A 142,382-nucleotide genomic window follows, 5' to 3' on the forward strand; every position below is an offset into this window, starting at 1 on the left:
CAGCTCCATCCCTCATCAACTGCTCAGCCTGACCCGCTGATACCAACACCTCATCCTCCAACTAAGGAAACATCAACTCTCTCCGAGCACAATCTATAAGGATGTGATGGGCAGATAACCAATCCATCCCTAAGATTATGTCGATATCCACCATGGGCAACACAATCAGGTTCACTCGGAACCTCCTACCAGACACCTCTATCGGGCATCTCACACACATCTCCGACGTCACCACAGAAACTGAAGCCGGAGTAGACACAAACAAATCAACATGCAAGGAAGATACTGACAAACCCAATCTCTTCACACAATCAACAGAAATAAAAGAATGCGTGGCTCCAGAATCGAATAAAAATAAAACATCCTCACCTGCTGCCTTCCCCTTTCCCTTCACTAAGTCTGATGAAGTAGAAGCCTCTGCACCTGACAATGCAAACACTCTCCCCGCAGCTGTAGGTCTGGGTGGCCTCGGGGCACTCCCAGATGAAGTCGCCGGTGTCTGACAATCTCTAGAGATGTGGCCTGGCCTACCACATCTGAAGCAAACATTCCCCGGAAGGGAACAATCTCTCACCATATGTGCTCCTCCACATCGATAACACCGCATCGACTGTGCTCCGCCCTGAGGAGTAACAGGTCGAGGTCCCCTACTAACAGCTCCTCTCTGAGACTGTACAGGTCTGTCATAAGGTCCCCTCTGCTGGCCTCCCCTCCTGGACCCAGATGATCCCTCCTGAACTCTAGCAGCCTTACCGCTGCTACCACCACTCTCCAAACTCTCAACAGTCTTTGCCTTCTCAACCAAGGCAGGAAACTCTACTATGGACATGGGGACTATAACCCTCTTCAGCTCGTGCCTCAATCCCTCCGCAAACTTTCTACATCTCCAAGCCTCAGATATGGCCTGAGAGTAGAAACGAGCTAGATGCTCAAACCTCATAGCATACTCAGAAACAGACAAGCTTCCCTGATGTAATCTCATGAACTCTGCCTCCTTAGCGTATCTAACGCTATCCGGGAAATATTTCTCTAAAAAGACCCTCCTGAAGCAATCCCAGTCAACAGGCACACCCCTGCTCTCTAACATCTGCCTGGTGCCTCTCCACCAGTACTCAGCCTCGCCCCCCAGCATGTAAACTGCATAAGCCAACTTTCTCTCATCAGAAGATCCTAAAACACTAAAAATCTTCTCCATATCCCTCAACCACTGATCCGCCACATCAGGATCTGAATCCCCTCTGAACTGAGGAGGCTGACATCCCCTGAACTCTGCTAAATCTCTCCCCTCCTGAGAGACCACCGGTCTAGCTGCATCAGCCGCAGCTCTAGCTGCCTCAGTCGCAGCTCTACCTGCCTCCATATGAGCAAAGTGAGCACTCTGCTGCTGCATCGCCATGGCTATCATCTCCATGGCCCTAGCAATCTGGTCATACTGGGGTCTCACCATACTACAAGAATTCAAACATCCTATTAGTAACATAATACCCCCACAATTCACCAAAGGCTAACACATATCAGAGATATGACACAACAGAAACCTAGAAGGATCACTCCCCACATAGTATCCTAAAAGACTCGACCGGCTCTGATACCATAAAAGTGTAACGACCCGCCACGGTCTCTACACTTAGTGGAATCGCACTACAACTAGTTAACTAAGAGAATATTAAACTGGATAACACATACATACAGGCATAAATATAAAGATCGAAATAATTAAGTTTCTGTATATAAAATATAGCACCATATATGTACAGTTATCCCAAAATATTCCTTAGTGCCGGTCAAGCACTGACAAAAAAAATGTTACCCAGAATGGTAACTCAAAACACGAGACTCAGCTCCTCGTCTCACAACGATCATCTCTACTCCCAAGCTATCCCTGACCTGCTCCCATACCAAGTATGATCATCGCAGTTCCACCACATGGAAAACAGAAGGGTAAGCTAGAATTCAAAGATCAATAATACAAGTACAGAATAAAAATTCTATACTACACATGCATCCCAAATCCTGTCCCTAAGGAACCTTTCATCTCAATCAATCATTCATTCACTAAACATGAAGTCAAACACCACACTTCATCATATTAATAATCATGCAATGAATGCAACTCATGACAGATAGGCATACATATCAATCATCTAATGCGTCGTCACGCATACACCTAGGAGATCTCCATAACAATAGAGCTGTATAAGTGACATTCCATCCTACCGAAACCACCCCAACCGTTTTCACGCCCAATGCGCCCGCTCGGTCACAGCTAAACAGGATATATAATCCTCACTCGGGTTTACTCGGATGATGTCACTTACACACTTGGAAGTCCAGATCCACCGTCAGGTATAGCACAGCTGGGTACGGGCTTACCACGACCTTGGCATGCATTAACCAAGTCAATTGTGGAGTTCGCCCACCGACTATCCGCAAGGATCCACGCACCTTCCCGAGTACTTGGTTAAGGGAATAACCCTCGACCTCATACCCCGCTCCAACACTAGCTAAGGACTTAGAGGAGACTCACCCAACCCAGTGGCCTATCTGAGCACCACTCTCCCAAATCCAGTGGCCTCCCAGAGCACCACTCTCATATATTAGTGGCCTATCCAAGCACCACTCTCAAGAGACTCTATGTGAGCTCTTCCAGTTCGAAATATTTTTCCTCTCCTCAAGTCCTAGGCTAGACTCATGCCATAGGCATCACATGCAATCATGCATCATACATCATAATGGTCTGCCCACCATCATGATCAACAACCATACACATGTCATAAGACATCACATGCAATAATGCATCATACATCATAAATGGTCTACCTACCATTATGATCAATACATACCATATGAACGTATCATATTCAAACATTCATATATATCATCACAAAGCATACATATGAATCACACCTCACCATACATCATATATCATACATACATGATCTAAAACTTCAACTTTAAACATGCATAAGCATCAATTCATTCATAAATATATTCAAGCACAGTGCCGTCAACTCGCGCCTGGCCTAACACCAACCCAAGAGCTCTAAGCTCTTCCACGCCTGATACGCTCAACCTGCGCCCGGCCTAAAACTATTCAGAGAGTTCAAAATTCTCATCCAAACTAACAAATTCAGCCACATGCAAACAATCTAGCTTCCCTTACCTGAAGATTGGCTCAGATAGCCAAAGACAGAATCAAAAGTATAATTTCCCCTCGAGGCTCAACTCGAAACTTCAGTCCTCCCAAAACAAGCTTTCTAATCTGAAATTCAAGAAAAGACAGAAGGAGTTATTGATCTAGAGGAGAAAAGGAGTTAAACAGAGAAATTTGGGAGAGAAAGGAGCTCACTGACCCAGAGACCTTCTCTCTAAAACTTCTCTCTAGAACCATAACTCCTCACGGCCCCCCCTTCACCCCTATTTATAGGCAATCCGGAGTGGCCAGAACGGCCCGTACCGATACCGGAACGGCCCGTTCTGAACTCCCAGATCACGCACAAAATCCACGCCCAGAACGGCCCGTTCTGAAAACAGAACGGCCCGTTCCGGGACTCATCCAGAACAGCCCGTTCTCCCTCAGGAACAGCCCGTTCTCCCTCCGGAACGGCCCATTCTCCCTCCGGAACGGCCCGTTCTCCTTCCTAGAACGGCCCGTTCTCCTTGCCGGAACGGCCCGTTCTCAACTACAATATGTAGTTCAATTCAGTAGTGTGGAACGGCCCGTTCCAGTTTGGGAACGGCCCGTTCTGGGCTACTGAATCAGCCTTTTTTTTTTTTTTTTTTTTTTTTTTTTTTTTTTTTACAATGTTACATTACTTAGTCTTCCACTACTTAGTAATTGTCCAATAGTAAGTGTAACTATTAGGTCTTTATAATATTTTATCTACGGATAAATATAATTTAAACTTATTTTCCTTCATATAAATTGAACAAAATTTTGAAATGATAAAAAAATGTATATTGTTATATTAAAAAATTAAGTTATTAACAAAGATTTAATTCTTAATATATAATATTACACATAAGACAATAATTTTCTTAGGAATAATGAAGAATTTTAATGAAGTAATTTAATTTTTTTTGATGAATTTTAAATATTTTTGGGTGAAATATTTTATTTGGATGAAGAATTTACAAAAAAAAATTAGAATTCAAGTATTTTTTTTTATTTCTTAAAATTGTAGAATTTAAAATTCTAAAAAAAAGTAACAATTTAAAATTTTTCTTTATTTTTTTTTTCTCCTACTTCTTTCTTCTCTCTTTCAAAATTGACATAAACAAATCAATACTTTTTAATATATACAACAAAAATTTGAAAATTATCAAATATTATCTAATATTATTTTTAAAAAATTATTAAATGTTTAAAATTGGTAGTATTTAATTTTATAAAATTAAATCTTAAAATTTTAATATATATATATATATATACATTCGTTTCAAATTAATTTTATCCATGGTAAAAATTATAACTGCCTTTAGCTAATGTTAAATAAATTAAATATTCATATATATTATTCAATAATTTAATTAGTAAATTTATATTGGGTTATTATACTACTCAACAAAGTTTTGCTGTCATTAACTTTAATTTTATGTGTAAAAGTAATTCTATAAAAAATGTGTAAAAGTAGTAAATATTTTTTTGTAAAAGTCATTTATTGTTAAATATTTATTTATTAGAAGATGTGAATTTAAATAATTACGAAAAAAGAAGAAAACCCAAATTTTTCCTTTGATAGATTGCTGGATCCATCTCTACTAAAAGAATTAATAGGTAATAATTGTTACACGAAACAAAATCACAACTACTGATAAATAATAATGTTCACCTTAAGTATATCAAAATCCGAGAAATGTCAGAGAAGATGACGCGTACAAAGCTTGTTGTTAGAAAGGATTCTCAAATGTATATATTATTATTATTAGTCTCAAATGTATATATTATTATTATTATTATTGTTATTATATTATATTAATAGAGAATAGAGATGGAGATTTCAATTGAAATAATAATAAATAATAATTTTAATTATTTTTTTTAAATTCTCTGAATAAAGTAAATATCATCTCAATAATTCCTGAAAATAAAATTAAAAGTTATTTTCTTACATAAAGATAATTAAACCGTCAGCGCCGTGCACTATAAAACGCTAACGCTTATGCGTTTCGGAATTTAGGGATTTGCGTTCAGTCGTGCACCTCACTGTGCTGTGCTGCGTAGTGATTTTGGGGTAAGGGTTTCTCTTCTCTTCTCATCGTACAGCTTGCAGGTACTGTTATACCTTCTCCATTTCGTGTTCTTGTTTTCGTTTCTCAATGCGAATTGAATGAGACTTCACCGTGATTTCTTTCGTTTGCAGTTACAGCACCGAAAAAGGGTTTGCCTAACACTGCTCGTGAAATTGACGGTTAGTTTCTATTTAATCCTCGTAGTTTGCAATTGTATGCTAATGTTGCCGCCTACGTCAGTCTATTCATCTTGTGTCGTGACAGAAAGAAAGGATATCAATATATTCGATTATTGTTAATGTTGTTGCTAATAGTTTATGACCGGAATATTATGTTGCCACCTACGTACGACTTTGATTGAATTTCATTAGTGAGAATATTAACAGCTTTTCACAGACTAACATGAACTGATATTATTTTTGGCAGGGTTGTTCAGTTCGTGAATAGATTGTTTTGTTGCTTGTTCTAAAAATTAGTGGATTTTAAAAAATACCGAACTGCTTTAAGTGAAAAAAAATGCAGAATAAAGAAGCAGTCTTGGAAGATGGGAAAATAAAGTCTGTGACTGTCGCAGACTGTGAGATTGCTAGAGAGTCTGAATTGGGTGAGTGGGCCAATTTTGGGGATGATGACATAATGCAGCAGCAGTATGAAATTCAGGCTGAGGAAGGCAAGAAAGTTCCATTTGTGGGTGACAAGGCAAGGCTAAGCGCACATCTTTTTGAAACTTCTTTCATTTTTTGTCTAGATATTTAGGTTTAATTGGTTTACTGTGTATAAGTGCTATAAGTTCCCTTCTCTTGAAGCTCTGATTTTAATCTATTTGAGCTTGAGGAGGGTGCCATGCATTATTTGTCCCTTATCATTTTTATTTTTTATTTTTTTTGACTTATTTTCTGGATGGAGGCAGCTGAATACGATTTTAATTATGAATATAAGAACAATGGTTTCTTGTGGCAAATTGGCAGGAACCACTGAGTAGCTTAGCTGCTGAATATAAATCAGGCAGTCCTATTTTGCTGGAAAAAATAAGGGTTTGCTGACTTTTATCTCTGTTTAATTTTGTGGTTTATTTTCTAATTTCATCTTATCATGTTTATTGAGTTCTTTTCTAATTACCCTTAATACAGGTGCTTGATGAGCAATATGATGCCATACGTCGTACTCGGGGAGATGGAAACTGCTTCTTTCGATGCTTTATGTTTTCGTATCTTGTATGTTTCGGTGTATCTAGCTTAAGTGCATAAAGGATGGCTATTTTGGGGTTTATGGACTGTGTAATCAAATATTGGTTTAATGCATTCGTAGGTCCTTGAATTTTTTTATAGAAATTTTAATTAGATTCCTAAACTAAAAAAAAAATTGTAATTAGGTCATTGATCTTCTTCAATTTTTGTAATTAGGTACATGGAGTTAGTAAAGTTGTCACAAATTATTTTTCTGGTAGTTTCGAGTCACTTTTATCTGTCTTCAGGGACCCATTTACAAGAACTGTAGCAGATTAAGGAAATAATTACATTTTCTTTTTAAGTTTAGGGATCTAACTAAAAGTTCCCATGTTTTTTCTTTTGAGACCTACTACTGTATTAAACTTTAAATATTCCAATAACTTTGATCAATGATTAAACTGTCTTCAACTTTTTTTTTTTTGTCCCAGGAGCATATTATGGAATGTCAAGACCAAGCAGAAATTGATCGCATCAAAGCCAATGTTGAAAAAAGTAGAAAAGCACTGCAGACCTTGGGTTATGCAGACTTGACTTTTGAAGATTTTTTTTCGGTAACTTGTCTACTGCATACTTCATTCCTTAACTTTATGGGATATATATATCTGCTTATTTATTTTATAATATAATATATCCTAATGTAACATTTATATTGACATTTTAACAATCTCTTGGCATAATTGCCTACAGCCCTACAGCCAACTAATATTTGAAAAATGTTCCAAACTTTTGGTTGCTATTTTTTGAAATAGGCATATTGCACTGGGTGTACTGAATAAGCTCTGGTAGTTGAATGTAGCAACCGATACATTTGATATCTACAAATTAAGCCCTTAAAATTATGGGAGATGTTAGAGTAGATCTTCCTTTTATCCAGTTTTAATTCCTTAACTGTCTTGTTAGAGCCTAATTGAGTAAACTTCTTAAAAAGTACTTCTAGGAGAGAAAAATAGGAAAGAAAAATGAAATAAGCTTCTCCATAAGCTAAAATTAACTTATGCATAAGTAGATTTGTAGAAGCTCTCTCCTATTAGTTTCTCCAAAATTTGATCTTTAACTTATGCATAAGCTAGTTTTAGCTTGTGCAAAAGTTTATTTTAATTTTTCTTCTCCTAGAAGTGTTTTTGGATAAGTTTATCAAATAGGCCCTTAGTCATGTGATAATCAAGGGATTTCTTTTATTAAAGTATTCTCCAAAATTAACCACATCATATAATACTTATGTAACTAAATTTGTTCATGTAGGAATAAATTTGAACTCATTTTTTCTTTTATTTTCCCCCCAAAATTTAAATAAAATGAAGTAGATTACCTTAATTACCTTATGATGGCTAGTTACTATCTTCAGTATCATAAGTCTTTTCTTTAATCTTCTCTCCTTCCCTTGCAAATTACTTTGAGGTTGATATCTTCTAAGATCAGACATTGAAAGCCAACTTCAATAGAAGCCCATCTAGATCCCAAGCAGCTACCCTTATGATCCTTACAAAGTGCTTTACACATATTGGAGTTATGATTATTTATTTATTTATTTTTTTGCGCTGGAAGCTATTCACAATTTCTTGCTTATCTTCTTAAGTTTAAATTTTTCCAATGAAAATTTACCAACGAGGGAAATAAAATCTTCTAGTAAATGAGATACCATACAATAGAAAAAATGTCATGTTGAATCTATAGAAATTTTTTATATTGAGGGTAATAATTTGAAATTATTTTGCAATTTGTTGTTCTATTTGTCTTGGTGGAAGTATAGGCAATGACCAATATTGATTATGACTCAAAATCTAATGTATCATTTGTATGCTCTATAAAGTCTTTTGTCTATACAATCTTATAAGTTTAGTCTGTCTTCGTTTGTTTGATGGGTTCAGACTATACACTCAATCTATCTCCATCCATTAGCCTAATGGGTTTAATTTGTCTAATGGATTTAGGCTATCTTCTGATAGGTTCGGTTTGTCTTTTTATAAGACTTAGTCTTAATGTCTTGGATCCCTATATATATGTGTATGTGTGTGTGTGTTTGGGGATCATTTCTTAGTGCGATATAGAGAAAGTGTGATACCCTCTATAATACATAAGTAATAGAAACTAAATATGTAATTCTTTATAAATAAAACAAACATGTTCGGATAGAAAACATCACATTCTTAACTTAACAAAATAACATAATTAAAATTATAAGGAAATTAAACGAATGTTTTCCAAAATAATTCAACAGAACAACATCCTAATCTAGTCTTAGCTATGTCCCGATGTCACGTGTTCTATCAATGCAAAATCCAATACCGAAGCTTAAACTTCATTACCAACATCTTCAGTCTCATGTTGATATGATCACTTGCATAACAACCAAGGAAAACAACTCTAAGCAAAGGGAGTGAGAAACATTTCTTTGACTCGCGGTGCAAAAATGCAAATTGGATGGTCAAATACAAAGACACAAGGTATAACATACACAGACAAGCATTATAACCACGATCATATAGTCATAACATAATAAACAATAATAGATACATTATAATGCATTATGTAATGGACACAGACTACATGTTATCATGTATGTGGCACCAGTAAAAACATTATACTTGTGTATTGTCAATAACACATGTAGGAAAGTTTAGGAGTACATGTCGGGTCACATCATCTACATACTCTCACTAGAAGGACATACTATTAGGCTCTAATCAGGTTAGCTAAGCCATGCAAGATACGTTCTATGCTCACGAGGACAGGACTAGGACCTCTAAATCGAGCTATTCCCAAAGACTGATTCCCAATCTTTTATGCGAATGATGCGTGTCAAACAGACTCAATGCAACAACATACACATGATCTCACTTTACATATCACATATTCCTCTTATCAATCATATATCTCATGTACATTCTCAAAAACGTCAACTAATCATTAGTAAAAAGGTAGTATCAAGATCACAAGGATAAAACAATCATCTAATAGTCGCAGAGCGAGCTAAGCTTTTTGGAGCCTCTTGTTGAGCAAATAACATATAGTTGAGTGAGTTGAGCCCCCTAGGGCTTCTCGTTGAGCGACCAACATCTAGCTGAACAAGTTGAGCCCCTTGAGGCTTCTTGGTGAGCGACTGACATCTAAGTGAGTGAGTTGAGCCCCTTGGGGCTTATCACTGAGCAACCTAGCATATCTCATTGAGTGAGAATGCGATCTCCCCCCTAGAAATCACGTCTCCCTAGCGACTACGAGTTACCCACATCCAATTCCACGCATAAACTCATATTTTGGTAAAAGCGCTCTATAAAATGTAATTAACATTCTAAATCACTCAATTCACACATATTAATCAATATCTTCACAAAATATCACAAAATATCTAAACACCTAACCTTAGTTACTAATTCCCTTTCCACTTAATAAAATGTTATAAAAATTTAAATTAATCCTTTAATAAAACACCTTATATTATAATGCAAAATATATCAAATAATTAAGTAAATATTAAATAGCTCTTGTTAATAGAAATAAAAATACCAAACTTATCAATAAAATGTTTATATTATATTTTATGAAAAATGGGATGTTGTAGAAAGTGAGTGCAAAGTGCTAAATGTGAGCACAAAGAGCTGAGAAGAAGATATGTAGAGAGGAATGGAGAACCGGTTAAAGAGATCAAGGGGTTTCCGAGAAGAGCAAGAGTTGCTCTATTGTAAAGACTTAATCTTGTTTTCAAATAGTTATCTCCTCTCTCCCATGGATGTAGGCCAAATTGGCTAAATTACGTAAATTTATTGTATTCTCTTTTCTTAATCTTTTTCATTTTGCTATTGCGTTTTTTCTGTGTTTACGTTTTTATGTTCTTGTTGGGTTTTCTCGTTTCTACATTTTTTATTTGTTCTTGCATAGAGTTTGTACTTATTTGTTTTCTTTCTTGTTTTAGAACCAATAATCAGAAATACATATTTAATATTTTTAAGAAAATGGATTGAACTGGATGGAGGTGGTCTGGACCTTCCTATTTATTAATTTTTAAATCTGTAGATGTACTTCCAAAGGTTATAATTCTCAGTAATACAACTACTTTCCCCATCTAAGGATATATAAGTTAATTTTGATCAACTCTATTGTTGTAAAAAAAATTTCAGTTATTCCTTGAGCAGCTGGAATGTGTTATTCAAGGGAAAGAGACTTCTATAAGGTGTTAACTTTTTCCTTCACCGTGAATTTGCCTTGACAATGATGAACCAGAATCATCATATGCTCTAAAATATTTAATTATTGCTATTTTCTGTTTATCTAATTTTCTTATTCTTTTCTCTCTCAATTTTTTTTTCTTATTCTTTTCTATATGCCCCGAGGTTTTGTTTGAATGAACTTTATGTTATAATATGATCACAGTCATGAAGAGCTTGTTCTCAGAAGCCGAGATCAGCCAACGTCTGATTATGGTGAGTGACTTAAAACCCACCCCAAATGCATTGATCTTGTTTCTTTCACATATCTTGACAAATTTGGTTTGTCAGTGGTTATGTTCTTCAGATTTGTGACCTCTGCTGAAATACAAAAGCGCAAAGAATTTTTTGAACCTTTTATACTGGGCTTAACTAATACAACAGTCGAGCAGGTTTGTTCAATGTTGAGAATTTTTATAATCCTTCCAAAAGTTGCTTGTGAAGAAGTTAATATCTGGCAAAAAAATGAAACTATACAATCATTATATCTATTGGTGAAAAAGCTATCCATGATCTGTCTTCTGATTTTAATGTTTAATTTTCCATCTCGTGTTATTTATTGTGGTTTAGTTTTGCCAATCTTCTGTTGAACCAATGGGTGAAGAGAGCGATCATGTGCACATTACGGCCCTTTCAGATGCATTGGGCATTCCAATCCGTGTTGTGTACCTTGACCGCAGTTCATGTGATACTGGTGGTGTCAGTGTTAATCATCATGATTTCATGCCAGTGGCTGGTGATCTCCCAAATGCTAGTTGTAGCTCCGAAAAGAACATTCCTTTCATCACACTGCTGTATCGCCCTGGTCACTATGACATCCTCTATCCAAAATGATGACCTTTTGGGAAGACCCTTTGTTTACTACTTTTTTGATGGTGTGGAGCCGCAACAGCTTTGCACTCAACTTGTGTTGGTTGCTAAAGGACATGTGTCGTCTGTACCTTGTTAATGTTGAACGATCAATTTTCTTGAATGTTGTTATATTGATCAGCAAAGTACTTCAACATTAACGCACTAACAATCAAAACTCAGCTTGATGCTTTTCTTGTTGGCCATGATTTCATTCTCAATATCTTTGCATTTGATTGGTCAATTTTCTTGAATTTTACCTATTGATCAACAAAGTTCGTCAACATTAAAGCACTAACAATCAAAACTAAGCTTGATGCTTGGTGGTTTACATGTTGGCCATGATTACATCTCGATATGTCTGCATTGGCGGTAGTGATTAGTGTGTTGGCATGGCTACTTGTAGCTCCTGTGGAATGAAGCACGTGTATTATCTCATTGTGGCAGTTTCTGTTTTGCATGTGTGCGCATTTGTTACAGTAATATATAGCACAAACAATCATTTTATCATTATCGTGTAAAACTTAGGGATAATACGAGACTGTGAGAGACTGTAGGTGAAGAATCCCGTGAGGTGAAAAGAATTAATGTGGATTATAAAATTATATATAAATAATTAAGATTGTTGTATATGAATCTAATTTTGACTATCCGTTATGATTATAAATTTATGATTAGCTCTTTCCATGTTCTCATCTCATCTGTGGAGAATGTTTTGGTAAGAATGTGATGACGGGCAATAGGCAATGGGCTTGGCAGTTGAATTTCTTAATATTCTTTTTGGGTCCAACGTAGGTTTGTTTTTACCTTTCCATGACAAGTAAAGCTCCTCGAAGGGACAGTCAAATTGGCTGTGGCCCAACCCGGTCCAAAATCTTCTCTGTAACTATTTTACTGGCCTTCGCTTATTTCTTTATGATAGCTCTATTCTTTAGATAAGGAAAAGAGTTTCGACCAAGAGTTGATTTCAAACTAAGGAAAATAAGTTGTATCAATGTATTCCAATCATGTGGTGAGGTGAACTTTCAGTTATTTGAAACACTGTCACTATTCAGATCAAAGGCTCATACTTGGTGCTTCCCAGCCAATACATGATTATGGTCATTTGATAACTTTGTAAGGTTCCGTGTTCATCTAAACTTTTCAACCTATACTCGATTATGGAGTGAAGCGTATTTAAGATGCTTCTCCGTTCAACTGTTATTTATGGCAATGACGAAGCGAATTATCTTTAAGCTGATTTGCCAAGTCTTTTTTTTTTTTTTTTTTTTTTTTTTTTTTTTTTTTGTCTTTTCATGGGGTCTTCGTTAAATGTTTTTGTTCGTGTATCAATTAATATTTTACATTTATAAATAATATCGCGGAAAGAAAACAATGTTATGACGACATTTACGTCATTTGTTAAAGTATACATTAATGAAATTATATAAGTATAAATTATGCTTGATATCCCTATTTTCTTTATTGCATTATTTTAACCTTATTCAATTTATATAATTGTATACTAAATTAAAAGTTTTTGTTAACTAAATGGGTAACCGATGATATTATATATATATAAATATATAAATTAATCGAAGTTTATATAGGATAAAAAAGATAGAGGATATTGAGTGAAATTTTGTTAAATCTCATAAGATGCGGATGAGTGAAGTTTCTTACATGTAATTCTTTATTGTAGTATATGAATTTTTGCGTGCTGTCTAGGCCAAGGGGATCAATTACTCCACCGCCATTTGGATTTATAAATTTTGTGGGCTCAATAATCCCTAAGACAGTGTAAAGTAGTCATGGTCACGCTAAACACTTGATCTGGCAAATTCCAAGTGAAAAGCTAATTCAATTGACGTGCTCTGTTTCTTTGCAACGCGCCTGGATTACTTATTCTAAATTTTATACAGTTGAAAATTCAATATGTCTATATCTTAATTGATTGGAAGTAACCTTTGAGACTTTGGAAGGCTGTAAAATTCAATTAGGAAATTTGGATTGTTTTTGGTTCCGGTCTGCACTTGCCCACTAATAACTATAAGAGGGTCAATATCCACATTACTGTTTGAATGCTTAAAGTTTAATATTGTTTTAAATAATGGTGATGGATGCCTATTGGCATAGGTTAGCGTATGGTAAGAGAGGGAAAAATAAAGAGCAATAATAAGTTAATAAGTGGTGGCAATGGCATTGTTGAATAAGAGTTGAAGTTGAAGCAAGTAGAAGTAACCGCAGTTACAGAGTAGGGCATTGAAAATAAAAAAAAAGAAAAAGAGCTAAGAAGAGTAGACTAATAAGCAATGAAAATGGCCTCCTCCAAAAGCTCCTTTGAATTGTTCATCAAAGCAGGACTCAGCCTGAACATGAGGGTGCAGAACTCCATCTCATCCAGTGCTCCATCGCCATCAAGATCACCTTCTCTTAGCATGCACCTTATCTCATCATCGCTCATCCCTTCCAACCCAAGCAACGCCGAGTTCTTCTTCAAGCTCTCAAACGTTATCACCTTCTTCTCTCTGTCCATCAACAACTGAAATCCGTTTGTCAGCTCCTTCATAAACCCCTCTGTCCCTAGCTTCTCCATCATTGCAGGGAAGTAGTCCTCAAACACAACCGTGTTCTTCTTCGATGCCATTCCTCTTTATTTCCCAGTGCAACACCACACTTGTAACTATAAATGAAAGAAACCAAATGGGGTTTGTGTTGGTGAGGAAGTTGCTGATCTGGGTGCGCGCATTTATATAGTGAGATGAAAAGCACAAAGGAAAGTGTTGGAGGAAGGAGTGGTGCAAGTGTTGATTACAACTTGACAATTCAGGTACGGATAAGAGGGTTTGGTTAAGGAAAATGTTAAATATACACACTATTTTTGGATGTGTGGGGGTGGAAAGGAAAAAACATGATATAATTAGAATTTAGAAACGAGGAAAGCGATAGAAATAATAATAAAGGGAGCAAGCAAGAGATAGAGGGAGTTGTCGCTAGGCCTTATTTTTGGTTGCACAAATTCGAGGCCGTTTTCTTGTCTAAAGGGGTTACTCTTTCGTGGAAGGTGCGTGGGAACCTCTGTAGTGTGTGACTAAGGAAGGTACAATTATAGTGACTCATGAGCTTAGCATTTTCCTCTCTTTCGAGAGACACAAAATTTTGGTACTTTCTTGGGTTTTGGGCCGACCCTGCCATATCCAAACACGAAAAGGTAACAAACAAGGAAAGCAAGAAGATGCCGTGATCTAGCTATGTAGTCCAAAAGCCTTCAGTTGACCCACACATAATTAGAATGAGAGGGCGAGTTGGATTAGGTGCTTAGCAATCATCATTGTACTATAATTTGGATCTTATAAATTATGAGATATTTTCAATTGGGATGCTAGCTAGAGTACGTATTTCCAAGGGATCATAATAATCGACACAATTATTACATATACTTTTGTCTTCCAGAAGAGTGAAGACCCTAGGTTTGTTATGTTACATGTTTATAATGGTAACTGACTTAATATTTTTTGATGGAATAATGATAATGCATTCACTTTGTTCTGACAGAAAAGTGCATGGGGAAGGTGCCGAATTGCTATAAAGAGAAGAAACAAAGTAGTCAAATCATAGAAATTTCATGTAGTTTTCGATAGTTTGGATTTAACTTTGTGTTTGCGGAGATTCTGTCTTAATGGGTTTGGATTTGTACAGTTACGTGGCTTCTATGAAAGATGGTTTGCGCACTGTGTATGTGACACCAGTAGGCCCACAACTGCAATGCCTTCGTGCCAATTGCAAAGTGACACCTTATCCTTTTATTAAAATAATTCATGTCCCCAAATTACTCTCCGAAATATTCGGAAAACCTCTCTGTCCATGAAAAATAACAATAACAATAAATTATATTTTTGCACTCTTCTGTGTACTTTTAATTAAATTGAATTTTATGACTCTCATAACCAAATTCAAGTTACTAGACTATTTATTTTGTTTGATTAATAATGTCAATATTATATTATATACATGAATTAATTTTTTTTATATTCTTATCTAATGTTAAATTCAGTTTACAATTAATATATATATATATGTATATATAATTAATAAAATTAAGATTAAATATGTTTTTAATCAGAATAAATTTTGATTTTGATTCTTATAATTTTTTTTATTTTTCATTTTTATAAAATTTGAACTATTTTTTAGTCTCTATTTTTATGTGATTATTTCTAATTATTTGTTTATAGATCCTTAAAGTAAATTTTATTATTTATTTTAAAATTATCGTTAAGAGTTAAAAATAGTGAGTTTAGATTTTAAAAAATAAAATTTAAAGAAAAATATTTTATAGAGATCAAACTCAAAATTTATTAATTTTACAAGAATAAAAATAATATATAAATTTTAGAAGGGTGAAAAATAAAAAAAATATTTATAAGGGTCAAAATAAAAAAATCACTCATTTTACATAAAAAAATAAAATAAAAATTTAAAGTTTACAAGAATAGGTTAAAACCATCGTTCAACGATTCAGTTTAGAATTCAAAATTACGTATTTGATAATTTTGGCTTAAGGATCGAATTTATGTCAAAACCCAAACCAATTCAAATCTATATTATTTATAAAAAAAATTATATTATACAATTCAATAATTCTATATTTTATATTATATAATTTTGGGATTTGACTATTTTAAAGTGATAGAATTTTATGATTTTTAAACTTTAGAAAATAAAGAGTTATAATAATTATTAATTAAAAATTAAGGATTGAGATTATAATTAATTTTAGATTTTATTATAAGAATTTGATTGATCAAAATTTTTAATTATTAATTTTTTAATTAATAATTATAAGTGCATTTAAGTTTGTAATTTTATTATTGTATAATTTTAACTTTTGAGATTATTTATCTACTTTACTTAATTTTATAGCAATTTTCTATTCTAATTGGATAGGTTTAATTTGGATTGATTTTTTTTTTAAAATTCAATCCAATCCAACAAGATTGTTTGGATATAGATATTAAACCCAAATTAATCCAACGTGTTTTCGTTCCTACTAAATAAATATAATTAAAATTTTCATTTTAAATTGAAATATATTTGTAGTGTTTTAAACATATCTTCAGAAACTTTAAATTCGATTTTCTTTTTTTATCATCAAACTTAAAAGGATGTCCCGAGTTTGATTTCAATATAAAAGTTTGTTGTCTTGTAATATAATGAAAAGGCCTTTTTTTGACAGCGTAAGTTCTGGTGATGACTTCTGGAAGGCCATGAGAGTTGAACTCATGGATCAGATTTTGAAGACTTTGAGCTAATCTATAGGATCATCTTCTTTTCAATGTCCTGCCACCCATATAATCTTTTATTTTTATTATTTCAACATACAACATGCATCTTCTATTTGGATAAACTTCTCTCAACTATTTTTATAAGAGTAAAATTAAATAAATATAAATAATAATTTTTTTTATAACTTTATGTATAAGTTACTTTTATAAAAGTTCTCGTATTAATTTTTTAAAATTTTTTTTTTTCGTCCCTGGAGGCACCTCAAAGGGTGGGATAGCTGGCCCCAAGATTTAACGCGGCTGCATACACAAGGCAGGATTCGAACCCCTGACCTTGCTTAAGCGTGGATCAACCCCTATCGCTGAACCACACGCTTGAGATTCTAAATTTTTATTTTAAATAACTTGTAAGTTAATTTTAATTTATTAAAAAATTATTATAATTTATTTACGTATAAAAATGCTTTTGAAGTGGCTTATTCTATTGGCATCAATTTATCTATATCTATTTTTCACTTTTTTTCAACCCATTTAAGTATACCCATTAGATTATAGATATAATCTCAAATGTATAATAAAATTTTAAAACTTTTAATTATTTTAATAACTTTATCTTTTATATAAATAAAAGTGTTAGTCGATTTAGTAGAGGTTTATGGTATATACACCTCCTGTTTTTATAAGTACACCTCCTTTATATTTTTCTTAAAAATTATAAAATATTGTAATTTTTTTTTTATAAATCTTATAATTTTATACCTTTAACTTTTAATTTGCTACTTTTTTCTTTTATTCACACACTTTTTTTTTCTTTTAATTTTCACATGCTACTAAAATAGGTGGGGTAGAAGAAATGTAAGAGGGTGCCTGTAAAAATTGAAAAAAGAAAAAAAGATGTATGAAATTTTTTTTACTAAATTAAATATTGTGGATGTAAAATTAAAAAAATAATAAAAATATTTAAAAATATTTTAAAATTTTAATTATTTTTTTAGAAAAGAGACGTACTTATAGAAAAAAAGAAGTGTATATATCATAAACTTTTAGTAGGGGACAACTTTTTTCCGGGACGGATCCACATTCATAATTGCGGCCCACAAATTTGTAAACATTTTTTTAATATAATGTTCATAATTATAAATTATTTCTAATTTTTAAATATAGTGAGAAATCAATTTATAATATAAATAGTATCTTCAACAAATTACTTTTAGTTTCACTCTTTTATTTTCTAACATTAAATATTTTTAATATTATTTTTTTGACAAGTATTTCACACATTATATATCTTTGTAATTAACTAAAAAAATTATCAATCATTTTAAATTCCTTTTCTTAATTTTGTCTTCACTAGAGTAAAAAAAAAAAACTTCATATCTCCATATAATTTTTTTTAAAAAAAAAGGTGCAGTTTCTGGATAATAATAATTGTAAGAATAATTTTTTAAAGTAAAATATACAGAAAAACTCAAAATAAATTAAATTAAAAATAGTAAAGAGCTAGTTATAAAGATAAAGTTGCCAAAAAAAATGTGTACAAGAAATAAGATTATTTATTTATTATTAGTATAGATGTAAATATATACTAGAGAAAGAAAGATACTACTTCCATGTGTTAAAATTATTAAACTAAATGTGACTACTCTCTCTCACCCTCCCTTTCACTCTCTCTATATATATATATATTGATTCATGAAATGATAATGAGAGAATGACATTATATAACTATTACAAAGAGTTAATGAAATGTTAGAATTATAAGACTAAACACCATCACTTATTTTATGGTTAATTGAAATCCAGTAGTGTTTAATTTTTTTCTCTCTATATATATTAACTAATTATCACTTTTAATATGTGGTCTTTTATCTTCATTTTCACAAGAAATTTCATTTTTTTTTCTAAATAAATTATCAATACCTAAAATTAATCTTATTTTTAATTTAAATTATTCACTATAAAATGATAGGAGATTTGTTTAACTCTTGTTAATTAGGATTAGGTTTTCAATGCATTTATGTTTTTTGGATTAGGAAATGAAGTTGAAGAGAAGTTTTTTCAAGTAAAGGACCTGTTTTTCAAGGCAGCACTCAACGTATGGTTCTAAAAATGAAGAGTAGCTGTGAGTTATTTTGTGCTAAATAAGAACCACCTTGGCTGTGCAAATCACAAGTCACAAAGAGTAACAATTAAGTCGTGTACGTGAGTTTTGTGATATTGATGAAATGGCATTTAAGTTGGACAAATAAAACAAAGACGAGACTTTTGTGCTATTGGCCCATAATTCACATATAAGGTGCTGCAAAGACTATATTTCTTTTTCTCTGTTGTGCCCAGAAAACAAACTAGAAAATAATTTAACTCTCTCTAAGCATAGAATATTCAAAATTATTATCTGTCTCTCATTAAGGTCAAAGGTCTCTATTTATACCATAATTATATTATCATTTAAGAGTATCATAATTTTCCTAATTTCTTGATCAGTGTTATATTATGAAATTAATATGTACATTAGTGGTATTAATTTTTTTATTAGGTAAATATTTGATAATACTTGGATTCATTTCAAACCACTACTCTTTAGTATTATATAATGGGTATGTCTCTTAGAATATTTCTTAGATGATATATTTACCCTTTAATCTTAAGTACAATTTGTGTAAAAGATCTAGATGATTCTCTCTGCTTTTTGTTGATTAGTTAAAATCTTTCAAAATATTCTCAAGATGATTGACTCTTAAATCTTAATTTCTTTATGGTCTTTTGGCCTAAATATGTTTATATATGAGTAGTTAAACTTCTTATTATTAGAATTATATGTAACTAAACTAACTCCATGCATATATTTTGATTTTATGTTGTTATATTTCTAATGTTAATGTTCATTATGATTTGATCATTCATAACCTGATATTTTGTTTAATTTATGATTGAAAAATATTCTTTGGACATTGAACTAAAATAAACACCTAATAAACTTTGTGGCTAAGAATGAGACTTAATTTATTAGTTAATCGTGATCTTTAATTTAAAAGTTTTTTTATTAAACAATCTAAGTGATTAGAATTTAACTAATAAAATTACGCTTTTATCTTCTAAAGAGTTAAAGTTTTAGTAGCTTTGTAGATGATGATAACATTTGTTGATAAGTGGTCTTAGTAATACATGAGACTAATGTTTAGTGAGGTTAATAACATATTATCATCTCTTCATATTTGTTAAAAACCTCTTATTATCTACCAAGTGTTTGTTAAAAATTCAAAGAGTTCTAACTTTTGTTTTCTTCAATTTTTTTCATTAATTTATATTTGTAGTCTTTAAGGTTCGCTTTGTTTCAAATTATTTCATATTTCAATCGTTTAGATAGGAGTTGATGTGTTATATGCTAGGTATTGTACAAGTCCTCATCACTTGAAATAATATATTTTCATTATTTAACAACTTATACAACTTGATATTATCATGAATGATAAAATTTCTTTTTTTAAAGTATGTAATGTAATTGCATATTAATAACTTAAATTTCAAACTTCTAATTAAGTTATAAAAATCTCATATCAATTGATTCATTTACTAAAATATAAAACAAATTTTTTTTAACTTGTTTTAAAATGTTTTTGTTGAAAAATAAGTGTTGTCATGTTAATATTTAGAAACACAACTTGCATACTCTAGTTAAAAATATTTTTTATTTTATTTTATTTTATTTTTGTTTTAAAGTAATTTGCAAGAGGAATCATTAAAAAGGTTTTTTATGTGTCGTTTTTTGAGTTCATAATCATTATAGTTTTTAAAAATTTAGAAACGGTCATTTTTTTATGCATCCAAATCAAATTTTGCGTTAAAAAATTTGCGACAACTCATGTATATTGTTGAATGAATTAAGCTAAATGGCATTTGATTATTTGAAGGACTGAAATTGCTCTTCAATTTCTTGAATGATTAATTTATGAATTGTTTTATCCTTTTGTATGGTCGATTAACACTAGCAAACGCATACGTCATGATCTCACACGGAAATTGGCTAACTCAGCTTCCACCTTCTGCCTATACTTTATTTGATTCCCATCTTTCGTTTCTACATCTCTCTTTAGATATTAACCTTTACACAAATCATGTAAAGTAATTTTATACCTGTTCCGGTCACGGGATGCGCTAGGGTTTTTCCTAGATCAAGCCGCAAAGCCAGAGCATTCGAAAAGTGTCATCTGCCCTCTCATCTCTAGGGTTTTGGGTTTTATGGTACGTCGTTCATGGGCTACTTGGGCCCCGAGGATCAAGGGATTTCCTTAACCGTTAATATTTGGAGAATATCTTGTCATTAAAGATGGGATTTTATCCCTGATATCGGAACAGTATCTATGTGGGAGAGTTAGATCGGATTTTGGCCGAGTTACTCCTGTAGAGCAGACAGGTCGGATTCTAACCGAGTGCACCCATGTAGATGGGTTGGATCGGATTCTGACCGGGACGGTACACTTGCCTTCCAGCCTTGAGCCTATAAGGCGAAAAGGCTTGTAGCTTGGTAACCTAGTCAGGTATTAGCCGAGCAGAAGGTCAAGTCGGATTTTTACCTAAACGGTACACTAGTCGGATTTTTACCTAGACGGTACACTTGCCTTCCAGCCCTGAGTCTATAAGGCGAGAGGGCTTCTGGCTTGGCTCTTACGAACCATATTAGAAATAAGTAGCGTCAAAGCGGATTCCGGCCGAGTTGAGAACAAGTCGCCCAAAATCCGATCTAACTCTCCCGACTAATAACACCAAAAATTTTAACCAAGTTTGGAGCACTTTTTGAAAACATTTAGTCGTCCAAGTACCAAATACGAAACCTTCTAGTCGTTCGAATACCGATTAGGTAACACCAAAGATTTATTTATCTAACAAGAATATGAAAATATCTAGTCGTCCAAATACCGACTAGTAGCGCCAAAAATTTAATTAAATATAAAGTGCATATGAAAATATATAGTCGTCCAAATACCGACTAAAGAAGGAAAAGTTTTCCAAGTGAAACTTAATTTGAAGAAAACCACTCGGCCAAATACCGATTCAAAAGAAAGGAAAATTTTTCCAAGTTAAAATTAATTTGAGGAGAACCACTCGGCCAATTACCGATTAAAGAAGGGACCTCAAAGTCGGCCAAAAACCGGTTTACATAGCGAACAAGGGAAATTTCCCAATGATGAATTTCCTGTCGATATTTCAAGAATTAGCTTGTTTTTCATTGCTCATATGTCTTGTTGCATTAACTACTTTCCTGTACTTCCCATTTGATCATGCGAATGTGGCAATGCACTTAATCGTCCCAATACCGACTAGTAACGCCAAAAATTTACTTAAATTTAAAGCACAGGTGAAAATCACTAGTCGTCCAAATACCGACCATATCTAGTCCGTCTAGTCGTCCCAATACCGTCTAGTAACTCCAAAAATTTACTTAAATTTAAAATACAGGTGAAAATCACTAGTCGTTCAAATACCGACCATATCTAGTCGTTCAAATACCAACTAGTGACTCCAAATTTTTCACCAAGTTTTACAACAGTTGAAAAATAACTAATCGCCCGAATACCGACCATATCTAGTCGTTAAAATACCGACTGGTAACATCAGAAACTGAACTAAGTAAGGAACTTGTGGTACCTCTGAAGTAGGAAAGATATGAGAATCATCTTGTGAGAATCACTCTGAATGTATTGATTGAACTACCAGTTCCGATATACCACCCTAATCATGTGAAGGGGCCAAGATTGATGTTTAGCTTGATCTTGTGGAAACTGAAGCGAATTGCGAGTCTCCGCCTGTGGATTGAGATGATTTGCAATCGGTGGTCGATCAGTATTTTCAAATTAGGAGTACTTCTAAAGCAGTTCGTGTTATAGAAACTTTGAGCCGTAGTCGTGGTAATTTGAACCTACAATTAAGCCCTAATTCGTTGTTGTCACTGATTCATTTGAACTACCCGTTCTGGGTTATTTATACTCGCCAAGTCGGAATCTAACCGATCAAGGTCGAGTTTTTTCACAAAACGAGTTATTTATACTCGCCCAGCCGGACTGTTGCCGACAATCACGAGTACTCGCCAAGTCGGAATCTAACCGATCAAGGTCGAGTTTTTTCACAAAACGAGTTATTTATACTCGCCCAGCCGGACTGTTGCCGACAATCACGAGTACTCGCCACGTCGGAATCTAACCGATCAAGGTCGAGTTTTTTCACAAAACGAGTTATTTATACTCGCCCAGCCGGACTGTTGCCGACAATCACGAGTACTCGCCAAGTCGGAATCTAACCGATCAAGGTCGAGTTTTTTCACAAAACGAGTTATTTATACTCGCCCAGCCGGACCGTTGCCGACAATCACGAGTACTCGCCAAGTCGAAATCTAACCGATCAAGGTCGAGTTTTTTCACAAAACGAGTTATTTATACTCGCCCAGCCGGACTGTTGCCGACAATCACGAGTACTCGTCACGTCGGAATCTAACCGATCAAGGTCGAGTTTTTTCACAAAACGAGTTATTTATACTCGCCCAGCCGGACTTTTGCCGACAATCACGAGTACTCGCCACGTCGGAATCTAACCGATCAAGGTCGAGTTTTTTCACAAAACGAGTTATTTCTACTCGCCCAGCCGGACTGTTGCCGACAATCACGAGTACTCGCCAAGTCGGAATCTAACCGATCAAGGTCGAGTTTTTTCACAAAACGAGTTATTTATACTCGCCCAGCCGGACTGTTGCCGACAATCACGAGTACTCGCCAAGTCGGAATCTAACCGATCAAGGTCGAGTTTTTTCACAAAACGAGTTATTTATACTCGCCCAGCCGGACTGTTGCCGACAATCACGAGTTCTTCGAGTTATTTATACTCACCCAGCCGGACTTTTGCCGACAATCACGAGTTTGCCTACAAGTCAGAATCAATTTGAAAATAATTTGAAAATAATGATTTTTATTATTTGATGTTACCTCGTTAAAAAACCTTTGTAGCATAAAACCCTCGCAGCAGACTCCCATGCTTCCTCCACGAATTAACATCTGGGCACGAAAGTCCATTAGATGTTGACTAGGATCCTGTTTCCCGTCAAACGGTTCCAACTGCTGATACGAAGCTGTTCTTTGACAAACCGGACCTTAGATTGACGATCCGAACGGTCAGAATGAAGAACCTCACTTCCCGAACCTATAGTCCAAAAATCAGCCCGATCCAACGGTGAACGACTTCACACCGATTAAAACACAGTACCAGTCCTGTTTTGCGCTAGAACACTTTCACCTACTGATACGAAGTTTTTTTCTCCCAAACCAGGCCTCCGATTAATAATCCGAACGGTCAGAATGAAGAACCACACTTCTGGAACCTACAGTCCAAAAATCAGCGCGATCCAACGGTGAACGACTTCACACCGATTAAAACATAGTACCAGTCCTGTTTTGCGCTAGAACACTTTCACCTACCGATACGAAGCTGTTTTCTCCCAAACCAGGCCTCCGGTTAATAATCCGAACGGTCAGAATGAAGAACCACACTTCTGGAACCTACAGTCCAAAAATCAGCGCGATCCAACGGTGAACGACTTCACACCGATTAAAACACAGTACCCACTCTGTTTTTGTGCGGGAAACTTCCTCTCCTTCTCTCTCTCAGGGTCGCTCTCCTCTCTCAAGCCATTGATCAACGTCATCATCTCCTCCATGGTAGGGTGTTGTGGGTCGTGGTTGGATGTGCCGCCTCTCGCCATAGTAGAGTGTAGGTTTTTTCCTGTGACTTGGGGCGTAGGAAGAGTTTTACCGTAGCCCCACGGTGGGCGCCAAAATGTTCCGGTCACGGGATGCGCTAGGGTTTTTCCTAGATCAAGCCGCAAAGCCAGAGCATTCGAAAAGTGTCATCTGCCCTCTCATCTCTAGGGTTTTGGGTTTTATGGTACGTCGTTCATGGGCTACTTGGGCCCTGAAGATCAAGGGATTTCCTTAACCGTTAATATTTGGAGAATATCTTGTCATTAAAGATGGGATTTTATCCCTGATATCGGAACAGTATCTATGTGGGAGAGTTAGATCGGATTTTGGCCGAGTTACTCCTGTAGAGCAGACAGGTCGGATTCTAACCGAGTGCACCCATGTAGATGGGTTGGATCGGATTCTGACCGGGACGGTACAATACCGTTATTTATTTATAAATTATGTATAAAAATTATTATTTTTTATGAATAAATAATCAAATCATTATTATTATTAGTTGATGGTGAGCGCATAATCATTATTTGTTGCATAAATTATTAATAATATAAAACTTTAAATAAAATTAGTGCACAATGCAGTCTAACCTAAGTCAACAACTGCGGCTTCTTAAACATTATATTATGGAGGCGATTAGTTGGCAAATAAAAACTCAGATTAGTGCTTCTTAATAAGTATTTTATGCCGCAAAAGCAGTAGGGCAAAAAATAAATTTGGTTGACTTGTCCTTTTGTTTAGGGTGAAGTTGACTTCCACGGTTTCGATTTGGACAACTTGGCCGTCAACAAAATTAAATAAACCAGACAACTTCCCTCTCATTAGCTCAATGGAAGCACTCTCACTCAACTAATGACAAAACTTTTTAGATTTTTCAATTCAAATTAAAATTTTAGCTCCTTCAATTTTAATTATAAAAATATTTAACTTAACTAAATTTTGTTATAAGAAGAGAAATCCTTTTTTTTCTTTTCAAAAATAAGATTATTTCACTCAGAAATTCATATTTTACATCGTTAAATTAAATTTAATATATAAATTAAGTTTGTAAATTATTTTAAAAAATCTTTTTCATTAATTCAAATTAATGTATAATAATTATTTATCAATTTGAATTAATGATAAAAAATATTAAATAATTTTTATTTTTTTTTAAATTTTATAAACTTAATTTATATGTTAATTTTTTTTAATTTAATAATTAAATTATTAAAATTTTATATAAAATATAAATTATTAAGTAAAAGTAAAATAAAGTTAACTCTCTAGAGTAAGTGGCTTTGTCTTTGTGGGAGATGAAAATTCCAAGTAATGATGGTAACAGTATTGTTGGAATATGATTTAGCTCTCTATTCAACAACAACGCGAAGTCTAACAGGGATATTGATTGAATAACGAGATAGACATAAACCTCGTTAACTGCCATAGCATGTCTCAAGAAGACACCACACTGAACAAATACTAAATTCGGAGCTATGCACACAAAGTGTTGAAAACAACATTATGGGATTCCGAAGTCACACATGTTTGCTAAATGCTTTGCTCGTCATTTTCCTGGGTTTGACCTCAGCCAGGGACACCCTCACATCTTCTCAATCCATCACAGACTCACAGACACTAACCTCAAACGACACCATCTTCAAACTCGGTTTCTTCAGCCCCCAGAATTCAACGCACCGCTACTTAGGAATCTGGTACCTCTCTGACTCCAACGTTGTATGGATAGCCAACAGAGATCAACCACTTGTAGATTCTTCCGGGGTTTTCAAAATCTCCAAAGACGGTAACCTCGTACTAGTTGATGCAAAAAACAAGGTTTTTTGGTCCTCAAACGTGTCCAACACTGCAACAACAACCACTTCAACTGTTCAACTCCAACGTTCAGGGAATCTAGTGCTGAAAGATGACTCCACGGGACAAAACTTATGGGAGAGTTTCAAGCATCCTTGTGATGCAGCAGTGCCAACCATGAGGATCAGTGCTAACAGAATCACGGGTGAGAAAATACGTTTTGTGTCTAGGAAAACCGCTTCGGATCCTTCTAGTGGATACTTCTCTGCTTCACTTGAACGTTTGGATGCCCCAGAGGTGTTTTTTTGGGTTAATGGGACTCATCCTTATTGGAGAACTGGTCCTTGGAATGGTAGGATCTTCATTGGCACACCCCTGATGTCAACAGGGTATTTGTATGGATGGAATGTGGGGTATGAAGGGAAAGAAACTGTTTATCTAACTTATAGTTTTGCTGATCCTTCTGCGTTTGGAATCCTCACCTTGACTCCACAAGGAAAGCTTAAATTGGTGAGGTATTATAACAATAAGCAAGTGTTGACTATGGATTTGGGAATTTCTGATTGTGATGTTTATGGCACGTGTGGGGCGTTTGGAACCTGTAATACTGAGAGCTCACCTATATGTAGTTGTTTGAATGGATATGAGCCCAGGAATGAAGAGGAGTGGAGTAGGCGAAATTGGACTAGTGGGTGTGTGAGGAAGGTGGCACTCAAGTGTGAGAGGTTGCGAAATGGGAGTGAAAGTGAAGGTGGACAGGAAGATAAATTTTTGAAACTTGGAACTATGAAAGTTCCAGATTTTGCACATAGGTTGGATGTTGAGGAAGGGCAATGTGGAACACAGTGCTTGCAGAATTGCTCTTGTTTGGCGTATGCATATGATGCTGGCATTGGCTGCTTGTATTGGAGTGAAGACTTAATTGACTTGCAAAAGTTTTCAACTGCAGGAGTTGATCTCTACATCCGTCTTGCCCATTCAGAATTTCAAGCCAGTATGGTGTTTTTTTTGTCCTTGTTATCTCTAACTTTTAGAAGTTAGAATCTATTCTTACACTTTTGTTTAAAAATTTTGTAGGTACTGCACAAGGGCATACTAATAAAAGAGGCAAAAGGTTAATCATTGGAATTGCTGTGGCAACTGCTGGAACAATTATCTTGGTCATCTGTGCTTATCTAGCCATTCGCACTTTTCACTTGGGGAAGGGCACTGCTAAACATTCGGGTAATCAAGCCTTAATGGAATTTTGAAAACTTATTAAGAAGAATAAGTAGCGCTTATTTTCGTCATATGTGATTCTAACTTTGATGCCAACCGCTTAATACAAACAATTTAGAACAACGTTGAATGCAGAAGCTTCAAGACTGTAGATTATTGGTATATAATTGTTGATATCCCACAGTGTAAGACAAAATGGAAATTATCCGTTTGATTATTCAAAGACAACATGATACAAATGGTCTTTATTGTATTAACAATTTAGCATGACATCTTTTCTGGCATAAAAGGCATTTTGGAAAGAATTCATTATCTAATTTAATTGGAATGAGTATGATGAATATTAAACTATACTCATTAAATGAAGGCTGTGTAAGCACTAATATATTATAAAAGGTTGCTCCATTTGTGGTATTTGATATGATTTCATATAAATTAGAGATGGGAAGAACGAAGAACAGTTGGTATCTTATTCTTTCCAAATATACTAATTCGTTTGGAACATATCCAGATAATCAAAGAGTGAGTGACGTCCAGAAACCAGTTAAACTGGATGAGCTACCACTATTTGATTTTGAAGTCGTTGCTAATGCTACAAACGACTTTCACTTGGGTAATACGCTTGGAAAGGGAGGTTTTGGTCCGGTGTACAAGGTATTAGCCTAGTCACATTCGTATCACATATTTCTAAAACTTCCAATTTATTTTTGTTCTACTTCTGTTAGGGACTATTGCCAGATGGTCAAGAAATTGCGGTGAAAAGACTCTCCAGAGCATCTGGGCAAGGTGTAGAAGAATTTATGAATGAAGTTGTAGTGATTTCTAAACTTCAACATCGCAATCTTGTAAAACTTCTTGGCTGCTGTATTGAAGGAGATGAGAAAATGCTCATCTATGAGTTCATGCCAAATAAAAGTTTGGATGCATTCATCTTTGGTCAGTTTGTATTTCACCTTCTAAACATTGGTGTCACTCAACATTAGTAAAATGAAATATGAACAATTTATTTTGGCTAATGCTTTTTTCCTTTTCAGATCCACTCCGGCGGAATCTTCTAGACTGGACAAAGCGTTTTAATATAATTGAAGGAGTTGCAAGGGGCTTACTCTATCTTCATAGAGATTCTAGATTAAAAATTATACATAGAGATTTGAAGGCAAGTAATATCTTGTTAGATGTAGAGATGAATCCAAAAATATCAGACTTTGGTTTAGCTAGAATATATAAAGGAGAAGATGAAGTTAATACCAAAAGGGTTGTTGGCACATAGTAAGTATGTGTTATTTATTTTACATTATATTTTTAACACATTGTTTGTTTTGAGAATTAACTTTTATGTTGTTTTCTAAATTTAAATAAATAAATATAGTGGGTACATGTCCCCTGAATATGCGATGGAAGGATTGTTTTCAGAGAAATCAGATGTATATAGTTTTGGAGTTTTGCTGTTGGAGATTATTAGTGGAAAAAGAAACACTAGCTTCCGTAATGATGACCAGTCTCTCAGCCTCATAGGATATGTAAGTCTCTTCTTATAACATGTCATATTTCATTATTTCCGTTCATTTTCACACATGTTCTATGCTGATTTTACTTAGGCATGGAATCTATGGAACGAAGACAATATTAAGTCCTTGGTTGATCCAGAGATATCAGGTTCAGGCTCTGAGGATCATATTTTGAGGTGCATCCATATAGCATTTCTATGCGTGCAAGAAGTTGCAAAAACAAGACCAACTATGACTGCTGTACTGTCGATGCTTAATAGTGAGATTTCTCATCTCCCTCCTCCTAGGCAAGTTGGATTTGTTCAGAAGCACAATTCATCAAGTCTAGAGTCTTCTTCTCAGGAAAATCAGTGTAACTCCAACAACCATGTAACTCTTACTGAGATCCAAGGCAGATAACAACATGGAATCATTTTCACAGTAAAAGTTGTTGCCATTTCATATGCTGAAGATATTATTAAATGGATGATTATTCAATTATATTTATCGACTGGCACTTATAGATTAAAAGAAACCCTTCAATATGTTAGAAATGATAACTTTGGGGATTTGATTTTTCTGGACTTCTAATATGACTCTAATTCTTTAATGATGGCATTTGATAAACTGAGTGGCAGTAGTTCTAAGTAAGATACATTAAGAGTATGCATAATTAAATAAATGAAAGGGGGTTGACGAAATCTAGAATAAAAATCACTTTACAATAGAAGCTTTTGGAAAGAATAAATGACAATATATCAAATATGAAATAGTTAAAAAAAGGTAGTCAATATTAAAAAAACCATCCGAGTGTGAAAATTATGGTACTATGAATAGACACAATATTTGGTATTCAAATATATGTCAAATGATAGGCAAGGTGGCTTGTCTTTTAGCCATATTTTTTCTCACTCTTTGGTGTTATTTTTTTCCATTTTCTCTGCTGCCCATTATAAGACTTCTTGTCTATATGATGCTTTTAATATTAGAGCTACTAATTGTACTTCAAATTTGTCTTGAAAGCCTTCACAAGTGTATTTAGAGAAGGCATACAGATACAGGAGATAAAACATGAATTGAATTTGAAAATAGATACTTGCACCTTTTATTTTAATACTAGCATGCTACCTTGCTCTTAAAACTTTTTATTTATTTATTACAATTAGCTTTATCCTTAAAAGATATACGTGTAACGTGCATACATTTTTTAGGTGTCATTAAAATGGACACGTTAAAGACAATAGAATTTGATTGGACATATGCATTATACATGAATGATTATTATACATTTTGGAGCTTAGCCTAGGTAAGCAAAGGAAAGCAGGGTAAACAAGGAAAGCATCAGTTATACCGTGGTGCCTAAGCTCTATCATATTCCATTGGAAAAAAAATCATACAAACTTGGGTGCTAATTTACACCTTGAGTGAGGAAAAGAGAAGCAAAATATGATAATGTGATATAATAAGAACAAAAACATTGAGCAATGATAATAAATAACGAATTGAAATCTTGTTCCATTTCTGATTTCTCTATCTCCTCCATCTCCCTCCCCTTAAAAAATGCACCTCATTTTCTCGAGTTTATCGGATACGTTTCCTATATATCGTTACTCTATTCCATTTTTGTTTCAGGTTTATAAATTAAAAATATGTTTAAAACTATTTATGATTATTATATAAGTTTTTAAAAAGTTTATTTTGACATTTTTTTTAATGTTTTCAGAATTTAAAAAATCTATAAAAAAAAAATACATTTTAATTTCAAACAAATGAAATCTAAAATTCGAATATGTAAAGACATATTACTATTTGCATATCATACTTAATTACATGTTATACATAATGATGTGCTTTAGAATCATTTAATAATTTCTCTTGGGCTAAGTAAAATTAATATATTCGAATTGTCTTGTTTGCTGGACCAATTATTCTAACCTGGTTGTTCGTACAAGGCCTTGCTAATTGCAAATTTGTCAGGAAGATTAAGAACCAAGTCTAAGACATAGATAAGGCCCATATCATTTATTGTGAAGGTAAATGCCACCAACAAAATTATTGGGCTGGTTTATGTATGCTAAGAGACCGAGACCGAGAAAACTTGTTATTGCCGACATAAAAAAGGGAACATGTTTTTTTTTTTTTTTTTTTTTTTTGTTTCAAATAATGATATAAAAAAGATGCAAAACAGTCAAAGTATTGTAATTATATGTATTTTCCAAGCATACACGCACCATTAAAATTATTATGAGTTGGATACTTTTTATTTTAACACACATCATTCAGCCTCACTTTTGTTGTAAATTTTCCTTGTGAAATGATATTATATTAGATATTTATATAGGCGACACTTTATACCGACAGCTACATTACTTGCGATAGTATGTTACTATATGTAACGTGACACTTGAATCTCAAGAAAGGAACAAAATCGTTGGCCGAAGAATCCCATAGATGTCTTGAGTTTCATGCACGAAATTCTGAAAGCGATAAAAGTAGTAATTAAAAAAAAGGTGCCCTAGTTGAAAACAATATATAAACATGATTTGAGTTTCTAGTTCAATGAAAGACCAACACTAGTTAGTAGTTAGCCTCATAGAATTAGAGATGGCTCAGCCTAACCCACAAGCAACCAAGACAAAGCGGTGGAACCTGCTCCGTTTGATTGCGATGCTAATACTAGCATTGATCATTCTTGTAGGCATAGCTGTGCTCATAATTTGGTTGGTTTTGAAGCCAAAAAGGTTGGAGTACAGTGTGGAGAATGGTGCAATCCACAACTTCAACTTAACAGATGCGAATCACCTCTATGCCAACTTTGACTTCACCTTAAGAGCTTACAATCCAAATTCTAGAGTCTCCATATACTACGACACTGTGGAGGTGTCAGTGCGTTATGAGGACCAAACACTAGCCACCAATGCGGTTCACCCATTCTTCCAGTCGCATAAAAATGTGACAAGGCTTCACGTGGGCCTCACGGCCCAAACTGTGGCCCTGTATGAGTCCGTGCCTAAGGACCTTAGGCTTGAGAGGTCCTCGGGGGATATTGAGTTAGACGTGTTGGTTAGGGCAAGGATAAGGTTCAAGGTAGGGCTGTGGAAGTCAAAGCATCGTGTGTTGAGGATTTATTGTTCTCCTGTGTTGCTCTACTTTTCTAAGCCCAAGACTTTCCAAAGGGCACCTTGTGAAGTAGAACTCTAAACTTGTTATCTTCTCTCTAGTGCCCTTATCAATATCTTTATTTATTATTTCTTACTTTTTTGGTTTTCTAGTTTCCATGTTCTTTCTCAGTTTGTCACCGTTAATTCATGTTATGATTCTTTTGTCAGTGTTGTTGTAATTTTTCATCTTGCTTGTTGGTTTTGGTTTTCCTATGTTCAAAAATTGTTGTGCGGGTACACAAAAGAAGAAAAATTGGCTGTATCACTTCACTATCCTTCCAAATGATGCAAGATTGTAATTGTAAGCATTGCAGTATAAATATCTTTCGATACATAAATTATATGTCACATTTACAATAAACAATTGAAATTGCGATATAAAAGTATTTTAAATTATTGATAAAAATATATATAAAAAATTATTTAGAGAATTTGTACTGTATCTTCACATATTCAGAAGTTTTGGTATGGTCATGTCATCATTTTGTAATTGAATCCTAAAATTGTTGTATATTTCAATTTAATCCCTAGCTAATTAAATTATTTTTTATTTTTAAGTTTAGGGGACTTCAAAGTGCAAATTTCGAGCCTATTGAAGGGCCATAGAACTCGATCGTTTAAGATAAGTAGAAACTGCAACAAAAACTCGAGTGTTTGAGATAAACAAAAACTCAATTTTAAAAAATAAAAGTCGTGTTGATTGAGGAAGAAAAAGATAATGAAAATAGATAATCTATATCTCTCTCAACTCCACTCTCTTGGTTTGTATTTCCAAATCATGCATATAGGGAGTTTATGAACATTCACAATTTGCTCCAAAATCCAAATTGAAAGCACATGAATTAAAATAAAGATGTTAATTAAGCGAGTTCCGATTGCGTGAGAGATAATTTGGACTATCAATTTCTAATCGTTGTTGTCAATGTTGTTGATGATTTGGGTAACCGAAAGGACAACGAAGAGATGAATTATTATTCCTCATTCAATTAGGGTTAAAGAATAGCTGATAATTAATTTTTAATTTTAAAAGGTGTAATCGATAACAATATTTTAGAAAATTATATCTAAAATTTGTTAAGAAAACTGAAATGACATCATTAATTGACATGTGTTTAATTTATTTGTCATATAAGAGAAGATACCAAGATATCAGAATAATTCCTTAGATAAAAAAATTGACGCTTAAAAGAATAAGTATAAATGTAAGATAAAAAAAGATGATAATTTGAAACAGTTGAAAGAATATTTTTTAACTAGTTATCAAAATATTAAATGCAATACATATTTATTATTCACTAAATTATACAACTGATGTCAAAAAAAAAAAAAAAAAAACTATACAACCACACCAAATTAAAATCGATCAAGTTCACAGTTTCTGACAAAAAATAACAATGTAGGATCTGTCTGGTTCGTCAACAGTCTTTATAAATTGAAGATGTTCAGGGGTATATTCAGCCATAGTTATTCTCATAATTTGCTATCTACCATGTATGTTTGTGACAGTAACATTGTTGACGGAGTATGTGATGTAGTTTTGCTGAGATGAATCTGAACATGATACAATTTGCCTTTCGAGGAATGCAGGATTTGATGGGGGAGGAAGATTGACAAATTCACTATTAAGCATTGAAATTACTGTAGCCATAATTGGTCTTTCTTTTGCAAGTTCTTGCGAACAAAGAAGCCCGATGTGTATGCATCTCACAATGTCATTCACATTATTTAGATTAGATATTTCAAGGTCTATCAGGGATTGGATGTCCTTTTCATTCCATAATTTCCAAGCCTGAAACCAAGTCAACAATCAATTTATAGCAGTTAAAACAAGTAGACACTCTCAAAATTATCAAAAGGTATGTGTCTTTTCAAAACAAAGCAAATCATTCAAAAAGGCTTACAAGTCCTAAGAGACTCAATGGTTGGTCATGATCGTAATACCCGGTGATTTTTCTCCCACTAATAATCTCTAACAATAACACTCCAAAGCTAAAGACATCCAATTTCTCAGAAACCAATCCTTGAAATGCATATTCTGGAGGCATATAACCACTGCATTTAAGTCATATTTAAGAAAGTTAAGTCACTTTTTATCTTGAAATGGTGGTATAAACTTGATATAGAAAAATTGCTTACAATGTTCCAACAACCCTTTCGGTATTTGCTTGTATATCATTGCCTCCAAAGATTCTGGCCATGCCAAAATCTGATATTTTTGGATTGAACTCTTCATCTAACAAGATGTTACTAACCTTTAAATCTCTGTGTATAATTTTTAATCTTGAATCTCTGTGAAGATAAAGCAAACCTCTAGAAATTCCTTCAATTATTTTAAAACGTTTTGGCCAATCTAGATTCTTCTTTTTTACTGGATCTGTAGAAGAAGCTAAAAGTGAAGTAAACAATATTGAAGAAATAAACCTTATTCAGTTGAATAATCAAATTTCTAGAATTGAAGTATTCAGTTGTTTAAGATACTCTTTAGGCATAGAAAAGAAAGAATTTCAAACTAACCAAACAATATTGCGTCCAAACTCTTGTTAGGCATGTACTCGTATACCAACATATTTTCCTCCTGTTCAATACAACAACCGAGAAGTCTGACAAGATTTCGATGTTGAAGCTTTGAAATCACTAATACCTCATTCATACATTCTTCTAACCCCTGGCCAGATTTTTTTGAAAGTCTTTTCACTGCTATTTCCTGTCCACCTTTCAATTGTCCCTGGTACACAATTAAAGAGATTTTTTTTTTTGAAGCCTTTTTACTTACATGAAATTATTTGAAAATTGAGGTGTACACAAATCAAAACTTACCTTATATACTGTACCAAAACCTCCTTTGCCAAGCGCGTTGGCTGAGTCAAAATTGTTTGTAGCATTTACAAGTTCTTCGAAATTAAAAAGTGGCAACGGATCATTCAATTTAACTTGTTCTTGATCTTCATTCGTTCTCTGTCTTTGTAAATATATTTTTCCTGAGTAGAGTAATAATTTCTATCATCATGCCAAATGAACTGTACTTGAGTATCACTTATTATTCGCAGGCTAAAACATGACAAGAGTTACATTTTGGTGATTTGAAAAAAATATTCGTTTAAAAGTTGTACAAATCTAGAGCAACATATTTCTGTAAAATATATAGCAGATTACTAGCAAAAGTAATAAGGGAAAGAAGGAATGATAGATAAGAATGTCAAATTGACCGAAAGCATTTTCCATCTTTTCCAATTTCAATATGAAACCGTGAATATTTTTGAATCAAAATAACTTCTATAATTCAACACAGATACCTGCTGGTTTAGCAATCCATTTCCATGAGAGATAAACACAGACAGCCAAGGCAATCATTCCTACAGTTACTACAGCTGGAATCATTACTATCCTGTGTCTTCTTTTACCGGAATGTTTTTCTGCAAAAATTAAACACAAGTCAAACAAGTTAGATTTGCACTCAGAGTACTTGAAATACTAGTGACAAGGAAATCAAAAAGTGATATACCAAGTTCCGAAGGTGGCACACGAATGTAAAGATCAACCCCTCCGCTTGAGAATTTTTGTATGTCGATCAAGTCCCCACTCCAAACCATGCATCCAATGCCACCACTGTCATATGCGTAGGCCACGCAAGAACAATTCCTCAAACATTCTTCTCTGCACTCATCTCCCAAAGAAGTTGATCTATGTACGAAATCTGGCACTTTCACATTCTCAAGTTTCAAAAACCCGTCGTCATTGCTAATTTCACTCCCATTTGTGTGTCCCCCACAGTGCAGTGGCTCACTCCTTACACACCCACTAGTCCAATTTTTTGTATTCCACTCCTCTACATTTTTGGGCTTATAACCACTCAAGCAGGTGCATGTTGGAGAACTCTGCTTATTGCAGCTTCCAAATGCCCCACAGTAGCCATAAAGATCGCACGAGGTTCGTTCCAACAGCACCCTCCCCACTAACTTTTCATGGATCCACAATGCGATAGCAAGATCGCCCTGTGGATTCAAGCTCGCGATTACAAAGTAAGGTTCACTTCGGAAATCAAAAGAAAGATAAACGGTTTCGTCAGCTTCAGTCATTATACTCCATCTATATGCATAACCAGGAAACAACCTAGGCGAGCCAATGAAACTCTGACCATCCCATGGACCGGTCCGATGATACGGTCGCGTTTTATTAAACCAGTAAAACAGTTCAGGCATGTTGGGGTGTTCAAGAGTAGCAGAATAGTATCCAATAGAAGGATCAGAGGGAGTTTTCCACGATGTTATGCGTACTTTCTCACCTGTTTTTGGGTTAGTAGTACTAAGTTTCATCTTTGGCACGAAGGCATGACAAGGATGTTGGAAACTCTCCCAACTACTTCGTCCCGAGGCACCATCTAACAGGATCAGATTTCCTGTGTCAAAAAGTTTGGCACTTGAATTGGTTGCAACATGTGTCAAATTTGATGACCAAATAACCCTTTTCTTGCTATGATCTAATACCAAAAGATTGCCATCTGTAGAAATTTGAACAACCCCGGAAGAGTTGTTCGTTAGTGGGTGGTTTCTGTTAGCTACCCATATGATATTAGACTCCGAGAGATACCAGATTCCCACGTAGCGATTTGACGAATTTTGAGGGCTGAAGAATCCTAACTTGAAGAAACTGTTAGCTGAGGTCAGAGTGTGAGGGTCTCTGATGAATTGGTCTGCTGTGATGGTATCGTTGGATGAACTGCAGTACTGAGCAAAGCAGCAAAGTATGATGAGAGCAAGAATCAGACTTGTGAAATCCACTATCATGGTGTGTTCTTCACTTCTTTGTGTTTGGTAGTGGAAGTAGAACTATGTTCAGGGTGTGCATTGGGAGGGGATGATAATGATGGGAAAGAGAGGAAATGGGGTGAAAAGTGTATTTGATAAAAAGAAAATAGGCAAAAAGTAAAATAAAATTTGTAATTGATTTATGTATACTTTTATAAAAAAAACCTCTAATCCATCGATCCTCTCCTCAAATACCCTCTAAATCAACCCTGGCTGAATGTTGATTCAATAAGCCATCATAATTTTGTGACACTTCAGCGTCACCACAAAATGGGTGGTTAGTGCACATGGAAGAGAGCAAGAAAAAATAATGTTTTTGGGACCCAAGAGCCACTAAGCTAATATATACCACGAGCAAAAATACACCTCCACTACATCCTGACATAATAAAAGCATACAACCTGAAGAGGGGAATGAAATCCGTGAAAAGTGAAAACCTTAATCCTACGAATGTGCGAGGTTCACCGACCAGTCTGCCTTCAATGAACATATAACATGAGTTTATAAGATCGTATTATTTTATAAACTCCATCTATAGTTTGTTGTTAATGTTGCCACTAAATTTCTCTCGCATTCTAATTTGTTGGCACAACTGTCTTATTGATTTCTGTTATAAAATAGGCTTAGGTTTAATTTAATATCGTAAAATTAATTTATAAAATAAGAGTTGTCTCACACATTAATATAAAATTTATTTTTTCTCACCACATCCTTAATTCAATATTATTAAATTAGATTTGTGCATAAATATTGAAAGATTCTTTTAATGATGTAAATAAATAAGATTTAAGTTTTTTTAATCCATCAATCACACTAATACTTAGTAATAATGGGATTAGTGTGTATATAAACAATGAATAACTCTTTTATCGAATTTAAGATAAGTCTAATATTATTTCAAAATATGAGTTTGAGATTAATATAAATTTATAAAATCAACTTATAAAATAAAAATCATCTTATAAATTGGTTTTTAATATTTTCAAGTATGGAAGTTGTGGAATAAATTAAGGAAACAGAATATGTATAATTGATACTAAAATTTACGATCCTTGCTTTGAGAAGCATATTTGAAATGCATCGATATATTGGATTATTGTGCGTGCAAGAGGTTGCACAAGATAGGTATAGTGTGGCCACTGCAATCTTGATACTGAATAGTGACATTGTCACTCTCCCTCCTCCAAAGGAAACAACCTACATTATTCGTCCATTGCCAGAAAGCATCAAGTGCAGGTTGCTTTCAAGATAGAGATGGATACTCCATTTACAATATTATTATTATGAGTTCAAACTAACGAACAAGCTAGTTAAAACAGCTTACAAAGCTAGACTTACCAAACACATTAATTCTTTTATGAGCAAAATATATTCTAATACAAACATGTGATTTTAATGCCTTATGATGAGGGACTTTTGTCAAAAACAAAAAAACCTTATGAGGGATTAAAATTAGATTATATGGTAAATATATATAGACTAAAAACCTGTTAAAAATTTATAAAAGATAAAATTTGTTGAGAACTAAGAACATTTTATTTTTTATTTTACATTAAAAATAATGTTTTTATGTTATTATTTCTATTTTATTGTATTTTATCCAGATTAATCGAGGTCCAATATGTTTTTTTGGTTACAATATGATTTCAGACATTGTGGAGGTGGACAAAAAATAATGCTGTTATCTTTTTCCGACCTCTTATAAACAGATGAAATAAAATACAAATTAATGAATCGATATATATATAAAATATAAAAATTAATTTCAAAATCAAAAGTGATAGTCACTAGTCAGCGGCAAAATCCAAAAAACATAGCGCTACCATCCTACTAAAATGAAGGATAGATAAAGAGGAGAGATAAGAATAAAAGAAAATAAATAATAAATGTAATGAAGGATACAGATATACAATAGTAATATAACGATTTAAGGTTTTGAAAGAAGTCAAATTTTCATTCGTAGAGATTTCACATTTAGTATCCAACGTGAATGATGTTTATAATTTTTCTTACACAAAAAATATGGGATTTGAGTATGTAAATTGTGAAAGCTCTTCACTTTGTTAATTGGCCACTTCCCATTTGCAGAATATTTGGACCGTGCTGCAACTTGTCTCAGTTTACTTGCTAAAGTCAACATGTCAGATGCCTAAATATGCGAAGTAGATTCTAACTTTCCAGGTAAAACAGGACCGCTTCGAAGAGTTATCAAAACCAAATGCTACTTTGCTTCCATGCATGTTCACCTTTAAAAACTTACTAGTAATTCTATTATATATAGTTTGTTTATACTTGAAGTTATTTTTCTTTAATAATGTAATTATTATAATACCGTTGATTTTATAATTATTTTGTTAATTATAATTTTTTGCAGTTTAAATGTTAGTTGTTGTTGAGAACTTTAAATTAAGAGACTCTAAGAATAAGTTGATTTTTAGATAGCTAAAATAAGGAAGGTATAAATTTTATTTTTTTTAAGTTTCGAACCTCATAATTTATGTTTTCAAAAAACTTTTAGAGAAAAGTTGGTGAAAAGCTCTCTAAAAATCTAAAATTTTTCTTTCTCTTATTTTTTAAAAATCTTCATTTTCTATTTCTTGTAGTTGATCTCATGTAACTAGGTTGAAATATAAGCTTGAGGAACTCAAGATTTCATAGTCGAAATCGTACAAAGTGATTTTCTCTTCCTTTTCTTGATTTGGTTCTTCAAGAGATAAAGAAAATTTTGTGATTTGAATCATTTGACGTTAAATGTTTGTTGTTATGGTATGAATTCATCAATTGCATGTTTGAATTGGTGACATATATGAATTTAATTTGTTGTAAAAGAGTAACCTTTAATGGTGATCTTGGGTTGATTGGTTGAATTTAGATGTTAGGATGGTTACGTGTGTTTTTGGTGTTGCCTGTGAGAACCGTGACTCTCTTCTCTCCCATTCAACTCTCACTTTCATTCCCACTCTCTCATTCACTCTTTCTTCTTCAAACTCTTCCTACTCACTTGCTGATTTTTCCTTCTTGGGTGAGCATAGGTGTTGTTTAGTGGTCTTTGGAGCTAGCTGTGGGCGTGGAGCTTCTCTTCTCCTCCATTTCTCGTTTTTCCCATTCAAGCTCGTTTTTCATCTCCTTCTCCGTTCCTTCTTCCCGGAGCTCGGAATCCTTGCATCGAGGTAAGGGAAGTTAGTAATTTGTTGCGTTTTTGGCTGAAGATGGGGTTTCGGGGTTTTCCGGGGTTTGGTGAAAATTTGGTGATCTATCCTTGTTTGAGGTTGCATGTATGAAAAACTGGTATTTTTGAGCTCTTTGATGAAAATAGGAATGCTTGACTGGATTGCATGTGTATTTTCTGTTAAGTTTCGCAGGTTTTGGTGAAATTTTCGTAGCAGGTAAGGGTTCTCGTTTGAATTCGCGCCAGGCGCAGTTCTTAGCGCTGGGCGCGACTTGAAATGGGTAATTCTGGGTGAATCGCGCTGGGCGCGATGAGGACAGCGCTGGGCGAAATAGAAATTACAGGTCTCTGGTTGAGAATTGCGCCGGGCGCGCACTTAACGCGCCGGGCTCGCATTTGTGTTTCAGAATTTGACTTTATAGTCTTCATAAAAGTTGTAGCCTTGGATGTTATCTTTCCAATGGCACTGGAATCACTCAAAAAGGAGTTTTAGAACTCCAGATATGACCGTTTTAGTGAAGAGGGGTCAGGCTGCCAGCTTTACCAATAGCTGTTGCGGTTTTTAGAATATTTAACAAGGTAGATGAATGAATTAAGACTTGGTGTCTTCATGAGACTTGTAGGAAATTTGATTATCTTTCATATGAGATAAGGATGAGCATGGTAGGAGTAGTATAACTCATGATGTGCTATTTTCTGTGAAGGTTGCCATTTCCCATTTAGTGATTTGGTTAAGTTCAAAGTTGTTTTAGGTGCTTAGGTTGATTGGTGTTGTTTGCGTGGGTAATTTGACATGATAGACGAGTTGTAAACAAGATGGATAAGCCGTATTATATGTTGAATATGTTGTGTGTTGTATTGTATATGCTGATATTGATGTGCTGCGCTGAGCGTGACCCTTGTCGCGCTGGGCGTGAGACTCCTTGGGAGTCTCTGCCTTGTGGGCGCTGGGCGCAATTTGAATTGCGCTGGGCGCGAGACCAAGGGGAGGTCTCTGCCTTCCCCGCGCTGGGCGCGGGTATGGGTACGCCGGGCGCGCGAGACTCCTTGGAGTCTCTGCCTGGCATGCGCTGGGCGCATGTGAGCCTTGGGCTCTCTGGCTGAGCCCTGCCAGGCGCAGGCATACCTGCGCTGGGCGCGCTAGCCCCTGGTGCTCTCTGGTTGTACCGCGCTGGGCGCGACCATGAGTGCACCGGGCGCGGAGATGAGAAATTTCTATATGTTGGTTAATGTTGTTTTATGCTTAGTTGAGTTGTAGACGAATATAATGTGATGACTAATGGATGATGTTGGTTGATTGATGTTGAGTTGTATATTTGCGTTGTGCTGCAAGTTGACATGTTGAGTTGTAAAGTTGAGTTGTGTTACAAGTTGATGTTGAGTTGTACAATTGAGTTGTGTTGAAAGTTGATGTTGAGTTGTACAGTTGTGTTGTGTTGCAAGTTGATATGTTGAGTTGCAAACGTTGTGTTGTGTTGAATGTTGATATGAATTGTTGTAGGCCATAAGGGCTGAGTTGCTGTAGGCCATAATGGCTGAGTTGCTGTAGGCCATAATGGCTGAGTTGCTGTAGGCCATAATGGCTGAGTTGCTGTAGGCCATAATGGCTGAGTTGTTGTAGGCCATAATGGCTGAGTTGTTGTAGGCCATAATGGTTGAGTTGCTGTAGGAGATCTCCGAGTTGATATGCGTGACGACGCATTGTGTGCTTATTGCTGATTATGCTATAAGATCGATGAGTTGTATGCTGAAGATGGGAGATGTGTGCTGTTATGGCTAAATGATGTGGTACTTTAAAATGAATTTTGTTAAGTTGATTGATGTGTTGATTTGCTATGCTGATAGGGGTAGTTGTTTACTATTCATATATTTATATATATGTATGTTATTTCTTTTCACTAGCTTACCCTTTGTTGTTTCCATGTGGTTTGGACTGCGATGATCATACTATGTATGGGAGCAGAGCAGGGTTAGGCAGGTGGCTAGTGATGAGTCTGCATCTGGCAGGCGGAGCTGGATCCTTGTTGATGCTTTGTTGTTTTCAGCTACTTGGTGTAGCCGTTGATAATGTATTTTGTTTTTGTACACTCTAACTCTAGTCGGATAGGGACTTTGTATATATTTATATTCTAGACCCTATATTTATATACTTGTCCTTTCTATCTGGCGTTTCCGGTGTACAGTGGTGTGTGTAGTGACCAGTCAGGTCGTTACATTGCCTATTTGGTATGTATTATATATATTGGATTGCATGTTGGGTTCTTGCTACATTTTAGGTAGATTGGATGAAATTAGTTTCTACATAAGTACAAAAACTAAAATCGCACCGGGCGTGACTCCAAAGAGGGGTTTCTGTCTTACTCACGTCGGGCATATAATTGGTGACATTGAGCATGCAGAGTGAGAATCATTTCGGATTAGAATCACATCAGAGGTGGGTTGAATAGTGTCGAACATGAAAAAAAAGACTTGCCTTTGCCTGGATTTGCGTCAAGTGCTAATGGAGTGAGTCAAGCAAAGACCTTTTTAATTATATATTTTGAGATATTTTAAAAGGTTAATTAATTTGTAAAATTATTTTAAACTTAAATTGAATTACTGATATTAAAACCTAATTAATATTAATTTTAATGATATATAATAATTTGACGGTTGTAGTTTTAATTAATTTTAATGATCAAATGTTTCAAAATTAATTAATTTTAATGATCAAATATTTCAAAATTAATTAATTTTAATTATCAAATATTTCAAAATTAATTAATTTTAATTATCATGATTAATTATAGTCACAACAGTCAATATCTTCTCCTATAAATATTGAGATTCAGTAGGAGTCAGGTGGATTAAACATTGCTTTTCCCCTGTTCTCTCTTTTATGGGTTATAAACTTACTAGTTCTGCATCCCTAGTTTAGTACTGGGTTGGACTTGCATGAGAGTATGTGAATAAATCCTTTAGGATAGTGCATTGCATGTCTTAGGAGTTCAGATCAATTTGTGTTCTTAGCATTCGTGGACAACAATCTAAAGGACTTATAGTTGTCTTTGGAAATTCTTGATGAATGCGAGAGTTGAGCACGAAGATGCAAAGGAGAACACGACATGTGCACATTGTTGTGGCAATCACATGTGGAGGAGAACAAGGTGTCAATTGGTCAATTCGATGTGATTCTGCCATCAGTTATTCTCTTGGAAAGTGATGAGTTTCATAGGAAGAAGGAGTTCATATCAATAAAAATAAATATATTTAATTTGTCAACCAATTTAGTAAGAATCTATCAAAATTTTCTTGATTAACATGTGTTAAATATTTTTTGTGTGGATATATGCGTAACATATATATTGTTATATTGAATTAATATATTCAATTATGATATGTTAATTGACAATTGAATTACTTTAGGTTGTAACTGCTAATTAAATGTCTGGTGCATGTTACGTAATCATGATTAACACATTATGTTGAGAGGCTTTATATATATTTAATTGTTTTATATTAAAAGTGTTTTGAAGAGAATTAAATATTCATTTATTTGTGTGAAAATCTGGTGAAGAGAATAATTGTGAGGCATCATTTAGAGAAGAATGTTGATACCTTTATGGTACGATGATATTGTTGATGTGAGTTTTTGAATTTAACTCTTAAAAGGTATAGTCATTTATGACACGAGTTAGTGAAGAATTATGAGTAATATGATGTTATGTATATTACAATATTTTACATGAGATGTTATAGAGATGCTGTTAATTATGATATTTAAGATTGTGGATTTTTCATTGTATTAGAAAATACAATGATGATTAATTGAATTTTGGATTCATATGAGATAAAATCGACTAATGTTGTATCATTACACTTTGTTGTAGTGAGTTTAAATTGATATTAACCAATAATAATTATTGAATTAGAGTTTGTTACTTTAGAGATGGTTGATTATCAGGCTTAGTTGTTAAAAATCTCTTAACAAATATTTTGTTGAGAATATAAAATTAAGAAATGATGTGATATAACAATTGCTTAAAGGATTGAAAATGATTGGGTGTAGTCAATAATTGTTTTTGGCCGATCCTTTGACTTTAAACCCCTAAGGTTGATATATATTTTTTTGCAAAACATTGTAAGTTATTTATAAACATAAAGGGAAATGAGATTTTATTAAAATCAATTGAAACAAATGGTGATGATAACTCAACCTTTGTGATTAGAGATCTATGAAGAAAGTTCAATGAAAAAAATAAGTCACTTGTTAGTTTTATTAGTACTAAAATTATTTTTTAATTTCTTCCTATGATGTGAGAAAGTGCTAAAGCTGCATTAATGAAAGATAATCTTTATAGTTGAGCTTTATAAGATTATGAGAAAGCTTAACTTCTTATAAAGATTTTAATGATTCTCATATCCCTTATAGGTAGTGTATGAATTTGCAATATACACTAGATGAAATTACCTATATGAGTATCAAGTGAGACCGCTTGCATGAGATCTTACAAGATTTATAGAACATTCATGAATGGACGTGTGCATGACCTAAAAGCGTAATATAACGATAATGACAAGAATTATGGAGGTGTATTGTGATTGGTTTACCTCTGATATACATCAAATATTTTAAGTTTAATAACTTACTACACTTACTATACTATGTATGAAGTTTTATTAATCTATGTCAAGTTCAATTGCGTACTACATCAAGTTTGATGCATTATATCCTATATGAAAATGTAGAATATTTTTTAAAACCTTTTGAAATATGTGGGAGATTTTCGTATATTTTTATTTATTAAAATATATTAATAATGATGATATACATAAAATAAAAATCATGTAAATCTTATATATTATATAAAATTATTATAATTGTAATATTTTTTTCCCCAAAAAAAAAGGCCGGCTAAATAGAAGATAATTTAAGAAATTTTTGCTGTCCGAAATAGGGATTAAAATAAGATGCACGAACTTGTATCCATATATTAAGTAACAAGTGGAATTCCACGTGCAAATAAATTGTGATGAAATTAACTAGGATACAAGTAGTCAATTAAATCAGATATTTTTTTCGATAAAGTCTTTTTTTTTGTAAAGTAATTAAATCAGATTTTTTTAACACCATTAAAGATGATGAATTGGTTACCAAAAAAAAAACAGATGTTTAATTTATTAAGTTTCCTTCCATTTGAACAATTAAATTTTCTTCCATCCAATATTTAAATTTAGTCGATTAAATTCCTAGATTAATCAATTAAAAAAATATTTAATCAATTAAATACAATGCTTTGGCCATTAAATACAATGCTTGAAATGATATTTTACTTTTAATGTAATTTTTCTCCTCTCTTTCTATCCAAACGAAACCCTCTTATATTAAAAATACCTTTTGTTAGGATTAATAAAAATTACATTCTTTTTGTCAAACAAATAGTAAAACTTTAATCTTGTACTTGCTTTCGTTTATGTTTTCTTGTACTTCACTTGAACTCAAACACGAGGGTAAAGTGTGTAAGGAATGCTACTGCTTGCGATCACATGAATCACATTTTCTATGAACATGAAGCATTAAACCCTTGTCAGTCACTCGATCTTGCTAACATTAATTATTTCTCAAGCAAATTTTTCCCAACCATCAAGCAACACCGGCCATAAATATAATTGTTAGGTCAAACAGTGCCTTCCATTTTAATTTGTTTTTCTAATTTACTAGTTGAACTGATCTATTTGAAAATTGTGTATTTATTAATTTCTATTTTATTTAAAGTAATCTTTTATTACTTATTAACTAATAAAATAATTATATTTAATTATAGATTATTTTTATAATTATTTAGTCAGGTCCTTAAACGGGGTTTTTCAGAAAAACAAAAAGGGTGGTATTTGGGTAAATAAATATAAGGGGTGATATTTTGGTAAATCTTATTTTTGTTAGTATTATTAAAATAAAAAATAAAGTTCTAATTCTATTTATTGTAATATATTGTTCTTAATATAAACTATTTATTATGTTATAAAAAATTATTCAACAACCTTTAAATAACTTAAAAATGGAAAGAAAAAGCTTCTCCTCAGTCCTCATCAATTTTACTCTGCTTGAAGGGAGAATAATTGTTTTCGTGCTTCTTACCTAAAAGATTCTTTCTTAATTCATTGTTTTCCTCCATTTTCATACGTTCATACATACGCTGAATGTTTGGCCATCAAACTGGTAAAACTCGAGAATAAAATGTCAGAGACGGCAACCGTTTTATCAATGAAGAGGATAGTTGAGTTCATTTATTTGTAAATTATATATTACAATTTGATTTATTAAATGTTATATAAGTTAACTTAATTATGTTTAAAGTTTGACTATTTTTTAATTTAAAGGAGTCGAGCTTAATTTTTATTATTTTTTTGGTAGATATATACTAGATACTGACGGGACCTAGAAAAATGATTAAAGAAGATGTGAGATAATGTTTGAATTAATTAGCCAGAACAACCCTCACGTTTATGTTATGTTGAATTAAAAGTCAAATAGAGAAAAAATTGTAAAAGAAAGAAATAGAAAAGGACAAAATTAAAAAATTAAATTGTATCATGAATATTTTTATATTTATCACATATATTTTTATGTAAAATTATTTTATTTTTTCTTGATGTAAAACTATTTATATATTTTATTTTTACATATTATAAAATGATTATAAAAATTATATATTTTTAATAAATTAAAACAAAAATTGGAAAATTTTCTCTTTTATTTTATGTCAATTTAAGAAACAAGTTTCTTATAAGTCTTACAAAACAAAATCTTTAACTTTTTAATTTTTCATTTCAAATAAATAATAACGATTTTTACTTATTTCTTTGTTTACTTTTCTTTCCTCCGTAATAACATTATCACTAGCTAAAATTCTAACTTCATTAAATTTTCACCATAATATAATTCTATTATTATAAAATAAAAATTTAAAAAGATAAATAGTAAAATTACAACATCCGTGAAGGAAAAAAATGATAAATTTTTAAGAGAAATATAATGTAAAAGATATATTATTTAGATAAATAAAAATATAAAATAGTGTAAAATATTTTTTAAATTCTTATAATTTCACTTACTTTATTTTTTCTATTTAGTTTTTATAGTTTAAAGTAGATATTTTCAGTCCATATATTTATATTTTTCAATCATTTTTAGTTTTTATAGTTCAAAGATATATTTTTTAGCAATTATACTTGTAGTTTTTTAATCCTTTTAATTACTATCGTTAATTTTTTTATTTTATAATGTTGTCTCTTTCTTATTGATGTGACAATGATAGTAATACAATTTTATATATCTGATATCAAATTTATTTTGTTGAAATTATTTTAAATTAAGTTTCTCGATATTTCATGTCTCTTTTATACGCTCACCTAAGACACCCATTTGTTTATACTCGCAAAATTGAAAGAATTTTATCACGTTAGCATAAAACATACAATGTTACAAAAAAAAATAAAATAGTAAGAACTAAAAAAAATAAAAAAAATTACAAGTATAGGGATTAAAAGAATCTACCCTAAATTATAGGGACTAAGTATATAAATTAAAAATATTTATTTTAAATTATAAGGACTAAAAGATAAAGTAAATGAAACTGTAAGAAATAAAAAAGTATTTTAACCTAGAAAATAAAATAAAAAAATCTTTTTACTTATTTGTATGACCGCAAAAAAAGTACAAATGAATTAAATGAAAATATTGACTAAATTATACTTTTAATCTTTCTATAATAATAATATTAAATTCACCATTTTGGTCTTTCTATTTTTAAATCAATAATTTTAGTCTTTAAATTTTATTAAGTTTCCAATTTTGTTCTTTTTATTTTAAAATCTATGATTTTAGTCATTAATTTTATTAAATTCATAATTTTAGTTTTCTTATTAAACCTCTATATGTTGATCGTTACATTGTAATGTTTGATATGACCTAACATTTGACATAATAATTAATATTTAATAATATTTAAGTTAAATTACACTCCTAATTTTATTATTTTTTTATCTCATTTTATCATTTTTATAAAATAAAAATAAAAATTAAAAGCAAAATTTAGACCAAAATTATTAAATAATATCTCTTACTATTAATGATGTGTCTTCTATTGCTTATAATTAAAATTAAAGATAGTATTAATTGTTATGTGATCTCTTTTATGTCAAATTATGACTTACATTATAATTTTAATAATTAATGAATGAATATTTACCAATAAAATCAAAATTAAAAATTTTATAAAATTGAGAAACAAAAAATGTAATTTAGTGAAGAATATTTTTATAATAATTAAAAAAATATTTAGTTATTTGAAAAAACAAAAAAAAAAAAGAAAAATTAGCTACTTATAAATGAATCTGAAAAAATTTATGAAGATAAAATAAAACTACTAAAATAAAGTGATGGATAGTAGTAAAAATGAAATAAAGTTGTAAATTGGAATAAGCGTGGAAAAAGAAGGAAAGTGCGGTAATGTGTATGAGCTGGAAAGCGGAAGCAAAGTTCTTGTCTCTCTCGCCGCATTAAGTGAATGATTAGTGATAAATAATAATAGCATTGGCTTTTCTTTCTTTAATCTTCATTTGCTACGACTATGACTGAGTATGTATGACGTCGTATTCCATCTTCAACTCTTTCATCTCTCGCCGTGTTTCCAACAACCACAATAGTAATAAGTAATAACGTGTTATTTCAGTCAAATAAATACGTTCCATGTTCAACCTTTTTCATCACTGCCCTTGGCCACTCTCACACTATGACTATGACATTGACAATCTCTTCCTACCTCTTTCTCTTCTCTCTTCTCCTTCTCTCCCTCCACAACCTCTTCTCTTCCGCAGCCACTTCCAGGCTCACCGCCGGCCAAATCATAAGGGACAAGGACCGCCAGACATTGGTCTCCGACGGTCTCAACTTCGCCATGGGTTTTTTCAGTCTCGACAACTCCTCTTCCCGCTACGTCGGAATCTGGTACTACAACATCCCCGGGCCAGCCCTCATATGGGTCGCTAACCGCAACAACCCCATCAACGGCACCGGAGGATCCATCACCATCGCAAACGACGGCAACCTCCTACTCCTCGACGGAGCCATGAAACCTGTCTGGTCCACCAACGTCTCCACCCACAGAAACTCCTCAGCACTGCTTCGTGACGACGGCAACCTCGTTCTCTCCAGTGAGAAAAAAGAGGTGTGGCAAAGCTTCGAGAATCCGACGGACACCTACGTGCCTGGTATGAAAGTTCCCGTGGGGGTTTCAAGTGTTAACCATGTCTTCACGTCGTGGAAATCAGCCACGGATCCTTCTGAGGGTAACTACACCATGGGGGTGGATCCTGAAGGGTTGGCTCAGATAGTGGTTTGGGAGGGGGAGAAAAGAAGGTGGAGAAGTGGGTATTGGGATGGTAGACTATTCCAAGGAGTGTCTATGACGGGAACGTATCTCTATGGTTTTACTCTTAACGGGGATGGGAAAGGTGGTAGGTACTTTATATATAACCCCTTAAACGGCACTGACAAGGTGCGTTTTCAGGTGGGGTGGGACGGTTTTGAAAGAGAGTTCAGGTGGAACGAGGATGAGAAACGTTGGACTGAGATTCAAAAAGGGCCTTTTCATGAGTGTGAGGTTTACAACAAGTGTGGGGCTTTTGCGGCGTGTGACGTGCCAACTTCTGGTGACCCTGTTTGTACTTGCATACGAGGTTTTCAGCCCAAGCATTGGGATGAGTGGGTGAAGGGGAATTGGTCGGGTGGGTGTACGAGGATGACTCCACTCAAGGCTCAGAGGAATGTCGCTTCTCGGGTTAGTGTTGGAGAGGATGGGTTCTTGCATCGTAGATCTATGAAGTTGCCTGATTTCGCACGTGTGCTTGGCACGGATGATTGTGAGAGAGAGTGTTTCAACAATGCTTCTTGTACTGCGTATGCAGATGTTCTTGGAATAGGGTGCATGGTATGGTATGGGGAGTTGGTTGATATTCAACATTTTGAAAGTGGAGGGAATACATTGCACATTCGCCTCGCTCATTCTGATTTAGGTAAGTCTAAGACTCCCTTTATTTAGTCGCCTTATTCATATCTTGTTTCTAACATGTGCCATGAAAAGAAAAAAATGAATAGAATGACAAATCTTGTAAAATGCATACAAGTGTACCTTTTGCATGTTATGGTTGGACTTATATTTCAGCTAATTAGCCATCTCAAGTTTGAATCATTAAGATACGTTGATTTTTATTATCTATGAAGATGGTGAGAGGGAAATAATCTTTTGGGATGGTCAAGTTCTAATAACATGTAACTCTTGTGTTTTCAAATACAGATGATGGAGGAAAAAAGAACAGGGTTGCGATAATATCAGGTGTTGTGGCGGGGTTAATCTGCCTTGGAATCTTTGTATGGCTGGTGTGGAGATTCAAGGGAAAACTTAAAGGTGAAATATTCATCTCCCTAGACCCTAAAATTTTTTCTCTCTTAAAGGATTGACAACAAAAGTGGCAATTTGATATTGACTTGTGTATCTTATTTTCTTTTTAGTTCTGCCTACAGTTTCCTCAGCCTCGTGTTGCAAGAGTAGTGATGTACTACCAGTTTTTGATGCAAGCAAGAGCAGAGACATGTCAGCAGAATTTTCAGTATCGGCTGACCTTAGTTTGGAGGGGAGCCAAGTAAGCGGGCCAGATTTTCCACTTTTCAATTTCAGTTGCATTTCAATAGCCACAAACAATTTCTCAGAAGAAAATAAGCTTGGACAAGGGGGCTTTGGTCCTGTCTACAAGGTAAATATACTTCTATTTTTGCCCATGTTTGAGGAATAAAAGGCTTGCTGAAATGAAATGAAAATTATTTGCTGCATTTACCAGGGAAAGCTTCCAGGTGGAGAACAAATAGCTGTTAAGAGGCTTTCAAGACGGTCTGGCCAAGGTTTAGAGGAGTTCAAGAATGAAATGATGCTGATAGCCAAACTACAACACCGAAATCTTGTTAGACTCATGGGTTGTTCTATTCAAGGGGAAGAGAAGTTGCTGGTATATGAGTACATGCCAAACAAAAGCTTGGATTGCTTTTTATTTGGTATGTATCTTCACATTAACCTGCTCCATTTCTTTCTGCATTTTAATCAGCATGAAAAGAAATTATTGGTTTATTTTCCTAACAAGTTTGCCCTTTCTGGCAAACATCATGACAGACCCAGTCAAACAAAAACAACTAGATTGGACAAGACGCTTTGAGATCATTGAAGGCATCGCAAGAGGATTACTTTATTTGCACCGGGATTCAAGACTTAGAATAATTCATCGAGATTTAAAAACAAGTAATATTTTGTTAGATGAAAATATGAATCCAAAAATTTCAGACTTTGGCTTGGCGAAAATATTTGGTGGGAATCAAAATGAAGGGAATACAAACAGAGTAGTTGGTACATAGTAAGTATGCTTTGGTTTTGCTTGTCTTGATTCACTCACATGTAAATTCTTACTTGATTCAAGCTAATCTTAATATATAACTCTGTTCCAGTGGTTATATGGCGCCTGAATATGCAATGGAAGGTCTGTTCTCAGTCAAATCTGATGTATATAGTTTTGGTGTATTACTACTAGAAATTTTGAGTGGCCGCAGAAACACTAGCTTTCGTCATTCAGATGACTCAAGTCTCATAGGATATGTGAGTATCTCCTATATTGCACATTTTTTTTTCATCAAATGCAACTTGTATAAATGTGTTTTTACAGAAACGATTTACCAACATAAGATCACATTAGTAATGTTAACAGACTAGTGGTATTTCCTAGAAATGAGTTGCAACATTTTTAATATCTTATTGAAATGCTAGAGGCTAATGTTTTATGATGGAATGGGTGTAGGCGTGGCATCTTTGGAATGAACACAGAGAAATAGAGCTTGTTGATCCTTGCATTCGTGATTCGAGTCCTAAAAACAAAGCTATGAGATGCATACAAATAGGGATGTTATGTGTGCAAGATTCAGCAGCTCATAGACCAAACATGTCTGCTGTGGTGTTGATGCTGGAAAGTGAAGCTACGACTCTTCCCATGCCTACGCAACCTCTGATTACTTCCATGAGGAGATCTGATGACAGAGAATTTTACATGGATGGCCTTGATGTTTCAAATGATTTGACAGTCACAATGGTGGTAGGGAGATAGAAATGGAGTCATTCCATTTCTGTGTCTCTTTTTGTTTGCACTTCTCTATCACACCCTTTAAACGTACATAGGGCTCATTGTTTTTGCGTTTTTCCCTTTTGGCCCAACTGAAATTAAACTATACTATACACTTAAAATTGAATACGTTGTATATATCAATTTGTATTTTTGAGGATCCAGAAATGTGACTTATTATTACCTGGCAAATAGAAAGGAAATTAGAAAAATGACTTAGAGTTCACTTTATATGTGTATGGGGTAAGCAAGTATGCAACATAGTAAAACTAGTTTCACATCATAAGAAAGGAATTTTCAATTTGGAAATTTGGACTTTAGGGGCTATCACGTGTGCAGAAGTAGGTAATTCTGTCTTGAGAAATAATTGGGAGGGAACCAAATAATCCAAATACCATTCATGATTCTTGCTGTGTGTTTCACATGCATAGAAGAAATCCGGAGGTTCTGGTACATCTAGTCAACCAACTAGCTTTTCAACACATGATTTGTCCATTATTTTCAATTATAGGAAATGCTTCTATAGATAATTAACTTCTATATAGTATTCTTTTTAGGGTTTGTTTCGATAGGTAAATGTAAAGTAGAAAGAATAAAAATAGAATTAAAAATACATAAATTTATTTAACGAGCACACTGAAAAGATACTAGAGTAACCCGCCAACTATTATAAATTTTAGTCTTAAAAACTGCCATTTTGTTAACAAATAACATTTTTTAAGCATAATATGGTTACGGATTTAATCTCTAAGTTTTGTGTATAAAAAGTCTAATTCTTTGTTTTGACCAAAGGATACCTGTTCAACAAAATCTTTAGTCCTTAATTAAAATATGATACCAGGACGGTGTTTTTTAATTAGTGTTTCTTATATGATTTCTTTTATTAATTTTTAGGGTAGATTGACTCTTGGACCTTATGAAATTTAACAAAATTTCATTTGATACTCCTTTATTTTATTACTCCACGCAAATCTTCTTTAATTTCTTTAACAATATATTCTTTTCGTTAATCCTCGCTTAAACTCTAGCAAAATCATATAAATTAAGGAGAGTCAAAGTAATATTAAAAAGAATATTGGATATAATTTCGTTAAACTTCTAGAAGTGTAAGTGGAATTTATCCTAATTTTTATATTAAAATTGACCTAGAAATTATCCAATCGGGCATAGATATTATCAATTAAATATCATTACAAATTATCATTTTTGTTTTCATTAAAATTAAAACGCTTGAAAAAAGACTGGAAAATATATTTCACGCTTTAATTATTATCCTCTTTTTTCTCCAATGCCTTATTAGGACAAGCCTACCAAGTTTAGACATTTGAAGGACATGAATTTATGATTTTAAATCTTCATCAAACATTGTTGAACTTCCTGTCACTTTCACTGAATAATACAACTTAATTTCTTGCGAATTCCATGGTTTTAAAATTTAATTTTCTACCCCGACCCCGACATGGGTAGGTTTCAACCACTTTTCGTCATGAGGATCTAGAAACAAACACTATTAATTAATTTGAATTACGTAAACATCAAAATACAAAATATTTTGTCAACAAACAAGAACTATTTAATGAATTTGAATGACGTTAACATAACGACTGGTCATTAGTAAATCTTAACTTTGTTAAAAGACTTCAGTCAAGTTAACATTAAGTATACCGGATGGTGGCCGGCAATGCGGAACACCCGACCCAACTGAGCCAATCGCATTGCTGAGAACACTGACCACCTCTTACCCAAGTCAAATAGGTCAGGGTGCGCGACCAGGTTACGGAGTTATGCCAAGATAATTAAGGAGAGATTAATTTAGGTAATACACTGGTTTAACTCCTAATTTTCCAGGGCCCATTCTCTAATCACGACCCATTAACAACCACTATAAATAGACTCCCAACGAGGTACGTAACTAATTTTTAACTACCGCATTTAATACGTCGAGCACTTACTTGAGCGTTGAAGTGTCTTTGCAGGCATCCCCTCACTTCGGACTACTCGGTGAGGAACGAGAAGACCTAGACTCAGGATCAGACCCGCAACAACAAGGACAAGTAAAATATATATCCTAATACAGGAACATTAAGTATAACTTTCCAGCCGTAATTAATGACTAAATAAGTTAATGATCTCATTAATAAGTACCTTAAAGGCATTGAATAATGACAAAGCTTTTACATTAACGACCAACATGGTAAGAGTCTAATTCTTCTAATTAAATTATGAACAATAAATAAAATACCTAAGGGCAGCCAAAACTTGTGAATTAAGGTAATCATGTGTAGACATGTAGAGCACTTCATTAAATTATTTTTCATATAAGTTATAAAATTGTATAAGAGTATAAGTTTGAGAATAGACATTTTGAAAGTACTTTTAAAAAGAAAAACTAAAAATAAAAATAAAAATAAATTTCTTCTTAAATTAAAACTAACTAATTTAAACACAAAACTTTGGAAAAGAGAGAAAACTCCTACAAATTAAATTATAGATAAGTTAATTTATATTATATGAAGAAATTTATTTCATTTTTCTTTCTTAGAAATGTTCTTGAAAAATTTTATTTAGACAAACACTTATAAGTTATCTTGAAACACTTATTTAAAAAACTGAAAATAATTTATGAATTTATATTTTATGCATTGGTGTAAAAAAATTTAATTTTTAATTGATAAAGTTTATGATAAATGATACTTTTAAAATAATTGTTATGAAAGTTAATAAATTCATCATACATAAGCATAGATAATAAATCTTATCTTTACACTATTTATGAATACATTATTTACTCATAACTATAATCGACATGTAATAAATTATTTTCATTCCAAAGATTTTTTTTCCAAAACTTAAATGTTCATATCATTGTAGTTAATGATTTTTGAGACATAAATGAGTATGTTTTACTCTTTGAAAGTTATATTTTACTTACACTCATGTCAATTAATTATATTACAAACTAATGAACATGTATATAAAAAGAAAAAAAAATACTTAAATAAATGTGAAGGGAAAATAAAAATAAAATATAAAAAGTCAAGAATTCATATTCACGTTCAGATCTATCATTATATATTAAATTAAAATATAGTATCATTTAAATACTAAATTTTGTTCATTACTTCATATTTTTTTTGCAACATACTTATGATTGTATCAAAATTTATAGTTGCACTTAAATAACGATACATATCATTTTAATTTTTTAAAAATGATTTTGAATTAGTTACATATATCCTTTTTTTTTATATATATAATATGATTTGTTTTAAAATTTTACACATGTTAAGTTTTATATAGGAATTACTTATTTTTATGACTTATAATATTTTTTTAAAATAATTTTATAGGAATTTTGATTTTCTTATAATAGCACATGATCTTGCACTAAATGGTTATCTATAAATTAATTTTGGAAGACCAATCAATTAACAACGATAAAGAAAAGGAAACTATAATAAAAGTTTAATATATATACATATATAAATAAATATTTGATAATATTTAACTAATTTATCGTGTCATCTATTTAGTAATATAATATATTGATAAGATAGAATTTTATTAAATATTATTTTACAGAAAAATGTATTAAAAAAAAACTAAACTTAATTAGAAACGGAGTCAAAGAAGAAATATCCGGTGGGATACGATTTGCCAATAATAAGAGTCCACTGTGAGTTTTTGGAGATTCGGTCACCTAGCTAATTGGGCCGTCACTGGAAATTACCAAACCACGACTAAAGCATATCATGTAAATTTCATGCTTACTCTTAACTTGAGATGAATATGATAAAGATTTTACTTTGACTAAAGATATTACTATAGTAGTATATATATAATTTTGTAAGATTGAACTAATGAGTTAATAAATTTTTCCAAAATTGAAATGAATGAGCAACAAGTGAAAAAAGAAAAATCAATGGTTTTATAAACATTTTGAAGTTGAGTTGGATTACTGAGAATTAAAAAAAAAAAGTGAAAAAGGAATAACGTATGGAAGAAGCAGTTGTGAGTCATTTGGATGGCAAACCATATTCACACTGTGGACAGAACAAAAAGAAGAGAGTGAATGACATATAAGAGTCTTTGGCGTACGTCCTTAAGAATTAAGATAGATTAATAGAGATGGTTTCACTTTTGAAATTTGGAAAAGGCTTGTTCAAAGGAGAAACAAGTTAGACCAAATAACAATGCAATTCGCCCTTCTTAAATTACACACAACTCTCTCTCTCTCTCTTTCAGGGCAAACATGCCAGGTTTTTGCTTCTTCCTCTTTCTGTTGCTGGCATCACACATCACAACCTCACACTCCGCAGACACGTTAACCTCATCGCAAATCCTCGGAACCAACGAAACCCTCGTATCACCAAACCAAGTCTTCGCTCTATGCTTCTTCCCAGGCACCAACTCCACCTGGTACTTGGGCATACGCTACAACAACATCAAGGACTCAACCGTCGTGTGGGTGGCCAACAGAGACAACCCTCTCCAGAACTCCACAGGGTTCCTCAAAATCGGAGACAGCGGAAACATGCTTCTCACGGATTCATCAAAGAAGGCCGTTTGGTCCTCCAACGAAACCAAAGCCAAAAACCCTATGCTTCAGCTCTTGAACACAGGAAACCTAGTTCTGAGAGAAGAAAACATAACCGACCCCACAAAATATGTCTGGCAAAGCTTCGATTACCCAACGGACACGCTCCTACCCGGCATGAAGATGGGGTGGAACCTGGACACGGGCGTGGAGAAACACTTAACATCGTGGACAACCACAGGGAGAGACCCTTCAAGCGGAGATGTTTCTTTCAAGATAGAGACACGTGGAGTACCAGAAATCTTCTTGAGAAAAGACAACAACATAACATACAGAAGCGGACCCTGGAATGGTGAGAGATTCAGCGGGGTGCCAGAGATGGAACCCGACACAGATTCCATAACATTTAATTTTTCGTACGATAAACACGGTGTCTACTATTCTTTCTCCATTGGGAACCCTTCGATTTTGTCGAGGTTGGTAGTGACTTGGGATGGGCAACTTGAGCGTCTGACGTGGGTGCCGAGTAGTGGGACGTGGACCACGTTTTGGTTCGCGCCCAAGGATCAGTGTGATGATTACAGAGCGTGCGGTCCTAACGGCGTGTGCGACTCGAACGCTTCGCCGGTTTGCACGTGCGTGAGGGGGTTCAAGCCGAGGAATGTGGCGGCGTGGAGCTTGAGAGATGGGTCTGATGGGTGTGTGAGGGAGACGGAGTTGGATTGCGGGAGTGATGGGTTTGTGAAGGTTGAGAACGTGAAGTTGCCGGAGACGAGTAATGTGTTTGCGAATAGGAGCATGAGCTTAAGGGAGTGTCAGAGTTTGTGCCGCAGGAATTGTTCTTGCATGGGTTATGCTAACATCGAGGTTAGTGAGGGAGGACGAGGGTGCGTCATGTGGCCCGGTCAACTCTTCGACATTCGAAAGTATCCTGCTGGTGGACAAGATTTGTATGTCAGATTAGCAGCTTCTGATCTAGGTACGTACAACAATTCTTTCTCTTCTCTCTTCCCCATTCCAATTTCCAATAGTTTACTTTATGAAAATAACAGTATTAATTAATAACGTGAGATTAGGTGTTCTAATAATTGAAAAATAAATTGAATTTCTTCGCTGATCTTTTCTCCTTCCTTAATTCCTTTGGTTGGGTGAGCTAATGGAATATGGTGCATTACTTTTTTCTATGTCCTGAAAATGCTTGAAATTATTTTGCACACAACGTCACTAAAGAACCTTTGTTTCTAGAATTTTCCGGACCCACTCACTTTTTTATGTGGGCCCCACCGTAATGCTATGTTGTGGGCCGACCATTTTGACTCGTTAGGTTTTCTTTTCGGGCAAGTCCAAAAGTCTAATGCTACATTCTTTTCCAATCATAATGGTTACGTTCACGTTTACATTATTTTCGAAGAACAGAGAGCAATGATACTGTTGATACAAGTATAGAGCCATTCTAATTGCATTTAATTTGCCGCATTCATACATTTTAATTTTAATTCTAAGTATAAATATATTTTTAGTCAATTAAAATAAATAAAAACTAAAAATATCGATAACGAGAAATTTTTTATACTACTAAGGGATCTAATTGAGTAGCGTGAGTGAATTATTGTACATCCAATATGAGTTTAATTCCTATTTTGATAAGAAAAATGTCATGCACCGAATTGTTGAATTTATTTCGCTGCTAGACAGCTAAGTCTGCGTATTTGTTCATATTTGAATTTGAATGTTGGACCATGCTATGTTCTAAGGGGTTGGTAGGATTTTGGTGCGTGTGAAAAAAGATAAGGATTTGGTTAATGAATGTGAGGCCATCAAGGTAGCTACGCTGTGGTGGGACTCCAAAAGTCTTATTTCGATCCTTTGTCATTCCAAAGTAGCATGTCTACGACAAACAAGATTATCATTTTTCTTCGCTTTTTATGTGAATGTGATTTTCTTTAATAAGAGTTTAAAACATAATAATTTAGTTTGTAATTACTAGTATTAACAATAGTTAACCTAAGTTCTAACAGTTGGAACAAATAAGTGGATATGTGTACTAAAAAACCTGTGTTTCACAGATGACGTAGGATCTGCAGGTGGCTCTCAGTCTCACAAGACAAGCCATGTAGGTGAGGCTGTAGGAATTACAATTTCTGCAGCAGTAATAATTTTGGGATTGGTTCTCATTTTCTGGAAAAGGAGGAAACTGTTAAGTACATCAAATGTGAAGACAGCCCCCAGAGGTAATGTCCCTCCATGTAATGTTAAATATATGGTATGGATTCTGTTGTGGTAGTAGATGATAACATGTGTTGTCTTGGTTCTTGCCATAAAACCAGGTTCTTTCCATAGAAGTCGGGATTTGCTAACGAGTGAAGGGATGTTTTCAACTAATAGAGAAAACTCGGGAGAAAGGAGCATGAATGACATAGAGTTGCCGATGTTTGATTTTAATACCATAACAATGGCCACAAACAACTTCTCCGAAGAAAATAAACTTGGACAAGGAGGCTTTGGTATTGTTTACAGGGTAAGTTTCTTTTTGTTGCTCAAAATCACAAAGCACGCACACAACAACATGCTAATAGGAGTGTTTGTGTGTAAACCAGGGTAGGTTGATGGAAGGCCAAGATATTGCTGTGAAGAGACTATCTAAAAACTCGGGGCAAGGAGTTGATGAATTTAAGAATGAGGTCAAGTTAATTGTCAGGCTTCAACATAGAAATCTTGTTCGGCTCTTTGGTTGCTGCGTTGAGATGGATGAGAAGTTGCTAGTTTATGAGTACATGGAAAATAGAAGTCTTGATTCCATTTTGTTTGGTAAGTTTCTTTGGCATGAAAGAATTTTTGTTTTTCAAATGCAGACATGTTTGGCTTAACCTGGTCTTATTTTTATAATAAATAATGTTCCAGACAAAGCCAGAAAACCCACACTGGACTGGAAAAGACGCTTCAACATTATATGTGGCATAGCTAGAGGGCTACTTTATCTGCACCATGATTCCAGATTCAGGATTATACATAGGGATCTCAAGGCAAGCAACATTCTACTTGACAGTGAAATGAACCCAAAGATATCAGACTTTGGGATGGCTAGACTTTTTGCCTCAAACCAGACAGAAGCAAACACATTGAGAGTTGTTGGAACATAGTGAGTCACACAATATCCCAAACTAGTTCTAAAACGCCAAATATGTATTTATCACAAAAAACAAAAGACAAAATATATTAACATAATTATTTGTATATTTTTCTAATGTGCAGTGGCTATATGTCTCCTGAATATGCCATGGATGGGAACTTCTCAGTGAAATCTGATGTTTTTAGTTTTGGAGTTCTAGTGCTGGAAATTATAACGGGAAAGAAAAACAGAGGATTCTATTACGCAAACGATGATATGAATCTTCTAGGGAATGTGAGTGAGAGTGCTTCTTTAATTAGAGTGCTATTAAGTTGATAATATGATCTTCTGTTAATAATAATATGATGCTATCTTCTTGTAGGCATGGAGGAAGTGGAGAGATGGCAGTGCATTGGAACTCATTGATTCATCAATTGGCGATTCATATTCACCATCTGAAGTTCTTAGATGCATACACGTTGGGCTCTTGTGTGTCCAAGAACGTGCAGAAGATAGGCCAACAATGCCTTCAGTGATGTTGATGCTGAGTAGTGAATCTGCATTAATGCCACAACCAAGAAACCCTGGGTTTTCCATAGGGAAGAATCCTGCGGAAACTGATTCTTCTTCAAGTAAGCAAGATGAATGGAGTGTGAACCAAGTCACAGTCACATTGCTAGATGCTAGGTAGTCAAAGAAGCATGACATCACCTAACATGTTTGTATATTCCTTGAAACATAAACAATGTTCTGTAAATCTTCCTTCCTCTGATAGTTGCGGCCCCTTTGAGATCTACTTTGATCTTGTTTTGTTGTAATATGTAAGAGATACCTTCAGTGAAGAACATGCTTCTTAGTTTAAAGCTTGAAGCTACTTTCTGCCGTCAATATCTAGTTTCATTATTCACTCACGCGGACATTGTCTTAAACTGAGTCAGGTTTATAAAAAATAATCTAATTGAATTTAATGTTGAGTTCAATTTTGATATGGCTTACACTCGTATATACACTCGCCCAATATTTGTTGATACCATATTTAATGTTTGACTGCTGCATAAACAACTAATATTAAACACCTTCAATGATGCAGCAACACATCATTGCAAACTGCCTAACAGCATTTGCCATAGAATCTATAAGTCAGCAACAAATTTCGAGCCTCTAATAGAGTAATAGTCATAGAATTATTATTAAAATTCTCCTGGTTGCTGAGCCCCTGAAAATCTTGTTGAAAAAATATTATGTGGCTTGTGATGACATTGTTATTCAAAACAAATTATTCTACAATTTTGCAATTTATATGTGTCATATGATATTTACTATCTGGATTAGTAATATATTAAAATACTATTTGATTAATGTATATAATTTTAGATCTAAACAGACTATGTTGAATTACAATGAGTTTTAAATTTGATTGTGTTGATTGATTGATATTATATAATTGATCGATTTATAATTGTGTTGACAGGCTATTGTTGTGATAATATGATTGAACATGAATTTCAATCAATGATGATTTATTTCAATTACCCATAAAATAATAAATGTTAAATTATATAGTTGTTGATTTATGGGTGCATTGAAATTCATTAGGATTATCCAAAGGTATCATGTATTTTAGATGGTGCATATTTTGTTATCAAATAATATGTTTTGAAATCTTGATGATTGTGAGAAATATCAACTTTTTTCATTCTCACCCGCCTCGTCGTCAAATTTGACATCCAAATTCAATTACACAAAGCTGCACTTGCATTTTACATCCTAACATCTTATAAAAGAAGGGCTTTGACTTCTGAATAAACAAAAGGCAGAAGTCATAAACAATTTCCATTAATGGAGTATCTTATTGTAAAATCCACTACGTAGGACGAATAGAAATGACACGGTTCAAAACCCGAGTTGTTTTGTTGTTGTTAGGACTCAGGAGAATTTAATATTGAGAGCCTTTGAATGGTGATTTGCCAGTCATATAAGGGTGTGACAGGTGAAGACCTTTGAAAATTATAAAAATGAAAACATTCTTCTCTGAAATTTCTTGAGGAATAAGTTAACGTTTGCTAGTTGAAACTTAGAAGACTATAAATCTATAACATATACCACTCCATCAAAATCAGAGTGATTTCATCCTCCATAGATTGGCATTTTTACACGCAGAGTGAACTGAAACCAATGTAATTGGTATAGGATAAATCGAGAAGGCCAGAATGGAGTAGTCGAATATGCTAGGAAATCTACGATGGAAAATTTGGCTTTTTAAAATAAAATAAAATTGGGAAAGTCTAGTATGAGAATTTAAGGATCATTTTACTTTTGTTATCATCTTCTAATTTCACTCTTTATTTACAAAAGTGTTACCTGTTCCTGTTTTCACTCTTCATTTGACCTTCTCCTAGCAATGATTGTTATAAGGAAGTTAACAAAAAAAGGTCTCTTTGCGCATGATTTGAATTCTTGATATTGTGTTTAATGTTTTCTCTTGATTAATAATCAATTGAATGATCTTTGCTTGAATTCAACAACAAAGTTTTTATTTTAGGATCGGATTTGGACCCATTTGTGTGCAACTCATCTTGCGCACTCGAAGAAGAATCAGTTTCTTGGGGGCCCCTTGAAAGGACGAAACCAGGGTGTTTGGGCTGTGCCAATGATGCAATTTCGCTATTCAACATTAAGACCACACATGACATAGTGGGCCTGTCTTCTGCTCGTTCTTGGACACATATTCAGCAAATGATGAATCTATTAGTTCCAATGCACTCTCCTCTCTCCAAAGCACCTATGCCTATCACAACACACAACAAAAATTCCTTAATAAGTTGTCACCATTTAAATAAACACAGCCTTTAATTTTCACTTATGCCCAACAAGATTTGTTTCATCTGAAGAATAAAACCCTCTGTTCTTCGTGCTGCTTACAGTCTCAAACACAAGGACCCCGAAACTGAATATCAGATTTCATTGAGAAGTATCCACCCATTGTGTATTCAGGAGATATATAGTCACTGCACATACAATTTTTTTTTTAATAATGAGGTCATTGCACATTTTATTTTAACTAAAATTAAGGTGTTACATTAGTACTACTCAGTACTCATTATGTTCCAACAACTCTCCTTGTATATGCTTGTGTTTGATCATTGACAAAAATTTTAGCAATTCCAAAATCTGATATATCTAGGTTCATTTCTTTATCAAGTAGAACACTGCTTGTCTTGAGATATCCAAGAAGAATTCTAAATCTGGAATCATGATGGAGATAAAGAAGCCCTTTGGCTATTCAATATACAATGTTGAAGCACATTAGCCAGTCTAGTGCGGAACTCTTATCTTTGTCTGAAAAGAGTATTTTGTTAATTATCATAGCTGTATCATTTCAAAACAATTTTTTTGTCCATAATCAACTAGAGGGAAGGAACACTGATAAGTTTGAAGGTGCATAAGCATAAATGCTGCATAATGTTAAAATAACTCAAATAAAATAGAGTACTTACATCACCGACCAAAAATCGCCTCTGCTGTGTCAGATTGTCCCTCGTAGTTCGCTCAAATATTTGTGATTATCAAACAACTTTCACTTAGATATCTTCATCCTTTTACTTAAATCCAATCAGGTCTCTTACTTCGTCGACTAATATGTTAAGTAACTACCCCAACTTAATCTCTTGTTGGTCCCCAACAAGATACCAATCAAAAACCAAAAAGGGTACTTCCTACCATAAGATTTCTTCTATATCAACAATAGGTAAACACTCAATCAATTCACCATCAAAAACCAATTTCTACTCACTGAGGTGCCCACAACAACAACCATGCCCAAACACAAAAATTGCAAGGCAAATCATAGCATGAACATTACAAACCAATATCTGAACATACTCTCTCAACAATGGCTCTCCAGGGTGAGTGTTTCTCTCAAGTCCATTCATCATTTCTATGAACATAAGCATTGATATCATCTCTTCAGTACTACTCTTTGAGAGAAATTAAGGATCACAAGGACTTTTTTGGAAAGTTGAGGGTTGACTGAGGCTTGGTTAACAAAGGAATGTGGTTTTTCAGATTAACAGGGTTTAAACTCAAGAGAGTAAAATGAACATGAACCAAACACTCCACTTTGCTCACTCTAAATATTCAACTCCAACCAGATCTCTCAGCCCAAAATCTTCCTCTAATTACACACCCTCTTTCCTTAAGGTTCTTTGCCTAGATTTCAAGAGGTCTCTCTCTCTTTTAAGACTTTTTGTACAGGTGCTTGTTTATTTTGCTCTTGATTTGATTTGATTTTTTTTTTTTGTTTTTTTTTTGTTTTTGTTTTTGTTTTTTGTTTTTTTGTTTTTTTTTTTTGAGATCATGAATACAGGATAATGGTAAGATGAAACTAACAAGCACACTTGACTATAAGCAGAAAAACATGAAAGAGAGGTGACTCTTCCCTTCAAATTGCATTGGCTTACTTTCTCCATTTTCTCTCAACTTGACAACTCTAATCAACTACCCCAACTTAATTCCCAATTCATTTTCATTTCACTCTCAAAAGTTTTGGTTAGGGTGATGAGTTGGCATTTGGGAAAGGTTTAAGGTGATTTGAAGGTTAAAGCTCAAACAGGTTTTGAAGAATAGATTCAATTCTGGCTGGCTGTTTGGTTCTAGGCTTAAAAAGATTTCAGTTATTTACAATGGAATGCCTTGATCCTGTCCAAAACTTTCTCACAAGAACAATCATTCAAGATTCAACCAATGCAAACACATATGCTATGATGATGGCTCTCAAAAGTGGAAATATATATGACATATGCATTGTTTAGTCACTCTCACTCACCAGCTTGGCTAAATGTTCATTTATTGATCTTTCATGCCATGCTAATCAAATAACTCACAATTTCATGATCAAACAAAGTTGGATGAGTGCAACCTCAAAACAAGTCTCAAAACAAACCATTTTAAGGTGAATCAAAAGATGTGTTTTCACTATTTGTTGATCTAAAAGCCACCTCATTTTCTACCTTTCAAGAATGATTTTCAATTTTTCCCAAAACATTTTTTTTTTCACAAAAAGTATATAAACTACCACATAGTTCAAACAATTAACAAAACAGAACCTAAAACAACTAGAATTTAAAATGACTGGAATTTAAAATGGCATAAAATTAAAGTGGAACTTCTCTTCCTCAAAACGATGGTGACAATGACCCTCCATTCTCTCCTTTTCATCATTGCTTGCTCATGCTCTTGCTCCCCACCATAAAGTTGTTCACCTTGATCTCCTTGATCTCCACCCCCTCCAGAAAATATAGGACTGTCCCCAGGCCACTTCAGATGGTGGTGGTGAGGTTGGTGCATCTGGGATTTTATGAGTGGCGTTAGAGCTTCCGCTTGAACCGCCACCTCTTGAACAACTATCTGAAAATTTTACAACCAATTCTTGCAACCAAGTTAGTCTACAAGTTGATCAAACACAACACAATTCTTCATGGGGCATAAGGAATGATCAATAAACATTCTAACATGTGAAACACTAAAGTTATTTCAAAGCCACCAATGAACAAGCAAATATTTCCTACTAGCTCCCATGATCAACCAACCACAATGATTTTACACTTTAAATAAAGAACACAAATTCACTCAAGCATTTAACCAAACACGTGGTGTACATGAGAAAGAAAAGCAAAATGCACGTGAATTCTTGCCATGCAAGGTTTACATTTCTTCACAAAAATGAAACATTTCAGTGATCACCTTTTTCAAAGCTTTCATTGTGTTCAAATCAAAAACTTTTCTCATTCAGGAAATTCTTCAAACACAAAATAGGCAGAAAATGAGAAGGATCATGCATGTGCAATATTGAAGAATCAAACACCCAAATTCAAGCATTGCATTCCACAAGTGAACTACATCACAACTGATGCCATCATCATGCTTTAAAGAACTCAAAAAGATAACAAAATCATGCTTAAGGTTCCAAAAAGTTGAAGTGAGCAAGCAAAGGTTTCATGCATTACACACGGAAGTTAGAAAGATGAAGATTGTACCTTGTAATGCTAATAAAAATGTATCCTTTCGTGTTTATGTGCAAAATGGATGATGAAGAACAAAGGATTTATGGAGATTATGAAGAGAAGAGATGAAACGTGAGGAGGTTAATGAGTTTCGTGAGTGGGAGAGGAAGAGAAACAAAGGAGTGGATAGAGGGGTTCAGTTTTAAAACTGAACCAAATGGTGGAGTTCCCTGGTCTTAAATTGGCGCCAGAAAATTGGCGCTAAGGCTGTGGTTTTGGCGCTACAGCGCTGGAACTGGTTATACAATTTGATCAACCCGAGAATTGGCGCCTTAGCTGTAGAATTTGGCGCTGCAGCTGTGGAATTTTGAGATCAAGGGTGATCTCCAGAGACTTGGCGCTATGGCTGTGAAGCCAGCGCTAGAGCTGTGGCATTAGAATATATCAAAAACTGGACCAGAGAGTTGGCGCTATGGCCGTGGTCCTGGGGCTTCAGCTGTGGACATTCACAATGCAATTTGGCTTGAACAGAGAGTGGGCGCCATGGCTGTGGAGCCTGGCGCTTGAGCTGTGGTATTTTTGAGCTCAAGAGAGAGCTCCATGGGCTTGGCGCTATGGCCGTGAAACCAGCGCTGGAGCTGTGGGAAATTAGCATGCAAACTGACCCAACAGAAACTTGGCGCCATAGCGGTGAGGCTGGCGCTTCAGCGTGAAAAGTTGAAATACACCAAAGAGTCCTACAGAGAGTTGGCGCCATGGCTGTGAACACTGGCGCTTGAGCGTTGGGACAAAATTGAATTCTAAGCTTTTCTCTTCCAAATAGAACAATACCAATTGATGGCTCATTTTTCGTGAACATTTTACCATTTCCTTTTCACATCACAACCAACTATACCAACACTGCAAACACATAAGGCCAGATTCATTCTTAGTCTCCTTGAGCTTTTAAACTATACCATCATCCCACATTAGTACCCAAGTTTAAAACTGATTTGTTCATTAAATCTCAAAACATCACAGAATCACAAAACATCATGTACTTAACCATCAAGCAGCAGTAGTGTAACTCAGCCAAAACTCATTATAACACCACAAACAATATGGAACCAAACCTCCCTATGAATCAAAATATTCCACTCCACACTCCAAATCATTAAACTACTCACAAACCAAACACCCAAAACAATGCAACACCATTATCAAACAACAAAATGACATCCAAAATCCTAACTCACAACACATAAACAAAACTTAAACTAAACCAGAAATGTTAAACATCTTCCACAACATGCGAATCATCAAGCACAATCATTCTAAACTTAAGCAATTCTATGAACAAGAACTGTTAACTACTCACTATGCAAGCTAACTTAGAATTTAAAACAGAAATTAAAACAGAAACATGCTAATTTAATGTCTTTAGCTTGACAATCCTGTTTGTTCATGGCTCCTTCCAATGAGTGATGGTAGTGAGTCTTTCAACTTCACCACCCAGATAATGCTTGAGCCTCTGACCATTAACCAACCAAGTCCTTCCAGAAGCAGGATCTTCAAGTTCAATGGCTCCATAGGATTTGACAGACTTAATTGAGAAAGGACCTGACCACTTAGATTTGAGCTTCCCAGGGAAGAGTTTCAACCTGGAATTGAACAATAATACCTGCTGGCCAGGTTGGAAGTTCCTATTCAGAATCTTCTTGTCATGGTATATTGTTGAGATTTCCGTTGAAGTACTTTTGCTATAATTGAAATTTAGTTTAATTCTATCAACGGTCTCAAACACGGCAAGTATACCGGCCGTTCAAGTAGTAAAAATATCGTATCCACAGGGATTAGAAGGTAATATAAGCATTTATTGACTATTCGTGACTAAAGAATAATTCCAATTTCATAGTTTGTGCAGTGAATGCAAAGTTGTGACTATTAGAATGAAAGCTGTAAATAAATATTGTTTTGTGAGTGGAAAAGGTAAGGAATGGTATTGTGGTATTGTGAGGTTGTGGGGGTCAGATTTCACCAAACGTAACACTAATGTATCCTTAATCTCTTGTTGAATTCATTGCTTAGTCAACCCATAAGTTTACTCAAACCTAATCCCTTAGAGAAAGAGCCTAGATGCAGATATTGAATATCAATCCCTTGAGTACCCAATATCTACACCCGCATTACGGGCTAGGGTTTAAGACTACTAATGGGTCAAGCTCTATCCCTAGATACAATCACCACTAGGCATATGTTTCAGAACTAGTTTCAAAGGTTATTTTCCAATACCCATGGAACCTTAAATCATGCAAAGGGTGATCAATCCAAAGCAAGCATTAAGAATAGAAACAAACACAATAACGAATAAAACAACATGTATATATATCATTAAAACCATAAAGATTACAATAGAGTACGTTGGTTACATCTAACCCCACAAAATGGGTGAAACCACTCAACAAAGAGGGCAAATACAAAATAGAGATGGAAGAGGAAGTGAAGAACCGAAGGAAAGATCCGCACACGGACGATCCCAAGCCCTGGGAATCCCTTCCGCAGCTCCTGGAGGCGCCCAATGTGTGAATGGGGGTTTCTCCCCCGAAAATGGCTTCAAATACGAGCTTGGGGAGTCAGATTAGGGTTTCGCGCCCGGCGCATAAGTCTTCGCGCCCGGCGCGGGGCCTTCCAGATACTCTCTGCCTTAGGACAAGCCCGGCGCAATTCACATTACGCCCGGCGCAATGGCTCCCAGAGGTGAGATACTCTGTTTTGCTCGCCTGGCGCGGATCACCTTGCGCCCGGCGCAGAACCTCTTCTCTGCTCCTTAGCTTCTTAGATTTCCAATCCTAAGAGTCTTCAACTTTCCACTCTTCCTCAATACCTGCACAAAAAATGAGGTGGATTAAGGTATTGTTAGATGAATTTGGGTTAGTTATATCTGCACACAAAATGAACCAAAAAGAGAACAATTATATTGCAATGGTTCAAAGGATGAGTGGAATTTGTTCAATAAGTCTCATCCAAAAAGAGGTAAAATTGAGACTTAACATATATCTTGGCTTTGTGCTTGTAGGACTTAGAAGACTCATAAGCTTTCAATCTCCTTTCTTCCCATTCATGCAATTGAAGTTGTCTTTTCTCCCCTGCTGCCTTCAAATCATAATTTAAGGCCTTCAAAGCCCAAAATGCTTTGTGTTCCAATTCCACTGGCAGATGATAGGCTTTACCCATGACCTTTTCCAATTCTTTGTTAGAGATAGGCAAAGTCTTCTCTAGTGGCGATGAGCTCTTGAAATCATTTTGAGTTTCCAAGTACGCATCAGCTAATGCATCAATTCTAAAACATTCTTTGTTACCTTTTGGAAACTTCGTTGTTTCAAATACATTGAAACTCACTTCCTCATCTTGGACCCTCACCTTCAGCTTTCCTTCATCCATGTCAATGATAACTCGAGCTGTCTTCATAAAGGGTCTGCCCAAAATCAATGGAACTTCCAAATCTTCCTCCATGTCCATCACTACAAAATCAACTGGGAACATGAACTTGTCAACCTTCACGATCATATCACTACAAGAAAAATGATAAATTGCGACGGACAAATTGCGACGGTTATCTAGAAACCGTCGTCGCTTTGATATTGCGACCCTTCATACGACGGTTTTTCAAAACCGTCGCAAAATTGTTCAACATTGCGACGGTTTATCGTAAACCGTCGCAAAATTTGTTTAACAAAATTTGTTTAACATTGCGACGGTTTATGATAAACCGTCGCAAGTTTAACATTGCGACAGTTAATCATAACCGTCGCAAATTTAACATTGCGACAGTTAGTCATAAACCGTCGCAAAATGTTCAGCATTTTTTTTATTAGAATTTAAAAGTTTTTTTTTTAAGTATTATGTATATTATCTTAACGAACTTATATTTTATTAACAATTTTATATATACTTTCTTTAAAAATATAAAAATAAATATGTTAAAATTTATAAAAATCTAGTTTAATTTATTTATGATATAAATATGTTTTTAATATCTAATATATATTTTTAGATGATAATTTATTTTAAAATATATCTTATAATAACAATTCTAAATGGAACATAAATCTTCTGATTTTTCTTAGTTTGATTTTTTTAATCAATATATATAATTTTACTATTTTGATTTTTTCAATCAACGTATACAATAAAGAAAAAACACAAAAGATAAACATGCATAGTAAAAATTTTATTTTATCAAAAAACTTTTTATTTTAATATATTACATTATATATGTGAATATTAAGACATATATATATACATATATATATATATTATAATTAAACTTTTTTAAAAAATTAATTCATTATTAAGAAAAAAAATTTATTACATGAGAATTAATTTCTTTCAAAAATTTGATAGATATAAAATAAATAAACATTTTTTCTGAATCTATATTTTTATTTTATTAGAATATAATTTTTATTTTTTAAAATATATTATTTTTTTAGATAAAAAATTATGTATATGTCAAATAGTAGTGGGGCAAGTGCCCACTATTCCAAATGTACATTTGTCCCTATATATATATATATATATATATATATATATATATATAATATAGGGGGTTATAATTATACCAATGTAACTTTTATTAAGTATTATGTTATTCAATAATTTTATATTAAATGTGTATTTTGTAAATCCAACCGTTAAATTTAAAGTTCATATCACTTTATAAGTGTATATCAAATTTTGTTAAAATTGAACAACAACTGGAAGGTAATCAAATTGTTTATATTTTAGTGTATTTTAAAATGAATATATGACATCAATTTTGTTTTATAAAAATGAAGTATCAAACCATCTTGGATTAATATAAAGTTTTGTATATATAATCTTTGAGAGATATGAACTTTCAATCTAACAGTTGGATTTACCAAATTCACATTTAATATAAAGTTACTGAGCGGTGTAATACTTAGTAAAAGTTACATTTAATATATATATATATATATATATATATATATATATATATATATATGAGGGGGTTTATAATTACATCAGTGTAAATTTTACTAAGTGTTACACAACTCAATAACTTTATATTAAATGTGAATTTTGTAAATTTAACCGTTAAATTGAAAATCTTTTACTGTTAAATCATATATACAAAATGTTAAATTAATCGAAGATGATTTCTTATAAAAAAAAATTAAATCTGTTAGAAAATTTATATTTTTGATGAGAAAATTTTTGTAGGAAAAACTATATTATTGATGAAATATTTTAGAAAAATTTATATTTGTCGAAAATGTAAGAACTGGTTTTAAATTTGATATGAAAATATTATGATATAATTAGATAAGATTTTAAGTTAGTATTTTATTAATGGTTGATAATTAAAAAATAAAACAAGGATAAATATATTTTTTGAATTTTATATGTTTGATTTAAGATAACTTACAAAATAACTCTTGGTAAAGTTATTCCGCTCAATAACTCATCGTGTGTGTTGAATTTCATTGATCCAATTAATTGTTAATTTAAAAATTATTAAATTTTACTAATAATTAATATAAAAAAATTAATTAGTTTTGGAATAAATTATTTTCTAATTAACAATATAATTAAAACATTAATTATTTTAAATTATTTAACTAAAATCTTATTGACAATTTACTATATGATCTTAATATTTTTGTATAACTAATACTTGGTTTTAAATTTGATATGAGAATATTATATATAATTAGATAAGATTTTAAGTTAGTATTTTATTAATAGTTGATAATTAGAAAATAAAACAAGGATAAATACATTTTTTTTTTGAATTTTATATGTTTGATTTAAGGTAAATAAATATATTAAATTAATTAATAATTTATTTAAAATATTAAAATAATTTATAAGTATGTAATAAATAAATATTTATAATTTTATAAATTATATTATCATTATAAATTAAAAAATTTAAATAATTTAAATTATAATTTTAAATCGAAATAAGTAGATGTTAATTATAAAAGTAAGTACATATAAATAAAGAATAACTAAATATATTATTATTATTATTATTATTATTTGTAATATAAAATTTTTATATATTATTATTATAATACAGATATGAGATTGTATATTTGAGGATGACTTAAATGAATTAATCTGTACAAGTTATACTGACAACATACATATACATTTCGGTAGCTTACTCATCAGAACTTCACAGTTAAGCGTGCTTGACCTGGAGTAGTACAAGGATGGGTGACCTTCTGGGAAGTTTCCCAGAAATTGCACAAGTAAGGATAAAACATGCTAAACAGTGAAATATCGTGAAATAAAATCCTTGAAAGGCCAAATATGAGGATTGTTACATTAATAAATTTATTAAAATAAAAAAAAATTATAATTTTTGACTGGTAAAAAAAGGATTGTAATATTAATTTAGAGGCAGTTGGTGCGATAGTTGATGAAAGGGTCGCAATGTTAATATAGAGGCATTTGGTGCGACAGTTGATGAAACGGTCGCAATTCCAATTTTGCGACGGTTTGTGCAACGGTTCTGATAACCGTCGCAAAATTGCCTGGTGACGGACGACTCTGCGACGGTTCCCAAACCGTCGCAATGTTGTCTTTGCGGCAGTTATAACTGTCGCAATGTAGGTCATATAACCGTCGCAAAATCGTCATTTTCTTGTAGTGTATCTTCCACTATGCCATGTGGAAGCTTAATTGATCTGTCTGCCAACTGTAAAGTCATTCTTGTAGGTCTCACTTCCACTTCTCCTATCTTTTTCAACATGGATAAGGGCATCAAATTAATACTGGCTCCAAGATCTAAGAGTGCCTTACCCACTGACAGATTACCAATTGATACAGGGAGAGTGAAACTGCCTGGATCTCTGGACTTCTGAGGTAGAGACTTCTGTATAATGGCACTGCATCCTGCTTCAAGCTCCACAGTTTTTTCTTCAAGAATTCTTCTCTTCTTAGTCAAGAGATCCTTCATGAACCGAGCATAAGTAGGCATTTGTTCCATGGCTTCAGTGAAGGGAATATTTATCTGGAGCTTCTTGATGATGTCCAGAAACCTTGCAAATTGTCTTTCCTTCTCTTTCTTAGATGGGGCATGAGGGTAAGGTAAGTCTTTAATAGGAACAGTGGAAATGACTTCCTTGCCCTTCTTTTTATTTTTCTCCTTCTCAACTTCATTCTTCTATTTTATTTTCTCACTATCTACACCCTCATTTTTATTGCTTCCTTCCTCATTCTTCTCAATCTCTTCCTCAACCCCCCTCAATTCAACATTTTCTTTCTTTTCATTTTTCTCACTTACCCCAACATCACTACCTACCACCTTTCCACTTCTTGTTGTTATGGCTTGGCAATACTCCTTGGGGTTGGTCTTGGTGTTGGCTGAAAATGGGCCTTTAGACATGTCAGCTAATTGCTTAGCTAGCTGACCCACCTGCACCTCCAAGTTCTTGATAGATGCCTCTGTGTTCTTCTGATTGTTCATAGACACCTGCATGAACTGGTTCAGAGTATCCTCCAACTTGCTAGTTCTTTCATGCATAGAAGGATAAGCAGGCTGGTGTTGTTGTTGTTGTTGTGGTGGTGGCCTATTGGATGGTCCAGCTTCATTCCTCCATCCATATCCTTGGTTGTTGTTGTTGTTTCTCCAACCTTGATTCCCCTGCATATAATTGTTAGTATTATAATTATGGGAATTAAAATTACCTCCTTTCTGTTGGTTCCCCACATAGTTGACCTCTTCTTCATTTGGAATTTCTGAACAGTGACCATTGGGATGATCTCCTCCACAAAAATCACATTTTAGGGAAGGGTTTGGTTGATTTGAAGAAGAAGCAATAGCATGAAGCTGTTGTGGAATCTTGGCCATCTGCTTAGTCAATACTTCAATCTGTTGGGACAACAATTTATTCTGAGCAAGGATTGCATCATTAGTGCTAAGATCAAGAACTCCTCTTTTATGAGATTGGTGTCTCCCATGCTCTGCTTGGTGATCAGAAGATGCCAGAGATTCTATGATTTGAGTGGCTTCCTCTGGACTCACAGTCATCATAGTGCCACCAGCTGCAGCATCCAATAACATCTTCACCTCAGGCTTGATTCCATTCACAAAGAAATTGAGTTGAGCTATATCTTCAAACCCGTGGTTAGGACATTTCCTAAGCAATGACTTAAATCTTTCCCAGGCTTCACAAAATGGTTCATCCGCACCTTGCCTGAAAGTAGTAATTTCTGACTTGGCCTTAATATACTTGGATGATGGATAGAATCTGTTCACAAACTTGTTTTCCACATCACCCCAGCTTGTCAAACTCTGATTTGGGTGAGATTGTAACCAAACTTTAGCTTTTCCTGTTAAAGAGAAGGGAAACAACCTCAAATATACAGCTTCCTCATCGCCTTCAGGAATTCCCATAGTTCCACATAACTCATAGAAATTTGAAAGGTGTGAGTATGGGTCTTCATGATCAAGGCCAGCAAATTGTTGTGAGCTAACCAAGGTAAGGAAGGCAGGCTTCATCTCCATTGCCCTAGAAGTATTTGGAGCTGCAATACTAGAAAAATGCCTAGGACCATGTTGTTGTGCATAATCACCTAGGGTTCTTCTTGGCTACCTACCTGGTCCACCTGTTCCCTCTTCAGCCATTTCTGTTTCGAAGTGTGGTTGATTTGATGAAGTAGAAGAACTCAGAAGATCTTGCTGTTGTTTTTGGATTCTCTCTAACTGTCTCAGCCTTCTTGTTCTACTGTTGTTCCTCCTTGCCGTTCTTTCAATTTCGGGATCAAAATGCAATTCTTCGGCTGGAGTTTTTCCTCGCATACACTTTTAAAGAAGTCTGCACAGCAAGGTAAGTGCACAAAACACAACAAGACAAATATCTATATATTATAAATATTCACAAAATGAATTATCTACACAATTACAAAATCACAAGATTAAGAATTACTAAATAGCACCAAATCCCCGGCAACGGCGCCAGAAACTTGATGAAGATTTTCGCAAACCTATCACTTGGCAAGTGAACCAAGTTTCGAAGTAGTATTTAAAGATCGTCCTCAGGGATTTGTGTGTTTAGTAACTCTCGCTCAAATGATTTAAAAGAGAATGAGTTTAAAAATTCAATTGAGTGAAAACAGATTCAAACAACACAATAAGGCAAATGTAGTAAAGACAATGATTAAGAAACAAGGATTGACTCAGATGCACTTGCTAACTCATAGATCTTCTTAGCATAAATGCAATTCTAATTTCATTATTTCCACGTTCATTAAATAATCCAACAAGATTCCTCAAGGTTGAATCCTAAAGTCATTAAGCTCAAAACATGATTCCTCAATGTTTTGAGTCTAACACTTCGCATTAAGAACAATAACTTGAACAATGTGACTAACCAAATCAAGTCTATTCCTAGAACAAGAGGTGATTAGGTGCAAGATTCAGTTCGGGTTTTCGAAAGCGTTTTCCAACTGGATTCAAAAGCCAAAATTCATACAACGGTTGATCAAGCCGATATAAGCGTTAAGCGAAGAATCATTACACAAATAATGAGATCAAAATGCATATATTTAAGAAGAAGAGGAGTTAGTAGTTACATCTAACCAATCCTTAAGAAGTTTAGCCACCCATGGCCATTACAGAATCAAAGAGTGAAAAGAAGAAATTACAAAGCAAAGGATGAAGAAATGGAGTTGATCTTCGTTCCCAAAGGATCCAGCTTCCAAGTCTCTGTTCTTCCTTCGTTCTTCCTTCTTCCCAAGCTTTTCCCCTGTTTTTCTCTGTTAAATTCCTGATCCGTATTCTCCCATGTTCCCTTTTATATCAGCTTTAAAACAAGGCCAAAAAGTAACTTTTATTTCCACGGCTACAGCTGCAGATCCACGGCTATAGCTGTGGAGAGTCCTTCAGGGTGAAGAAACCTCCAAGGCTGCAGCTGTGGGTTCACAGCTATAGCTGTGACAACTCCTTCAATCTTAAGGAACTTCCAACGCTCAAGCGGTGAAGCCACAGCTATGGCTGTGAGTCTCTGGAGCTTTTATTGGGTCCTGGGTGCTTCCACGGCTTTAGCTGTGAGTCCACAGCTTTAGCTTCAACTCTCTGGAGCTTCAAAGTACATTTCAGATTTCCACAGCTATAGCTGCAGATCCACAGCTATAGCTCCAACTTTCTGGACCTCTATATTCTTCCCAGACTTCCACAGCTCGAGCTCCAGATCCACAGCTATAGCTTCAAGTCTCTGGAACCAAAAATGAGCATTCCAGATTTCCACAGCTATAGCTGCAGAACCACAGCTATAGCTGCAAGTTTCTGACCTTCACAATTTCTCCCCAGATTTCCACAGCTCGAGCTCCAGATCCACAGCCATAGCTGTGGATCTCTGCCTTCCTAAAAAAACTGCAAAAAATGAGAAAATTCCTTAAGATTTTGCTACTACTCCTCTACTCTTTTAGTATAACTTGATTCTTTAAATAAAGGGGGGTAAAATAACATATATAATATCTACAATTACCAAAAAGAGTACCAAAAGTTGAGTGTAAATCATACATAAAAGACACTCAACAGTAACCTTATGTTATCTCTATGAAGTATTGTTTAATAAACATACATGATTACACAAGTTGAGTTTGAAGAATGAGACATTAGACTAGAGATGTAATACAAAACAAACAAGTGATTGTCGAATCTAACAATTTTAAACATCTACACCGGAGAAGAAAGTAATATACTATTAACAAGGTGACATCACATCATACATACTACGTACATGGGAAGTTAAAATATTTGACGCATACCAAGACGCTCGCATTCAATATTCCCAAATGTTTGACATTTTTGGCATCGCTTGCAAAACTCGATGAAAAATGTAGATTCTAGATGCAGAAAAAGGGGGATCAAAGAAAAAAAGAAAAAGAAAAGAAACAAACAAACAAGTTTTGGACGTGGGGTAAGGACATGGAGACTTGCAACATTCTATTATGTAGAAACAATGGATGGTTATATATTTCTTTATTGTTAAGAGTTTGGTAAAAAAGTCTTTGGTGCTGTCAACATCTTCCAGCACTCATTGACGAAGAGTCACTGCATCTGCAGTTCCTTTCACTTGACATGTGATCTTCAAATATTTTAATATTTAGTTATCGAGCATGATTAAAGATATGCAAAGCGTCGAATTAGATGGGTTCGTGGTAAGAAATTTCAAACTTTGCCTCATCTTTCTTTCTTGTTCTTGGTGTAGCTCCACTGTTGTCTCTCAACAATAAAGGTTGGTGTTGTTGAGTCTGATGGCCTAAAGTTGATGCTACATGAGATATTCAAATAAAATTAACTGTTCAACATATCACGGTAATTTTATTTAGTTGTATAGTATATCAATGAAGTGAATTGGAGCCTAGATTAGATTTACAAAACAGATTTATAAGATAGAAATGATTTCTATTTATATATTTCATGTAGACGTAGAATTTCCGATATAATTTATAAAGACTTTCCAATATCAAACAAAGTGACACTTAAACTTTTGAAATACACATTATGCAAAAGGATCACACAACATGAATTTCCAACACGGTTGCACGTTGAGTTAAAAAAAACAAAACATTTCATATGACCTATGAAAAAGAAAACACTAACAGGCCCCTAAAGGTATACCTGCTCCCATTTGAAGATTTCTTTTGCTTTATTTAACTGGCCAATTAAATTCAGACTGATCAACATAAGATTCTGGGAACAGCTAGAAAGATTAAACAACCAAAGTTTTCTAAGTAGTGTAACGTGAAAGGATCAAATTACTCATGGAGAAAGCAGAGTTCACCCTTCTATTTCTTGTTACTTGTTGCTATTTCATATCATTGTTTCCCACAGGTTTGGAAGCAGATGATGCAATAACTCCACCACAAACCATCAGTGGCAACAAGACACTAGTCTCACCTTCCCAAAATTTTGAACTTGGTTTCTTCAGTCCTGTGAATTCCACTTACATCTATCTTGGAATATGGTACAAGCATATCCCAAAACAGACAGTTATTTGGGTTGCAAATAGAGACAAACCACTTGTTAACTCTGGTGGCTCCTTAACATTCAGCAATGATGGTAAGCTCATACTTCTCGGCCACACAGGGAGTGTTATATGGTCCTCAAACTCATCTGCTCCTGCAAGAAACCCTGTGGCACAGCTTCTAGACTCTGGAAACTTTGTGTTGAAGGACTATGGAAATGAAGGATCTTTGTGGGAGAGTTTTGATTATCCTTCTGACACATTGATACCAGGAATGAAGCTTGGTTGGAACTTCAGAACTGGCTTGAGCAGACATTTGACTTCGTGGAAAAGCACTTCTGATCCTTCTTCAGGAGAATACACCTACAGTGTGGATCCACGTGGCCTTCCTCAGCTTTTTCTTCACAAGGGAAACAAGAAGGTCTTCAGAAGTGGACCGTGGTATGGACAACAATTCAAAGGTGACCCGGTTCTCAGCGCAAACCCGGTTTTCAAACCCATATTTGTTTTTGATTCCGATGAAGTTTCTTACTCTTATGAGACCAAAGACACCATTGTTTCAAGATTTGTGCTGAGTCAGTCTGGTTTGATTCAGCATTTTTCATGGAATGATCATTATTCCAGTTGGTTCTCTGAATTCTCGGTTCAAGGGGACCATTGTGATGATTACGGCCTTTGTGGTGCTTATGGCTTTTGTAGCATCAAAAGCTCACCGATTTGCAAGTGTTTGGAGGGTTTTGAGCCTAAGCTTCCACAAGAATGGGAAAGTTTTCAGTGGTCAGGTGGATGTGTTAGGAAGAACGCACATGTTTGCAGCAATGGAGATGCATTCAAGCAGTTTACAGGTATGAAACTACCAGATGCCGATGAGTTTCATACAAACTACAGCATCAGCATCAATCACTGTGAGGCAGAATGTTCCAAGAACTGCTCTTGTGTTGCTTATGCCAAGCTAGACATCAATGCAAGTGGCAAAGGCTGTATTGCATGGTTTGGGAATTTATTTGATGTAAGAGAGGTTTCTGTGAATGGACAAGATTTCTATGTGAGAGTTCCAGCTTCTAAATTAGGTATGAACATTGAAGGTATATGCTACCAATCCATGTCATCTTTTAGTCCAATTTTAAGTGTCTTCAGAAATCTGGCTCACTTGTTTTTGAGTGAGCCAACTAATACTATTTTAGTACAATAGTGCATTTATCATATTAAAGATTCTTTGTTTCTGAATAATCAATGCAGTTTCGATATTCCTTAAACGCTTATATATATTGAATGTTGTCTCTTTATTTGTGGTGTTAGGTTCAAATGTTGATGGAAACAAAAGGAAGAAACTCATACTGTTTCCTGTGGCTGCATCTGTAACTTCAACAATCATTGTATCAGCATTGTGGTTGATAATTAAGAAATGCAGAAGGAAAATAGGTAAATATTACTGATTAATCATATTGTCCATTTGTTAGTATTACTGATTACCGATTAATCCTTAGCTCTTTGCCTCTGTAACAGCCAAAGAGACAGGTGGTGAGTTTGGTGTTGGCAGAGCAAGGAGTGAAAGGAATGAATTTAAACTCCCATTGTTTGACATTGCCGTAATTGAAGCCGCCACCGGGAATTTCTCAATTTACAATAAGATTGGAGAGGGTGGATTTGGTCCGGTATACAAAGTAAATTACTCTATCTTTGTGGTTCATTATAAAGAAAATGATATTTGAAACAATGCTACATACTAGTCTCTTATAACTGTCCTGCAGATTGCACCGTAGGAAAATGCTCATTTTAAAACATTTAAACAATGAACTCTATCATTTCTGTAGTCTATATGACTTCAACATTTGAGATCTCAATATACTCTTCAAAATATTATTATGTTCTTTAAATAACATTTAACTTTTCTGATATAATTGGTTGCCATATTCTAAGAGTTGATCAGTCCACATATTCAATATGACTGTCAAACTTTCTATTTACCAAGCAAACAAGTTTGTCAATTCCGTTTTCCTGCAAGAAAGACTAATTGCCCTCTCAGTTTTACGACAACAATGATAATATCTTGGCTCTGTTGGATTTTGTAGGGTCAACTTCCATCAGGACAGGAAATAGCAGTGAAGAGGCTGTCAGAGACTTCTGGACAAGGCCTGCAGGAGTTCAAGAATGAGGTTATTTTGATCTCCCAACTTCAGCATAGAAATCTTGTCAAGCTTCTGGGTTGTTGCATTCATGGAGAAGATAAAATGTTGGTCTATGAATACATGCCAAACAGAAGCTTGGACTCCTTATTATTTGGTTGGTCTCTCAACTATTCCACAATCACATGCACGCATAGAAACACATAGTTTGATTAAACAAGTTTCACTTAATCATAATATACTGTATAACTTCTGAATCAGATGAAAACAAGCGTTCTGTGCTGAGTTGGCAAAAGAGGCTAGACATAATTATTGGCATTGCTCGGGGACTTCTCTACCTTCACAGAGATTCAAGACTGAGAATAATCCATAGAGACCTAAAAGCAAGCAATGTTCTTTTAGATGATGAAATGAACCCAAAAATTTCTGACTTTGGGATGGCAAGAATGTTTGGTGGAGATCAAACTGAAGCAAAGACCAAGAGAGTAGTGGGAACCTAGTAAGTACAAAGATACATGACTTAACTTTCCACTACTTTTCTAATCATTTTACCCTTTGCAATTGTTTCAGTGGATATATGCCTCCAGAGTATGCAATAGATGGACACTTCTCTTTCAAATCAGATGTTTACAGCTTTGGGGTTTTACTCTTGGAGCTGTTGAGCAGCAAGAAAAACAAAGGATTTCTTCACCCGGATCACAAACTGAATCTCCTTGGCCATGTAAGTATAATGGACAATGGTCAACAAGTATCTCTTAGTATCTTACTATACTTATTCAATTTGCAATAAATGAATAACTAGGATTTTAATATTTTATACAATGATAATATGCCACCATGGAAATGTGCTAGGCTTGGAAGCTATGGAATGAAGATAGGGCCTTAGAGCTGATGGATCCATTGCTTGAGAATGAGTTTCCTACACGTGAAGCTCTAAGATGCATTCAAGTGGGTCTGTCATGCGTGCAACAGCACCCAGAAGATAGGCCAACAATGTCGTCGGTGCTTTTGATGTTGAACAGTGAGAGTGTGTTGGTCCCACAACCTGGAAGGCCAGGATTATATTCCGAGAGATTTTTTTCTGATACTAATTCATCATCTCGTGGTGCTGGACTCAATTCTGGTTCCAATCACATAACTGTTACTTTACAAGAGGGTCGTTGACTCCTTGGAAACATAACTGGTGCATGTTTCTGATTCAAAATTAAATCATCACGCTTAGACTTGTTTTAGTCGTAGGATCAATTATGAGAATGTTATTTTTTTTTTGGATAAGTGTACGATCAGTCACATCACATGTATCAGTTACGCTACCTAATTCTGGAAAGAAAGTACTTGATTGGTTCACCATTCTCTCCCAAAAAGTAAACAAGGTCTAGAATCTAGAAATAGTTTAGAAATATATTAAACACTACCAATCTATCATGATAGGCTTAGCAAACCCTTTTCTTCTTTGGTACCAACAAATTTAGATTCAATACTAACCAAGCGCCATTTCAGTTAGATTTATATTTATTTATAATATAAAAGTTGAGATTTTTTTTTATTACGATGACACTTCGTTTTAAAATAAATGTATTCTCATGTCAGTGAAAATACTAATATATTATTTTATAATTTCTTCCTTTTTTTCTAATATATATCTCTATTTATGTAAACCTAGTCACAAATCTAATATATCGATCGTAAATATCAATACATAATGAGGGAGATTTTTTTATGAATAAATATTAATCATTAGTTTTCATTATATGTCATTAAGATTAAAATTGGTAAGTCAAGAAAAAAAAAATAGTTATGAGATTTTATGAAACTTGTAAAAATGTACAAGTGTGGTTATCTTGTCCGGAGGAGGATGAGTCGATTCCGGAAAGTTTGTGAACTTAAGGGCTTTCCCATGTAAGAGGGCCTGCTACTCAACTGAAGACACCAGGCCCATAGTACTACAGACCCTGCAAACATGTGCTCCAAATGGGCTTGCATGGAACCTTATTATTTTCTAAGTTCTAACCCTTCATCAATACGTCCCCCAAAAAACAACACTTTTGCTTTATTTGAATAAAGAGTAAAATGCATATAAATGAAATAGAAAATAAAGAATCAAAGAAATTAAAAAATAGAAATAGAATTTAAAAAATTGTATTAATTACATGAATAGAAATTGGAAAAAAGAAGTAGGATTTTTTTTCCCATTTGTTTAGATGAGTGTAAAAAAGAATTATAAAAAATTAATTTTAACTTAAAAAATATGAAATTTTAGTATATTAGATTTGTTAACATAGTCTTTTTTACTTATTTCTGTTATAAAAAATTATTTAGTTTTTTTAATACCTAAAACTTAAAAAAGAGAGGGATAGAGAGAGACAACACTTCTTCTTATTATTAATAAACTCATCCCTTCTTCTTTTTATTTTTTATTTTTATTTTTTTTTATCGTTGTTCGATAGGAAGGCTTGATTATCGAAATTAAACTTTTATACTATATGAGATAAACTATTAGTATCGAAACTAGATATAGATCCGCTCATAAGTCTAGGTAAATAAATTAACTATTTTAATTGATAATAATTTAATTTTTTTAAATATTATTTTATGAGTTAGTTTTAGGTGTGATTTTTTTAAAATTATTAAATATAAGTTTATCACAACAATTTTTTTTTTTAATTTTTACATTGATAATATTCACGACAATAATACTAAGATCTCGCTTTAAATTGATATAAATACTGAGTTTTTCTTAAATATATAATTATTATATAATAAATTAAATTATACTATCAAAATTATTATAATTAATTTATAGTTTAATTTTAATTATTTTTGGTCCTTTAAATTTTTGTTTTAAGTTTTGCTACTAAATATAATATAATAAATATTATATTTTATCTTTAACTTCTTTGATACTTTTTTTAATCAATTTATTAAATTAAAATTACATAATAATAATAATATATAAATTAAACTTATACACGGTGACTCAAAAAATAATTACATTTTGAGCAAATAAATTTTTTTGTATATTTTTTATATATAAAGAAATAAATCACACAAACATTGACAAATTAATCAATTACCGACAAAGTTTATATAGATAGAAAAACTATTATTTTAACCTACAATATAAGGAGCTTAATTATAGTCATATTTATGATATTATTAATGCAATTTTCAATTGTAAACGAAAATAATTTCTATTGGGTTGTGAAAGTTAGATAAAAAAAAATATAATTTTTTTATTAAAAATATGTAAAATCATATTAATGTAAATTCAATCCAAATTTAATGTTATTGTTTTAAATGTAGAGTTTATATAACGGTCAATTTAATACAAATTTAAATAATTTGTAACTTTACATACTATATTATCTATTTTATAACTCTCCTATAATAAAATGATTGAGCAAAATTAATGCAAAACAATAAATAGAAATAAGATTACTTAAATTATAAATTAGAATGGTGCAAAAAAATTATAAATTAGATTTTATAAAATTTTATATAAAACTAATGATTTTTTTTAACATACTCCTTTATATGAGAGGAATTAAAATAAAATTCATTGATTACAGTATATTATTTTTTTTATATTGATGTATTCCGTTGAACTTTATACTGAATTTTTAAAAATATTAGTTTGTATTGATTAATATCATTTTGAATTTAAAATGATTTGCATCATTATCATGTAGATATTTAAGGTCTACTTTAATGCAAATTTGCATGATTATTCATAAAGCATAATAAATCAACTGAATTGAAACAAAATAATAAGTAGAACAAATTATGTGTAAAATTAACAAATAATTAATTTAAGGTTACAAATTTGTTAAGGTTTTATTAATTTGATCGTTATATATAAATCCTACATTTAAAATATAATAATAATATTAAATTTGGGTTGAAATTAGATTGATATGATTAAATTTGAGTTAAATTCGTCATAATTTCTAAAGTTACAAATTAAGCTATGCACAAAAATGTAATAATAATAATTGACAAATGTAATTAATTTTTTCATAATTTATTGATAAAAATCTTTTGATTGGATTTTTCTTACACTTTTAACATTTTTCTTATTCTCTACGATATATAAATGTAATGAGAATTATGCCTTAGAACATTCATAAAATTTGAATATGAATCATTCATAACATGGTTTTTTTATTATTCATAAGACCTAACAAATAAAGTACTCATAGCATCCACTAAAACAAAAGGAAGGGGAGTTGATGGACATATAGCTGTAAGATTAAATTGAGAAGTAGATTTAACTCCCTCTTTTGCCAACCAATCTGCCACGAAGTTGTTTTGCCTTAGAGCATTTGAGATTGAATAGCAACAATGGTGCTGGCCCGTGGATGATAAACATCAACCCCATTGAAGATGAAGGCGAGTGAAAGTGTTGAGTTCGTCTCATATATAATAAAGATGAATTGAAAATATCAAAAGATTGTTACAAAACTTGTAAAGATTCAATGAAAATTATGAAACACATTCAACAAAATTTAAAATAGTATTATGTTTTTAAAAAACAATGTTTTACAATTGTTAGCATTTTAGACATTCAAGAGAGTGTGAAGAAGAAATACAAAATACAATGTAATAAAAATACGCAAATTAGACATTTTTAAAATAGACAAGATCATAGAAGAAATTTCAATAATCTTCACATGTCCTAAATAAGCAATCTTCAAGAGAATTGTGGCTAAGAAATGTATTTTAAAATATTTAGGAGAATGAATGAATACTAACAAAAATGTTAGAATATCATCATAAAACTTACAAGTGAATAAAACTTTGTCTTTTTAAGAGAGCAAAAATAAGAAATATCAACAATATCTATTTATGTCAAAAGTAATATCCACAAGAATTGTTATGGAAAAAGAATATGAATTGAATATCAATGGATAGTGGGAAGGTAGAAGTGAGAAGGAATATGCTTTAGAATATTTAGGAGAGTGAATAAATAACAACAAAAATGTGAGAGTATAAGAGAAATATCATCAAAAAATTTACAAGCGAATAAGATTTTATCTTTTTAAGAGAGCAAATATCAACAATATCCATTTGTCTCAAATAAGCAATACCCACAAAAGTTGTCGCAAAAAAAGAATATGAATTGAATATCAATAGATAATGGGAAGGAATGCGCTTTAGATTATTTAGGAGAGTGAATGAATACCAACAGAAATGAGAGTATAAAAGAAATATTATCAATTGATTTATTTATTCAATTGAGAGAATATAATAGAAAGTAAAATTCCTAAAACATTGACTAGTAAATAAATTAATTGAGATGATAAATAAGAATATATTAATGTGATAATGGATGATTTAAAAATATATTGATGTGATAATATATGACTTAAGAATACATTCATGTGGTAATGTATAACTTCGTAACTCAACTTTTATATTATACAATATAAATAAGTTTTCTTGTTGATGAATTCATACCAAATTATTCATTTACATAAATTTTTTCTTAAAACAAATACTTTTGATAACCATCATTTTTGCGACAATTTATTATACTGAGTTAATATATATATGCGTTGTAAGGAATGAGATATAAAATATATTTCATTTTAATCACTTTACTCTTTCAGAGTTCGTCAATTTATAAATCCATGTTCTCATTAGAAATGTTTAGATTCTTGAACTGTATAATTATAAATTGATTTAGCGTTACTTTTTCTTATCATATCACTTCGAAAACAAAAAAGATATATAAAAAAAAGTTGGGAGAAAGAGTTTGACTTTTAAGTTTGGGGAGAAGAAGGGGGGTTTCACAAGGTCTTTGAACCCATTTAATTTTTTGACTAGCTAGTAGAGTTTCTTAGCTCCATCATTTCAGTTTCTAATAAACTTTCATATTGATCAGTATCATAAGACCAATAATAGTATATCATATCCGTGCTCCTGAAGTTATAGTTAATGTCTACTGTATTTCATTATCTACCGTATACGTAACTCTGATTGGAATTTGCATTGCATGTTTAGTTATTATTCTACATATGGACATGTTGAGAAGCTAGCTAGAGAGATAGAAAAAGGGGTTGCTTCCGTGGAGGGAGTAGAAGCAAAACTCTGGCAGGTTTGTAAACCTTTTCATTTTCATTCATGTACGTGATCATGATGTATTAAGGGGAAGAAAATACCCACGTATCTGTGCTCTTATTTTAATTCCTACTCTTATAATTAACAGTACATACTGTCATTATGTCATGATACTTATTTTAATTTAGTAGAATTCTACGAATGGGGATCCTTCCAATACTAAAAAGATACTTTTAACAGAATAATTTTTAACCAATTCTGAAAGAGTGGAGGAGTTGACTCTTGTCAACATAGTGTTCAAATATTGATTGTAATCAATAGTATCCATAGCCACCTGTCACGTGTCACAATGTTACCAAATTTTTTGCCTCACGTTCCTTTTTAAACACGGTGAACTATTATTTAAAACGATTTAACCATGTTCCCTAATGGGTGATAACAAATAAAGGAATTTCCTTTCTACACTTAAAATATTTTTATGCATACAGGTACCTGAAACATTGTCTGAAGAAGTCCTTGGGAAGATTAGAGCACCTCCAAAAAGTGATGTTCCTATCATTAAACCCCGTGAGCTTGCTGATGCTGATGGTTTTTTATTTGGTTTTCCCACAACATTTGGATCTATGAATGCTCAATTTAAGGCATTTCTAGATGCAACTGTGGGCCTATGGCATGCACAGGCACTCTCCGGAAAGCCTGCAGGCTTCTTCTATAGCACTAGTTCTCAAGGAGGTGGCCAAGAAACTACCCCGTGAGTCACTTTAATTGTATTCATATGTTTCCACTTTCCATCAATGTTTAATTATTTTGATCCATCCAACATGGGGTATGAAACTAATTAATGAGACATTCAAAGAAAACACGCGATGTACGTACATATTTTCATGAATCCAAATTATTATTTATGATAAATTGTTAATTTTTATAATAAATAATCATACTAACAGTAATATCTTATTAATTGACGATTTAAAACTATTGTACATTGGAAATGCGTATATCTTGTTAAGCAAGTTGGTTACTGTTTGTTTTTTGATATTGTACAGGTTGACATCTATCACTCAGCTTGTTCACCATGGAATGATAATTGTGCCGATTGGATACACATTTGGTAATGGAATGTTTGAGATGGAGAAGTTGAAAGGTGGGTCCCCATATGGTGCAGGAACTTATGCTGGTACTGATAACTTAAGGCAGCCAAGTGAGTTAATTGGCTCAAGCTTTCCATATCAAGGAAAGTACTTGGCGGGCATTGCAAAGAAGCTTAAAGGATCTCAATGATTTGATTTTTCTCCACACATATCTACCACAGTATCCACTATCCAGTTACTGTATTGTCAAACAGAATAAGATGTTAGTAGCAAAAATAAAATCAAAGTCTGGGAGAATAAATTAGTACTTAATATTCAACACATGTTGTTGTCGCTTGTCACAATGTATCCTGTAATGAAGTGTTTATTGTCATAAAGAAGAATTTGGTAATTAAGACTATATGTTTGTGTGCTAATCAAATTGACCAGCCATCATTATCTGACGACTAATATTTCCTTAAATTGATTATCTAAATAATATTTGTGCGATAAATCCCCGTTTCACTCATATTTCCGCAGAATCTTTTTGTTCATCCTGCTGGCCATTTCGTACAAGACTTCTGAATGGATTGACAATGTACTAGCTAAACATGTAAAAACAATGAAGCATGGTTTGTAATTAATGGGATTAAACCATGAACTATATATCATAAAAAATATAAACATAAATAAATAAACAAATATTAATAAAGATTTAGTTTTGTGAATGAGTAGAAGCGGTAGAAATCAATCATAGATTCATATGAGCCAATAGTATATATAGTATTGGTATCTAATTTTCACAAATATCTCTAAAACTAATTTTCTTTACTATATATGTACTAATTTCCAGCTCTTCTTTCCAATATAAATATATCTAATGTGTTGAAATTGTTGTTTGATATTAATTTCTTCTTTACTAACACAGGTGGCGATAAGAAAGAGATGGGGAAGCAAACAAAAACTATAAGGGAAAGATATGTTATATTATATAGAATATGTAAACCCCATTCCATGCATGTATCTAAACGGAGATGTGATGTAAGAAAAAGTAAACTAAATAAAGAAATATATTGAAGAAAGCAACATTGCTTAGAAATAATATCCTTTTCTTTAATTTGGTGGTAAAAAAGAATATCCTTTTCAAGACGGCATCTGTCCTACTCTATTTTTAATTTTAATTAACTTATTAAGGGAGTGTTGCATTGGATTATATTCTCTATTGTTTCTTCCCACTTATAACTTTATTCTGATCAATTTTTCTTAATTTCATATCTTTGAAAGGTATTTATGATGTGATACACATGAATAAAATATTTAAAACGAGCAAAAAAAAAGGGGAAATTATTTGCTATATGATGGTGATACAAATTAATTAGATTAGACAATTCCAAAATAGTTTCAAGTTCGGTAACTATCAGATGTTAAACAACTTTTTCATTTCCTTTTAATTAACTCGTCTTTCTTTCAGTAATATCTTATCGTTCCACGATGATATATAAATATTATTCATAATTTGTAACAAAATAAATATTTTTAAACTTATAAGTTTTTATTTTATTCGTTTTCCTTGCCAAGTGCTTTGTGCCTACTAGGCTTGATCATGTTTAAACCCATACACGGTTTTCTTGGCAACACCCACTCTAACGAGTCAAGCCCAACTTTTTATTAGTATGCTCAAGTGGCCAACCCAAACTCAATACACAACATGAACAACAATGTTTTAGCTTAAACTTGAACCCCCCAAAACCCTAAATCTTAAACCAAAAAAAAAAAAACAGTATTGCTGATTATTATATATTCTCCTCCTTATAAGTAGGAATCAATAATGAGTGACAACGTAGCATGATGCTTAAGTCAGTATCTGTACTTATTGCAGCCTAAAATCCTTGTGTCCTTTTCAAATAAGAACATTTTATTTAGGTCAAGCAGGCATGCTGTTGACAATACTAAACGGGGTAAAAAGTTTTCAAGAGATCGAGCTATGAGGTATATATGGAAGAATCTGGCATTGGAATGAATGGATTGCAAAATCAGGAAAACTTTTTTCAGAAAAAACTTGCATTACAAGATTGAAACACAGGCTTTGTTGTTGATTAGCCAAAACAACAAAAGAAAGATAGATGAGTGAGTACGCATGCTTTATTAATATCGCAATGATGCTTCGTGTCTTTTTCTTTCTTTATGAAATTCCTTTATGTAACTTCTTTTATGTTAAGTAACCACACCTTTATAAAGAAAACCAAGATTTGATATGTACTCTCTCGAGAAAGGGTGGATATGATCCCAAGGGGTAACGGTATGGTGCGATATTAATCGTTCGATCGTCAACTCATAAAGTCATAAATAAAAATGATAAGCGTGTGCCAACTGATACTAGCCATTACATTTTTAATTACTAAAGTCGTACTTTTTCATGATTAGTCACTTCTCATACACCCATTCTTCAGCTTTAAGCTTATTCCTCTTCTCATTATTTATTTTGCTATTTTGCCCTATCCTAGGTCCACCCTTATAATATCAACTCAGCTTTTATACATGGTTAATTTTTCTTCCCCTACTTCATTCATCTTTCACTTTTTTCTCTCCTGTATTTAGCTGCATAGAATGTTTAATTGTTGCCATTATGGTGTTTTTTTTTATTTTTAAGATATGACGTGCTCGGCTTGTTGTTTACGTAACTCAAAATTATATAACAAAAAAATTCAGAGGAAATAATACTGATATACTTAAATAATTTATGAGGTACGTCTTTTAAAAGGTTTAAGGTGTGTTTGGATTTAAATTTCACATATGTCTCTCTTTGAGTTTAGAATGAGTTAAATATAATTTTTCATTCACCATGATATTTATTGTATTGGAAACATATATAATTCCAAGTTTTAGACTCAACTTTCATTGACGTTATTAGAAGTAGTTTTTGCATCAACATTATTAACCTTAAGTCATATGTTATTTGTTATATATGTATTCTCTTAGTCATGTTATTTAGTTCGACGTACGTTTCTTGGTTATAATCAAGTCATTTTGGTAATTGTACAGCTAATAAAATCAGTTTTGATTGTATGTTTTTGAACAATATTGTGTCAAAATCAATTTTTTAATATATTTTTATAAAAATAAGAATATGCTACTGCAAAATTATGTTTAATTACCTAAAAAAATTAATTAATTTTACAAAACTGATTTTAAGTGAACGTTAATTGTATTTTTTATTTTTTTTATAAATAATATAAATTGTATAGCACATTATTTTTTATTTATTGGTAATTTGTTTTAAAAATATTAAAATTTAATTCATAAATAATTATAATAAAAAAATTGAATTAGATAAAAATTAAAAAAAAATCTAAAAATCTTTTTGTCGAAGATAAATTCCTAAAAACACTCCTAAAAAAATATAAGTTCATGATTAATATACAAAAAAAATGATTAAGATAGTATTTGTTTTAACCTTTTTTTTCAACAATAAATTAGACTAAACACAAATTCTAAAAAAAAAAAAACTATTAAAACTTAAATACTTTTTAATGTTTACAAAACAAAAGGAAAAAGTACATTTAAAAAAAATAAAATTTTCGGAGGGGAATGAACCTTTCCTTTTCTCTCTACTTGCTTTGTTCCCTTTTTCCATCCTCTTTCTCTCTTCTCTCCCATCTCCTCCCAATCTATCATCTCTCTCCCTCCACTATTTTCTCACTCCCATATATCAAGTAAAGAAAACTATTATATTTTACAAAGAGTGATGAGTAGGAAATTTTACAAATCATTTTGATTGAGTAACATTTTATCTAATCACCATTCGTCACTTTATTTTTATTAAAAACAATTCATTATTTGCTATTACATTAAAACAATTATTCATGTATTTTCGTGCAAATGACTTTTCAACTGAATAACGGTCTTTAAAAATAGGAGAATTTGAAAAGCCTTCCCCCTCTCCTACACACACATACACACACACTCACACACACACATATATATATATATATATATATGAGGAGGATCCCTTCACTTCAGGAATAAGTCTACTTAGATTTACTTCATTCAATAACTTATGTTTTATATTAAATTTTAATGATTTAACTGTTGAATTTCAAGTTCTTACTACATAGACCAAGTCTATAGATTTTTAAAAAACTTGAAAATCATTCGATACTCTATTTCATTGATTTAAATTGAAGGATAAAATGATTTTATGATTATCCGTCAATTTGAATTAATGAAATGAAGTATTAAATGATTTTTAAATTTTTTAAAAATTTGCATATTTGATTCATGCAATAAGAACTTTAAATTCAATGGTTGGATCGTTAAAATTTAATGTAAAACATGAGTTATTAAGTCTAGGTAAACTTACTCTTGGAATAAATTTGATACATAGATTAAGTCTACAAATTTAAAACAAAATTGAAAAATATTTAATACTCCATTTCTTTAATTCAAATTGATAAATAATCATATAAAATATTATTTACATTGATTTAAATTAATGAAATAGGGTACCAAATAGTCTTCAATTTTAAATTTTTCTTACAGATTTGATATATGTATTAAAAAAATTTAATTTAACAATTGAATTATTAAAATTTAATATAGATCGAATATGAGTTATTAAGTAAAATAAATTTAAGTAGACTTACTCTAAAATAAATGAATTGGAGTGAATTTAAGTAGATTTATTTTAAAGTAAATAGATCTCTCCTCAGACACCTAATTAACAATTAACATATGAGAAGAGATTATCTAATTCATTTAAGTATTGTTTTTGGTCCTATTTGTAATTGATACAATCTCATCAAACACCTCTCATGATTAAAATTGAAAATACAAGGTTGAGGATAGTCCAAAATATCATATTTAAGATAGGTATACTAAACTTAATATAATTAATGTAAAATCTTGACGATTAAATAAAACATCATAATTGAATTGTAAAAAAATAATTAATAAAAAAAAAAAACAATGCGCAAAATTGTAAAGTACACAAGATTATTAGATAAATTCTTCAACATTGCCTTGTAAACATAAAATGTCATATATATATGATTCATTTCATTTCATGTATGCATCTTAAATGCGTCATTGATATCCAAAATAAAGAGGTACTCCCTCTCCACCTTTATTGAAGTAAAAAACATTAATTTTACATAATTAAATTTTTTAAAATTCATTTAATTTTACATAAAATATACATTATTACTGTATATCGAGAGTTAACACACATATACATATCTCTATATTGATAAGGCATTATCCGTTTTAGACCTAAATATTCACGATTTTGCTTTTGAACATCATTCAAAAACTCCTTTAACTGATGAAAATAATGATGTATATATAAATTCATGTTCATCCTCTTGTTTAAATCATGTGAGACTTTATTTGCATCCCAACTATTATATTTTCTAAAATATCATTAATTACATTCATGAATGATATTCTTTATTATTATAAATGTATTTTTGGATTAACAACATTAAATAAGAATGATTTAATTAAAATTTATTTATATTTTAGTCTAAAAATTTTAAACATTTTTTCTTATATATAAATCTCGGGAAAGTAATTAATAAGCATCATTTTATATTTCCATAATAAAAAAATATAATTATATACACCAAATAGGCAAATACTAATTAATGTGAAGTCCATTCTTTGAGCTTTTTAATATCAAACTGATCGAAATTCGCAAACAAATAAAGTAGGAACTCTGCGACGAGTAGGCTAAAATTTGCAAACTTATACTGATATTTAATATAAATATTTATTACGAGAATGATCAAAGTAAAATTTAACCTTATATAATAAGAAATTTATATTTAAACAAAATGTTATCTAAAATTTACTATACGATAAAATTAAAAAATAAACGCAAAAGAAACAGTCTTAGACAGCACAAATGATGGTAAAGAAAATTGTGGATTGAAATTTGAAATTAAGTCGTGTTTTTTAAAATAAAAAATATATATATATATATATTTGATGCAATCAATAACTAATTTCTGAATAACATATCCTAGCTTGTGATCTGATCAAATATTTCTATATACATAAGCATTGGGATTGAGAAGAAAAGAATTTACAAGGATTGAGCACAATGATTCATTGCCAAAGACAATGATTTGATACGTGCTTGAAAGGCCATCGCCGCGTGCTCTCGCGTATAATTTATTTAAAGACCGACACATTATTTGGATGGCTAAACAAAAAGAAATAACCCTAAAACGGGGAAGTGGCAAGTAACCAGCACTATCCCATTTTAGTCCAATAAACAAAGAAAAAGCATAAATTAACCCAAAATATTATTAATGAACAATGAACGGTGCAAGTACAATATAATCTCCTTAATTTATTTTGCTCATTTTTTTGTTGTAAATAATAAAATTAAAGCTGGTGCGAAAGCCCTTTAATGATTCAAAATATACACTAGAATAATATATCATCGATCAGCAGGAACAAAAGGCGTTTTAGCTAGGTTGCCCCATCTGCTAAATTCAGGCATATAATACCGACCCTAACAACAACAACAAAAACTCTATAATCTAATACGTCAAATGCCTCTGAATTTAGCACTTGTTCCTGCCACTCATCGACGTTAATAATTAAAAACACTAAAACTTAGGACTATAGCTAATCTATTATTATCATCCACAAGTCACTATAATCATTGACTAGCGTACATCATTCATTCCGCTTTACCTGTCCATCGATCTTTCAAGACTAGCTCGCTTTCTTTTTTATACTTTCTTTTTTAATTTTTTTCTCTCGTTTGTTATCTTCACCTTTCATTTTCTCTTTACCATTCGTATCTTCTTCTTCTTCTTCTTCCACCTTTTAGTTACACATATATATAAATATATATATTTATTATGGTCACCACTTCTCCACTTGTCTCTACCTGCCAATGAGTGCGCCTCCGTATGTAGGAGTCCAGAAATCAACATTGGTCTCATTAGCCACCGGAAACGTGCTTGAAATCGGCACCAAACACAGCCCTCGGCTTCTCAAATCTTGTTTTGGTCCTTCTGACTCCTTCAGATTATCACAATCCTTCAGACACACATGCAAATATTTCAAAAATCTTTATACTAATTGAATGCATGGCCATGGACCCTAGTCAAATTTAAACACATTCACTACATTTAATGATGTTGTGTAACATAAACTTTTGGATATGAATGAGTATAGAATTATCAAACTGTTTGTGTTGCAGCATATCATTCACTACGGTGATTTTCGCTGCAGTGAATCAGATGTCAAGTGCATGTGTATGTAACTAGAGCCTTCAGATATAATTAAGTACCTGCTGGTGTTGGATGGGAGCTCCATTTTTCATGTATGGATTGCTCAATACCTGAAATTAAGAAACCAAAATTATGTTTAAATTAACACATAAGAAAAGCCTTGTCGTTTAACTTTCCCTTTTTGAAGAAATTATATATATATATATATATATATATATATATATATTCATATAATATGATCCAAGCAAATATATATAATTAGGGTTTTCTTTAAAACAAAGTTAGAAATGGAAATTAACATACACTGACTTGGTCATGAAGGAACTTGATGTAATCGATGGCTTCGTGAAGAACGGATGCAGTGTCCGTCTATTAAAACCAACAAGAATATAAAATCTGATGAGTTTTTTTATCCTTCAACGTCTAAAAAGGTAAAGGTTTAAATTCTACCATATATATCACAGTCAAAGCTGCTGTGAAGGGAAAAATAAAGTGAAATTACGAACATATAAAAAAAAAAATTACCTTTCCGAAAGGTGAAACCAATTGCTGAAGAGCAGTGATGCGGTCTCCTAGCTTTTCTTTCCTAACCTGTCCATGTATACATATCAACTAATTGATCAAATCTAAAGAGTTATTATTATAAAGGTTAAGAAGTTTTACATAAAGAAAAAATAAACATATAATATTATTATAGTACCTTAAAAGTTGGTAATGGGGATGGAGTCTCAATTCTTTGCCTCTTGAATGCTGGCTCCGAAGAATTTTTCTTCGCTGCTGATGCTGTGTCTGGAGATTCTTCTCTCTTGAGCTGCAGTTAAACCAATTATCACCTTTAACCCACAAAAAACCCTAGCTAGTTTATAAGCTTAGAAACCATTAATTAATTACCTTATTTAACAGAGTATTGGGGCAGTTGGGTTTCTCCTCAAATTTTGGCGTTTGATATTGTGCCTGTGATGAAGCAAAAACACCTGCTCTTATGTCATTAAGTGCTTCGGCTGAAGCACTCCAGAAAGTAGTATTATTGGAAAAGTGCAATCCACTAAGTTGCTGCTTTGGCATTGAGGGTTTGAGAAGGGAAGAAACATTGGACCATGTTGGTGAAAGTTCATTGGAACATGTTCCGTAGTTTACGGTAGATGAATAGGACATGGAGGGGTTGGTGAAAAGTGAGTTCTGTGGTTGTGGTTGAGGCTCAGGCTCAGGCTCATATAAGCTTTGTATCAACGTTGAAGGGTAACCATAGGAAGCTGAAACAATAGGGAAATCACCAGATAATGATCCGGTGCTGGTAACAACAGAATTCAGACCTTGCTGATCCAAGGAAAAATCTTGGTTCATTGGCTTGAAAGCATTAACGGTAGAAACTTGACTACCACCACCACCAGATGAGAAATTCTTTGGACTCCAATCCTTTTGGATTTGTGAGTTATTGGAAGAACCAGAACCACCAGCCATGCCTGTTTCTTCTTGAAGCACGGAATGAAAAGCGCTCCCTCTGCAGAGAGAGAAAATCACAAAAGATAAGGATATGCTTGGTAAGGTGATGTTCCCTTTTTCAAATGAAACAACGAGAAAAAGCTAAAGAAAAACCACTTTTCTTCCTTGGTGGAATAAAGCTTTGGACCGTAATAATAACAACACCATATGCATATGTTTGTTTGGATTCTGCAAAACTTACAATAGAGATTGATTCCAATTCGATGAAGTCGAAGACGACATGCCAAAACCCATCATTTGCAAGGTGGAATCGATCAAGATGCTACCAGTTCCACTCGCTGAGTCATCACTCTGCTGTGGCTTCTCAGCATCGAGAAAACTCATAGAAGCATCAGAAGAAACCAAGTTATAATTAGTCTCCTCAGCACAAGACCTTGTTGTTCCCTTGAAATCCACGAAATCAGTTTGCCAAGTGCTGTAGTTTCCTGCATCAGCTGCTGCCACAGAACAAGTTGATGACATCAAAGGGAACACACTTCTTGTTGGATTAATATTCCACCAACTTTCACCACAAATAGCAGCTTGAAACTCCTCAGCCATGGCAAGATTTGTTGCAATATATATGCTTTATCTGCAGAATCTGTGTGTCCTTCTGAATTTTGTTATTTGATTTTGTGTCTTTGAGCTTTGTATAACACAGTCACACACTTTAAAGCTTATGTTGGGATATAAGAAAGATTAGGGGGTTGAGACATTTTATATATGGAACGGTTGGAAGGGTACGGCTAGCTAGGGTCATTACGGGAACGCGGTTGACATTACAAGGGGGCGATTTGACAAATGAGAGAGAGAATTTTGAATCTAATTCTAATCCTCTTTTTCAAATTAATATAATTGGCATTTGTTTCTATGATTATTAATTTGTCCCGGATTTGTTTTCTCTCTGTCTTACTTTTTCTTTTAAAAAACATATTTGTAATAGTATCTGATGAAGAATGATAATTAATACATGACTTGTGGACAGTTTGTGTTCCTTATGTGTAAAGTTTTGTGGGTATATGATGGTATTGACTATAATGGTGACAGTGATGGAGTTTGATCTATATGCCATGTCTTATGTATAGGATCATATGGTTGAAATCCCTTGGTTTCTGAATTGTGGTATGGAAAACTTAACTTGAACTTTTAGAAATTAAAAGTCAAATAGGGTAAAATCAAAATATTATAAAATTGACCACAAATGAATAACTAATAATTAATTATATATTTATTTTGACAAAACGATTTTATGGATTTCCTACTTCTTTGACATTTTAGTCATTTACATAGCTTTCAATCACCCCCCCCCCCCTCCCCCTCTTTTTTCATAACTTGTTGATGTGTTACACGATTATAACAATTCAAAAGGGTGTGCTCCGTGTTAAACTTGAGGACCATTTATTGGTCCAAATGTTTATCATTGAAGACATTGTAGTACCACTACGGGGGTGAATAAAATAAACCCAGTAGGTAAGGAAATGCACTAGTATTTCATTTTTAAAATGAGCATTGGATGGTCAAATCGCTATAAGTAGGCGCGTGTGGATCACGCGGGTTAGTGAAACTAAAACACAACTATGTAACTAATACTTGACCTAACATAACTGTAGCAGGGACCAAATTCATATGTCAACAATGGCACTGTTCCCTTAGAAATTAGCTGAGATATACAATATTCCACACATATTTGGATTTAGGTAGTTAATACACATTAGTTTAGATACTTTCAACTACTGCAGAATACTTGTGTTTGATGTCAAATACTTGTTAAATGCAGTAGCCCCTTTCTAGGAAGAACTAAAATGGATAACCCTCGTAATTAAATCAATGTCAACCCCTAATCTTTGGCGTCGAGTTTGTGTTCTATGTGACTGTCTTTTGGATTAGATTGCAATACATATCTCATCATTTTGACTGAGGTCTATAATTTGCGAGAGACCTTTGTGTATATTTTATTTACACAATTATATAAATCAAAGTGATATAATATCTCCTTTCTAAATGTAAAGTAATCATGCGACACACTTATAATCCGTATAAAATAATATTATATTACTTCAGTCTCGATTATACACAAAAGAAAACAAATTAATTCATACAAACAAATAAAGATAATTAATATTATTTAATTTTATTAATTTCATTTAAAAAATAAGATTTTAAATGGACGCATATTATTAAAAAAAATATCATTAAAAATACAATCTCAATTAAATAAAAAAATATATTTAAGTATGATATCATTATTATACGGAGTGAAATTATAGTGAGATTTATTTATATTTAAAATCTACAAAAGTAGATTTTTTGTGTGTTTATATTTGAAAGTAGAGAAAATAATATTATATTAAAAATAAAAATAAAAAAATTGATTAAGGTGATTTAAATATATAAAAAATGAAAAGACACCATAAAAATTAGTGAGAAGAGTAAATCAATACATGAAAATTATCATATAATAATACATACTTTATAGTAGTACAATACGTGTCATTAAAAATTAGTTTTACTTATATAATTAATACAATATATGTTTGTATATTGTTTAAAGGGCAAATATAAGTTATAATAACACACAAAATATGTTGTTAAATTTTATTCAAAATCAACACTAAAATTATATATAATTATATGTCAAATTAATAGATGTATACATATATATATATATATATATATATATATATTATATTTATAGTAATACTTTTTATATATCAATATATATAATATTTTTTTGTAATGAATTATATGATTATTATTTTTATATAAAAAAGAAGGGAAGGAGGCCAAAAAAGACATAGGAGGAAGTCTTAAGAATAATCTTAAGGTAATTAAATAACACTACAATAAGATGTGTTTTTAACAATATTAAAAACATGTTGCCAAATTATAAGTAAATGTTACAACATTTTATTAAATATAAGATAAAACTTATGTTAGTAGATACTTTTAGCAACATTTTTATAGAATTATATTTTGTTTTAATATAGACAGTATTATTGTACATTCTTTATATTTTATGGTACCTATTTACAAGTTTTTTAAAAGTTAAAGATGTCATAAGTTAGTTACCAACAAATCTAGATCAAATATTAAAGATTATTTATTTTAAATTTTACTTTATAATTATATATAATCTTTATGTATATTCTTTTATTTGATATGTGATTTTAGTTTTATAGAATAATTAGTAAAATAATATTGAAATAAAAATGTTACCATATTTATAGTAATATTTTCTATAAAAAAATATTGTAATAACCTATTAATTTATTTTATAATAATATTTTAATAAATATAACTAATCAAATGTTACTAATTACTGGAACGATATTTGACTACAGGCACATATAATAACCAATGTGAGAAGAGAATCCCATTCACATGTCCATATTGTTGTGACACCTTCTTTAATAGATGGACACATAACAATTGGTTTGGTTTGAGGAATTCTGCAGCACAAGATGTCTTGAAAAGACTCACCCAAATATTCAAAAATGCTCCCGATGTTTTAATGTTAATATGTCTATTGAATAAACTTTGTACTGAGATGTTTTACCATGTTAAGAGATGTCATCATCAAATGAATAATCACTCAAATGAAAAACTAATCTCTATGGAATTGAGTTTGTTGCTTGCATGGATTTTATGTATGTACAATGATTTGCGTGCAATTGCTTATTCGTTGATGATATATTTAATTCTTTGTGTATGTTGTTGTTATTTGTTAATTTTTATTTTATTTTATATGTTAATTTATCCACACATACTATTACGTAGTACTTGTATCTGCATGTTTATCCGATCTTGTTAGTAAGTTTTTTTTTAATGGCAAAAAAGATTTTATTGAATGAGAAGATAAAGGATACAAGGGATATTCAATCCAAACATACTTTAATTACACATGTGAGTATCTCTCAATCAAAATATATCTTCTCCCTCTAAGTAACTCATCCATATTACCAAAAAAAAATATCCCAAAGTACTTATAACTAACATAAATAACTTACAACTAAAATTGATTTTACAAAAAAATATATATATATACTATTAAACCCACTACTTCTACGGTCTACACTTATACCTTGTCGGTAATCGTAAATGTTCCCACTTAGTTGATGATAGAAGATATGTAGGCTCTAAGATTTACAATGTATTTGTCAAAACTAAAATCAAAGTATTTTTTTATTTAATCTCAATCAAATCCAAGATATGATGAACATTATGTCCCGTAATAGTTTTAATTTATCAAAATCTTTTCCTTTAAATACATAGTTGTTTCTATACTCTATAAGTTCCAAATAACAATGTATCACACGATATTTCTCCCAATGCAATATTTCTTTCCAAGAGATTGTCAATTGTTGGAAACTTATTAAAATAAATTCTCCAAAATAGAATTACTACATTTGGTGGTACCTTCCATTCCCAAAAAATTTCAAGTGTTTTGCACTCCTCTATATTTAGATTTTAGAATCCCTAATATAAATCATTTTTCATTGTTGTCCTTATCAAGTCAATAAAACCTTCTACTACAATATTGAACATAAATGATGCTAAAGGATTATCTTGTTTGAGTCCCATGTGAATCTTGAATTCAATTGTTGGACTACCGTATACTATAAAACTAAAACATGGTGTTGCGAAACATTCATGAATTAATCCACCATCTCAATTTTGTGTAGAAATCCAATCTTTACACCATATAAGCTAGAAACTCTCAATGAACAAAAACATAAGTTTTTTTGTAGTCCACTTTAAATAACATGTAGCTCCTCTTTTTTCTTTTGGCATCATTTATAACCTTGTTAACTAATATTGTATTTGATCAATAACATTCGACAGTACTTTCTTAAGTTTTTTTTGACAATATTTTTTTCAGAATCTTGTATCCCTCATAAATTTACCCTATGAATCATAAACACATATATGAATATCATAACTTTACCTATGAATAGTATTGGTGTAAAAGATAAACAAAAAATGTTAATTAATTTAATGTACACATATTATAAACTAAATTTTCTGAAGTAATTCTCATAATTTGACACAATGATGCTCTAACATTCTCTTGGTCGTTATAAAGAGGTCAATATGCTAATTAGGTGCAATTAGCTATGGGCCCTAAATTCATTCCCTGACCAATATAAATAAACATAATCTACATGAACAGATAACAAGCAATAACATAACTTACATGTAAAGCATACAAATTACTATATCTGACTAATTGATAATTAAATTTAGATTTGTTATCATTTAAGTGGTTTGGAGGACGATCAAAGAGTTATACTGCAAATGGAGTAAACGATTTGTATTTCGACTTTTATATTTAATTATATTTGTATAACGAAACTGAATATGTATTAACTTCTAATAGATGCATTTGTAGTGCTCAATCTATATATGTTATTATAATAACCCTACGACAAAAAAAAATTATATATATATATATATATATATATATATATATATATATATATATATATATATATATATATATATGCGCGCGCGTGTGTGTTTTAAAATATTATTTATAAGTGAAATTTAAATGAAATATATGTATTGACTTCAAATACCAATTAATTAATTAGTGCCAATGAAATCCAGTTTTGAGCAATTCTTAGCAACTATAGTTATACAACAAAATTGTCAACATGAAATAAAATATATATTTGACAAGGACAAGAAAAAGAATTTTTTTTAAAAAAAAAGGGTCGGAGTTGATCATTTGGTTCCAGTAATTAACAGAAGTTAGGTCAGATCCATAAGTTTCTGTTTGCTTTGAAATTGCGAGGAAATTGACTTATAAGAAACTTGGTGATTATTGAAATATATAGATGAAGTTTACTTTGACATAAACTATATAAGTATGCTCGTTTCATATGGTTCATAGCCTCCGCCCCGCAGAGTAAGTATTCAACTTTAGAATTTTAATTTGTCAGCTACTGGCTTGTGTGGAATTTATTGGTTTACGTATTAATCATGAAACATATTCGTGTTGTGTTGTGTTATGTTATGTTATGGACCACTGCCTAATATTGAGTATGTCTCAATTATGGACCTTTAAAAGGTTCAAACATTTGGCAAAGCATCCTGGTATTTAATTGGACACAGATTTTCTTTAAAATTTAATTCTTATGTAGATCGATTAGTTTGACTAGAAAAAACACCCATTATATATTTATTTTACGGATGATAAATTATATTTATGTAAGGAATTTGTATAATCTTTGTACAACAAACAAAAAAAATAAGAAGAGAGATACGTGTCAAATTAAAAGGTTTTTTTTTTAAATAAGAAAAATTATAAAGATAGTCACAATGAAAATTAAACCTAATGATTTAAAGGTTATTCTCTCTAAATTTATACATAAACAAAAATAATTAATTTTACATAGATTAAAAATATTCATTTAAATACATTTAACTTTTACAATTTTACATAAAATATATACTATATTTCTTAAAATACCTTTAATTACATTTCAGACAAAAAAAATTAAGTATTCTTTTATATATAAATTTAGAAGAAGTATTAATTAATGATGTTAAAGTAAAATGGAGAGAGAAATACTAATGCGAGAAAAATACTATAAACAAGTAATCCAAAAAAAATATAACTTAATATTTTGCACAAAACCAACCATTTATTAAAAAATATCATAAATTAAGAGTGACATAAAAGAGTATAACAATTATATGGATCCTTTCCTGTTTCACAAGTATATATTTGGATGGATAGTTTTTATTATTATTTTTATTTCTTACTCCGTAGAGGTATTTCACAGATAAGATGTAATCTTACTTGAAATATAGTTAAATAGTAAATGTGAATATATTTCTGTCACACTGAGAATTCAAACCATAATAATGCTATTTTATAGGAACTAATTAATTAATTCGCTCTAGATACTAGCTAAACTTATAAATTTCCATTGATAGATAACTAGCTAGCTCCTTAATTTTACAAATAACACTTCAAAAAATCATTTTTCACTGAAAAATACTATTCGGCAAACTTTTTCTTATATAAATTTTGTTTAATGAAAATTTGAATAAACATGCAGAATAAAATTATGATATAATTTATCAACAAGAAAATATGATACCCAAAAAATTATAGAGAATGTTAATTAATTAGTCCTCTAAAAGTATTGATTAATTAAATATTTATAAGAAATATAACATTTAGTGTCATTAATTAATACACTTAATATTAATTTTAATTAAAAATATTTATTTTCATCAGTATCTTTTAACATTAATAAGAAGACTCTAAAAATATACTTTCGTAATTCATAAGTATTTATAAGAAAAGAAAATAAAAGTAAACTCTCTAGATTTGTAAAGAAACAAAAAAAAATCAATTTTTTTTAGACAAAATACAAACAAATTTCAACTAAATCAATTTTATTTGATATTCTTAATTTAAAAATAATCTTAATACAATAATAAAAATACTATTTATAATAAACGTAATTAAGGATATTTAAAGAAATGTGATACATATTTTATATTAAATTATGTAAATTAAATGAATTTAACTATTTTTTAATCTATGTGAATAATTAATTTTTTTTCTTATATACAAGTTCAAAGAAAATAAAAGTTTTTTTTTATTCAATTTTTAGCTTATTAAAATATTTAATATATTTTATCATCTTATTTATTTTATAATTTATCATGGTATATATCTATATATATATATATATATAACTGCATGTTTTCTGATAGTTATTACTAGACTATAGGTGGGTGTTTTACTTTTTTATTATTGATTAAAATAATTTTTTAAAATGAATAATTTTTTTTTATATTTAAGTTAGGATGTGTACAATCTTTTATACAATCCATTGATTTAAAATTAAAGTTTGTATAACTTTTAATGTAATTGTTGTAAAATATAATAAATTATTATTTAAGGTGTCAGTGCACCACTCTTATACTAGAAATAGAATAATATTTGAGTCATAGTCAGCGAAGCAAATATCAATTACTGTTAAAAATAGAAGGAATAAAATTAATTAGTCGAATGACAAAATTTGGAATAATATATATATTGGAACTGGTGATTATAGTTTTGATGGATAAAGAAATTAGTTTGTACAAAGATAGAAGGTTGACGTCATGCTTATGACCTAGTTGTCAGTTAAGGCGGCAACCGGCAAGAGTCACGAAAGGACCCACCAAGCATGCGCGCGTGCAACAGCCACGTGGGACCTCTTCTTAGTTCATGCTACTATTTACTAATCCACCATCAGTATTCAGTCAAATGCCAAAGGCTATTAAGCTTTGACTCTTAAATCTTCACACTTACCCATTCTTTTTTCTTCCATTTGCATTCTACTTTTCTCATTAACAATCATTCTTTTTTCTTTATAAATTATTTATTTATAAAATATGCTAGAGCCTAGAGGATTGAAAAATTCATCTCACTGTTTAATATAGTGAATTGATCGAGATCACTTAACCAGCACCCAACAACTACTTACATCATTACTGCACAGCACATTATTGAACTCCACTCCAAAATTTTCACAATAATTAACACAGTATTCAATATTACTTCCCGTCCCTTTTATTAAATGTGATACTTTAATTATTCTGTGAAAAAATTTCATTGAACGTAAAAGTATAACAAAATGTTGTTTCTTCGTTGAGAAAAGTCTCAAATGTTATTTATAATGAGACAAATGTGTTCCCAAACATATCATTTTGTTGGTATTATTTTTAATCAAAATTAAAAGTTTACATATCAATATCCAATGTCAACAATTGTTGTATATGTTACTAAGGTATAATTTTTTTTATTAAAAACAAAATAAACTATAAATATCAAAAGCACCTTGATTTTATTAAGAGGGTGTATAATATATATAGTTATGCAGGAAGTGTTCACTCACCGAAACTTCTAACAAAAATATTAGTAATACGTATACTTTTTAATACTTTATTTTAGTTTCACATTTTATTTAATATTATTTTATAATTTTAATAAATATTAACGGGAAAATATATATAATATATTTATAATTAAGAATGTTTTTTTTTTAATTTATTAACTCTTCAACAAAATTTCTTAATTTTTTAAAAAAATTAATAAACTTATTAAAGTATACGTTAACATTGTCTTACATTTTTTATTTTATTTGATAAGAAGATATAATTTTTTTGTGTTGGATCGGCTTTTATAAGAGTAAAGTTGTACCATTAGTTTTAGAGTTTTTCTTTGATTTTATTTAAATAATAAGTTGTTATGTTAGTTGTTGTTTTTTAGTTGAAAGACTATGGAATTAAATAATTCTTTATAAGTTTTTATGTAGTTGATTGTTTATCTAGATTGAGGTTTACTTTGACCTTAAGAAGAAGAGTATACAAGATATATTTATGGACTTGAATGTTGTTTGATTTCATGAAATTCAAGGCTATGTTGACTTATTTTGAGAATTTAAATGTTGAAGTTAATTAAGGTTTTGTTGTTCATGAGTTGAGTAAAGGCAAAAATTTGATATTTTGATCATGATGTGTGTTGCATGTTGATTTTGAAGATGCATATGAGTTGTTTAATGTGTAGATATGTTTTATTTTGTGTTGCATGTTGAAAATCCTTTGCATTTCATGTGGAATGAGCAAAATCTTGATTTTGTCAACTCCAAATTACACTATCGTATCGAGTACACCTTCATGGCGCTAGGCATGATTCACATTAGAAGTTGTATCTCACTCACAATGAGCGTAGAATTGGTGTCATTAGGTGTGAGTTAAGGAAGAAGTCTCTAACTTATGTCAAGATAGACGAGGTTTGTGAGACCCGTAGCTGGTATACATCTCCTCCTTCCCTCCTAACTCTCACTCATTTTCACTTTTCACTCTCTTGCTCACTCCTTCCCTTTTGATCTTTCTTTGGCTGTACAAGGTGATCGTGCGGAGTAATCAATTTTCAGCTGTTGTGTTGCGGATCTCTTATTCCTCCTTTCTCATTTCGTTCAAGCTTCCTTCAATCTTCTTCATCCTCTCTATCCCGAAGCTCGGATCTTTGGCCCAAGGTAAGGGAAGCTAGTAATCTTCTTTCTTTTGTCAATGTTTTTGGCTGTGGACGAGTTCTAGAAACTCATTAGATGCTTATTGATGGCTGATTTGTGGCTGTGTTGAAAGAGAACTTGTTTTGGGGGTTTCGGGGTTTTTGAGAAAATTTGGGGAAATCTTTGATTTGTTATTGCATGTCGAAAAAGGTAGTATTTTTGGGCTCTTGGATGGAAATGAGATAATTTGAACCGATTACATGTGGAGTTTTGCTGATTGTTGCAGATTTTGATGAGATTTTTGAAAGTTTGAGGGTTGTTGCTGGGTACCACGCGGGGCGTAGTTCTTCGCGCCGGGCGCGTGACCATCAGAGACTCCATTTAGGCAAGCACGCCGAGCGCAATGGAGAATGCGCCGGGCGGGCTTGAGGACGTGAGTCTCTGGATGGCCCTCGCTGAGCGTGGTGGAACCGCGCAGGGCGCGATATCAGTGTATGACTCAAGTTTTGAGGTTCTGGTGTGGCGCCGAGCTTGGCTTTGTCTCGCCAGGCGTGAAGACTCCATGGGAGTCTCTGCCAGAGGTGGCGCTGGGCGCAATATATATTGCGCCGAGCGTGAGACTTGGAGAAAGTCTCTGCCTACCCTGCACTGGGTGCGGGTTCGTACGCCAGGCATGTGAGATCCTGTGAGGTCTCTGCCTTCCCTCACGCCGTGCGCAATAGGTATTGCGCCGGACGCGTTGGTCCCTGGTGCTCTCTGGTTGTGCCGCGCTGGGCGCAACCACGAGTGCGCCGGGCGCGGAGATGACAAATCACTATATGTTTAGAAGGTTGTTTTATGATGAGGTGAGTTGAAATTGTTGGATATGATGTGAGGATTAGTAGATAATACTCTTGATAATGTTGATCTATAATTAATTGTGTTGTTAAAAGTTGTATTGTGTTGAATGTAGAAAAGTTGTGTTGATTGTTGGATGTGTTGCTGTAGGCCATAATGGCTGAGTTGTTGTAGGCCGAAAGGCTGAGTTGTTGTAGGCCGAAAGGCTGAGTTGTTGTAGGCCGAAAGGCTGAGTTGTTGTAGGAGATCTACGAGTTGATATGCGTGACGACGCATTGTATGTGTATGGATAATTATATTGTAAGGATTGACGGGGTACATATTGATGAAGTGTTGATAAATTACAATTGTTCTTGTTACTTAAATCTTCTTTTATGTGGTTCCTTTTTATGCTAGCTTACCCTTTTTGTTTTCCATGTGGTTGGACTGTGATGATCATACTATGTATGGGAGCAGAGCAGGGATAGGTGATGGGCAGTGGTGAATCTGTAGCTGACAGGTGGAGCTGAGTTCTTTTGATGTTTTGTTGGTCTGAGTCACTTGGCATAGTGGCTTTTTGATGTAATTTTTGTATTGTACGCCCTAACTCTAGTCGGATTAGGACATTTGTATATATTTATATTCTAGATCCTATATTTATATACTCGTTCTATTCTGTCTAGTGTTTCTGGTGTGTTGTGGTTGTGAGTGTAGTGGCTTGCCAGGTCGTTACAAGGTTTGAATGATGTCGAGCATGAGGAGAAAGAAACATCTCTAATTTGGTGATGCTATGCCCTAGATTGAGTGGTGTCCAGTGTGGCAAAGCCAAAACTCTCTTCCTATACGACATCGGACGCCAATATATATAGTGACACAAGACGTACATGAGCCGGACAAAGACTCTATCTAAAATGAGGTTGGACATGGGACTTTATCATGCTAGACATGAGGGCTTAGGAGTCTCTATCTAATCTATATAAGATGCGGAGCATAGACGAGGTAGATGACTCCTATTTTTTGAACTCTAACTTTATCTATTTTTTATGTAATTAGACTGCAATGATCATATTTAATATGAGAATAAAATAAGAATGTCTTTTGAGTGGATGTTAATATATATAAATATTGTTTTGGTGTTATTCTGATGTAATTAGGTTATAAATATTATTTGAACGACAGTTAAAAATATTCTACTTTTATAATTTTCAGTTTTCGTTGAATCAGGACCTCGTGACCAAATCTTACATTGTTCAATATAATTATGATTTAATATTTTTTATATAATGGAGACTGGATAGTTTCTACGAATAAATTCAAACAGATGGCATAACATAATTTTGATTCAATTACATCCACAGGTTTGTCAAAAGACGTATTGACCCGTCACCAACATATATAGCAAGGCCATAAGACTAAGAGGATAAGTATGTTTGTATAATATCTATTAATCAATTATACTTTCAAAATTATATATGGTAATATTATAAGAAGTAAAAATAATTATTGATTATTTTATATTCATCATAAAAATATATATTTTTTATTATTATGAAGCTAATCCAAAGGCACTAAATTTAGTTATATTTGTATAGATGATAGGATCGTTGTCTTACTGGTTTGTTTAGGTTATGACCGTCCAAACCCTATTTTGGAGCTTCTTCGTGTCTTCTTTTGTTCCCAAAATGTTCCTTCCCTTTACAGAAGAGAAAATGACCATCCTGGACCCAATGTTACTCATGTCACAGCAGAGACCTGTTCAGCCTTTAGTACTCGATATAAAACACATTTATTAATCATTCTTAAACGACATCATATAATTTATAACAGTAATTAAACAATTATGGGCAATTATAGGCACTACAATCAAGTAACAAGAGTACAACAACACTCAAAAAGTGTAGCATTTATAATTTTTTTATTTAATTATTAATTTTATACCAGATTCGGAAAAATATTTCATATACGAGTGTATACTGTTAATATTATGCATTTACATGTAGGCTATGCGTTGATGACTATTGACGATGTCATGCTTATGTAATACTGAGGTGGGCAATGTGGAAAAATTGGAGCCGGTACATGCAAAGGATATTAGTTATTAGAAAGCAATAAACAGTAAAGTGCCATTAAGAAAAAAAAATATTTAAATTATAATTTTATCATATTCTAATTTATTTATTTATTTTTATTTCCTCTTCTTTCCTTTTAATTAAGGTGTATACAATCATATGTTATGTACAAGGAAGAAAAACAAGTTTGAAAATTTTACAATTCACGCAGCATATATGAGGGACTGTGTGTTATGTATGTAGGATGGTATCAAGAGGAATTAAATATAAGTAGATAATTTTTTTTACAAATATTTTTAAGATAAAAATAAGAAATAATTTTTTTAGATAATTTTTTTTAATAAACTAATTTTAACTTACACATAAGTTACAAAAACATATGTTAGATAAATAAGCATGAGAAGTTTATGAAAATGTCTTGGATAAATTAAACATAAGTTAAAAAATATAATTTGTATAAACTATTCTTCATTTTCAAGAAAATATGATTAATTTTGTATTTTTATATGTTGCTAATAATTTTTTATATCTATAAAAAAAAAGTGATTTCTTTAATTTATACTTTGCTAGTAATGTTTTTGTGCGCTCCTTCTTTCTTACTAAAAAAAATAATTTAATAAATAAATTTATATTTTTATATGTCGCTGTAATTTCTTTTATGCTTTACTAGTAACATTTGATATATTTTATTATATGATGGTGTGAAGTTGTTAAATTTTTATAATAATTTAATATTTTTATATACTTGTATTTAAATACGTGAATGGTGACTTTTTAAGCTTATATTATGATTTAATTGTATATATAATTTTAATTTTAACACCTTAATTTATATTTTTAACATGTTTTGATTATTAAATATTTAATTAATTTTTAAAATTATTGATAAGTATATGGTGACTTTATTATTGTGTCACATGTTTTTTTTTTTTTTTTTAAATTACAATGCTTCAACTTCTTTTTAAAAGCTAAAAATAAGTATATGATGACTAATGCTTTTTATTTTTTAATATTTAGATATATATATATATATATATATATATATATATATCTAAAATATTAATATATTAATTATTTAGTTAATTTTTAATTTTTAAATTCATTTTAATACTGATTTAATTTATTAATTTCTAAAATGAGACATCATTATGTTATAAATACTTAAGCAACAATGCATTCAAATACTTCAAAATCATGTAAGCACTTATCAACATGTAATATGCTAATCATTGCCTTAAGGGCTTTGAGTAAGAGTCAAAAAGTAATTTATTTATTTTTTAATTGAATGGTGTAATAGTACGTGATTTTCAATGCAACTCTGACATAATTTTCAAAACAAAAAAAAACATATTTGGTAACTTCTTAACTAGTATTGGGTGAATTGTTAGTAATACATTGTTAACATATACATTTACAAATAATTAATTTAATTTTAAATACTTATAACATAAACTTTTTATATAATAAGAACTTATTGACAAAATATCTTAATCAAGTTGTTTTACCAAACTAATGATTCTCTCCGTCAATGTCTTATATATACTGATCAAAAAATATGTCATATATATATATATATATATATATATATATATATATATATATATATATTAATTGAGAGTAAGAGAAAATATTAACCGTTAAAGTTCACTATGAACGGAAAAAGTTTAAATCATGATTTTTTTTTTAAATTCACATGAATTTTTAATGTAAATATCTTTTCATTAAAATTTTCTCACGAAAAAGGTGGAAAATATAAGATTATCGTGAAGAAAAAAATTATAATATACAAGTAAAATTATCTCTCCCATTCTAGAGATGATTTTAGACGTACTAAATATGTTTATAATATTTTAAAAAAATACTGGGGTATAATTTATAAGAAACATGATTTCCAAGAAAAAAATGATTTTATATGCCAAATGTCGCATAAGTTATTAGAGAAAAAGAGTTACTTAATTCCAACGTGCATGATTTTGTAGTAGAACACAAATAATTAAGTTGAGAATTAGAGAGAATATTAACATTATAAATGTTCTGACCGATATAAAAATTAGTTTCCCTCAGTGATAATAAATATAAAATTATTTAAAGGAAAGAGAGAAAAGAGGGGAAGTGGCTAGATATGAAGATGAACAGAAGCAGAAAAGTGAGGCTGATTTGTAGCCACGAGTTTGGAATTCTCTGGGTGACTATAAAATATAATTGGTATGTGGCTTGCTTTTTTTTCTTCTCAGTTCATGTTTTTTTACAAAGACACGTGTTTTGTTCACTTAATTTGTATATTAGTGAAGGTGGGCCTGTAGCGTTGTTGGTAAGTCAACCCTAAAGTCTAAAGGGTTCTTCTTCTTCTTAGAAGCCGCCCACTAATTATAATACTAGAGCCACCCTTTTTTTTCTTCTTTTCTTTTTTGATTGAAACTAGGGTTATCCTATGTACTTTGTTAATCGGTAGTTAATCATTCAAAATGTAAGAGAAAGATTAAAATATAGAGCTATATCTCTGTGTTCATCGGCATCGGCTAAGTACTTTTAAAAGACCCTGTGCGTTTTGGACACGTTTATATGTTAATTACAGGGTATCTTTTTGTACATTTAATATGATAAATATGCATATGTTTTGATATACGTACGGAAAGCGTGTTCTTTTCTTTTAAATTTTAGGTGGGATTTTAAATTATATACATTTAAAATAATCAAATTAATGGTACATTCCACTTATTACCTCGATCTTTTTTAAGGTAAATTCCAAAAATTTTCTAAAAAGATGTAGGCTATAGTTTCCTCTGGTTGGTAAGATTGAATGTATTGGTAAGAGAAATGTGCTTTAAAAAGAAAGAAAATTTGTGTTATATAAAACTATACGCAGGAAATCTAGTCGTATTATTGTGTCATTAGTCTCGTACCTGAAAAGAATGTGGTGCCACCAGAAAAGAAAAGAAAAAAAAAAAAAAAAGCATACTGGATTATATGCAATGATTAAAGTTGAGCTGCGATGATGTTTTATCTTGAAACATACCAAATACCATACGTATATTCAAGGTCAAAGTGGATACGTATAACACAGGAACGGGTCTATTTTTGAATTGTATACGTCAAAGCCCTAGAATACATTGTACTCCTTAGGATATTTTGATTTATAAAACGAATTAATGCTAAGCATTTAGCTTGTATTTTAATTATGTTTACCATATTGCAAAGTTATTTCGGCAACGGAAGATACAAATCGAGTAGTTTTTACATGAAGACACCATATAACACAAAGAACCTTTGCCATCAACTCTTAGCTCGAAATTCTTATCTTATTATTGCTGAAATATTCAGGTCAACTATTATATTGAAAATTCTCTCCTTAATGGGAATGGAAGAAAATAATAATAATTACTACGCACCAAATTAAATTAGTGAAATAATAATAACATAACTGTCATGTTCCCCCCTCCCCCAAACAGCTCATTAGTAATTATTATAAATGAGTTCATATTAAAGATACCGTCGTTTGAGTGATCTAATGTAAGTATACGTTTTACTTGTGTTTAAAACCTGTAAAATATTATGTAAATAATCATAATTTAGGGTTTGTTTCCACTCGCAGCAATCTCTATCAGAATTGACTTACTTGATATGAAAAGTCTGTCATGTGTTCACATTTCACACGGTTATCTTGCATACCAAAGAGTGACAAGTCGTATTTTTAATCATTGATTCGTGGACGAAAGGAAATCTCACCAAATTAATCTTCGCATTGGTGGGGTTGACCCTTGTTGATTGATGCAAACATTCCCTATGTCAACATTCGGTCCCACATTTGTATATAAAATATATTAGGTCCTATATAAATTCAAATACTTTTTTTTTAAAAAAAAATATTAGGACATTAATTGTATATCATAGTTTTCCAATAAATATTATTATTTATTTATTTTAAAAAAATTAAATTAGCACTTATTTTTAAATTTCATTTTGACTATAATAGTATTTTTATATTTTAATTGTCAATTATTTGTATATTTAATTAATTACTTTTCATCTTATTGAATTTTAATATTTTTTCATAACCCTTGTTTACTTTTCGATTTTTATTTGTAGGAATTACAATGATAAAAATAAAGTTTGATCTTCAAATCTTGTGGATAATATCTTAATCTCTACTACTAAATTGATCTTAATAATTTTTTATTTTAATTTATTTATCTAAGTTATAACTACACTTATTTCATATTTTTTAATTCATCTTTTTGCATCAATTGAATATCCATCTTAAATGAACTAAAAACCAGGTTCACTTCTTTATTTTTAAACTAGCTTCATTTTTTTATCAGTGTGATTTTTTAAATAAAAAATTATATTTTTTTTATATATTCGTAACTTTACAACAAAAATAAAAATTATTATTGACACATACTCTATAATGATATATTATTTATAGATATAAAATATGTTAATATTATTAAAAATATACATATAAATTATAGTTACATGTCATATAAGTTATTCAACTTCATTCAAAATTGACACTTACATTGTATATAAGTAAATATATCACATATATTTATATCTATATATATTGTATTTAATAAAATTTTGTAATTTTTAATGATATGTAACTTTGATTAGTTTAATAACAAAAAGGATAAATTTTGTTAGAATGTATAAACTTATAATATTAAAAAGATTGAATTTATGAAAAATTATGATATGTCAATAATACCGAATTAAACTTCTTAAGTGAAGTGTGCGTCTCTCTCTCTATTTTTTCTTTTAACGATGAGTCCAGTTTTATGAGATTATTACGACTTCGACGGTGCTTTTTCCCCCTAAAATTTCACCTTTCACTTTTAAGCATGGGTCAATTATACTCTAATGGATGAAATGACTTTGAAATTTGCAAAGTGGTAAAATGGAGTTGAGTAACGTGTTGAATATAATCTACGCATTCTTCTCCTTTTGTCTGTTTTTTCATTATTTCTCATAAAAAAAAGGAGCTTAGAAAATCACACATTCACACCTACTTCTATCCTTTCTGTTTGCTACTAATTCGACTCCTGCCACATGTATAAATTAATAAAACAAGGTAAACTTTCAATCTTTATTTTCTAAAATTAATTTAAATTAGTATTTTTAACTTATATATTGTAAGGTAACTGAAAATTGCCCCAACAAATTAAAGAAGGTAAAATTGCTTCTGCATTTCCATTTACCGAGGTAGTCTGTATAACTCTACAGAGAGGAAAATATAATAGAGTATTTTTTTAACTCATGCAAAGAAAAAAAGACAATCGTGAATTTGTTCGAAACAAAAACAACAAATACAAGGGGACAATGAAAAAAATAAAGGATGAAAAGAAGAGGAGATCCAGAAGTAAACAATGAATTTCCAATTTGCTTATTGCTTCAACAATAAGTTGCCACAAATAAATCGTTTCCAAGGGTAATAAATTAGCTGGTTTTGATTTTTAACGAGTGTTTTAAGAGTATTAATTAAGAAATTAACAAAATAAAATAAAATGTTTTACATATTATACTATTTATCGTATTTCTCCAATAAGAAAAGGTTTCTGTGTGTTTTCTTTGTTTGCTACTGTTTCTTCTTCCATAGCTTAATGTCCGTCCTTTAAATTTGAAGTATAAGTTTGATTTCTGCTTGGGAAAACTCATATTTGAGTCAATATATCTCATGCAACTTTTACTCAGAATGATTTTAACTTTTTAAGTTTCCATATGAAAATGAAACATATTATGTACTTTCAAACGAGACTAAACCATGATTGACATACGAAGAGGGCAATTTTATCAATTTGTTGGATATGAGATTTATTATTCTCCAGGTGTAACTTGCACTTAATCTCGAGATTCTGTCAGGACTCGGATTGAATCAAGTTATTTTAGTCTTAGAAAATGAGCACTTGTTTATATATATGCTGAGCTCTTCTTGTTGTTCGGTCAACTGCGCATGCATATAAGTCACAGGGTAAGTTACTTAAACCATGCCTGCAGATCAATAATTAATTAAAACTTGGATGCATTATACGTGACATAAGAGAACCGTGTTTCTTCTCCCCCTACGTAATCCAACCATAATTTAAATAAATAAAAAAAAAAAAAACTGAATGAAACATTGTTTTGTGGATTAGAAGTTAATTTTGTAGAAATTGAGTCATCACATTCTTGTAGGTGTATGTTTGAGTAAAAATTTAAAAATCACATTTAACGGAAAAAATTCATTCTAATATAAAAAAAAAGGTTTGTGAGTGTAATTTTTTCTTTAATTTTAATTGAATTAATTCAACTGGTTTTCAAATACACTGTATATGATAGTCTTTGGTTTCCTTGCTGTAACTATATAGTAATGATTGTGAAACCCAATCAAACACAAAGAGACAAGACGGCAACGAAGGCCCAAGGCCCAAGAAGAGATGCAACTCCCACCGAAAAAGTCCAACGAGGCCCATTTGTGATGCAGCAATTGGGTTGAGCGTTGCGCAGATAATGTATCCACTTCATTTTCTTACCAGAAGTAGCTATTTGATTCTCCGTGACGACGTCGTATCAGATAAAATATCTCTTCGAGCCTTATCGTTTATTTATGATCCACGGTTACGCTTTCTCCAGTTTCATTTGAGTGTGTGCGCGCTTTCAGTCACCACCGATCCTACAATGGCGACGGTTACGTTTTCCTTTTCCGCTAAAACCCTAACCCCACCCTATCACCCGAAAACCCCAATCTCGAGCTTCACCCCGGTGACGAATTTACGCCTCCCTCATTCTATGGTGACCCGAACCCGAAACCCTATCCGGATTCGGGCGACGCTGGACGGCGATTTCTCGGCGAAAAGGAGCAGCAGCAGCGAGCAGAGGGAGACGATAATGTTACCTGGCTGTGATTACAACCATTGGCTTATTGTAATGGAGTTTCCTAAGGACCCTGCACCCACCCGTGAACAAATGATTGACACTTACCTTGAGACTCTTGCCACTGTATTGGGGAGGTTCTTTCCTTTTCCTCTTCTCTTTCTTAACGTTTTATGTTTCGACAATGAATCCACGTGGAATTATTATGTACCTTAAGATATGTGCGGATTCATGTGCACCTTCTGTTTTGTGGAGAAATTTATTCGTTTTGTCATTATGTGCTTTGCTTGTGTATCAGCATGGAGGAAGCAAAGAAGAACATGTATGCCTTCAGCACCACCACCTACACTGGATTTCAGTGCACTGTTGATGAAGCAACTTCAGAGAAATTCAAGGGTGATGTTTCAACTCCGGATTTGTCTTGATTCCATTGTGTCGTTACTTGATGAATCCTGGTTATTCATCTCTTATTTTTGCTTGTAGGTTTGCCCGGGGTTCTTTGGGTACTGCCAGATTCGTATATAGATGTTAAAAACAAAGACTACGGAGGTTATTTTACTTATTTTTTACACTCATTGTGTGTTTGAGATTCTACTGCTTGTAATCTTGTTGCTAAATGGTTATTGTTATTTGGTTTTAGGTGACAAATACATAAATGGGGAGATTATTCCTTGCAAGTACCCTACCTACCAACCGAAACGTAGCGGGCCAAAGAATGAGAGTAAAAGGTACGAGAGACGGAGAGATGGCCCTCCCCCTGACCGCAGAAGGCCAAGACAAGAGGCAGCTGCTTCAGATTCATCCTCTACATGAGGTAGCTATGAAACGCCAATTCTTTAATTTGCTTGATACACATTTGTACCTGAAACGTCAATACACTTGGGTACATATCAGGGAAGTATCTGAGCCTTTAAAAAATATTATGAAATATGAGACACAGAAAACATGTATACTATAGAAAATAGGAGCGCTGCCACGTGATGAATCAGAAAATGGAAATTGTACTTTTTATGGATGGTTTCAAGAAAGGAATGAGGCTGATAGTCCTATTCCTATTTGTAAACTATAGGAAGAAATTTATGATGATAATGATGTATATGTACATACTTACATACGCTTTTGGTAATGTCTAAGAATTATGTTCTTAATTTGAATTTGCATAATTGAAATTATGAAAAATGCTAGGAGCACAACTTTTGACATACTCTTTGTATACACTCCTTCCTAATTCCAACATCCTATTTAATGTATCTTTCTCATGATTTTGTATTTTTCAATACACTTTAATGGTTAAAATACTTTTTTAGTTTCTATAGTGTTACTTACTTTACCTTTTAATGCCTATAGTTTAAAACATATCTTTTTAGTTCCTATGCATATCTTTTTCAATCTTTTAAATCCTAATAGTTTAAGATAAATTGTCCCTATACTTGCAATTCTTTAATCCTTGTTGTTAATTTTTTTTTTTTTGTAATGTTGTTTCTTTTGTATTTGACGTGACAGGGATATTAATTCAAATAAATTTGTGTGTCTGATATTGAATTTATTTTGTTGAAATTATTCTAAATTAAGTATTTTGATGACGTTAATACAAAATGGTCACCGTTATAAAAAAAATTAACCATAGGGACTAAAATGATTATAAAAGACTTATCTTAAACTATAGCAACTAAAAATACCTATTTTAAATTATAAGATTTAAAAGGTAAAATAAGTGAAACAATAGGGAAAAACTTTAATCGATAGGAAAATAGGAGAGAGTATTGCTAGCACAATTATGTATTTTTTTCTCCCTCAGGACCGAACTATAAGGGGGAAAAACTTGTGTATTGGGCTAAAATATACGGAAGTCATAGCTAACTTAACCTCATAATGAAACCATCCCAAAATACTCCATTTAAATGAGATTATGTTTTCAATGACCCTTTTTGTTCTTATTATCAATTTCCAATGAAGAGTATTCCGGGAAAAAATTGTTTTAAATGAAATTTAATGTTGTTAACCAATTTTCTTAATTAGCATAAATCAGTTATTTATTTATTTATTTTTATAATTCAGCCCGTTGTAGTATGTTTTTGAAATTTTACACACGTAGATATGTATCTTAAACCCGCATTGCATCCTATAATCCTATATATCGTTTTAGAATAATTGTATCGTAGTATTGGATACACTTATTATATCAGTGCATCATGGTGAAGTACTGGATAGCATTCTCTGTTCCACAGGTCCATGACTTCTTTAACTTCTACCAATGTTGCATGAAGTTTCATTGATAATTTTCCCCTATGCATGTTCAAAGTGAACTAACAGAGAGTAAAAACAAACCGAGAGAATGATTATTCTGATATATTTCTTGCAATGTAATTTGTAAATGTAAAGAGAGTATTTATATTACTGAAACTGTATAACTAATATAACTGATAGAACAGATTCTTAACTTCTAACTGAATGTACACATGTACTACTTGTTATTCATGAAATCTTATTCGGCTCTGCAATTTCAGTCTTGCAGGTGATTTTCAGTTTTGTCACAACTTTATATCATGCTCATGGTCATTTAAACAAATAGAAGATTGAGCTTGTGTTGGATTCTCGTCAGATGCATACAATGTTTCTCGCAAGCTCAAATGGGTATTTTCACGATTCATCTTGAGGAATATGTGCTTTTGGACTATATGAGTATGACATGTGAGACAAGTGCTAGATTTATTTGTCTGTAATTTGGAGCTATTTATGATGCAATCAGTTTGTTTTTGTGATAATTTTTCTGCAAGTTTCATGGCAGCTGCAGTTTTAGCACATAAAGTGACTGATATGAACTGTACAAGTTTAGATAATGTGCATATATAGCCTTTTGACATTTATCTTAAACAGCCAGTTAATGAATCCTTAGGTTAGTAATGCTACAACAATCCCTGTTTTGGGGGTTTCACCCTCCGCCCCTTCCCCATCTTCTTGAGGATAATTATTTTAACAGCAGTAACGACGGAAACTAGAGCTGATGTATATGTTGAAGGGATGCAACAGTTATGCTTTGTTTGGCTGCTGAAACAAAAAAATGAGCGTAGGGGAAAATAAAGAGGTAATTTTTTCCCGCAATGTTGATTGAATGACGAGAAATATGATTAGTTCTTTTTTCCTCCTTTGGTTGAAAAGGCGAGGGAAAATGAAATATAATTATACGAAGATGGTTAGATTTATCATTTTAATAACTCTTTATTATTCTCTAATGAGATCTTTTGGTGGATTTTGCATGATATTTTGTGGATTTTTTTTATTCACTTGGAAGATGGACGTTTTGGTTTGGAGAAAATATTTGTTTTAATGTTTATCATTTTGTTTTCAAAAGTCTGTATAGAAAACCAGTGGGAAATAATTTATTATTATTATTATTGTTGTTGTTGTTGTTGTTATTTTTATACAAAATTTTAAAAATAGGAAATTGAAAATGAATTTAGAAATTTTTATTCATTGCTTTTGTACTCGTTTTGTTAATGATTTGGAGATACAGGTGGCATCCCCATCCATAGCCGACAAAAAATATGTATATTAGGAGGATATCTGTTTATCCCTGAGATGATGATAGGCCAACCTTGTGGACGTGTAATTAACAATTATTTATATTCATTATTTGACTGGCAAAGATGGTATTTGAAAGGCTTTTTTCATATTTGGAGATTTAATTGAAACGCTCAATTAAATGAATAACCTCTCCAGCTGAGGCTGAGTACCGAGTTTACTTCCAGTGAACGCGTGTAGGCACTGTCTGTCTAATAACCCAAGAAACAATGGCCCTTTTGTATAGAGCCGGTTAAGTGGATTTTATTGCCAGGCCCAAAAGAAAGTCTGGTTTTTAATATCTTTTCAAGGATTTATGCTGAAGCGTATTTCTGTCCAAAAATAACGTTTGTTTTATGTATAACCTGAAAGAGTGAATGATTTTTATCTAAGTATTCATTTTGTTTTGGTCAAAAAGTTATTCTTAATCCACGTTTAAACTCGTTGACTGCTCACAAATTTTGCTTAAAGTTTAGGTTTTTAATTGAGCCAGAGCTACACCTCGTGATTTGCGTAGAAGCCTTTAATCATACGTTATTTTTTCTCGCATTTTAAAGTCGCGATTTGAATGCTTGTAACTCCCAAGTCTCATGCTTAAGCTACCTCCATCAAAAGAAAAGTAGGCAATATTACACATGAAATGTTATTTATATTATTGTTTAATTTAAATCTTTTTGTACAAGGTATTAAAATTAAATAGTTCCCTGTAGTTATCATTATCTTGGCAAAATTATTAATGATTCTTTTTATGTCACTCTCACACACCAGTTTGGCTACTCGGCCACTCACTAGCCAATAGCCATCACTGATTTCTAAAGATTGATGTCATCAATCGTACTATCTTTAAATGCTTGTTTTAAAGCTGTAAACAAAGACAGACGACCATGGTTGCCCCCCCCGCTTTGCTGGTTAGAATTGATACTTTATTATTATTATTTATTATTATTATTATTATTATTATTATTATTATTATTATTATTATTATTATTATTATTACAAACATCGAGGCCTCGCGTTTCAGCTTAATTAGGTTGTGTTTTATGCAGTAAGGGATTAGATACTCGATTGAATGACTTTGTTGCTAATGCTACGTATTTAGTTAGAACCATTTCAAGCATTTGATTTGTTGCTTTGTAATTTGGTTGTGTTTCCTTTCTTCCTCTTTCCGTGAGGATGAAGAAAGAGAAACATTGGCATGCTTAGGCTCGCCACCAACATTTTTAGGGATTGGTGAGTGTTGACACTACACACACAGCATTTAGGCCTCAGCAGCGTGGCATCATCGCCACTAAGCCACTGACTATCTATTGTCTTATTGGTATAAGAAATGTCCTTTTCGCAATAATTTTAAAAATAATGAGAGAGAAAAAAAAGAGAAGGAATTGTAAGGTAAGATGAATAACCGTAAAATATTTTATGCGTTAATTTAAATTAATAAAATAAAATATTAAATAATTTAAAATTTTTTAAAAAATTTATAAATCTGATTTATGTATTAAGAATTTTAAATTCAATATTTGGATTGTTAAAATTTGATGTAAAACATGAGTTATTGAATAGAGTAAGTCTAGACTTACTCCTAAAATAAAAAAAAAATCTATCCTTATATATATATATATATATATATATATATATATATGAAATTGTGAATAAAAATAATATCTTTTTGTTAATAATATCTTCTTAAAGTAAAGTTTTCTCTTCACTTGCATAATTGCATCTGGACATCTTAGCATAGATAAGAATTGAACGGTTGGTGGGAGAGATATGGTACACTAAAATACTTTTCTTTTGGTACTACTCAACTGATTACTTTAAAGGTGAAGGAAAAAAGCATTCTTTTTCACCACCGAACGGATCCTATTCATAGGAGATAGCCGACTGCAATGTCTCTTCTGTTTCCCGAGAAACTAGATCCTGTACTCATGTCATAGTTGCAGTTGAAGTACCCTCTTTCGAAGGTTCCATCTTCAATTTCTGATGAAGCATGGCCTACTACAGCTCTTCCTATTCTGGCTCTGATTATGGTGAGTACAATTCCAACTCTTATGCTCTCAATTATGATTATGCTCAAACCCCACCCTTTATGGCTTATACTGCCTATGACTACAATCAACCATATTACGGGTATGAGCCTAGTTTGTATTATGCTCCTAATTACACTGCCCAGAGTTACCAAACCATATCATACTCTGCCACAACTTATTGTGACCCAAAATCAGTTGTGTATGATCCCAATTATGGTATGACTCAACTTGTGATCTCTTATTCTAACTTGGAATTCAATGAGCCTGCATTTGATGACTATGACCCAACACCTTATGGTGGTGGGTATGACATTGATCAGACCTATGGCAAAGCCCTACCACCTTCAGATAAAATTTGCTATCCTCGTTCTGGATCAAGTCCTATTAGTGCCATAGTGCCATTACCTACTATAGAAGAGGGAATTGAGGAGAAAGCAATCATACCCCAGAATGGTACTGCAGTCCAAACAACTGAAGAGAAGCCTCAGTCACAAGATAGTGGCAAAGATCAACCAGGGGAAGCAGAAGACGACAACTACGACACTGGTGAAGATGATGGCAGTGAGAGTGAGGGAAGTCACCATGAAGATGGCTACAGTGGAGGACATAATAGTGAGTATGAGAAGCAAGTGGCTCCTCAGTATCCTAGGGGATATGGGTTGGAAGCTGTGGACCTTTGTGAAAGCTTGTTTGGGTATTGGCCTTGTTTGGCACGTATGAAGACGAGAGAATGTTGTCATGAGGAAGTGACTGATAGAGGGAACTATTGCCAGGAAAACATGTGGAAAGGTACTGCAGATTATCTATTTGGCAGTACAAATCCTTATGGTGAGAGAGGGGAAGATGGAGGAGACCTTGTCTATGGCTATCAAAGGCACTATCCAATGCAATCACAATACAGACAGATTGATCATAATGGTGAATCGTGGTGACGCACCAAAACGATTTGTTCAAAGATCTAATAAAAAAAGGTTTAAGTGTAAATCTTGTCTCTCTTGTAATAAATGTAAAATTTGAATTTGAAGATGTGAAAACAAAATTTCATGCTTGCTTTGTGGTAGGTGATGTGTTGAGTGCTGTGATGGTTAAAAATTCTGCTCCAAGACTTTCTTTTCTAAATGACTAAATTTGCTTTCAGATTATCTATGAATTTTTGGTGTTTATATTTTGAAAGAGTATACACTCCTTTATTGTATTTTTACATTTTTTCACTAATATACTAGTTCCGATTCTAATTATAAGTAATGTAGGGCAAATTATTAAAATTAATAAAAATTAATTAATATAATTATTTTTAATTAATTCTATCCATGAATTCAAATTTTATTTTAAATATACTTTTACTTAATTAATTTAACTGATTATTATATTTAATATTAATTATAAGTGAATACATAAAAAATAGAGTTAACACTAAATGAAATGTATAAAAGAAATTTAATTGTGAATAACTTTACAAATTAATAATTGTAACTTATAATTAGAAACTAAAGAAAAAACCAATTTTTTGCTTATAATTAGAATAAGAGATAATATCTTTAAAGGTTGATAATAATAATAATAATAATAATAATAATATTATTATTATTATTATTATTCTTTTTAATCTATACCAATATATAAAAGAGATATAATTTTTTGTCTATAACAATATTAATTTTTAGCATCCATTTTTTGAAAGATATTTATACTCTTATATTGTATTTTAATTTTTTTTTTCTCACTAATATATATTTTAAGGAAAAAAATGTATATGCAAAATAAATAACCTCACTTTAAAAATAATAACTATTCATTTTTTTTCTTCACGGAAACTTATTTTTTTATTTTCACAAACGCACCAAGTGTCTTTTTCTTCATATTATGTTATAATGGAAATAGCTAAAACTCACCATATCTAGATTGAAACGCTTTCATGTTTTTCTTAAAACTCCTTTTACTTGGTTAAAGAATTACAGCATAAACTTATATGGACTTATTATAATTATACAGTTATTTTGGACTGGGCTTTCAGTAGGCCCAATCTTGTAGGCTCAACTCCAAAGACTATGAAGTCCGTAATCCAACATTCTCCTATGTGAATGTGACTGCTAGCTTTATCATCTTGTTAATTGCATTGTTATAAAAATAATTGCAATGATATTACATTCTCGCCTATTTCTATACTTAATTTTTAATCTTAAAATTATAAATAATGTAATATTTTTAAAAATTTCAACCCTCGTTTTAAATTTACGACTTTTGATTTATGACTTCATTCAAATATTGACAGTTTATTTATGACGGGGTATGATATTTAAATATTATAAAATGATATTGTGGTGTATAATATTTGAATATTCAAATTATTAAAAAAGAAATTAAGCAACAAGGGATTAACTCTAAAAATGTTAATCTATCATAAAGGGGCAAATTATAATATAAATATTGTTTGTTATACACATTTGATGTCTTCTTTGACCTATTCTCTTTAAATCATCTGTATATATATTGGATTATTTTCTGTAATTCAAAGTCTCAAATAGTTTCTCAAACAAATTTTAAACTTGTAATTTCAACTAACAACAATTTATATGTATATGATGTTGTATTTCTTAGCTGGACTTTTTGTCCTTGGGATATGATAGCTTGGACCAGTGGTTAGAAAATTGAAATTCATATTGGGAATAAGATAGTGACGAATGAACTAACACATGCTATGAAACAAGTACTGAGAGTTTGTGTTTTGTAACTAAAATAATTTAACTAGACTTATTAATGAAGCTCTTGGGTCCATGGCCAAAACACATTCGAGGAGCCAATTTGATGAACGGAATTGGCGACTGAAATCTTTTTAATAAATGCGCATTCCCGCACGCATGTTTTATGTATCATTTATGTGTGTATAATGGATCCATTCCATATCCCCCACTTGTATTCTTTGCTTAAAAAGTCTTCTAACCTAAATTAACAAAAGGACCAAAATATATAATTGTTGTCTAGAACATTCGACAATGCATGACTTTGGTGATACTATATTAAAAAGATGATGAAGATGAAAACAGAATAAATATGAGTAAAAGAGAGGAAAAATGTATCCATGGCCCCTCGTCAACCGCAGATTAAGGCCAAAGCGCCAAAGACTACATTCAAATCCATCTTATGTTTTCGACTTACGTACAAACATGTCATTACTAAAATAAAGCATCACAAATCGTAAAGGCAAAGTTGTTTTCAACCACAATCATCATTTATTCTTTATACTCTATAATAAGACATACTATTCAAATAATAAAATTATACAATATTATAAAGACAATACATTCCTTTCACTCATCTAAGTTAAATTTATTGACATTCATAACAATTATTTTGAAAGTTATACTCGTACTTTTTTTTTTCTTTTTAATTTCTCTTATATATTTATTGTATGATATAATATCACTAATTTTATATATGTAGCATCTATCACTCCGCCTCCTACTAATTATTTCCATTAAAATAATTGATTAAAATGGAACGTTATCTTTATTCCATTTCCAACTTTGGATCTCCCATTTTAATATGCTTCCTCGTCACATTTCTTGGGTCATAGTTCATAGATTGTAACGCAAGGGTAGTTTGTTCATTTCACACACACACAATCCATGTAATGCCAACCAAGAACCTAGAAATTCTATCAATTGTCCTCTCTGGCTCCCACTTCCAATCATAGTGTTCAAAAACTATGTTTGTATTGTACTACTACTACCATCTTAGAAACCCTGTTAAAACCTCAAGCACCAAACTTCTCACTCAAAAGCTTCCTCCTTCACTCACCCTCAACATGTCTATGGCACACACATCTTCACAAGCCATCTTTCTAGTTTTTGTTGTTCTTTCTTTCTCAGTGTCTGTTGCACATTCTTCTATTCATGAGCTTCTCAGAAGCCATGGCCTACCAGCAGGGCTTTTCCCAGAGAGTGTAAAGTCATACAATTTGGACCAAAGGGGTGTTTTGGAGGTGAACTTGGATGGTCCTTGCATGGCCAAGTATGAAACAAGAGTGTTGTTTGAAACTGTGGTTAGAGCTAACCTTAGTTTTGGTCAGCTCAAAGGGTTGGAGGGTCTGTCTCAGGAAGAGCTTTTCCTTTGGCTACCTGTGAAGGATATCATCGTGAATGATCCATCTTCAGGTCTCATTCTCATTGATATTGGTCTTGCTCATAAACAACTCTCTTTGTCTCTCTTTGAAGATCCACCAGTTTGTAGATCCCAAGGTACTGTTCCACTCACTTTCACTTTGTATAGCTGTTATTTACTCATGACTTGTCTTTAATTTCTTTGAATTTTGGACCTTTCAATTATGGACTTTGAATAGAAATCATCGTGGAATAGGAAAAGCATTAAAGCATATGCATATGCATATGCATGCCATTTTTTTCTCAGCTATGATTACTTTCCAGGCTGTCAAGTGATATGATTGGATGTATTTCAATATTCAGCGGACATCAATTTTGTCGTGGGGTTTTGATTTCAAATATTGAATGTGGCTTCGTGCAGGTCTTTCACTAAATATTGGTGGAAGGAAGGGCATTGGATTTCAAGATCAGAGATGAAAGACTGCTTGTTTATTTATCTGAAAAAAATGGTTTCTTCTTTTCTCTTTCCAATTTTGTTTTGCTTTGCCCTTTTCTTTTTCCTTTATAAATAATAATTATTATATGGTGTAATGTGCATAGATCCTAAGAGAGTTGTGATTAAATTAGAAATCAGATGAGGGGAAAAAAGAAACTGATAGCGGTGCTTGTTGTAAAAAATCTTTGTGCAATTTTGTTTGCCGCTTTTTTCTAATGCTCAAGGAAAGTTATTTGATATTATCATGTCATATCATTCCATTTCGTTCTTTTCTTTTCCTTTTCCTTTTTACTTTACTAAAAGGGAAGTCATTCTTTGAAAGAAAAAGCTATTTGATCCTCTATTGAAGATATTCAGAGGATCTGCTAACATTGACAGTTATTTAGATGCCTATTGAAACTAAATTTGCCTCTCAAAATTTGAGTAGGAAAAACCTTAGTCGCTTCAAGTTAAAATTGAAGACTGAGGGGATATTCACATGGCCATTACATATGGATCGTAAATCAAAACTTGATTAATCTATTTGGCATTCATATGGGCAAAATGTTGGTCTACTGTGAATTTCTTTCTTATATACCCTTTTCTATGTGTGTTTTCTAAGGAATGAAAAGAACTAAGATATCAACTTGTTTGGTTAGATTCAGATATTCAATATAAAGTCCTCTGTCTTCCTCACCAGCATTGGAAACCCATCTCCATTTCTAGTCTAGTTGGTATTTGTCTTGAGTTGTCTTTTTCTTAGATTTTGGACAACCATGTTAAACTTATAATCTGGAACCATATTCTTATGTACTTAGTTCCAGTTTTGTTGAAGTACATTGCAGACTACTGTACTTGAGCCGTAAATGGACAGCATTGATGCTGTTGTAGCCTTTTATTTTAAGGTTTAGGTGGTCACAGGTTCTTGTCTCTCTCTCCGCTTTCCCTGCATCACTTTTGGTTGGTTGTCTAATGACAGTACAAGCATTATTAATAAGGAGAACCTTTATTTCTATAGCCATTTAGTTTTTTTAATCTTTCCATAATTTTTAAACAGATCGAAGGTAAAATAAAAAATCAAGTGGGAAGTTATTACAAACTAAAAATAGAATCTGTTATGTAACTGATTTTCATTTTCACTGCAAAAATATTGAGTTGACTCATTTTATTTTATTAAGTAACTTTATTTTATTTTATCAAGTATAGTCTAAATTCTGAAATTGATTTAGTTTTGTATCATCTTTTTGAATGGTTAAAAATCATTTTTCTTATCTAATTAACATATTCCGCGTAATAATATAAGTGTCCCAATTGTGGTTGGTGTTAACATATGACTTTTTTTAGAGGGGTTAGAGAGACACAATAAGATGAACTGTTTTTTTAATAAAATATAAATACTGAATGTTATAAGCTAGCTGATATGATACTGATTCTGCATTATCCAACAGTAACAACAAACAAAATTATCTAAACTGTCATGGTGTTTTTTTTTCATCATTATAGAATGAATCCTCTCAAATGCTAGTGGTACTTAAATCATAACCTAACAATAAAATAACTTAAAATCCATTTCAACTGGCTCTATATGTCATTGATAATATCTTGTAACAAATTCTTGGTTTGATGAACTGCAAGTCTTTCACCATCCTTGCCCTGAACAATAAAAAAATATTATGTTAGCACATTGTTAAGTTTCTGAAGGTTGCAGAGATGCATCTTTTAATACAAAGATGAATCAAACTTCATCTTCAAGTCTCTTATGAGTTTAGTAACATACAAAGCATGAATCATTTGCTGTAAAAAAGCAAGTCTGATTTTTATCATTCTTAGAATCCCTCACCTGTATGCAGCTTGTAATCAGAAATGCTCCTTTTGTGGTTGTGAGATTAGTATCTATGAGCTCAATGCCAAAATTATTGAGGGCCTCCATCAATTTGCTGAATCTTCCCCTCTTCTTCTCAATGATGATCTTTACCCAAAGTTTATTCCCATCTATTTGAGCCACTCTCACCTCTGCCTGCAGAATGTAACAGTGGTAACATTAATAGTTAACAGTTGGAGAGACTAATCATTCTTTTTCCTAAAGAGAAGATGAGTTGTTTGGATACAAACTTTAAAACACTTTTTAGAACTTCTTTATTGGAAAAAGCTCTTTATTTTCGTAAAGAAATTCTCAAAAGCATTTCTAATTTGAATCTAAATAGACTCGATCTTAATTATAGATGACCTGTATCCCCCAATTCTGCATATCCTCCACTGCATTAATTTCATCTGCTTTTGTCTCTGCTGTGTCCTCTGAAGTTGCTTCCATTCGGTGAAGCTCATGGCTGAGACTCTGGACTTTGGCTTGCAGCTTCTCAATGTAGGTGATAGCATCTTCGACAATTGTTGCTTTATTCATCTAAAACAAAAATTAGAGTTTTATAATCAGTTTACATTGCAGCAATTAATGTAAGTGAACATTGAATAAAGCATGAGATAAAGAAGTAAGAAAGTGAGGGCTTAGGTAGTTGCATTTGTGATGATAGGTACTATAGAACGCAGCATCAAAAGCCTGCTACTCAGCTTCTCCCTCCTCCTCCTTTCAGTCTCAAGGTTCTTTGATTTGTACTCTCTTGTGTCATCATCATAGTTCCTCTTCCTACTCATCCTTTGCATGCTACTACCATTTTCAGTAGCAAGAGAAAATTCTTCCATAGTAACACATAACCGATCTTCATCTTCATACTCCATTTGTGGAAGGGAGAAAAAGCAGGTTTTGAAGAAATGTGTGTTGAAGGGTTTGTAAATTGAAAAATGGGAATTGGTTGGTGGCTATATAAGTGCTTCTCATAGAGGCATCATGTCAGATAAACAGAAGAAGAGAGAGAAAGTACATCGATGCGTGTTTTGAGGGTGGTCCCTAGTTAATTCAGGTGTGTTTCTTATGACACACAAAATATATTCCAGTTTTAATGTGTCTTCTGGTTTGGAATCTTCCTAACAAAATGTGATTATGAATTCTGGTTATTTTCTTACACAATGCAATTAGAGATCACATTGAAGTTGTTCATAACTAACTTGTTTCTTTGACAATAACAGCTTTGAGGAATAACTTTACCACAGAATCATAAAAGGTTTAACTATAAGAGGAAAGAAAAATCATGTAACTACTTATTTGTACCAGGCAAAATGCAGCAAGTGGAAAGAAAAAGAAAAAAGAAAAAAGAAAAAAAAGCTAGTTTTTAACGTAGGCTTTGGTAAAGTGCAAATGAACTTTCGTGTGCATTTTGGTGTGATTTGTAAGGCCTTTGGCAGTTGGCCTTGTTGACTGAAACTGCAAACCACAGTTGAGTGTGGTTGTTAGAGCCACAGAGGAATCATTGATTATTAGTTCTCATTTTATTTTTATTTTTTAATCCTTTAAAATTATATATTTTTAGTTCTTGATGGAAAATGCAGTTTTTTTTTTATATATTTAATATTACATATAATATTAAATATATTAAAAGATTAAAAGAAGTGAGAGGTGAAAAAAGGATTTGATGGAATGAACCAAACGATTGGAAAGAGAATTTAATGGTAAGTGGAGAGAGATACGAGAAGGAAAGAAAAGGAATAATAAACATATATTCTAACTTCAAAAAACTTTTAATCAAATGATGAGTATTAATAAAACATCATTCAATTAAAAATTATTGAATTTGATTCTTTCTCAATTCATTGAAGAAATGTTTATATTTGATGTGAGTATGCCAATTATTAGTTGATTTTTGAAAGAAAAAAAAATTGACAATCGTTTTAGTCTTAAGAATGATAATTAGATCTCTGGTAAATGGAGATTTTTATCCATCAATGAAGATTTCGTTTTTGATCGGCATGAATCGGACACAGATTAAATTATCTTTTTTTCTCCTTCTATTGAGTTTGAGTGACGTACCATTCGTATAGGAAAAGTGCATTCAGCAAAACCAGTAAAATGTAGGAGGTGTATTTAGTAATCCCCTAATCTCAGTGGTGCTGTCTCAATGTAAAGAGGTGCAAATGTCACTACCAAACCAACACCTAAGCCATCTAAAACCCTTGCAAAAAGGAGATCACCACAAGATTACCTGTTGCAGAATTTTATTATAATTTAAATTTTAATTAAATATTTTATTTAATTACTTTTTCTGTTTGGAAATATTTTAATAAATTGGTTTGTATTTTAATATTTTTTAATTACTTTTAATTAACATTAAAATGATTATGTTTTTTAATTGTTATTTTGACCAAGTTTGTATGTTGGGAGTAAAAGTAATATATAATAATCTCTTCTTTTAAAGACTATTTCTATTGCTAAAATATTTTTGAAATGATATTATTTGATTCAAAGATCTTTCACTGTACATAATTGATTTAGTATATTATCGAATCTTAGGAGAGAAATATATTACACATTCATTTATCACTTCAGGGGAGTATTTTCTTTCTAAAGATACATAATATCAATATTTCTCTTCTATTTATTTCTTATTTTTCTTAAATTAAATTATCAAATTTTTACTTTATTTCTTACCTATTTATCTCTTCTCGATTTCTATCCACTCTATATCTTACATTTTTTTTCTCTACTAAACACACCCTAAAAGATCAGTATGAATTTCTTTGTGGAGTTAAAATTATCTTCATTCTCTTCATTAGTGAATGATAAGGGAGTTCAGTAGGAGACATATAACATTAATGAAATTACTAATCATCATGATTTTTTTTAGAGTTACCCAATGAGAATTTTCTTAAAAGTTACATGAAAAAAGACATTTTTACTCCTAGCAACAAAATTAAAATGAGTCTAGTACTAGTATTGGTTGATGATAGAATAATGAAGTAGTTTAACGCATTATTTGTTTAAAGTGATTTTGGAAAGAAAGAAGTGAGTGAAAAAGAAGTATAATAGAAAATTAAGTTTTATATTATTTGAGAAGGTGATAAAGAGAAAATATTAGTGGGTCTATATTAAAAAAATTTCATAAAAAAAAGAGATTTTTGTGGATAAAAAATAGTGGGACCCATTAAAATTGAAATGACATTTATTCTTTGATTTTAAATTATATAAATATTTTTTAAGAGTAATTATCTCTTTAAAACACACACCTTTCTTCTCTCCATTTAAACAACTTAAAATTCTACTCATTTTCTTTCTTTTCCTACTCCTTTCTTCTCAAAATCTTCTATCATGCAAACAAAGCATCAAACTGAAGCATGGCCTTTGAGGAGTCATCAAGAAATTCTTAAGTTGTATTGATGGAGTTTTGATACCTCTCCCATCAACAACTAATAACATGTTAACACGTGTGTTAGATATGCAATTTCACTCATGTGTTTAAAAATGAAAATACAAAAATAATACACATGTCACCAAACTATTGGTTATTAGTGTGGGAGGGGAATCAAAACCTCCCTAAACACATGAAATGTCTAAAGAATCTCCGTATTATTATCAGGAGTCATCTCAATCCCACGTACGTACAAACAACAGACATTGATTTTCACCCACACTCACACAGGTAACCTTCATCCTTCTTCTCTTCCCCCATGTATTATTGCCTTTTAAGGAGTAGTGTCTTGGCAATCATTTTTTGCAATTTGTAGTGGATGAATAAATATTCGATGAGATTTTCTCCGCTTATATATTTTTTAATCTCTTAAAAGGTGTGAGACTTATAAAATAATAGTTATTTTTTATTTATATATTATTTTTTAATAAATAATTATTATTAATAGTAAACTTTAATATAATATAAATATATTTTTAGTGATTATTATATATTATTTATTAATATTTTTATTAAATAATAAAATAAAAACAATTAATTTATTATTATTAAATAATTATTGTTAATAATAAAATTTGTTTGTAGTGAAGTTAAGATTTGTAACATTATGTCCATTGTACTTTTCAATAATTGTTCATGTATAGTATATACTGTTGAGGTTAATTAAATGCTTTTATTATTAGAGACAAAAAGTTAAAACACAAACACAAACAGGTTGGACCTAATTGATGATAAACATACGTGCTTTCATGCTAATGAAAGTGAAACTACTTAGCAATAAGCCAATAACCTTCAACTAAAGGACTAAGCATAAATAATAACTATATGTGTCCAGCATCGACATCAAGCAACGTTTGTATTTGTTCTCGTAGACGGGAGAGGCTAGGATTGCTTTGATAATGGTACATCAAAGGTACCATTCTAGCTGCATTGAGACAAAATTTGGTGAATGATGAGGGTAATCCAGTTGAGGTGAGGACTTGTCCATTGAGACGTTTCCATTCACGTGAAATCAAGTGGCAAACATGACTTTGTGCGTCTTCAGTTGAAATGTCTTGATGTTCATTCATATAGCAATCAAGGTATGACCCATCAAGTCCGTTTTCATTTTCACTCTGCAGTTATCCACATCCTTAATTACAACATTACATATTTATAATACAATCATTACTAGATTTTATGTTGTTACGTGCTTTTTTTTTCATGCAAATTTTACCTAAAATTTCTTGGAAATGTTATTTCAAGAAATTTTTCTGCGAAACTTTATTTCTAGGTAATACTTACATGAATAATATATTTTTGAAAATTTTAAAATTCGTAAGAAATCTTCCTACAGAAAAAATTCGTAGAAAATTTTCTCGCAAAAAAAATTAACATGTGAAATTTCCCGTGAAATTTTTTACAAGAAATTTTAAACGAAAATTTATTACAAAAAAAAAAACAAAGAAATTACTATTTAGAAATAATTTTTTTACAATTTCTATTAATAATTCTTCAACTTTCAAATGTTTACAATAAATTCATTTAAAGCATTAAGAAATTTAAGAAATTTTCTTTCATGCCTTTAACATGTGATAAATAACATTTTAAACTCTTATATTGTAAATTATAAGTCGAACACTCAACCATACAAAATCAACTTGTAAGATGAGTGTTGCCCCAACTTATATACTCTTTAATTGTTTTATTTCTAATCGACGTGAGACTTGAGGAAAATCTTTTAATTCTTAAACTTATAAATTTATATATATATGTATATATATATATATATATATATATATATATATATATTCTTGCAAATTAAAATTGGCAGGAAAATCTATAAGAAAAGTTACCTGCAAAATTTTTCTATCATTTAGTAAACATTACTTGTGAATTTATTTTTACAAGAAAATCTGCAAGAAACAAAATAAAATTCTTACAACATTTTCTACAAATTTTACCATAAAAAAATTTCTATAATCACTAAAATTATAGCAAAATTTGGAAAAAAAAATATTTGTAGATTATTTTTCATAAAAAAATTTGTAAGAAATTTCTGTAAATTATTTTTCGCAAATAAATTTGCAAAACTTTTTTGTAAAATTATTTTGTAAGAAAATTCGCAAAAAAAAAAACTACGAATATATTTTTTTAAGGAAAGTTTGCAAAAAAATAACTTTTTCCTAGTGAATACTATATTTTCATAATACTATAATTGAACTTCATGTTTGATTTTGAAATAATATGTATAAGATGTTAGGTCAAATATTATTACTATCGTTATAATTTTTATATTTACCTGAGCTCCCTCTAAATCATCAGAAAGACGAAGAATTTTTGCCACTGAATGTATAATTTCTGGGAAGTTGTCCACGATAGCAACAATTTCCTTGTTTATAGTCTGATCCAAGAGGAAGAATGCATGGACAAGCACCACATGCACTCCTGTGGTCACAATTCCATTGTTCAAGTACTCCTCTGACCTTGGCAAATGTCCAGAATTCAACCAATGTGCCTCTTCCAAGAAAGCATTCAACAATTTCACCCACTATTTCATATAAATTAATGCTTCACTATTAGTTAGGTTTTCAAGAAACCCTACTATCTACTTAAACAAAATAATTGACATGTGACATGATGAATTGCACAAAAATAAAATCGACTCTTTACCGATCTTTTCAGGGTATCTATAGGGTTCAATCCATGTTTTTTGTAGATCTTTTCCGCGAAATCATTTGTAATTTCGTAAAGAACACTTAGACACATTTTCATGAAGTCTGGAAGTTGCTCTGTGCCAGCCAATTCCCATCTGAATCGGGAGAAATAAATTCGATCAATTCTTATAGCATATTTCTATAATTAGATCGAAATATCAAAAGAATATGGTAGATGCCAAGTCATATCTTGTAGTGGTCTTGCTGGGAGACATAGAACATGTGTGGGGTCTTTTGTTTGACATTTTGAATTTAGTGTAGCACACTCATTTGATTAGCTATTCATTTGTATTAAATAAGTACAAATTGTGTTTAACTGTTTGGACAAGTTAATGCTAAATATTTTATTGTATATGGATTTGATATCCCTTATACCCTTCAATATACTATTTATTTGCTGTCTAAAAAATGTTATATCTTGTAGTTCATTTGCTGAAAGCATTTACGTAGCTACGTTCAACAGCTTTTACATATTCATTCTCTATTTATTATTTTCCATTACATTATTTATTATTTACATGTGTTTTTCTTCTCTTTTTATCTCCCTCTTTCTGTAGAAATTGTAAAAAAAATTGTTGGAAAAACAACATTACTCCTTTTTAATTTTAGAAAAATTCTAAAAATATAATACAAAAATATTTAAAATTTTAAAATAAATATGCCTAACTAATTCAAGCAAATAAATAAAATATAAGTGGTTAATATTTATGAGAGAAAAAAATAATAAAATTAAAAAATACTTAAAAGTAATAACTAGGATTTGAAGGCAAATATAAAAAGAAATTTTAAACAATTAAAAGTTGGAGTTTGGCAAAAAAAAATTCATAATATGAAAGGAAAAATTAAAAATGCCCAATACTTTTACAATATTTGAAAAATATAAAATCAATATTAAATAACAATAGATTCACTTATATGCATGTGTGTATTATATAGAATAATACCTATTAATGGCATCTGTAAATAAAGTAAGTTGGTCTATTGTCCCATAAACATCGAAGATGTCATCAATAATGTAGATTAGAGAGATAGGTTTAGTTAGCTCAATCCTTTGGTCTGAAAAGCTTGGATCTGTGAAGCACGCCATTGGCCACATGTACCATTTAAGAGGTTGATACCTTGCGAACTTCACCTCCTTCGCCATTCCAAGATCTTTCCACCATCTGTTATTGTTAAAAGGTTGGTGATTATTACAACTGCTATTCCAACTAAAAATGAATATGTCACTGCTCTAGAGGGATTATTGGTTATGAATCTTACTTGTAAACTTGTTTTATTTCATTCTGGTTCATGGACCTAACTATGCAGGAATTGATTTCAGCAAGTTCCTCTAAGCATGTCCATTCTTTCTTGGTCTTGAAATCACTTAGATGCATATTTTTGTCCCTGAATCTTGATAAGCCATAGTGAAGTGGACTCTGAAGAGTGTTAGCAACATAAATTGCTTCATGATGTTCTTTATGTGTTGTCAACCATGCATGAAGAAGTTGGTTGCTGAGGTAACCTGCTTCATCAACACTATCTTCTCCTTCAATACTTAACTGGGTTGCCTCATACAGGGCAATGAGACTCTTCAAATCTTCACCATATTTTTCTCTAAACTCTCTTTTGTTACTCTTCAAGCTGTCAAATAAATCTGAGCATACATATAGTTGTAGCATTTAGTAACCAAGCAACAAACTCCTTTTTAATAAAACTAAGCTGATATATATAGTTGTTAGTTGTTACATAGAATGGAAATGTGTATATAATTAGAAGGTAAATATGTTTTGGTCGTTTATACATATAGAGTGAAAGATATATAGTTTGAACCTGCATGAACATAATGGCCTCTTTGTCTAAGTAAACGGAAGGCAAGTGCAACTTTATAAAGTTTATGGTTATCCGAAAAATCATTAAGATGACTGCTAAATATGAAATGATGGTTCTGAAGAACGGCTTCAGTTTCCTCTTCGAAGAGGTGTTCAATGCCAAGCCTTTGGATAATGTCAACCATACACAAACTTTCCATGGGATTCTCGCTAATGAGTTTCTGGAACACATGCTTAACTTCCTTCAATACCAATCCTTGTTTCATATAAATATCATCCTGAAAATGTAAATTTAATGGTCAATATATTTAAGAACAAATTTTCGATGAAAAGATCGTCAACAGAATTAGAATTTTAGTTGTAGATGCAGAAAAGAAAAAGAAGCATCCTTACCATAATGGAATCGTTTCTTTGAGTCTTTGCTTCTACACTAGATGTGAAGAAATTAGCCTGTTTATGTTCCTATTTAAGGTCGCGTCCGTTTAGAATGAGTTTGTACACACGCGTTCAGCATCGCATAACTGCATGTGGAAAAGATATTTCGTTACTCGCAAACAAATAAAAATAGCCTTTCACACCAATTTTTTTTTATATATATATTTTTTCTATTTTTTGATTGCGAGTTTAATCCCTATATATTAAATACAATTTTTTTTGTCTTATGTTCATTTATTATAATATTTATAGATTAAATTTTAATATTTTTAAAATAATTTATTAATAAATTATACAAAATTTAAATATAATTTATTTATTCAAATATAATAATAATATTTATATGTAATTTATTATAAATTTCAATTACATTTAATAAATAGATTAATTAAATACTTAGTCTATGCGTTAATTACTATGCACGTGTAGCAATTAATTATTTAATTTTAATTACATTTAATAAATAGATTAATTAATTCGTTTTAATTATTTTGGATGTCATTAATTACTATGTGTAGCAATTAAAAGGCGTTGAAATTTCAGACTCAACAGCATGAAACACACTTACGGAATAGGTAGATATATATATATATATATATATATATATATATATATATATATATATATATATATATTCCTTTTAAAAAATAAGAAGAAAAAAGTAAATAATTTATGTATAAACTAAAATTAATTTATATATTTAAGTTAAAAATAAATTTTTGAAAAACTAATATAAGAGTTTTACATACTAACTTGTGCAGATTAATTTTAATTTTTGGAAAAAAAAATTAATTATTTAATTTTTATTTTTGAAGTGCTTTTGTAATTCAAACGGACATCACTATAGATCAACAATTTTTTTTTTTATGATGAAAACAAAACAACAAATAATTAATTCTATTTTTATATACTACTATCACTATAATTTTGAGGTTAGAATTAGTTCTTGAATGATTTCCAAACATCGTAATTACTTATGGTATGGTTAATGGACAACATTTGTCTTTAATTATGTGTGATCAATCAAGGATTCAATCTCTGTTTAATATGTATAAAAAAATATTTATTAAAAATTAACTTTTTAAATAGAGCTCAATATTGAAGAAAAAAAATTAGTTTAAACTTTTGTTTAAGAGATATTTTTTATTTAAAAGAAAAAGATGACACGTTATTTCATGCAATTCATGCAGAGTTGGCTTCATATATATCAAATAGCGGTGCTGTTAACAAAGTTTTTTGATTAAGAATATTTACAAAATTTGAAGATAAAAATGACAATAAATACATTAATTATACCCCCAAACAATTTATCTCATTTCGTCAGACACAAATGGCTATCACTTTAATGTTTGGAGGCATTATTATTATTATTATTATTATTATTATTATTATTATTATTATTATTATTATTATTATTATTTGAGAAGTAGAACCCAACAACCCACCTTTTGTCGTTTATAATCAAGCTGAGATTCTTAATTCAATCAAATTCCAAAATATTGTGCGCCACGAATATTTCATTTAGTAGGTCTTCCGAATCAAATTGATTTTTTTTCTACCCCACAAAATTGATTATGAGACACGCAAAATGCAACACTTACTAAGAGAAAGAGAAATGATTTAGAGGGATATAAATATAATAGGTAATATGGTATGGTATGATAAGAAAAAATAAAAACAAAAAGAAATTTAAATACTTAAATGTGTTAGTTTTGATTTTTTTTTTCATTTTTTTAAAATTTAAAATCACTATTTTGATCTTTATTATTATGTGTCAATCATTATTTCCCTTAAAAAAATCATAAGTAATATTTCTAAAAAAGAATTTTATGATACCTAAAATAAATATTATTTATGTATTTTAAAATGAACATTGAAGATCATAATTAGTAATTTCAAATTTTAGAAAAAAAATCAAATATTTTAAAAGCATCAAAGCAAAAGAAGAAAAAAATATTTTTTTATAAATATTTTTTTATAAATAAATTAAAATAATGCAACACAACGAAAAATGTTTATAGAAATCAAAATAAATACTCCTTCATTAAAAGTATATTTGAGTAAAAAAATAATGGAGATATTAGTAATGTTTAAAAGAGTTGTCTAAATTTCGATGACACATGGGAAGAATTTAGGAAACAGATTTAGGCCTATTTGAATAAGTTTGTCTAGAAGTAGAAGAAAAAAAAAAATATTTTTTTTATAAATTAAAATTAGCTTATACATGAATGAAAGATAAGATTTTAGAAAATTTAATAGGAGATAATTTTTATAAATTAATTTATACATATATGTTAATTTTAATTTATGAAAAAAATTATTTCATATTTTTCTTTTTATTTTTTTTCCTAGACTTGATTTTGAAGAATTTACATATCCAAACAAAATATTAATTATGGTGACTTTCGATAATAAAATCACAGTGGCTTTCTCTTTTATCAGTAGATCAATATTTTTCTTTAATTTGTTTTCTCAAGGGCCCTGAAATGTTACAAAATGAATAAACATAATTCCAATAAAATATAAAATATAAAAATAAAAATTATATTACTTTATAAATATTTTGTATAATAAACATGTTAAAAAATTAATTAATCAACTCGTATTTAATGAACGATTGTCTTGCATAAAATTATTTTTAATATGTCATTTTTCAACAAGTGTTTATAAGAATTTTTATACTTTTTTATTTTAATTTAATTATTTTTAGGGATTAGTTTACAATTGAAGCGTTTTAAGATTCTTTTAACTCTTTATCTAATTTTATTTTTATTTATAATATTTATTTGTAAAATAAATTTTAATATTTTATAAAAATTATCAATAATTAAAAATAATATTATATCACAATTTAAATTACTTATTATAAATTTAAAATATAATTTATATATTTCAAATTATCTATTTATATAAATTTAAATATAATTTAAATATTTAAATATAGTCTTTATTTTTTATATAATTTTTTTAATAAATTTTTGTTATATATAATAAATATTTAGCAGGTGAAATATAATTTACCTTTAAAATGAATAATTGAATTATTATATAAAAAAACATTTTGTATAATGAACACGTTAAAATATTAATTAATACAATTAATGTAGATATGGTTACATAAAGATTTCTCTTACAGCACTAATATTATTCTATTCAGCGTTTAATTAAAAATTAAAAATTAAATATTTTTATTTTTAATTTTAATTAATATATATTATTTTAGGAGAATTGAAGAAGTATAAAGATAGATATTAGTGGGATAGTTGGTAAAAGAGGAAGTAGGTTGTATTCATAATGAAAGTGATGTGTTTCCAAGGAATAAGTTGCAATAATTGGAAGATTTTTGTGAGCAACCGACCGCAAAAACTGACCAAATGAACGAAAATATGCGTTCAGATTCCAGAATTTAGTGGGAATCATCGTTTTCTATTAAAACTCTCAAGCTTCAATCTATTGTTTTCGTTGAAATTCCACAGCACTTCGTTCATAACATTGGATTATTTATTAGTTTAAATATCAGACAGATGTTATGTGTGATCAACGTGTGTTCTGGTTCCCAATTAATTCACTCTCCACCTTAAACGCAATAAATATTTTTTCTCTCTGAAAGGGGAGACTACCGAACTTCACGCACAGCTTATAAATATTAACTCTTTAATATGTTCTTCAATTTAATTATAACCTCATATCTGCAGGCATTTTAAAAATTATTATATAATAAAAAGACTATAATGTCGGAATGTAAAATGAATATAATATAGTTAGGTCTATATATGAAATGAGTCATTAATGTCTGAATTAAAAAGATGAAACATATAATAATGATTATATTTTTATGTTAAAGTCATATTATTTTATTATACCATAAATGAATATAATTGTGACGAAACTTGTTCTTTCGTCACTGGTATAAGTGTCATAAACATTTTAATTACATTTTTAAAAATTATGTATAAATTACTTTATTATCAAAGATAGTTTTTGTATGTTAACAATTTTATAAATGTTAATTCTATAATCCACCTTATTTTACACCTTCTATAATCATCCTTTTAATATAGAGATATGATGAAATCAAAATTGATCTCAAAGTATTTTAAAGAAATACTAATGAATGAGTCATTGATTTTTCTAAAAGTAGTTATAAAGAAAAAATAACTATTTCAATGTTTCAAGTTGAAATAGCGACAGACATGATTTGAATGGCAATGGGTGCTGCATGTGAAATGCGCTTAGAGGCAAACATACCTTACCGTACCTATTATTATGCCAGATTGAAGAATGGAACATATAAACTAGAGGAGTTGAATGGGAAGTTAATCTCCGGGACATGAAATTTTACGCATTTGAAAATATATTATGGTTGAAACTCTTGTATTACAACGTACTATTTTCCTTACTCGATTTTTTGTCCCTATAAGAATGTGAAAAGATTTTTTGCGGAGAAGATTTTTAACAAAACACCTTTTCATAAATAATAATATGAGAGGTTTCCTATATGTACAAATTGTTTAAATTTTATCAACAAGGGCTTCCTTGTTGAGGGCCTCTTCAACTAAGGATGTGCCTATAAAATCAAATAAGGCTTTCCATTCGAGAACCGTTTCGATTAAGGATGTGTCTATAAAATCAACAAAGATTTCCTTGTCAAGGACCCCCTCAGCTAAGATATGCTTATAAAATCAAATAAGGCTTCACTCCTAACTGCCCCTTGACTAAGGATTTGCTTATAAAATCAACAAAGTCTTCTTTCTCAAGGACTCCATCGACTAAGGATGCGCCTATAAAAACAAAGGCTTCCCTCTTGAGGAATCCCTTGGCTAAGGGTGTGCCTATAAAATTAACAAAGGTTTTCCTTCTGAGAACCCCCTTGACTAAGGATGCGCCTAGAATATTAACAAATTAGGTTTCCCTTCCGAGAACCCTTCGATTAAGGATGCGCCTATTAAATCAACCAAGGTTTTCCTATTGAAAATTTCCTTGATTAGGGATGTACTAATAAAATCAACAAAGGCTTCCCTCTTGAGGATCCTTTCAATTAAGAATGTGCCTATGAAATTAACAAAGGCTTCCCCCCCTGAGGATTTCATCGGCTAAGGATACACCTATAAAATTAACAAAGGTCTCCCCACCCCCTATCGATTAAGGATTTTCCTATAAAATTAACTAAATGTTCCCATCGAGGACCCACTCCTAGTTAAATGTGTGCCTATAAATTGAATCAATATTCTAAACTTGGAAAATTATGCAATGAAATAAAACGAGGACTATATGGCATATATGTTTCATTAATACAAATTTTACCATAAAAACAAAGACAACTCAATTACTATGTTTCTTTAAATTATAACTTTAAAAAATTAAGATAAATATTGAAATAAATAGGAAACTCATTCAAGGATAAAACTTAAAGACAAATTTCATTCATAGAAAGGGTTTACATCGTTAAGGCATTAACGACCTTCAAAATACTTGAAAAATAGTAAGAAGTAGAAGCTTCATTGTCTTCTAGAGAGTCTTCCTCATTGACAACTTCTTTTGTTGCCTCTTTGGCTTGAGAAGAATGTTGTGGAGACAAATTAAGTTGGGGTAGCATTATTAGTAGAAGACTCATCTTTAGGAATGTCATCCAAATTAAGAAATCCCCTCTTACAGAAGTCCTTACCAAAGATCAATCCATCAACTCACACAAGAGTGACCATTTTGTAAGGGAGTTCTCTTGAGTGAGAAAGTTGCGACCCTCAAAAGAAAGGAAGAAATGCCTGATCGATCTCTCGAGTGTTGATGTTAAGAGCTAGAAAACTATTGAAGCAAAAGATGAAGGAAGAGTGTAGAGGCCTATAGAAGAAAAATTTCTTTGTGCTTTAACCTTATTTCCACCTTGGCATCGGTTTCTAAGCGATTAGTGGTTCTATGCTTAGGACCCTTGTTTTCCTTTGGACCTTAGCCTTGTATTTTCATCTCCAACCAAGGAGGAATGACATCTGCTAGACAATCTAGGTGATTTATGCAAATCTATTAATTGCGGACAAAGGAGGTTCCGAGGCAAAGTGTTTGAAAATGATAAATCTAAAGCTTCTTCAGCGAAAATGTATTTAAAAGAAATTAAGTCAAATTATTCAAATCCACGTACTCATTTTAATTATTCCATAATAACTCAATACATACATTCGTTAGGATTCCTAAAGGAAATAGTGGGCAATTCAAGATCCACCATATTAATTTAATACGTGCAATTAAACATACATGCATGTTAATAA

The 142,382-nt window shown here is 31.7% G+C and overlaps 16 protein-coding genes across 28 annotated transcripts; 10 read left to right on the forward strand and 6 right to left on the reverse strand.

Moving 5' to 3' along the window:
* Positions 1-5,118: 5,118 nt before the first annotated feature.
* Positions 5,119-11,718, forward strand: LOC109788358 (ubiquitin thioesterase otubain-like protein). Of its 2 annotated transcripts, none has more exons than XM_083067099.1 (10): positions 5,119-5,273; positions 5,364-5,411; positions 5,659-5,931; positions 6,201-6,266; positions 6,363-6,446; positions 6,890-7,012; positions 10,577-10,629; positions 10,830-10,879; positions 10,955-11,055; positions 11,234-11,718. In XM_083067099.1, exons 3-10 carry the CDS (start codon positions 5,749-5,751, stop codon positions 11,495-11,497), a joined length of 924 nt encoding a protein of 307 aa, XP_082923225.1. In that variant the 5' UTR covers positions 5,119-5,273; positions 5,364-5,411; positions 5,659-5,748; the 3' UTR covers positions 11,498-11,718. The 2 variants fall into 2 exon arrangements, with proteins under 2 accessions (XP_082923225.1, XP_082923228.1); XM_083067102.1 differs by having other exon boundaries at positions 5,149-5,234.
* A 1,949-nt stretch (positions 11,719-13,667) lies between these two features.
* On the reverse strand, positions 13,668-14,348 carry LOC109788367 (calcium-binding protein KRP1). The gene has a single exon (XM_020347073.3). The coding sequence runs from the start codon at positions 14,136-14,138 to the stop codon at positions 13,794-13,796; it is 345 nt and encodes a 114-aa protein (XP_020202662.1). The 5' UTR covers positions 14,139-14,348; the 3' UTR covers positions 13,668-13,793.
* An 11,488-nt stretch (positions 14,349-25,836) lies between these two features.
* LOC109788354 (G-type lectin S-receptor-like serine/threonine-protein kinase At1g11330) lies at positions 25,837-29,605 on the forward strand. 2 transcript variants are annotated; one of them, XM_020347052.3, is made up of 7 exons: positions 25,851-27,303; positions 27,387-27,533; positions 28,039-28,181; positions 28,253-28,463; positions 28,562-28,796; positions 28,897-29,047; positions 29,126-29,605. In XM_020347052.3, the coding sequence occupies exons 1-7, from the start codon at positions 26,022-26,024 to the stop codon at positions 29,432-29,434; spliced, it is 2,478 nt and encodes an 825-aa protein (XP_020202641.1). In that variant the 5' UTR covers positions 25,851-26,021; the 3' UTR covers positions 29,435-29,605. The 2 variants fall into 2 exon arrangements, with proteins under 2 accessions (XP_082923258.1, XP_020202641.1); XM_083067132.1 differs by lacking the exon at positions 29,126-29,605 and having other exon boundaries at positions 25,837-27,303; positions 28,562-28,800; positions 28,897-29,036.
* A 1,976-nt stretch (positions 29,606-31,581) lies between these two features.
* On the forward strand, positions 31,582-32,483 carry LOC109788357 (uncharacterized protein At1g08160-like). Its single transcript, XM_020347055.3, has one exon. The coding sequence runs from the start codon at positions 31,619-31,621 to the stop codon at positions 32,213-32,215; it is 597 nt and encodes a 198-aa protein (XP_020202644.1). The 5' UTR covers positions 31,582-31,618; the 3' UTR covers positions 32,216-32,483.
* An 895-nt stretch (positions 32,484-33,378) lies between these two features.
* On the reverse strand, positions 33,379-37,313 carry LOC109788353 (G-type lectin S-receptor-like serine/threonine-protein kinase At1g11300). 2 transcript variants are annotated; one of them, XM_020347050.3, is made up of 7 exons: positions 35,678-37,313; positions 35,469-35,588; positions 34,993-35,153; positions 34,690-34,900; positions 34,312-34,561; positions 34,077-34,227; positions 33,379-33,964 (listed from the first exon to the last, which is right to left on the reverse strand). In XM_020347050.3, the coding sequence occupies exons 1-7, from the start codon at positions 36,957-36,959 to the stop codon at positions 33,656-33,658; spliced, it is 2,484 nt and encodes an 827-aa protein (XP_020202639.1). In that variant the 5' UTR covers positions 36,960-37,313; the 3' UTR covers positions 33,379-33,655. The 2 variants fall into 2 exon arrangements, with proteins under 2 accessions (XP_020202639.1, XP_020202640.1); XM_020347051.3 differs by having other exon boundaries at positions 34,312-34,549; positions 35,678-37,311.
* Positions 37,314-48,809: 11,496 nt separating this feature from the next.
* LOC109788352 (G-type lectin S-receptor-like serine/threonine-protein kinase B120) lies at positions 48,810-52,559 on the forward strand. 3 transcript variants are annotated; one of them, XM_029269239.2, is made up of 7 exons: positions 48,810-50,205; positions 50,487-50,597; positions 50,714-50,943; positions 51,028-51,238; positions 51,354-51,591; positions 51,683-51,830; positions 52,030-52,559. In XM_029269239.2, exons 1-7 carry the CDS (start codon positions 48,924-48,926, stop codon positions 52,330-52,332), a joined length of 2,523 nt encoding a protein of 840 aa, XP_029125072.2. In that variant the 5' UTR covers positions 48,810-48,923; the 3' UTR covers positions 52,333-52,559. The 3 variants fall into 3 exon arrangements, with proteins under 3 accessions (XP_029125072.2, XP_020202638.2, XP_082923236.1); XM_020347049.3 differs by having other exon boundaries at positions 48,813-50,205; positions 50,702-50,943; XM_083067110.1 differs by lacking the exons at positions 48,810-50,205; positions 50,487-50,597; positions 50,714-50,943 and having other exon boundaries at positions 51,099-51,238; positions 51,325-51,591.
* Positions 52,560-56,441: 3,882 nt separating this feature from the next.
* Positions 56,442-60,863, forward strand: LOC109788365 (receptor-like serine/threonine-protein kinase SD1-8). The gene is made up of 7 exons (XM_020347070.3): positions 56,442-57,863; positions 58,951-59,115; positions 59,212-59,402; positions 59,482-59,692; positions 59,786-60,023; positions 60,137-60,287; positions 60,376-60,863. Exons 1-7 carry the CDS (start codon positions 56,600-56,602, stop codon positions 60,682-60,684), a joined length of 2,529 nt encoding a protein of 842 aa, XP_020202659.1. The 5' UTR covers positions 56,442-56,599; the 3' UTR covers positions 60,685-60,863.
* An 8,209-nt stretch (positions 60,864-69,072) lies between these two features.
* Positions 69,073-74,810, reverse strand: LOC145956105 (uncharacterized). Its single transcript, XM_083071665.1, has 6 exons — positions 74,609-74,810; positions 73,728-74,536; positions 73,190-73,481; positions 72,732-73,102; positions 69,212-69,529; positions 69,073-69,123 (listed from the first exon to the last, which is right to left on the reverse strand). Exons 1-6 carry the CDS (start codon positions 74,808-74,810, stop codon positions 69,073-69,075), a joined length of 2,043 nt encoding a protein of 680 aa, XP_082927791.1.
* Positions 74,811-77,204: 2,394 nt separating this feature from the next.
* LOC109814093 (G-type lectin S-receptor-like serine/threonine-protein kinase At4g27290) lies at positions 77,205-81,455 on the forward strand. 4 transcript variants are annotated; one of them, XM_083067123.1, is made up of 8 exons: positions 77,205-77,330; positions 77,850-79,067; positions 79,282-79,404; positions 79,489-79,646; positions 80,055-80,265; positions 80,370-80,607; positions 80,679-80,829; positions 80,961-81,455. In XM_083067123.1, exons 1-8 carry the CDS (start codon positions 77,291-77,293, stop codon positions 81,270-81,272), a joined length of 2,451 nt encoding a protein of 816 aa, XP_082923249.1. In that variant the 5' UTR covers positions 77,205-77,290; the 3' UTR covers positions 81,273-81,455. The 4 variants fall into 4 exon arrangements, with proteins under 4 accessions (XP_082923249.1, XP_082923247.1, XP_029130337.1 ...); XM_083067121.1 differs by lacking the exon at positions 77,205-77,330 and having other exon boundaries at positions 77,432-79,067; positions 79,489-79,637; XM_029274504.2 differs by lacking the exon at positions 77,205-77,330 and having other exon boundaries at positions 77,436-79,067.
* A 4,863-nt stretch (positions 81,456-86,318) lies between these two features.
* On the forward strand, positions 86,319-88,298 carry LOC109814087 (NAD(P)H dehydrogenase (quinone) FQR1). The gene is made up of 2 exons (XM_029274512.2): positions 86,319-86,919; positions 87,215-88,298. Exons 1-2 carry the CDS (start codon positions 86,792-86,794, stop codon positions 87,447-87,449), a joined length of 363 nt encoding a protein of 120 aa, XP_029130345.2. The 5' UTR covers positions 86,319-86,791; the 3' UTR covers positions 87,450-88,298.
* Positions 88,299-93,526: 5,228 nt separating this feature from the next.
* On the reverse strand, positions 93,527-96,765 carry LOC109814088 (transcription factor bHLH112). Of its 4 annotated transcripts, none has more exons than XM_020378434.3 (7): positions 96,170-96,765; positions 95,377-95,986; positions 95,186-95,296; positions 95,011-95,076; positions 94,795-94,854; positions 94,545-94,595; positions 93,527-94,273 (listed from the first exon to the last, which is right to left on the reverse strand). In XM_020378434.3, exons 1-7 carry the CDS (start codon positions 96,526-96,528, stop codon positions 94,136-94,138), a joined length of 1,395 nt encoding a protein of 464 aa, XP_020234023.1. In that variant the 5' UTR covers positions 96,529-96,765; the 3' UTR covers positions 93,527-94,135. The 4 variants fall into 4 exon arrangements, with proteins under 4 accessions (XP_020234023.1, XP_020234021.1, XP_020234020.1 ...); XM_020378432.3 differs by having other exon boundaries at positions 94,789-94,854; positions 96,170-96,762; XM_020378431.3 differs by having other exon boundaries at positions 93,527-94,291; positions 96,170-96,760.
* An 18,580-nt stretch (positions 96,766-115,345) lies between these two features.
* Positions 115,346-118,597, forward strand: MORF9 (plastid developmental protein DAG). The gene is made up of 5 exons (XM_020378390.3): positions 115,346-115,860; positions 116,022-116,119; positions 116,207-116,272; positions 116,364-116,537; positions 118,231-118,597. The coding sequence occupies exons 1-4, from the start codon at positions 115,361-115,363 to the stop codon at positions 116,534-116,536; spliced, it is 837 nt and encodes a 278-aa protein (XP_020233979.2). The 5' UTR covers positions 115,346-115,360; the 3' UTR covers position 116,537; positions 118,231-118,597.
* A 2,417-nt stretch (positions 118,598-121,014) lies between these two features.
* Positions 121,015-122,453, forward strand: LOC109814058 (uncharacterized). Its single transcript, XM_020378391.3, has one exon. It carries the CDS (start codon positions 121,272-121,274, stop codon positions 122,241-122,243), a length of 972 nt encoding a protein of 323 aa, XP_020233980.1. The 5' UTR covers positions 121,015-121,271; the 3' UTR covers positions 122,244-122,453.
* Positions 122,454-124,881: 2,428 nt separating this feature from the next.
* LOC109814099 (uncharacterized) lies at positions 124,882-126,144 on the forward strand. The gene is made up of 2 exons (XM_020378447.3): positions 124,882-125,549; positions 125,833-126,144. The coding sequence occupies exons 1-2, from the start codon at positions 125,018-125,020 to the stop codon at positions 125,886-125,888; spliced, it is 588 nt and encodes a 195-aa protein (XP_020234036.1). The 5' UTR covers positions 124,882-125,017; the 3' UTR covers positions 125,889-126,144.
* A 1,141-nt stretch (positions 126,145-127,285) lies between these two features.
* Positions 127,286-128,760, reverse strand: LOC109814063 (transcription factor DYT1). Its single transcript, XM_083067156.1, has 4 exons — positions 128,401-128,760; positions 128,114-128,287; positions 127,727-127,903; positions 127,286-127,539 (listed from the first exon to the last, which is right to left on the reverse strand). The coding sequence occupies exons 1-4, from the start codon at positions 128,617-128,619 to the stop codon at positions 127,468-127,470; spliced, it is 642 nt and encodes a 213-aa protein (XP_082923282.1). The 5' UTR covers positions 128,620-128,760; the 3' UTR covers positions 127,286-127,467.
* Positions 128,761-131,833: 3,073 nt separating this feature from the next.
* LOC109814089 (neryl diphosphate diphosphatase, chloroplastic) lies at positions 131,834-136,224 on the reverse strand. Of its 2 annotated transcripts, XM_083067149.1 has the most exons (8): positions 136,081-136,224; positions 135,689-135,965; positions 135,137-135,512; positions 134,821-135,039; positions 133,833-133,971; positions 133,462-133,710; positions 133,016-133,075; positions 132,163-132,295 (listed from the first exon to the last, which is right to left on the reverse strand). In XM_083067149.1, the coding sequence occupies exons 1-7, from the start codon at positions 136,081-136,083 to the stop codon at positions 133,064-133,066; spliced, it is 1,275 nt and encodes a 424-aa protein (XP_082923275.1). In that variant the 5' UTR covers positions 136,084-136,224; the 3' UTR covers positions 132,163-132,295; positions 133,016-133,063. The 2 variants fall into 2 exon arrangements, with proteins under 2 accessions (XP_020234024.2, XP_082923275.1); XM_020378435.3 differs by lacking the exon at positions 133,016-133,075 and having other exon boundaries at positions 131,834-132,295.
* Between the last annotated feature and the right edge of the window lie 6,158 nt (positions 136,225-142,382).

The sequence above is a fragment of the Cajanus cajan genome, chromosome 1 (genome assembly GCF_000230855.2).
Source record: "Cajanus cajan strain Asha chromosome 1, NIPB_CcT2T_4, whole genome shotgun sequence".
NCBI classification, from domain to species: Eukaryota; Viridiplantae; Streptophyta; class Magnoliopsida; order Fabales; family Fabaceae; genus Cajanus; species Cajanus cajan.

Bases quoted from the DNA above. Each gene is read 5' to 3' on its own strand.
- LOC109788358 (XM_083067099.1), top strand. From the start codon at position 5,749: ATGCAGAATAAAGAAGCAGTCTTGGAAGATGGGAAAATAAAGTCTGTG. The intron at 6,267-6,362 runs GTTTGCTGACTT...CCCTTAATACAG, and splicing joins TTTTGCTGGAAAAAATAAGG to GTGCTTGATGAGCAATATGA. The intron at 7,013-10,576 runs GTAACTTGTCTA...AAAAAATTTCAG, and splicing joins CTTTTGAAGATTTTTTTTCG to TTATTCCTTGAGCAGCTGGA.
- LOC109788367 (XM_020347073.3), bottom strand. From the start codon at position 14,138: ATGGCATCGAAGAAGAACACGGTTGTGTTTGAGGACTACTTCCCTGCA.
- LOC109788354 (XM_020347052.3), top strand. From the start codon at position 26,022: ATGGGATTCCGAAGTCACACATGTTTGCTAAATGCTTTGCTCGTCATT. The intron at 28,182-28,252 runs GTATTAGCCTAG...TACTTCTGTTAG, and splicing joins GTTTTGGTCCGGTGTACAAG to GGACTATTGCCAGATGGTCA. The intron at 28,797-28,896 runs GTAAGTATGTGT...AAATAAATATAG, and splicing joins AAAAGGGTTGTTGGCACATA to TGGGTACATGTCCCCTGAAT.
- LOC109788357 (XM_020347055.3), top strand. From the start codon at position 31,619: ATGGCTCAGCCTAACCCACAAGCAACCAAGACAAAGCGGTGGAACCTG.
- LOC109788353 (XM_020347050.3), bottom strand. From the start codon at position 36,959: ATGATAGTGGATTTCACAAGTCTGATTCTTGCTCTCATCATACTTTGC. The intron at 34,228-34,311 runs GTAAGCAATTTT...ACTTAAATGCAG, and splicing joins GAAAGGGTTGTTGGAACATT to TGGTTATATGCCTCCAGAAT. The intron at 33,965-34,076 runs GTAAGCCTTTTT...ACTTGGTTTCAG, and splicing joins CATTGAGTCTCTTAGGACTT to GCTTGGAAATTATGGAATGA.
- LOC109788352 (XM_020347049.3), top strand. From the start codon at position 48,924: ATGACTATGACATTGACAATCTCTTCCTACCTCTTTCTCTTCTCTCTT. The intron at 50,206-50,486 runs GTAAGTCTAAGA...TTTCAAATACAG, and splicing joins CCTCGCTCATTCTGATTTAG to ATGATGGAGGAAAAAAGAAC. The intron at 51,831-52,029 runs GTGAGTATCTCC...GAATGGGTGTAG, and splicing joins ACTCAAGTCTCATAGGATAT to GCGTGGCATCTTTGGAATGA.
- LOC109788365 (XM_020347070.3), top strand. From the start codon at position 56,600: ATGCCAGGTTTTTGCTTCTTCCTCTTTCTGTTGCTGGCATCACACATC. The intron at 57,864-58,950 runs GTACGTACAACA...TGTGTTTCACAG, and splicing joins ATTAGCAGCTTCTGATCTAG to ATGACGTAGGATCTGCAGGT. The intron at 59,693-59,785 runs GTAAGTTTCTTT...ATAATGTTCCAG, and splicing joins TCTTGATTCCATTTTGTTTG to ACAAAGCCAGAAAACCCACA.
- LOC145956105 (XM_083071665.1), bottom strand. From the start codon at position 74,810: ATGCGAGGAAAAACTCCAGCCGAAGAATTGCATTTTGATCCCGAAATT. The intron at 73,482-73,727 runs GTCAACTATGTG...CAGTTCATGCAG, and splicing joins AAATTCCAAATGAAGAAGAG to GTGTCTATGAACAATCAGAA. The intron at 73,103-73,189 runs GTGAGAAAATAA...TTCCTATTAAAG, and splicing joins TAAAAATGAGGGTGTAGATA to ACTTACCTTACCCTCATGCC.
- LOC109814093 (XM_029274504.2), top strand. From the start codon at position 77,780: ATGGAGAAAGCAGAGTTCACCCTTCTATTTCTTGTTACTTGTTGCTAT. The intron at 79,068-79,281 runs GTATATGCTACC...TTGTGGTGTTAG, and splicing joins ATTAGGTATGAACATTGAAG to GTTCAAATGTTGATGGAAAC. The intron at 79,647-80,054 runs GTAAATTACTCT...TGGATTTTGTAG, and splicing joins GATTTGGTCCGGTATACAAA to GGTCAACTTCCATCAGGACA.
- LOC109814087 (XM_029274512.2), top strand. From the start codon at position 86,792: ATGAATGCTCAATTTAAGGCATTTCTAGATGCAACTGTGGGCCTATGG. The intron at 86,920-87,214 runs GTGAGTCACTTT...GATATTGTACAG, and splicing joins GGTGGCCAAGAAACTACCCC to GTTGACATCTATCACTCAGC.
- LOC109814088 (XM_020378430.3), bottom strand. From the start codon at position 96,528: ATGGCTGAGGAGTTTCAAGCTGCTATTTGTGGTGAAAGTTGGTGGAAT. The intron at 95,297-95,376 runs GTAATTAATTAA...GTTTAACTGCAG, and splicing joins CCAATACTCTGTTAAATAAG to CTCAAGAGAGAAGAATCTCC. The intron at 94,292-94,544 runs GTACTTAATTAT...GTGTGTCTGAAG, and splicing joins CTCCCATCCAACACCAGCAG to GATTGTGATAATCTGAAGGA.
- MORF9 (XM_020378390.3), top strand. From the start codon at position 115,361: ATGTATCCACTTCATTTTCTTACCAGAAGTAGCTATTTGATTCTCCGT. The intron at 115,861-116,021 runs GTTCTTTCCTTT...CTTGTGTATCAG, and splicing joins CTTGCCACTGTATTGGGGAG to CATGGAGGAAGCAAAGAAGA. The intron at 116,120-116,206 runs GTGATGTTTCAA...TTTTGCTTGTAG, and splicing joins AACTTCAGAGAAATTCAAGG to GTTTGCCCGGGGTTCTTTGG.
- LOC109814058 (XM_020378391.3), top strand. From the start codon at position 121,272: ATGGCCTACTACAGCTCTTCCTATTCTGGCTCTGATTATGGTGAGTAC.
- LOC109814099 (XM_020378447.3), top strand. From the start codon at position 125,018: ATGTTTGTATTGTACTACTACTACCATCTTAGAAACCCTGTTAAAACC. The intron at 125,550-125,832 runs GTACTGTTCCAC...GGCTTCGTGCAG, and splicing joins ACCAGTTTGTAGATCCCAAG to GTCTTTCACTAAATATTGGT.
- LOC109814063 (XM_083067156.1), bottom strand. From the start codon at position 128,619: ATGGAGTATGAAGATGAAGATCGGTTATGTGTTACTATGGAAGAATTT. The intron at 127,904-128,113 runs GTCATCTATAAT...TACATTCTGCAG, and splicing joins TGCAGAATTGGGGGATACAG to GCAGAGGTGAGAGTGGCTCA. The intron at 127,540-127,726 runs GTGAGGGATTCT...TTTATTGTTCAG, and splicing joins TGATTACAAGCTGCATACAG to GGCAAGGATGGTGAAAGACT.
- LOC109814089 (XM_020378435.3), bottom strand. The intron at 133,711-133,832 runs GTAAAGAGTCGA...TATATGAAATAG, and splicing joins TAGATACCCTGAAAAGATCG to TGGGTGAAATTGTTGAATGC. The intron at 132,296-133,461 runs GTAAATATAAAA...GGATAACTGCAG, and splicing joins ATGATTTAGAGGGAGCTCAG to AGTGAAAATGAAAACGGACT.